Source organism: Ctenopharyngodon idella, chromosome 20 (assembly GCF_019924925.1).
Source record: "Ctenopharyngodon idella isolate HZGC_01 chromosome 20, HZGC01, whole genome shotgun sequence".
In the NCBI taxonomy this organism is placed as follows: Eukaryota; Metazoa; Chordata; class Actinopteri; order Cypriniformes; family Xenocyprididae; genus Ctenopharyngodon; species Ctenopharyngodon idella.
Window position 1 is genome coordinate 14,797,559 of NC_067239.1, and position 121,896 is coordinate 14,919,454.

At 37.1% G+C, this 121,896-nt stretch overlaps 2 protein-coding genes across 11 annotated transcripts; one reads left to right on the forward strand and one right to left on the reverse strand.

Moving 5' to 3' along the window:
- Window positions 1–12,548: 12,548 nt before the first annotated feature.
- Window positions 12,549–40,717, forward strand: esr2a (estrogen receptor 2a). 9 transcript variants are annotated; one of them, XM_051874746.1, is made up of 12 exons: window positions 12,550–12,732; window positions 16,892–17,041; window positions 17,370–17,446; window positions 19,572–20,057; window positions 20,161–20,327; window positions 24,210–24,326; window positions 26,767–27,090; window positions 30,892–31,030; window positions 35,012–35,145; window positions 38,590–38,773; window positions 39,825–40,015; window positions 40,236–40,717. In XM_051874746.1, exons 4-11 carry the CDS (start codon window positions 19,600–19,602, stop codon window positions 40,003–40,005), a joined length of 1,704 nt encoding a protein of 567 aa, XP_051730706.1. In that variant the 5' UTR covers window positions 12,550–12,732; window positions 16,892–17,041; window positions 17,370–17,446; window positions 19,572–19,599; the 3' UTR covers window positions 40,006–40,015; window positions 40,236–40,717. The 9 variants fall into 9 exon arrangements, with proteins under 9 accessions (XP_051730708.1, XP_051730706.1, XP_051730707.1 ...); XM_051874748.1 differs by lacking the exon at window positions 17,370–17,446 and having other exon boundaries at window positions 12,549–12,732; window positions 24,210–24,323; XM_051874747.1 differs by lacking the exon at window positions 17,370–17,446 and having other exon boundaries at window positions 40,357–40,717.
- Window positions 40,718–41,160: 443 nt separating this feature from the next.
- On the reverse strand, window positions 41,161–121,325 carry LOC127502141 (nesprin-2). 2 transcript variants are annotated; one of them, XM_051874742.1, is made up of 79 exons: window positions 121,191–121,325; window positions 119,901–120,081; window positions 119,404–119,479; window positions 118,902–119,011; window positions 118,191–118,329; window positions 117,969–118,120; window positions 116,716–116,869; window positions 115,536–116,140; window positions 114,674–114,829; window positions 114,419–114,569; window positions 114,054–114,212; window positions 111,765–111,932; window positions 111,038–111,139; window positions 110,687–110,890; window positions 108,341–108,805; window positions 107,199–107,447; window positions 104,309–105,955; window positions 100,711–100,902; window positions 100,173–100,328; window positions 99,274–99,515; window positions 96,070–98,119; window positions 93,901–94,235; window positions 93,367–93,511; window positions 92,141–92,341; window positions 91,682–91,941; window positions 91,442–91,592; window positions 91,203–91,346; window positions 88,924–89,064; window positions 88,312–88,494; window positions 88,072–88,209; window positions 87,766–87,951; window positions 87,173–87,295; window positions 86,907–87,089; window positions 86,054–86,143; window positions 85,794–85,883; window positions 85,141–85,218; window positions 83,174–83,752; window positions 82,858–83,064; window positions 81,938–82,039; window positions 81,384–81,587; window positions 81,066–81,227; window positions 80,657–80,782; window positions 78,389–78,594; window positions 78,077–78,200; window positions 77,784–77,966; window positions 77,525–77,671; window positions 76,651–76,830; window positions 76,405–76,560; window positions 76,100–76,255; window positions 74,408–74,578; window positions 74,062–74,192; window positions 73,540–73,744; window positions 69,589–69,771; window positions 69,338–69,451; window positions 69,059–69,213; window positions 68,555–68,702; window positions 67,452–67,546; window positions 66,152–66,383; window positions 65,847–66,041; window positions 63,653–63,778; window positions 61,545–61,700; window positions 58,830–58,991; window positions 55,340–55,506; window positions 51,996–52,158; window positions 51,189–51,376; window positions 50,510–50,660; window positions 50,055–50,237; window positions 49,812–49,949; window positions 49,487–49,681; window positions 48,704–48,929; window positions 48,348–48,416; window positions 46,917–47,014; window positions 46,542–46,668; window positions 45,082–45,284; window positions 43,629–43,823; window positions 43,410–43,538; window positions 43,066–43,257; window positions 42,479–42,528; window positions 41,161–41,983 (listed from the first exon to the last, which is right to left on the reverse strand). In XM_051874742.1, the coding sequence occupies exons 2-79, from the start codon at window positions 120,029–120,031 to the stop codon at window positions 41,776–41,778; spliced, it is 17,043 nt and encodes a 5,680-aa protein (XP_051730702.1). In that variant the 5' UTR covers window positions 120,032–120,081; window positions 121,191–121,325; the 3' UTR covers window positions 41,161–41,775. The 2 variants fall into 2 exon arrangements, with proteins under 2 accessions (XP_051730702.1, XP_051730701.1); XM_051874741.1 differs by having other exon boundaries at window positions 119,404–119,482.
- Window positions 121,326–121,896: the final 571 nt, after the last annotated feature.

Here is a 121,896-nt window from a genome sequence, read left to right on the forward strand (position 1 = left end):
CATCATCTTTAGAAGAGGCTTCCTTCTGTGATGACAGACATGCAGACCAATTTGATACAGTGTGCGGCATATGGTCTGAGCACTGACAGGCTGACCCCCCCACCCCTTCAACCTCTGCAGTAATGCTGGCAGCACGTCTATTTCCCAAACACAACCTCTGGATATGACGCTGAGCACATGCACTCAACTTCTTTGGTCAACCATGGCGAGGCCTGTTCTGAGTGGAACCTGTCCTGTTAAACCGCTTTATGGTCTTGGCCACCGTGCTGCAGCTCAGTTTCAGGGTCTTGGCAATCTTCTTATAGCCTACGCCAGTTGTCGGCAATAGGCGGCCCATGGGCCAAAACTGGCCCTGCCAGCAATAATATCTGGCCCGCGCCCGCAGCCAGATTATTTTGATAGCGGCTGGTTCTGAAATAGATCTTCGTCTCGTAGTGCCGTCTAATATTATCACCGTGTCTACACCAGACGTGACTTTTTTCGTGTTGAACCGCGCCACAACAGCTAAAAGCTGTCTACTCTGAACTCGACAAACCAACCGTTGCAAAGACTACGTCAGAAATAGAACAGGGAATCTGTTTACTGTTGGGAATTTGTTGTGTCGCGTCGCATCCAGTGTAGTCAATATCACTGATTATAATGGGTTCTATTATCATTTGACGCGTCGTATCGCGCCGCTCGCATCCGCTGTAGACACGGTGTTATATTCTTTGCAAACAGCGACAACTTCATTGCAGATAAGACACACCGGCTTTGCATTCACAAAACTAGGTAAGAACGCATTGTCTTTCTATTCTTCTTTGTATGCCCTATTTTCGCTGTCAACTTTCCTCTTTAGACTATTTGATAGTGCCATTTTCTCTCACCAGCTAGCTTAAATGTTAACATCACACGACGTAATAGCGTACCTCCAGCATGCAAACAATTAAAAAAAAAAAAAATGCAGTTTAGTACGTGAGGATGCCAAGGAATAATACTGAGTGTAAAAGTAGGCTATGTCAAATAATTATTACAATAAGTTAGGCTCCATTGTGTAACAAGCAAATTAAAATTATACACATTTATTAGGCCTATTCACAATATGGACAGAGGAAATAAAACATAGTTCGTTAAGAGCATGACTCAAACATGCCATTAATGGGCTTATTCAAGTCCTCTTTTATTTTTTGAGTTATTTTTATCCATTCCACATCTCCCACATATGTGTGTTTTAGCAAGGCTGTGTTGCAAGTTGGTGAATGAAGATACTTGCCAGGTTACGTGTCACTACTCTGATTTTTTAATTTATCCAGTGTAAAACCTGGACGCCGCCACACAAATGTGGCTTTTTGTTAATGACTGTCCTACTACAGGATTTAACACAGAATAACAGCTCACTACCAGTTACGAAAGACACTGTAGCAGTCTGTCACAGGCAATTCTAGTTGTATTTTGCATTAATTAATTTCTTAAATTATCCTTTTGAAAATGGTTAATTGGGCCCAATTTGGACATTTTACATTAATGGCTGTGTGTTGAGTTATTTTGAGGGGACAGCAAATTTACACTGTTATACAAGCTGTACACTCACTACTTTAAATTGTAGCAAAGTGTCATTTCTTCAGTGTTGTCACATGAAAAGATATAATAAAATATTTACAAAAATGTGAGGGGTGTACTCACTTCTGTGAGAGACTGTATTTTTTCATAGTGGTACAGAGTTGCCATATGGCAACATTGATTTTTTTTTTTTAATTTACAGTCAAACTATGTGAGACAAAGCTGATTTGTGAAAACTTTCTAATTTACTTAACAAAGATGCTGCAAAAAAATTTCCCCTTGAGAAGAGATGTTTAGAAATGACATTAATAGAGCAATTTCTGGAGCACTTCAACAGGTGTTTTCCACCCACATTTTTATTTTATTTTATTTTTCTGTTTTCTGTTTTTATTTTCTAGATATTGTGCTAGATATTTATTTTTTTATTTTGCTAGAAAATTTTTGGTTGTAGAATTCAGAGCAGCTTTGTGTAAAACTGCTTTTGTTAGATCTACTGTATAGCTCATTAGTAGCTGCCTAACTAACAGTAGATAAGAGATGGTGGAATGCTGACCATCTAAACTAAATGAGTTGAGAGAGTTTGGCATTTGATGGTTTGACCAACAACTATATAGTTAGATTGAAAAATAATACTTGAGTGCGTATCTTATCTGCAGCGCTCGACAAATCCATATCCCACCATCATTTCATCTTTACCATCTGCTGCACAGGTCACAAGAGCCCCGAAGCCGGAAAACAGCTGACAAGAAAAGAAGAAGTATCAGCTTCCAGAGAACGATTGATTTGTAAAGAAGAGGAAGATCCCAGACCCACTGCCACAAACAACCGTGAAGTGACACAGGGCCTCTTGAACAGGGAATTAAAACCTCCTGACTAGTGCTGCCAAGGTCATGCCAATGCCAGGGGTTCAAGATGACCCACAAGGGCATCAGAGGTCAGCGTGAAGCTTTGTAGAAGTGAGAGAGGAAGTTGTTGATGTTGTGGCACATTTGCTGCACGTTTATTTAGGGAAGGCATTTTTCTGCCCACTGGCATTTTCTCCCTCTGACTCAGCCATTTATGTTTTGGCTCTTATGCTAACAGGAAAATGTATTATATAATTTTATTGCTACATAAAAGTAGCCTACCACTTGTTATTAAAATAATATTTTGGACTTGAACAAATGCTGATAATTGACGGCATTATTTTTGCAGTTATAGTATCCAAGTTGCACATTCCAGATATCTGCAATTTACTAATGATGATTTTTCAGTGACTCTTTCTGCAGGTTACATTGTTATACGAGTAGAGGGCAGCAAGTGACTGTGTTGATGAATGTGTCATTAAATCATTCATTTAACTGATTCGTTCAAACAAACTGATTCATGCTGGAATGCCACTAATGTATGTTGCTCAGAGATGTCCTGCTGCTGTGGCTTTGTTTGTAACTATTTTCGTAGGCGGAACAAAATAAATGGAATGTGTTTCAAATGTATTATTCACTTGTTTATTGAACTGATGTTATTGAATTGTCATATCCTCCTGAGACCCAGAAATTTTTTTTTTTTTGAATTTAGTCTTTTTTCACGTCATTATATTGTTTAGAGCATAAGAAACAAATTAAAAAATAACATTTTTGAAAAATTATATTTTATTCATATGTTATGCTATGTCCTCTGTAGTGGACACCAGGACTAAGTTGTTTAAAAAATAAAATGACATGTATAGGCAAATCATTTTTTTTTTTTTCAATCTGGATTGTTTTTAACCAAACTTTGTATAATGATGATTCTCAACAATGTTATGAAAGATATAATGGAATTAATTGATATACCATTTTACTTTATGCAATATGTGGGTAAAATAGTCATACATGGATTTTCCCATTCAATACACTGTATCTAATTTGCATATTAATGTGTTCTTGGAGCAACATGCAATGAAAAAATTAGTATAATAATGGGAGTAATAATTGGCAACATTTTCATAATAATATCTAATAATTAATAGGAATATTGATATATAATTTCTTTCCCTATTCACTTGTTGTGTCTCCTAAAATGCCTGATAAACATGATTTAAGTCCTGTGTCCTCTACAGAGGTCATGTATGAAATCAATGTCCTGTTTCGTAACAGAAAGTCATATTTTGATTTGAAACCCCATAACATTTTCCTGAGATGTTGATTTATAACAATTTGAAAATTAATCTGATTTAAATGATAATTACAAAATATTATATTTCCATAAGAGTGCTAATTTTTATTTTCAGTCATATTTAAAGACCAAGAAGTTGTTGTTGTCATGGCGAAACCTCTAAAAATTTGGTATCACTGCAAAGCCCTGAATGTGACATTTATGATGTCAGAGAAAATCACTAAAATATAATGTCCACTACAGAGGACAGAAGTCTATTCCTGGGTCCCAGGAGGATATAACTAATTGCGTTTACATGGAGAATTGTAATCGGTTTAAAAGTCCAATCCGAATGAAAATTCTCCATATAAACACCTCAATCGGAATAAAAATGCCCAAACCGAATGAAATTGTAATCGGTTTGAGAGGGGTGGGATAAACCTTTCTATAAACCGAACAAAATAAAAACTCTGCCATGTAAACGAGTTAAAGCGATTACTTTGCGTCTACGTCATCACGTCAAGAGGCCAGGGGTCGTCAGAATGCACAATGGCGGCGGCAAAATCAAACTGGAGTAAAACTGAAGCAACACATTTATTAAATACACTGAAGGAACTCAGTTGTATCATTACTACTGACCTTCATTCACACGCTTCTGCTTTTCGGAGGAGGAAGGGGTAATATTGAGATGCACAGCCACGAAAAAGGTCAGCTTCCTGCGCCCGTCTTTTCCTCATACCTTCCAGCAGTAATATGCTACAAATTCACGCTGTTGCTTGATTAAGAGCAACACTTTACATAAAAATAGCGCGCATAAGAAAAAATTGAACTCCGTGTTGACACGAATAAAACGCAGGACATAAGCAAATGTGCGCGTGTCACAAAGTCATTCCGATTGACAGCGCCGGCACATGTAAACACCATATCGGATAAGACAGGGCCCCCCCCCCCCCAAAAGCTGGTCCATTGCAGTTGGGGCCCCGGTGCAAGGACCTTAAACTTTTGAGGCTTGCGCAGCTTCTCGAGGAGAAATCAAACAAATGAGCGCCGTTTTCTAAAGTCTATGAGCGCAGCACACACAAATAAACTAAATTGACATACTTGAGTTAAATTTCAAAATGTGGTGTTTTTATATTTATAACATTTGAATACAGTTCAGCAACATACATCACATGACCTGACGACCAAGAGAGCTGACAATTGACCATCACTTAATTTACCATCACCTCGCGATTGAAAATGTGGCACTGATATGACAGTTCAACAAACAAGTTAATAATATTAAGTCACTTACATTTTAGACGAAATAATGACTGTTTTGGTCTATTTTAGCAGTGAAAATAGATCCGATGAATCCAAACAAAGATCACAACATAGCGCATCTCACAGCAACACTCAATCGTGTTTTGAATGATTCAGTGTTTTGAACAAATCGTTTGAGTCAAAGATTCAATGACCCATTCACAAACATCTGACATTTGCGCTCACTATCGACAAACCAATAAAATTTGTTCAAAACTTTTTTTTTTTAAATCAGTCCAAACACATTTTAATTTTATTCAGGAGTTATGTATAGACAAAACTATAACTTTTTATGACAGTAGTTTAGTGATAATAAAAATTTGCAATTTTTTTTTTTAGGTTTTTTTCCCTCCCATCCTGTAGCCTGTAGCCTAAGATAACGTCTCACGTAAACAGTTCACTAGATCTTTCAGTCGGAATGACAAAAAAGTGTACCTGTAAACGTAGCTACTGATTCGTTCAAACAACTGATTCATTCACGCTACTAATGTGTGTCACTCCTGCGTTCGTGTCTTAAGTGTAAATATTGTTTTTGAGACACTGGTTTCCCTTGCTTCCAATCATATCGTTTTTGGTAGGCAGGAAAATCGAATACTGAGCTGTTCTCCTTATTATAGAGCTAATTCCCTTTTTCCCCTCCATTTTCCACCTTGCTTCAGAGTTCATGATCGTAATTATTGAAGTAGTCCTCAAAGACAGGGAAGAGGTCTCCATCACTGAATGATCGTTATTACCAAGGCATACCCATCTCGATTAGGTACATCACTGTTATTCGAGCCAGCCCTCTTTTCCTTATTCTTCTATCTCATTTCATCAGCAGGGCCCATTTCTTGCAGTAATAATGAGATCTGAAGAGGAGAGAACAGCGCTCCTGAGGTGCAGGCTCTCTTCCTCCAGATTACTAGAGCACAGTGCGCCGAGGATGACACAATAGAGCACGAGCTCAGGTGTTGCCAACCTGTAGTTTATCTATGCCTGCATTGCTGTTTAGTGTCCAGCTGTATTCGTTTTATTAAGCTAATGTTATGCCTATCATTTTGAACACCACAAGCATGTACCATTTAACCCTCATGCACTGTTTGATTTCTGGTCACAGCCTGTATGGACCCTGATTGGATTCATTACAATTCCCCAAAAATCACACTATGGAAAAAAACATACAATCAGGTAAAAATAATTAACTTTTAATATCAATACTTTTCACACATTGCAAAGAATAAATATCTGAATTTATGATTTATAAAAATGTTTTTAACTGTTATTTTTAAGACTGCCCCTACACCCTTGGGACACACTTGCCTTTATACATTTATAACAATAATATCTTAGTGTAAACCTAAAGTAATCTTGACGTACTATATATATCATTTGAAAGCTTTCATATTTGGTGACTGATTTTCAAAAGAAATGATAGATCAATAGATTAATAGCAATAGATTCTTCATTTGTGATGTGGTGCCAGAGTATAACACGTGCTCTGATTCTTTCTGTATGTTTTTTTTTATATGCGTTTTAGAGATTGAATTTAAGTCCAATATTGACATTACTGCCCAATCTACCTCTGAATAGGATGTCTACTTCATAAATATTTGGAAAAGTATGGAAATGTATGGTTCAGATCACTTAAACCATATGGAAATCATAGAGTTCTTATATGGTCACCGGTAGAGTCTGAAAAAAGTCTGAATGTCATCTAGTGGAAAAGTTTGGTACTGCGCACAAAAAATCTTACTGAAAGTTATTTTTTTGAGATATCAACCTAAAATTTGGCACAGAACTTGTTCAGATATTTAGCATTGATTTTCTTGAGGTTTTAGAGTTGAACATGTTTTGTAAAATATATATTTTATATAAAATATAAAAAAAATACCTTGTATGTTTTAAATTTTCATAAACTTCTATAACTTTTTTTAAACTTTACTTTTACAACTGTCTTTACTTCTACAATAATTTGTGAAGTGTTGCCTTTAAAAAGATACCAAACTTAAGTCTGTGCTCTGAAGTATTCAAGATGTTTATCAACAAAGAAGTATTTTGTATTTTGGGTCTGTATTTGCTTTTGAATAGCTGTCTATATGGGTCAAATTGACCCACGAACAGCAAGATCGTATAAAATTTCTGTATTAACATTTTGCAACACATCAGCGTGTTGAAATTGTGCATGCATGTTCATGACCCTAAATAAGAAAAAGTCACAACATTTCAAGAAAAACAACATAGGTTTAATTGTATTTCAGATGGATTGAAAAAATAATTGATAGCTAATTTTTACATATGTGGCTGACAGAATATTTGTCTGTACTGAAATAAGTGGGGGAAAGCTCCTTTTTTTAGCTTCATAGTGTAGTTCAACAACTAAAATAACAAAATATATCCAAGAAATGTTATTATTTCTGGTGTGTACAGTTGCCTGGCTTAGAACATTAAAATATGTGGGTCAAATTGACCCACGAACATCACGAACGTAATAGTAATTTAGTGTGTATATGTCAAAACACATCAGCGTTTTGAAATTTTGCATGCATGTTCATGACCCTAAATGAGAAAAAGTCTCTCAATTTCAAGAAAAAAAACAAAGGTTAACTGATATTTCCGACAACTCAAAAATCAAAAGGAGTCAAATTGACCCACAACAATACATAAGGGTTAACACCGTTTGGCCCATTTATGCTATGCTGTAGCAGTGCTTCTCAAACCCGTTCTGGAAACATCATTTTGAATTCCCCAAGAGCAAAAGAAAAAACCCATGATAGCTTTTCCATGACATTTCAAAAGAGGAAAAAATGTAGAGCGATTGATTACACTGGTCAAAAGAGAGAAAGATGTCAAATGTTCACACCATCACTAGAAACCAGTGTTGGGGGTAAGGCATTACAAGTAATGAGTTAACGTAATCAGATTACTTTTTCAAGTAACTAGTAAGTAACGCATTACTTTTAAATTTACAACAAAATATCTAAATAATTTTTTCAAATAATGCTAGTTACTTTTTCCCATTTATTGACTGATACCTCTTCTGTCCCCATGTTGAAAGAAATCGGGTGCAGCGGTGTTGTGTGTGCTGTGCAAACATGATGGTTATTGTAGTTCTAAATAAATGTGAGCATGCATTTACTCATCTCAATTGCACAAAAACAGATTCAGCATTGCTCAATATGAATAAAAGCAGTGAAATGCAAACAGAATATTATGCAAACCTGCAATAATCAAATATGTTAAATAATACAAATATATGTATACTTGTAATTAATCTTATTTTATTAAAGGATTAGTTCACTTTCAAATGAAAATTACCCCAAGCTTTACTCACCCTCAAGCCATCCTAGGTGTATATGACAAATTTATTGTTTCTGATGAAGACAATCGGAGAAATATTAATAAATATCAAGCTTTATAATGGCAGTAATGCGCTACTAAACGAGTATGAGCTGAAGAAAGTGTCTCCTTCCACATCCATCCATCATAAACATATTCCACGCGGCTCGGGAGCGTTAATAAAGGCCTTCTGAAGCGAAGCGATGCGTTTGTGTAAAAAAAAAATATCCATATTTAACAAGTTATGAAGTAAAATATAAAGCTTCCGCCAGACCGCCTTCTGTATTCTTTTACTTTACTTTATATTTTACTTCATAACTTGTTAAATATATATTTTTTTTTACACAAACGCATCGCTTCGCTTCAGAAGGCCTTTATTAACCCTCCAGAGCTGTGTGGTATATGTTTATGATGGTGTAATTTTCAATTCGATACAGCATAGTATCGCGATACTTTCCGCGGCAATACTGTATAGATACACGGACGCCAAGTATCGATCTTTTATTATATAAATTTCACATGAGAATTTAACTTTTTGGTAGAATAATAAAATCAATTTCTGTTTCAGTCCACTAGATGGTGGTGTTGTTGTTTTTTTTCTGGTGTAGCACAGCAGTGCATAGGCCTACCTGTTTGTATTACATCGCGGAACAAAGACAACACTGACAACGCCCTAACAGACAAGACAGAGAAGGTTACTTTTGGTATGAAACAAAGTCTTAGCTTTCATATTTTGTTATTTTTAAAAGAAATTCAAACCATAAATACCGTTTGTGGCTCTTTAATGTGTCGTGACAGATTGTGACCTCAAGCACAAGTTAACCGATCATCTCCTCTTAATTATTGCACGAAATAAACATGAATGAACATCAGAATCAGAGGGTATGTTGTTTCAACCACGGAAAGACGTCAATACACCATTTTTCAAGTTCAAGTCCACAGACGTTCTGTCTGGTTTGTTTGTCAGACCAAACGGCGGATTCGGCGTTATGATTGGTCAGATCGCCTGTCAATCAAACTCCCAGCGAAGGGTGAAGTGGTCTAGACTATAATACAAATAGTTGAGTTGCATACAACATTTATGACAGGTTTTCATGAAAGTGTTGGTCAGTTTGTCTGCTTAACAATCCCATTTTGCAAGCAATAACATTGAAGTGAGATGAACAAACAGAGAAATGTATCTTTTTAGATAAAACAGATGTTGACAAAGTTTTCCTTTGGGGACATAATTTGGTAATAAATTGCAATATATCGCAGAATATCGCAATATATTTAAAATCGCAATAATATTGTATCGTGACATAAGGGTCGTGATAATATCGTATCGTGTGGCCTCTGGTGATTCCCATCCCTATTATTTTCCATAAAAAGTAACTAAAGTAACACAATTACTTACTTAACACAATATTACACAACAACACTCAACAGATATAGTTTTCTGTAATTTTATTTTAAAGGTAATATAAAGTGTAGTGTTTTAAATTTAAAATGAAATGAAAAAAATAAATAAATAATAATAATTTTTATATATATATATATAATATATATATAACTTTTGCTAGATTTATGGCAAGAGGTGAGTCGTGATTATTCATAATTTGGGACACAACAAATACATTAGGCTCCCGTGGCTGGCAAGCTAGCTGTAATCACCAGACATGTACTAGCAGAACTCTGAGAGCTGGGGTTGAGAGATGCAGGGAGTAACAGGGGCAATCATCTCAGCAGGCTACATGGCTGGTTATCTGACATCCTGAATACAGGTGCACAGAGAAAGTGGGAGAAAAGCATTTTGTCTGTGCTTCTGCTTAAAGCTGTGGTCTCCTGTGGCGACGACTCTATCTTGCCACATTTACAGAACCATTACAGTGCATTGTGAGCCCTTGTTAAAGGGCACAATTTACTACCATTCACTTCCATTCCCTAAGGTCCAAGAACTATGAACTGTAAATAGGCCAACATCAGACCTGCTTCTCCACTTAAATTATTTGTTTGTCTTTTATTTGTGCTGCTAAATGTTCTTTTATTTCGTTTTTTTTCCCCCCACATGGTCTTTGGCTATTTGGTTAAACATAATGGACAAATCCCCCATCCCAAAAAAAAAAAAAAAACATTATCTTCAGTCACATAAATGAAATGACAGGCCTGGGTTTTATTGGCTGAACCATTTGTAAATTGTGCTGAAATTGCACATTCTTCATATCATCTGCATACTGGTTTTGATTGTTGTCAAGTTTAAGTAACTCTAGCAGTTTGTGGCAAGCTTTGCCTCGCCGCAGCCTAAATCACACAGGATTGCTTGCACTGTGTATTTGATTAGTGAGTTAAAACAGGGAAAGTAAATATGAAAAATGTTCCTTGTGTGATTAAATATATCTGTATAACCTATTATTTTTATTTTTTTTATTATTATTATTATATCTAGTGAATGCACAGATAAAAAGAGGGTGCACACAATCCCTGTGCCATTGATTTTGCCTTAATAATTGAATTAATGGGGTTTCAGTCATTGTCAGCATGTACTTGCATAAAGTTTGCTTGTTAATAACCAGTCAGCTGTAAGATCAGAATTTATGCTTTTTTGCAAGTTCTCCATAAAAACCCTTTTCTGTAGTTTTACAAGTAATGGTTACACTTTATTTTAAGGTGTCCTTGTTACAGTGTAATTATATTTTTAAGTATGGAGTCATATTAATTAACAACATGTACTTACTATAGGGTTAGGATTAGAGTTAGTTGCATAATTATGCATAATATAATTGTTATTAGTATAACATTTAATGTAACAAGGACACTATAATACAGTGTTACCCAAGTAATTTTAAGAGTTCATATTTGCTATCCGTATCATATTGCCAAGATGTGAAAAATCATTCTAGTTTCTGTGTAATCTGTGGTGTAGTGCTTATAAATGAAGTAGATTGGATTATAATACTTTGGGAAAGAAGTCATTCCAGTGCGTCTGCAGTTCATTGTAATGTAGCCATCATTTATGCCCCTGTTTTAACTAAATATTAAACTCAAAATGATGTAAATCAGGAGTGAATTTCAAGTCCCCCTGTAGTCAATAATTTTATCCCTTAAAACTCATCTTTGATCACCAAAATCACACAAACATTTTTTCCTGTGATTTTTTTTTTTTTTAAATGCTTTAAAATAGCTTGAATGTAATTCTGCACACTTGCTTCAATTATTATACGCGGGACTATGAATATGCTAATTAGCCCCGCCTAGAAACGCTCTGAACACATTAGCGTGTCAGTGGAGAAAGGCATATAGTTCATCATAACATCGTTATACATCATACACCCACTATATTGCTAAATCTACCTGATTTTTTTATATGAACAGAAAAATATACCAGGATAACCTAGCTTCTTGAGACTCTCCTGCTTCAGAGCACTCATGGTTAATGATATGCTAAAGCCCGCCTGCATGTTGTTGTGATTGGTTACAGGGTAGTTTGTGATGTCACAAACACCAGCGATTTCAAACTATGTTTTTGAGCCTGTCTTTAGATCACTGCAGTTTTAAATAGAAAATACTCAGCAATGGTGTTGACTTATGAATTTGCACATGGCATATAAACAACATTAAAAACTTGATTTTCACCACAGGGGGACTTTAAAAACGATCACTTCTTTGGTTTGTGGATGTTCCTTTTTATCATGTAGGCTACATTAATTTCTAACAACTGGAAACTCTTTAAGAAATAGCATCTTCATTTATGTTTCTGTCAAAACAGTTTTTCTTTAATATTGTTTTATTTGGTGATCATTTGTTTGTTTTTCTCTTCTTAATGTTAAGTAGCAAAAACGGTTTTCGACATTGATAATAATGATGATAACAATAATCATGTGACACTAAAGACTGGAGTAATGATGCTGAAAATTCAGCTGTCATCACATATTAAAATAGAAAACTCTTTATTTTTATTCTTTATTTCTTTATTTGTTGTTCTTTATTATTTGAACATATTTCTGAAAGACTAGTGTACCTTTCAAAATACTTCCCTTTCAAATGAATTAACAAGCGTATTTCTTTTTTTGAAATATACTGTTCAAAAGATATTGCATAACAGGAATGATCCATCTTAGAAGACAGTAGAATACATCTTAAGAGTAGTATACAACCGACCAATGATCAGGTTCATCAGGTTTGTAACCTACAGAGTACATACAGAGCGCGTGAAAAACTGATGTTCAGAAGGCAGGAGGAGGTGATTCAGGTGGGTGTGGTCAATGACGTAAAGACTCAAATAAGTACGAGCGTTCAGTGTCAGACGGAGCAGAGCACACTTTAACATGTATCCTGACAGTTCATCAAAATACTGTCTGTTTCCCCTTACACAGGCTTTTACCAGCGATCAAATCATGCCATAAAATTCTCATTTGGGATACTTATCGACTGCGAAAAAATCAAGCCTTACAGTGAACCATCTGCTGACATCGACTGCAACAGGTAGGTTCACTGTCTTCCAGTGTCTGTTTGTAACAATGTGGGTAAACTTTAGCCCTATATCAGTTCAATTGGATTGCAGTGTTTCATTTCATTCAGCGCGTGTGCTCGATTATAGTACATATGCTATGTGTGCACTGTTCAATCTAAAATGACGTAAGCAGGTTAATGAATGGAATTATGCAGATTGCAGAACATCATATTCATTCACTTTCACTCGACATGAGGATGAAAGGTTTAACGCTCAAAAACCCAAGCCTAGATACTGATATTTTTCTCCATCTCCACCTAACTGAAGTAGTGATGATGATGTATATTTTGTTATTATTTCACAGTTATTTAGTTAGCGGTGGTTTTAATAATAGCCTACTTTAATGTATTATTAAGTAGGCTATATGTACAATATTACATGCACATCCATATATTACAGTCTGTAAATTTATGAACAGTTAAAAAAAAACTTGACTTATGAAATTTGTCTAGTAGACAAATGAGGACTGTTTAATGATAAATATTCATATTAAAACAGTAACACAATGAAGGTCAGTACATCTTGAAATGTGAACCGCTAATTCATCAAAATAATTAAAAATATCCTCCAGTGATTTTAACTGTATACATAATGTAGTATATTTAATACCATTACTTAAAATGACGGGGTTTTTTTTTTTAAATGAATGAGGCAAAAATGACAAATATAACAACACACAAAACTGCTGCAAATAGTTTACCTGTGATTCACTGAATGGGCTCCATTAATGATGACCTGCTGGATTTTTGCTACATTTAAATTTATGTATAGTTGATTTAAGTTGATACACTGGTCAAATAGGCTACTTATAAATTACTTGAAAAACTAAAAGTCAGCAATGATGTCAGCTAGCTGCGACATTTAATATACAATTTTCTCATAAAACTGTTGTTGTACAGTAAAAAACTCAGAGTGCCAGCTACTGTTATGTGTAGTTTTTAGTCTGTAACAAAGACACAGGTCTATCCATAAGTAATACATCTACTTTTATACAGTATGCGATTTTAACTATTCAAACTCGATTAGAACAGCTAAAGACTGTCAGTAGGGTTTCTTTAATAACAGCCAGATTGTGTCAAAGAGGCTTTTAACTGCTCTCAATTAAATAGGCTATTTTAACTTTCCCTTTAAAACATTTTTTTCTTATTAAGAGGTCATTTAAACTCCTGCAGGAGGGAATAGAAGTAAAAAGACCGTAAAAAGTACAATCTCTTTTTTTTCTTTTGCCTTGAAAAAAAGTTATTTTTGTAGTTTTTTTGTTTTTATTTTGTTTATATATATATATATATATATATATATATATATATATATATATATATATACACACAATATTTTTGTAGCAGTGCGACATGACATTCCTCTGTGTTGCTAGTATATCAATGATTATGATCAATGCAAAATCCTGATACTGAGCAAAATACTGTAAATTCATACAGAGAAATATAGTCACGATGGGGTTGCTGCCTCTCTGCTTAGAGTTCCAGTAATTATGATTACAGTTTGTAAAGCATTCATTGAAGAAATAAGGAATACATTTTGCGCAGTGACTATGGTCTAGTAAAAGCAGATCTACCTTATGAACACCTTATGGAAATGCACATAACTTCTGCATAAAATATTCTTAAATATAAATATGGCATGATACGTTTTCCATTTATATATTTGGCAGATGATTTTATCCAAAGCACCTTTGCATTCAAATTATATGTTATATCAGTTCTTGCTTTCCCTGGTGTTCGAACCTATGACCACCCTAACCCTAACATCATGCTCTACTGTTTAAACTACAGGAACACTTATTAAAGCAATAATCCCCATGACTTGGAGCGGAGTGCCTAAAAAAAAAAACCTTAGCTGTTCTAAATTCACTGTAAACCATGTATTACGGGTGTATTACTTTTATAAAATAGTTTGTCCATAAAAGTATTTATTTTAATGAGGTCACTGGTTTATGTTTGTTGAGTAATTTACAATGGCTTCGAATGTGGCTCAACCAATCCAAACTATCCATTTTAAAATATTATAGCACTATTTTTTTTTTTTAAGTGCTCTATATTATTAGAAAAGTTTCATAGTCTTAAGGGTTTGCGTCAGGCTCAGTGGTGGTCTTCCCCCTTGTTCCCACCACTCCTGCACAGGGCATGGTTTCCGTCGCTCCTTCTTTCCCTTATCCGTTTTCCGCCAGTGAAGGGAGTGAGGGAAGCTGGAGAGGGGAGATCACACCGTGGCCTTGGGCTTTTGTTTTTGGTATGCACTGCTGGCCGGTGGCCGGGCGCTCTTTTGCCTCAAGAGCATGCATCATGCCAGACTGGTTGTCAGTAGAGAGTTGATGCAGGCAGATTCAGTCACTCCTGCTTTCCAAGTCTCCTCCTTCTCTCTGTCTTCTATTCTGTCTTAGTCTTTCTTAGCCTCCTCTCAGAAGAATTAGGAGTTTGAGGTTACTAGGTTTTTAATGGGAAGAATAGTCTCCCTATTATCATAATGGTGGGAATGAACAGAGTACTGTTAGTGTTCATTACAGATTGGTAATTAGTTATTTAACCAGCATCTACAGCTGGCATTTCTGTGGTTCATATTAAAGGGTTAGTTCACCTAAAAATGAAATTTCTGTCATTAATTACTCACCCTCATGTTGTTCCACATCAGTAAGACCTTCGTTCATCTTCGGAACACAAGTTAAGATATTTTTGATGAAATCCATGAGGTTTTTTTTATCCCCCATAGAAAGCAAAGTAATTACCACATTTAAGGTCCAGAAAAGTAGTAAAAATATTGTTAAATAAATAGTCAACGTGACTACAGCGACGAGAATACTTTTTGAGGGCAAAAACAGATACAAAAATAACGACTTTATTCAACAATTTCTTCACTTCCCTGTCATTCTCTAACGCTGTTTACATTCAGCACTTCCAGGTTCTACGTCAGAATGCCGGCTCTGTATTGGCCGACACTGTTCACGTGAGCAGCACGATGCATGCGGGTGATGCTGACGCAGGAGCCGGCCAATAATGAGCCGGTGTTCTGACGTAGAACCTGGAAGCGCTGAACGTAAAGGGAAGAGAAGAAATTAAATAGAGTCATTATTTTTGTTTTGTTTTTGCACACAAAAAGTATTCTCGTTGCTTCATAACATTAAGGTTTTACTACCTTTCTGGGCCTTGGATATGGTAATTACTTTGCTTTCTATGGGGGATAAAAAAAAAACTCTCGGATTTCATGAAAAATATCTTAATTTGTGTTCCGAAGATGAACGAAGGTCTTATGGATTTGGAACAACATGAGGGTGAGTAATTAATGACAGAAATTTCATATTTGGGTGAACTAACCCTTTAAGTTACTAAATGGATATTTAGTACTTTAATACATTAAAAATACCAAACTAAAAAAAATACCACTACCTCCACTGTAAAAAGTGTTCTGTTAAATTTACACACAAAAAAACGGCAGCTAGTTGTCAAAAATTCACCGGAAACATTACTGCCTGTATTACACAAAACATCCTAATGTACATTACAGATAACAAAAATATAAAACAAACAAAACTATTTAAATAAAACACAATCATTTGTGATGTCACACCTTTTACTGTTTTACACATTATACTATTCACGTAATTCATCATTTTTACTTCCAAAAATATACATTTGACAATATTTAAACAGTAAAATTACAAACAATGCAAAGTTAAACCATTTACAGTTTTTCTCTTTGTACAAAAAGGTAACTTAGCCAATTATCTTTTTTTTTTTTTACTGAAGCATTTATAAGCTAGTTTTTTCTGTAAAATTACAAACATTTTTTGCAATGCGTGATGTGAAAAAAGTATGTAATTAATTTGACATCTTTATGACTTGTCATGCTGATAGAAAAAGAGGTAATGAGTGCCTTTAGTTTTGGATTTTGAATTATCAGTTAATTTATTATCAGTTAAGTTATCATCATAATTAATCAGTTAATAATTTGTAATAATAATAATAATAAAAGAATGAAAGGGATAAAAAATTAAGTTTTTATAAAAATAGTAAATAAAAATAATTATTTTTACCATTTTATGTGAAATGAAATGTTTGCTGTTCACATCATAGGTTGCTTTTTAACTCATCACATAATTTCTCTTCTGTCATTTTGCAGGTACTGCTCTGTGCAGGGTATGTTTTGGCCAGTTGCCAGTCTGTGCTGAAACGAGGGTTCAAAAGTCCTCAGCTGACTCACCATTGGCAGTCCGAGGAGACGTTGTGGCTAACTGCCTCTCTTGCAAGTACAGTCTACAATACTGTGTAGGTAAGAGTCACTTTAACAGACTTCTGTGTTAAAATGATAAGAACTAACGTGTGCCGTTAGAAAGACAGCACTGCAAACAGCAGAGAGAAATAAAAATGTATCTTTATTATGCCTTGATTCATTTTAATAGATATTCAGTGTAAGAGAAATGTAAATGTTCCTGAGGCAGATCTTTAGGCATCTTTGAATGCAACCAGGATTCATACTTACACTGAGCTGTATGCAACAGGCTGAATTAACTAGCCTAAAATAGGCAGATATGCAAGACACGCAGATGCTTTTTCAGTGTTCACAAGCTTTAAAACAAACATCTGCTATTAAATTGTAGTGAGACCAGCTTTATGAGCGTTCCTGTAGAGCATGGTGCTAGCAATGTCGAGGTCAATCCAGGGAATGCATCAACAGGTAAAATGTATACCTTGAATACAACGTAATTCACCTTGGATAGAATCATCTGCCAAATACATTTGAATGTAAATGATGTGTAGACAAATCACCATGGAGGCAGAACACTTTTTACATTTGTTGTGAGATAAAGTATAAGATTAAGTTGAAAATATTTACATAAAGTGGGATTTAATTGAATTTTTCATATATTTTGGTGAAATAATCTAATCCTCCTCAATCCAGTCTTGTCACTCATTCTGCACTATGAATGACTGGCCAGTAATCATTAACGTAAGGATGCATCCAGTCACGGCTCTCCGCTGCACAATAACTCCTTTTGTCTGGTTAAACCTTAATGAAAAGAAATATATAACTGTTCAGTATGATTTTTTGGAAAGTATTTAATACTTTTATTCGGCATGGATGGTTTAAATTGATCGAAAGTGACAATAAAGACATTTACATTGTTACAAAAAACCTATTTCAAAATAAATGCTGTTCTGTTCATCAAGGAATCATGAAAAAGTTTCCACAAAAATATTATGAAACACAACTAAAATGTTTCTTGAGGACCAAATCAGCATATTAGAATGATTTCTGAAGGATCATGTGACACTGAAGACCTGAGTAATGATGCTGAAAATTCAGCTTTGTCATAACAGGAATAAATTACATTATAAATTATATTAATATAGAAAAATTGATGTAACATTTCACAATATTACTGTATTACATCAGTGCTGCTTGGTGAGCATAAGAGACTTTCAAAAATATTTTTAAAAATCTTACCGACCCCAAACTTTTCATTCGGTCCTGGATGCTGATTGGTGAATTATTATTATTATTATTATTATTATTATTATTATTATTATTCATTACATTTATAAAGCGCTTTTCTGGGTACTCAAAATGCTTTACATATGGAAGGGGGAATCTCTTCAGCCACCACCAATGTGCAGCATCCACCTGGATGATGCGACACAGCCATATTGCGCCAGAATGCCCACCACACACCAGCTTATTGGTGGAGAGGAGACGGAGTGATGAAGCCAGTCAGTATATGGGGATGATTAGGAGGCCATGATGGACAGAGGCCAATGGGCAAATTTGGCCAGGATGTCGGGGTTATACCCCTATTCTTTTCGAAGGACATCCTGGGATTTTTAATGACCACAGAGAGTCAGGGCCTTGATTTAACGTCTCATCCGAAGGACGGAATACTGCATTCCAGCTCTTCGAAAATACACAATATAGTAACGGCTATGAAATGAAACACATGTTTACCTAACTATTAAGTATATGATTAAGAGTGGCAATAACTATGAACCTTTATCTTCTAGAGTGGAAGCTTTTTGAAGCCAAGTATCCCTAATATAACAAGGGTCCCTTTTCCCAAAAATATTGTATTTACCTTTCTGGCCTTGCCTTCTGTTCACCCATATTTTGGCTCTCAATCTTTTCACTTGAGGGTCCAATGATTTTTTTAAGGCCCCCTTTAACTTAAGATATTTTTAAATATTACCAATTGTGACCCTGGACCACAAAACCAGTCATAAGGATCAATTTTTTTTGTTTTTTTTAAATTTATTTATACATCATCTGAAAGCTGAATAAATAAGCTTTCCATTGATGAATGGTTTGTTAGGATAGGACACTATTTGGCCGAGATACAAAAAAAAAATCTAAATATTGAGAAAATTGCCTTTAAAGTTGTCCAAATGAAGTCCTTAGCATTGCATATCCACTCACAAAAATACATTTTTGATATATTATATGCTGTAATTTTGCCAAAGCTGCTCATTTGCACTGTGTGTGGAAAAACACAGATATTGAAAATTATTTGAAAAGCCTAGACCACCAGAGACCTTGATAGTCGTTTTTTGAATACATTTGAAGTATGTTTGGTTATATTGTATTTGGCCATTTCTGTTTGCTAGTATTTTGAACCTTTTAACGCATTTGCTTCCAAAGGCCATCCTATTCTTGATTATTTGAATGTGCTTATTTTCTAAAGATTGAAAGTTAAGAGCTGCAAATAACTGCTCACTAGAACAAATATAAGATGAATAATATTTGCAATTAATTTCTCAATTTAAACTGAAAGCATCTTGTCAGTTATGCAATCGGCTATGTCTCATTTCAGTATTGATGACTGGGGAATTCAACATGACATGCATCAACAGTTCCCTGTTGATGATGCTACAACACTGAACTCGTCCGCCTTCACCATGTCCGAGTATCCAGAGGGAGAAAGCCCTCTGCTTCAGCTACAGGAAGTGGACTCCAGCAGGGTGGGAGGTCACGTCCTCTCACCTATCTTTAACTCCTCCTCTCCATCCCTGCCAGCGGAGAGCCATCCCATCTGTATCCCATCACCCTACACAGACCTCAGCCATGACTTCACCACTCTGCCCTTCTACAGTCCCGCTCTGCTGGGTTACGGCACATCGCCTCTGTCCGACTGCTCATCAGTGCGGCAGTCGCTAAGCCCTACCCTCTTTTGGCCACCTCATAGCCAAGTTTCATCACTTGCATTACATCAACAACAGACTCGATTACAACAAAACCATCCAACTGGTGGGACTTGGGCGGAACTTACACCATATGATCACGGCGAAGAGGAATACAGGTATGTGGAACCGCAATTATTTTTTATTTGAGATGATTACATAATACTGGCAAATTACTAGGTTTAAAGCTGCTGAGATACATGTGTCCGCTCTCCTTCATAGAAAACCACTGGTGAAGAGGGTAGCAGATTCAGAAGAGACTTCTACCTCTTCGAGAGGCAAAGCTGACATGCACTACTGTGCCGTTTGTAGTGATTATGCCTCTGGGTACCATTATGGTGTGTGGTCGTGTGAAGGATGCAAAGCCTTCTTCAAGAGGAGTATACAAGGTATCACTCACTCACTCACTCTCTCTCTCTTTATATATATATATATATATATATATATACAGTATATATATAAATATATAATTTACAATACTAGTATATAAAATACTTGTCAATCCCTTCTTTGAAATTTAATATTAAAGTTTGAAAATCTCCCACTGACACTGATAGAATGTTCAGCATTCAAATTGTAACTGAGGCCATGTCTTTTGAAAACGCTCTCTGAAGTGGACAAATTTAAAAACGGCATTTTTGCGTTGTAGTGTGGATGTTCAATATGGAAGTATTTGAAAATGATGACGCATGTTTAGTCATGTGACGAATACTTTACCCATATACAGGGGCGCATTTAATTTTTGTTTTATAAAATTAATGCTATTGATCATACTTCACGTCTGTATGTAGATTTTAAAAATATTTAACCAATAAAAAGCATTTAAAAGAGGTTGTGACTAAACCTCGTAAATCCATTGGCTCCTCAAACTGTCAGTCAAGCCTCATAACTCCTCCCCCGCCTCCATTTAGAATGTGCCGCGCAGTTTGGAGATTTGCATTAAAGCTCTCTTTAATTTTCTTAAAGATACAGGGTTAGAGCACAGTAAATATGATCTTTTTTTTTCTTTTTCTTTTTTTAATAAGTATAACTACTAAATACATGAAGCCCTGAAGTTGCACACCCCGGTACAGTAGGTGGCGGTATGCACCTGAACAAGTTGGTTGCGACCCGCCAATAAAATCAGAGAGAGAGAGGGAGATTTGCATGCAAGGTAAATGAAAAACTGATGTTTGCGTAAGTAAAGCGTTTTCTTTATTCAAGAAGTAAAGTTTTAGTTGAAGCAAGTTTTAAATATATGCATGCTTCATCTTTTGTATCATGACTTATCAAAACTGTGCCGTGGCAAAAAAGGGGTTGGGAAACACTGATGTAGTGTTTATAAACGTATCGCTGCTTTGTTTATGTAACTTAACTGCTATAATTCTGCTGTTTCACACGCGCCATCTACTCGCAAAGTGTGAATTTAAATATTCACCTTTATTTGAACCATATTTTGACGCAGCATACATACAGTGTTGTAAATGTTAAATGTTATCGACAATATAAATAACCACCCGTCCCGCTTTGCGTTGTACCGCACAGCATTTTCACTCCTTGTCCCGCACGTCGCATTTTGAGAAAATGTCCCGCATTTTCATCAGTCTGTTGGTTTTTAATTATAATATTAAGAAAACGTGTATGCGTTCTTTTGCCTTTTTAAGAAAGTATTTTATTTATTATTTTTGCTGCGTAGTTTTTCACCTATATTTAACAGCGCTTCGACAGAAGTAACATCCCGCCTTACACAAATACAACAGCCGTTTTTTAAATCCTATCCAATGGTTGAAAAGAAAGGAGTAAACACGGTCACTAGTAGGTTGTGACGGCTGTCAATCCAAATGTGGAGCGGAGTTGGACTTGGTCAGAACTGTTTCAAAAATAGGGTGACCATACGTGCCGGTTTTTGGTGTTCTGTCCCCGGAAATGTCCCCGTTTTACAGCTTGTTCAAAACAACCCGCATCTACATTGCAAAAAGCCCGACAAGCATACAGCAGCCTGCTGGAGAAATTGTGTAGTGATCATGTTCACCAATAGAGGGGGCTGTACAGCTACACTTGGTCGCGCGGGCGCCGCTACTTCATGAGGAACATGATCTCTGGATCTGGACCAGAGCGGAACGCCATTATCGTTAAATATAAAAAAATAAACATCGTTATCGGTTTCAAGCAGGGCTTGACATTAACACCCGCCAAATGCGGGTAGATTTCAGCTGTGGCGGGTAAGACATCCACTCCCACTAGCCACTTTGGCGGGTTGAATATAATTTCAGCCTACAGCCGAATGAAAGGTAGCCAAGCTCGTAGTAACAGATGTCAAAATGCCCATCGTGTGGAGTATCTCGCGTGAATACAGTCGGTTATGGCTTAAGTGGACGTAAACAGGTGGGTAAAAACTGAATATGTGTCAGCATATTACGTACATGCATTCAGCAGCCCCCCAAAAAATACCTGTCTGTCATTAATGTTAATCAAACAACAAAAGATGTTAAATAAATGTATACATGTAAATAAACCTATGTATCTGAAAAAAGATTTTTTTTAAATTTACTATTTGTAATTTGCTGCTTTGTTCTTTTTATATAGCCTAACAAAAATAATTGTGCATACCAGCTGATAAACAATGTAGCCTGGTCTTGATTTGGGTGGTCAAACTACATTTGTAAGTTTGAAAGGGTTTTAAATCTTGTAAATCAAGTAAAATGACTCAAAATCAAGTAATTTAAGCATGCCAAAGTCAACTTTAATCATATAAAATGTAATTTCCCAACAGCAAAATTGTGGCCAGTGAAAATGCTGAGTTGCTAGTAACTTTGGAAAACCACTAGTTGCAGTGGCTGGTGAGCAAAAAAGTTAATGTCAAGCCCTGGTTTCAAGGTAGTAACATACTAACTATTCGTGTTAAATTAAAGTAATAGCATACTGTTTGTATGTTTTATAACAGGGCCTCAACAGTTGCAATTTCTTTATACAGTAAAACGGCTTGTGAAAATATTAAATTCAATGATAATTGTTGAAAAAATATGTTAAATTATGTTTTATTTTTGTAATGTTCTTTTATAAAGTCATACTTCTGTTATAATATAATAGGCATATTGTTTTGAACTGCTTTTACATTAATAATGCAATATGTTACTATTAATAGTGCAATAGTTTTTTTTTTTTTGGTGAATTGTATTAGACCAAAAATCCTAATAAACTAAATCATAATATTTATTGTCATAATATAAGAAACCCACAACAATTAAAAAAAAAAAAAAAATTAAAAACTGTATTGTCCCTGTTTTTTAATTAATAGATAATAACAAATTAGATTTTGGTGATATTTTGACCACTCAAATAGGAAATGTCCCCGGTTTCAATTTCAGAAATTTGGTCACCTTAATATAGATATCTGAATTTTATACCCAGAGAGCCTGCATTTTTGTGCCTGCTATTTACTGTAACAGTGTTGCTCAAATAAATGCTCCTTTATAGAATCTTCTTATTACATTTCTGCAAAGATGACAGTGAATTTACTCACATTTGTTGTCCTGCGCGGCAAAACATGATGACAGCTGCGTTTTTAAACCATGAGCGCAGTTTGAGCGCAACCTGGCAAACAGTGAGTGATGTGATCATATGCTAATAAAATCGTGCCAGAAAAATAGCGTGAAAACTTTATTATATCTGCTCTCTCTGCATCATCTCGTGAGCTTTTAGTATGTTTTACGCATGCGCAGTAATGGGATTTAAGCATTTTCAGACGTTTCAGTGTGGATGAGCAACTTTTGGAAAACTCTAGTGTGGACGGGGAGCGTTTTTAAATGAGAACTCCGTTTTCAAATGTCTCCGGATTAGTGTAGACGTAGCCTGAAAGCGATGATGGTGCCATAGTAAATTTGCATACTGTTGTGATTTGTGTTTTGAACTGTTTCTTACATTGTGAATGGTCTTGTCTTCCTTGCATATATTTAACCATACATAGCCATCTTTACAGTGCATAATGATGCCTTCACAGCCATCAGCATCCTTCAGAAATGCTAATTTATTCAGTCTTATTACACAGCTCTGGAATAATTGATTCTTGGTCAATCATGGCATTCTGTTGTAAAATATTTCATAATGACTTCTAAAATGTATTATTTTTATTAGTCCCTGACAACCAATCTTGTACACGGCTGTGCTGTTTCCCTACAAGACCACTCTGCTTTGTTTTGCGGTCTTTAAACATAGTAACAGTTTCTTTGTAGTCAGACATGTTAAACTTTGAGTTCCACTGATAATAGGGAACATCTGATTAATTTTCCCAGGACACAATGACTACATCTGCCCTGCCACCAACCAGTGCACCATCGACAAGAACCGCCGCAAAAGCTGCCAGGCCTGCCGACTCCGGAAGTGTTATGAAGTTGGAATGATGAAATGTGGTGGGACTCTGTCTCTTTCATTCTTCCTCCCTAGCAACACCCTTTTTACACCCACACAGTTACCAAATACTTAATCAGAGATTGCTGCTGAATTATGTCCAAAGTCATGGACATTATGTTCCAGTATTAAGCAGCTGTCATGCTGTGAAGTTGTGATATGAGTCAGCATTGTAATTATAATGTGATAGAGCCCTGATTGTTTATAGATGTTGGTCAAAGGTTGCACCAAAATAACCTAGATACTCAAAATTCATTTTATCATACATAATACTTTGTCATGCATAATTTCACAAAATAATAATGAACAGGACAACAGTAAAAAGAGTGTGGTAGATCAAGATAAAAAAAATGATCTGTTCTTTTGATCTGTTTGTGAGTTGGGCTTTTCCTCCAAAGAACATTGCTATCTGAATTACAGTGCTCAGTGTAAATGAGTACACCCCCTTTGAAAAGTAACATTTTTAAACAATATCTCAATCAACACAAAAACAATTTCCAAAATGTTGACAAGACTAAGTTTTATATAACATCTGTTTAACTTATAACATGAAAGTAAGGTTAATAATATAACTTAGAGAAGAAAATTTTCAGTTTTACTCAAATTAGGGTGATGCAAAAATATGTACACCCCACTGAAAGTCTTTGGAGCAAAGCCAAATTTTAGACTACGAATGTCTAATTTAACAAGAATTCAACCATAGGTGAGTCTAATTATTCATTACACAGGTGTCCAGCAGACAGTTGACTAAAACCCCTTCCCATTTCATGCTGTCAGCAATGGCACCACATGGAAGAGAAATGTCACAAGACCTGAGAAAGAAAATACTTTCTTTACACCAGAAAGGTGAAGGCTACAAGAAGATCAGCAAAGCTTTACTTATCAGTCAGAATAACGTAGCAAAAGTGGTACAAAAATTTAAAAAAGATGGAACTGCAACCATCTCACAGAGACATCCAGGTCGTCCACGGAAGTTAACACCTTGACAGGAGCGTCTTCTGATGAGAAGGGTTGAAGAAAATCTTCATGCAAGTTCACTGCAGTTATCTAAAGAAGTAGAAAGCCAAACTGGGGTGACTATTTCCCGTGACACAATACGGCGTACACTGCAGAGGAATGGCATGAATGGGTGCCGTCCACGAAAGAAGCCTCTCCTAAAGCCCAGGCACAAAAAAGCCCGCCTAGAGTTTGCCAGGGCCCATGCTGACAAAGATGAAGACTACTGGGACTCTATACTCTGCCGTAATGAGACCAAGATAAATGTTTTTGGAACTGATGGCTTCAAAACTGTAGGGTGTCGCAAAGGTGAGGAATACAAAGAAAAATGCATGGTGCCTACAGTGAAACATGGTGGTGGGAGTGTCCTTATGTTGGGCTGCATGAGTGCTGCTGGTGTCGGGCCACTGTTGGATTTCTGAAGAACAGGGTGAAAGTGATTCAGTGGCTCCTGATCTGAACCCAATCGAACACCTATGGGGAATTCTGAAGAGACAAGTTGAGCATCACTCTCCATCCAGCATCCAGTCTCTAAAAGAGGTCATTCTTGAAGAATGGAAAAAGATGGATGTTGCAAAATGTCGCCAACTTGTTCATTCCATGCCTAGAAGACTTGGTGCTGTCATTAAAAATCATGGAGGCCATACAAAGTACCAGATGTAGTAGTTTTTGTTGTGGGGTGTACTCATTTTTGCATCAAAACTGAAAAATATGTAATCTAAGTTATATAGTCCCTCCCACATTCACACCATTGATTGTGGCAGTATTTCTGTTCTGGTCAGGATGATCAAACAAACAAAGATGTTTTGCCACAGTGTTTGCACTTTGGGGAAATCAACCTACAAATAAAAGACTACATAGTAGATTGTACTTGAAACTATTTAAAGGATTAGTCCACTTTCAAAAAAAAATGTCCTGATAATTTACTCACCCCGATGTCATCCAAGATGCCCATGTCCTTCTTTCTTCAGTCGAAAAGAAATTAAGGTTTTTGATGAAAACGTTCCAGGATTTTTCTCCTTATAGTGGACTTCAGTGGTCTCCAAACGGTTGAAGGTCAAAATTACAGTTTCATTGCAGCTTCAAAGGGTTTTAAACAATACCAGATGAGGAATAAGGGTCTAATCTAGAGAAATACAAATGTATATGCTTTATAAACACAAATGATCATCTTCAAGTGCTTCGCCATTCTTCAAAAAGCTTACGCTGTATGTCTTACGCCTTCCCTATTGTACTTACGGAAAAAGCGGAAGTGGCGCCGCATTGGATGACATGGGGTGAGTAAATTACCAGAAAATTTTTATTTGAAAGTGGACTAATCCTTTAACATCAAAAAATTATCATATCAGTTGCTATTAAATGGATTATTGCTTGTATATTTACTTTCAACCAGCATAGACAGAAGTGCTGAAAGTGAATTGTGCAGTTACTTTGTGTTTTTCACAGGGTTACGGCGAGATCGTGGCAGCTACCAACAAAGAGGAGCACAACAGAAGCGAATGGCACGATTCTCTGGCAGGATGAGAACAAGTGGCCCGAAATCTCAAGAGATGAAAAGTGTCCCACGTCCCCTCAGTGGAAATGAGGTGGTTACCATGGCGTTGAGCCCTGAGCAACTAATCGCTCGCATCATGGATGCAGAGCCACCTGAGATTTACCTCATGAAAGATGTGAAGAAGCCATTTACTGAGGCCAACGTCATGATGTCACTGACCAACCTGGCTGACAAAGAGCTCGTTCACATGATCAGCTGGGCCAAGAAGATCCCAGGTGAGTGTAGAACCAGATTTATAAGTAAAACTGATTCAGTTATAACATTAGCTCAGTGTGTTACCTTATTTCTGCTGGTTTATAGAACTTTTCCAATAATAACACTAACTGCAAATCTACATGGAATTGAGGTATTTGATGATAGCATGCATCAATTTTTAGACCAAACCCAGAAGGCTGATTCACTATGGATTCCCTCTGGAATGTCTAATGGGTTTTTAAAATAGCGGTTTTCGATTTATGAGTACAGTTAGGGATGTGGTTAATATTACTTGATAAGAATTTGTCATTTATCTTCTGTATTCAAGATAAATTATTACATCATACCCTGTTCAAACATGAGTTTTGTGCTTTTAAAATGTTGCTAAAAGTTGTTGTACACATCTTAGTTGTCCAATGAATTGCACGTCATTTGTCAAGCACATAAACCTTCATCTTTGATCTGTTTTTAGCAGTTTGAACATGGAAGGGTTGTGTGGGTAATTCATTTTTTTATTTTTTTCAGTTCTTGAATACATGGGTTAGTAGTTGAATGTGAGAGATGTAATGAAGACTAAGTTCCATTGAAATATCTTCACAGTCCTCTATGATGTATTTAGGTCCATTATTATGTGTGTATTTTAAGCGGCAGTTTCTCTCTGCGGATGATGGAGACAGCATCTGAAACAAACAACAGAATTAGTAACGACACATTGTAACTAAACTCAATTGTGTATGTAAAAACAATTGTTTATGATGGCCAAAATCAGCAAAAATGGAAAGTATGTGAGCCCTTTACAATTTTAAAAGGAAAACGCGATAGAAAAGTCATGAGATAGCTTTAATGTTTTTTGTGGCTGGGTATGTTTTTGCATTAAGTAATAATTTAAAAAAAAATCTAACAATATGGATCATAAATTCAGGATCTCTATTACTTACTTTGTGGAAAAGAGACAATGAGTATCCTTAACTGAACAGAGCTGGTCCCACTTACATGTTCTGTTAAACTGGAAAAGAGAAAAAAAACATGGTTGGTAGGAAATCAGTTACAATTTTTAAAGTTAAAATTTATAGACATTTTAAGAAAGAAAGCATTTAAATGTTGAGAGTGACAGCCTATGTAATTAGATGGCTGAGCTCCAGAAAATCAGTTGTGAGGTGGCTTTGACAGTTACAGATTTGAAAAACAAAAAGGCATAAAGGAATAAAGAACCCTAAACTCTAACACAAAGAATATAAAGGGTTCTTCAGGACGATACGGTTATAAATAGAACTGTAACTATATGTAAATAACCTTTAAAGAACCATCTTTTTTTAGAGAGTTTAGCACACTTTCTATGTGTAGAACAAGGATGTGAGATGTGCAAGCTAGACGAATGATGTAAAATTCATGCATCAACTGTTTTAATTCTCATGTAGTCTCTTGTTAGCAACGTGTATTTTTAAAGCACACAATGGTATTCTATTTGATTGTGGTATGACTGTGTTATTCATGCTGTCGAACAAATCGTCTGCTCATGTAATGTTAGCCACAGACATTGTTGAACTCATAAATCAAAACTCACTATTATAAAAAACACTAGAAATTCATGGCTCAAAAATGATAATTCTCTTTCAGGTTTTAGGACTTCAAAAAGATCTATATATTTAACTTTGAAGAACTGTTTCTGTAGTGGATGGATTAAATGGATTGAACAGAACTTGTTGTATAATGTGTCAGTGTGCTTAATACGGACATAATGATACTGAAAAAAATGGTGAAAAGTGGTGAAAAATTTATATTTCAGTAATTATGCTCGCAAAATGTGTGCATTCCCTCTAGAAACTTTGCATTTGCTCGCAAAACTGTTGCATTTTCTCACAAAACTGGCGATTTAAAAAAATTGAGGTGGGAGGGGAAAAAAATGACAATATTTTTGCGAGCCAGCACAGTTTCTTAGGGAAAGCAATACTTTTGTGAGGAAAACGAAGTGTTGCGAGTGAAGGCAAAAGCATTGAAATATAAGTTTTCCTTTCATATACCGTAATATATATATTTTTCTGTAGTTATATATATATATATATATATAATTATATATTATATATTATTATACAGGTTGTGATTTGTAGGGGGGATGGGGGGATTTCCCCCCTTCTGGTCTATGTATTACTGCCTCTGCTGAATTATTTTCATCCCTGTTTTTTTTAGAACATCAAGTAAAATGCTGCAACATGACAATACAAACAACAATAAAATCAGAAATGGACTTTAACTTTTAGCGCTCCCACTTTAGAAACTGTCCGGGATTCGTGATCCACATGTTTCATGCGCCTCAATATATGCAGAGCTTTTCAGCTTTTCAGTCAGAGCACACCATTAGGCCTAATCTATTTCAGAGTGACAGTATGAGATTAATACAATGTTTCTGCTCACGACTGCTGTTTCTGTCTTTTTTTTCCCCCTTTTTTTTCTTGACTAGAATTGCGTTTATATCTTTTTACAGTCGATGGTTTATATAGATGCAGTCACGCAGAGCTGTCTCTTTACAACCACAGCAAATGGGACACTTTTCAAACGAGTCAAACGAGCGCGAAAAATGTAGGGCACAGGTGACGACGAGGGAGCTTCAGTTGAATAACAGTGAACTGCGGTCAGATGAGATGTTAGGCTATCTAAGTAAAACTCAGAAAAATGAACATGACTGTTCAATCAGCCGCTATACTATTCTCGCGGCGCACACTCAAGAATTGCACGCGCAAATGCAGCAGCGCGCGCTGCATATCACTTCATTATAAATAAAGTGCAAAAGAAACGAGCATGCACAGTCATTGTTCTGTTGTAAATTAAGTCATGAAATGACCAAAAATGTGATTAAAGCTGCCTCAAAACTGTGCATGCATTCATTTGTTGTGACATGGTTTTAAAGCTATTGTTATCCAATTTTTTTTTGGCTTTCAAATGTCTTAAAATGCACACGTACACCAGGGAAATCTAAATTTGCCCCCGAACCCCCTTAGCAAACTAGATTTTGTGACTTCGGTAATTATGAAACCCTGCGTACAGCCCTGGTTCTATTCTATCTAACGAAATATGAGGTTAACATGTGAATACATATTTCTCTAAATGTGCGCACTTTTGGACTAAAAGTTTGTATGTGTATGCACATGATCAAAAATAAGTGGGAGCAAACGTGATTAAATGTAGAAGTTTGTCAGTCTTGCTATTCTATTCAAAATATCAATAACTACCGATTGATTTTGCATTCCTATCAGAAATTAATAATTATTAGTGTTATTGTAAATAGTGGTCAAATATTGAAGCCATCTAATCTATGTAATATTTCAAAATTCAAAATCCCCCTCCTCTCTGGTTTTTTCACAAATCGCACCCTGCATATATATATATATATATATATACACACACACACATACATATATATATATATATATATATATATATATATATATATATATATATATATATATAATATATATGCTGTATATCAAATCTGTAAGTGTAAATCACAGGTTTATTAGCCTGAAATCTGCATTCTGTTTTCTGATCTGATTTATCACTTTAATTAATATTTGGCTTTTGAGATGAGTAGTCTTTTATCAGTGGATCATCATGTTCTGATTCTGAACATAAACAATTAGCTAACTTTCCTTCAGACTCTTCTTTTCAAGTTATTCCAGATCCCCAGGGATGAGCATATCCCTTTGATTCAGTAAAGTGCTGCCTGCTGAAATGAACTTCTCTGCTAATTGTGAATACAAACCGTGAACCATGTCAGCCATGTTGTGTGTGTGCAGTTGGTAACAAGTGCTTATTTCTTACTGCAGGTTTTGTGGAGCTCAGTCTTTTTGACCAGGTCCATTTGTTAGAGTGCTGCTGGTTAGAGGTGCTGATGTTGGGACTAATGTGGCGTTCTGTTAATCACCCTGGAAAGCTCATTTTCTCTCCAGACCTCAGTCTCAGCAGGTAACTAGTTTTAGTTAATTGTGTTTATCCTTCCCATTGCCTAATTTATGAACAGGCACATTCATCTCTCAGTGCTTGAATTCATCTCTTTAATCTCACATGCTTTAGATGGTTTTTATGCAGTTATCCATTTTTCTGTATGCCAGTGTGGTATAAAATCATTTATGGGTGATTAAAGTCACTGATTATGTGTTCTGATGTACAGACTTCGGTTAACTCTCTAGTCATGTCAAGGTTAAAAGACATGTTAACCATGGTCAGTCCAACCTAAATACAATCAGTCAATGGCATAATGTAATAAATGTATGCAATAAAATTCACTTCATACTTACTGAGAATACATCTCTTCTATGACAAGCATGTTTTTAATTCAGATTTTAAAATGAATTTTAATGTATTTTGGGGGACATAAAATCAAAAATGTTAGGGTGATACAACTGTCATGATATAATGAAGAAAAAAAGCCTCATTAAAAGAATTATATTCCTGATGTACTTTGGCATAATCTTGTATTATCATTATTTTTTTTTAAAAAATGTAATAATAATAAAAACACTTTTAGTACTTTTAATAATAAAAACATGCAGGGAAAAAAAACAAGAAATTATATCATAGACCCCCTACAAACTTTTTTTTTTTTAATATTATCATTGAGATCACACTCGTATACATTCAAGGTGAAAAGAAAATGTTGTTACTTTTTAATCTACTTGTTAGACTTAATTAATATTTATAATGAATATTAATAAATATGTATTATTCATTAATATTAATAATTAATATTAATAAATACATATTAATATTAATATTCATTACATTTAAATTGTCTTGAAAATAGTACAAACATTTTTCAGATCCATTGAAAATCATCATCAGTACAAAGAGTATGTTTATGATAAATTTGTGTTTTAAAGGGGACCTAATATGCCACTTTTTACAAGATGTAATATATGTCTCAGGTGTCCCCAGAATGTGTTTGTAGAGTTTCACCAAATGCCCATTTTTGAGTGGAAGGAAAAACATGCTGTTTTTCGTGCATGTATCTTTAAATTCAAGTTAGCTCCTGCTCCTCACCCTGCTTTCCAGAAGAGGGCGGAGCCTGTACAACTTGTGCCTCGGATACTCTGCCAAAAAAACGAACAAAACATCTGTTTGGTTTTGATTATCATCGTGGTCACGCTCATGTGACATTGCAGTTCTTCATCATCAGGAAAGTTTATTATTTGCATGCATTTTAAAGCTATATCAGTCTAAACTTCTCGTATGTGGTTTTCTGAGCGCACACATCCGAAGCACTTGCTCAGAAAGCTGGCTGTCAAATGGCGCGTCCTGTGAGTATTAAAGTTCTCTTTCACGTCTTATTGCACTTAAACTGTCAAATACACAAGGTTATGTCAAAAACACACAAAGTTCAGATAAACACAGTCGGTTATGTCTGTGAACGTAAATGACAAGTAAAGAAATTGCATGTGTATTTTAGATCTGTGTATCAAAGTGAAAGCAGCGAAATATACAGTGCTTACTGCTATATATGCTGTTAGTATGATTCAAACAACAAAAGAAAAACAAAAAAATCACTCACTGCTCTTAATTGAATAACTTTGTAGCTTTAAAAAGAATAAATTTCTTAATTGAATGCTGCTTTTAAATGCTCTTTCAAGGAGATAAACATGGTGGACTGTGTACAGCTCACTCAGGGCGGGGTCTGTGCTAATAGTGCAGAGTCTGTCAGCAGACATGGGTGGAGCCTAAGCATTTGTGACGTCACAAAAGCTACCATCTGCAAACGGCTTATTCTGAGACACTGCTTATGATTTATGGGGATTAAAAAAAGAGGAGTGGGTGGATTTTTTTTCCATTATAGGATGGTTGTGTACACACACTGCCGACACACATTTATGTCCAAACACCATGTAAAAGTGAATTTTGCATAATAGGTCCCCTTTAAACTAGAATTTTAGAATGTAAAATGTAATATAAATTGTAGTGTGTGTGTGTGTGTTCACACTGCAGGAGCTTGGTATAAAGAACTGTGTATTCATAACAGTTTTTGTTAGGGGTGCAATGGTTCAGATTACTCACGGTTTGGTTTGTATCACGGTTTTAGGCTCACGGTTTCGGTACGGTATGTCAAATAAAAATAAAGAAAATAAGAACAAATAATCAAACAGCACAAATAAATAAAGTAAAGCTTTTCAGGTTTTTCCATGTATCCAGTTTTAAGGTACAGAAATTGAATAAAGTAGCTAATAAAATGTAAAACAACATTGCATGTAATCCTCACTGTATAAATTAAATAAAGATCAATCATTATTATTAATTATTAAGTTACTATTCAGTCATGAGCAATGAGTGATTTCCTTGTCTTTTGTTGTTTGATTAATATTAAAAACACATTCAGACAGCAGGAATGCAAGGGCTGCTGTCTCTTTAAGACATAATACACGGATAAGTACACTGATACTGAACATGTGCGTTCTTTTTCGTGTATAAGTTCACTTAAGACATAACCGACAATGCTTGCTAGGATACTCGCCAAGACGGGCATGTTGACATAATTTTGTGTGAACTTGTTCGCTCAAACACAAGACTTGAAAGAGACCTCAATATTTGCGCGCTGTACACGCGCTTCGGATAAGTGCACAAATTTTCTCACGGTGCGTGCGTAGGTTCTCTTTCGCGGCTTGCACCCGAATGTTTAAATTGGCAAGGCTTAATAAATTTAGTTTAAATGCAGATAGCAACGTGCGCTGTTCAGGTCTCACCTGTGCTCGCGCGCTATCAACACTTGGGTAATGACGGAGTAAATGACTGCTCATATAAAGCATACGGCACTCACACTGAACAAAGTATAGGGGAAGCCAGGATGCGTATCCATCGACAGAAACATACATTAGCCTAACTCTGTCTGTTTTATTTATTTTCTACAAACCATATTATAGATGCGTATGCGTCGTCAGATATGAGATGAACCGCGGTGCAAGTGCGTGCCAAACCGAGTGTGCAGAAGGGTACGGTTCTTTTTTTTTTTTTTTTTTTTTTTTTTTTTTTTTTTTTAAACCGAGAACCGTTTCACCCCTAGTTTTTGTAGAACAGAACTTTTATAGAATATAGCAAAACATCTCAAGAATAGAGCTGTGAAACAAAATCAGCGGTTTGGCCAGATGTGTTCAGATGTGTCACGGCAAGTGTGGTGGGAACTACAGAGCTGCCAGTGCAACTGTGGAAAAACAGGAACTGATTCTTCCATGGATTCTGTTATCATGGCCCCTCCACGCCACTGCCCTTTGTACCCCCCTAATGTGGTGTGTACCCATGTTGTCATGCGAGAAAGAAAAAATGGGCCAAGGTTACAGATGATCTGCAGACTTTATACTGGACTACACTTCCAAGCCGTTCCAGTCATGAGTTGGTTTGCTGTAAATATGCAGCTGCTGCCAGATATTTACTGTATTTTCATGGGCTTGGGTAAGGAATTCATTGCATCATAGTCAACTGGGTCCACGAGTTTAACTTGGTGTCAACATCAAATTTTTTTTCTGACTGCAGCTGCCAATAATGACCTTTAGTATTATTTGACACAAATATAAATCTCCTAAAATAATAGTTAAATATAGAATTGAAGTACAATGACTCAATTATTTAGCACCCCTGGTGTTTAGGTTGTGAATAAGTCTTGTTTAATGCTAAATGGAAGTAGCTGTATCTTTGTTCTTGCTGTTCTCACAAGTTTTAATGAAGTGTTAGCGCCATCCTGGTCTCATTCACTGCTGCGGGTCCAATTGTAGCACCTCTTAGCGTCTCAGGGAGCACCTATACTGATTTTTCCATTGGCGCTTTGTACAGAATTCACCATTAGTGCTTTCAGTAGGTGCCAGGTTTGGAATACAGCTTGTGAGGTTTGAGATTAAGGCCCGGTCCTGTGTTTCTGATGAGGTGAAGCTAATTTGTGAGACTGATAAAAGTCTTTGTGTTTGACAGAGACGAAGGCAGCTGTGTGCAGGGGTTTGTGGAAATCTTTGATATGCTGCTGGCAGCCACGTCCAGATTCAGAGAACTCAAATTACAGAGAGAGGAGTATGTGTGTCTCAAAGCCATGATCCTCCTCAACTCCAGTAAGTGTTCTTCTCATTAAAAGGTTTATGAAGTGTGCATGCATTTATACTACTTCTGTTACTAAAAAAAAAAAAAAAGTATTTTTATTAAATAATGAATATTTATGTTCGGTTGACCTTACCCATAAGACAGAAAAATCACAGTGAATCACATTAATACCTTATTTGTTTTTCCTAGAAGTAAATGGAGACTAGCACAAGTTTTCACTATACTTTTATATTACTGTCACATAATACCATAATGAAAATTTGAGGAGCCATTAATATTTAATATTGATCCATAAATAACTTTTTTTAATCACAATTATTTTTCAGATATCAACTTTTTGGTATATATTTACAAATTTCTTTTTGCAGTTTTTCAAAATTCTTTGAATAGGGTTAGAAACAACAGCATTTATTTGAAATTTGACAAGTTAATGTATCCTTGCTGAATAAAAGTATTCATTTCTTTAAAAGAAATGCCGGTTAAGAGCCTGGGAAAAGTATTCAACAGCACACTTAGGGACACAGCAACACTTCATGAAACTGGGAAAGAGTTGCACACCTGGATTGCTGCTGTGGACAAGTTGGGGTTGCCAGGAAAGTTTAAAGCCTGGATTTACCAGCATGGCATCCTGCCACGAATCCTCTGGCCACTGCTGGTTTACAACGTCCCCCTAACCACCGTTGAGGGCTTTGAGAGGAAGATCAGCCACTCTCTGCATAGGTGGTTGGGTCTCCCACGTAGCATCAGCAGCATAGCCTTGTACGAGAATAAGAACAAGCTTCAACTCCCCTTCAGTAGTCTGTCGAAGGAGTTCATGGTTTCCCGAGAAAGATAGGTGTTGCTGTACAGAGAGTCCACTGATACCAAAGTCTCCTCTGCTGGCATAGAGGTGAGGACGGGTAGGAAGTGGAGGGCCCAGGAGGCTGTCGATCAGGCTGAAGCACGGTTGAGGCACAGTGTGCTGGTGGGGACAGTGACGTCAGGACGAGCAGGGCTTGGTTGTATCCAAAGTTCTCGATACGACAAGGCCCAGGGAAAGGACAGGCGTCTACTGGTCCAAGAGGAAATCCGAGTAGGGGTGGAGGAAAGACGCATCAGTAGGATGGTGGGGATGTGACAACAAGGGGCGTGGACGCGGTGGGAACAGGTGATGGGCCGAAAGATCTCGTGGACTGACCTGTGGAAAGCGGAGCCACACCGGATTCAGTTTCTTATCAAATCAGTCTACGATGTCCTCCCCAGTCCAACCAACCTCTTCTCTTGGGGCCTGATAGACACCCCTGCATGCCTACTATGTCAAAAAAGAGGATCCCTGGAGCACATATTAATCTGCTGCCCTAAAGCCCTGGGAGAGGGACGTTATTGCTGGTGCCACGACCAGGTGCTAAGAGTCATCGCAGAAGCCATCAGCACAGGGATCTCTCTCAGCAGGCATCAGCAGCCAGCACAGCGTTTGATTGCATTTGTCAAGGCTGGAGAGAAACTACCACACAGCAGAAACCCATCTGGGGGACTGCTGGCAACAGCCTAGGACTGGCAGCTAAAGGTTGACCTTGGAAGGCAAATTCCCAGAAACCATCACCAAGACCACGCTTGGGCCTGACATGGTCCTCCTTTCAGAAGCATCAAGGCAGGTGATCCTACTGGAATTGACTGTGCCCTGGGAAGACCGAATGGAAGAGGCATTCAAACAAAAGCTGCTGCCTCCCCATCAAGGTTGGCTGTCGAGGGTTTGCCGGCCAGTTGCTCTACAGTGCCCTCAAGCTCCTGGGAATCAGGGGACTGCACAAAAAGAAAGCCATCAGGAACATCATGAATGCTGCTGAGAAAGCATCTAGATGGTTGTGGATCAAAAGGGGTGATCTGTGGACCGCACAAGCTACCTAGACACAAGTCGGGGACTGATCACCCCTGGCTGGGTCACCTGGGCGAGGGTGTATGTTGTTGAAAGACCCGAAACACCCGATGACCCTAGGTTACATCACTGATGATGTGTTTAGGTTGCACCTGTAAGGTGTATTAAAATCTGTTAAAAAATATTTTTTATAGCAACAACAAACTGCAGGAAAATTAAATATGTAAGCAAATGTATACATTCTGTCTCTAGCACTGAAAAAAAAAAAATCCAGTATGGTGAACAGCTGTCATTTCAGCTACAAACAAACTCTAAGCATTCCTTTGGGTCTGTATATGTAACCCCTCCGGATCTACTCACACTGCTTTGAGTGGGATTTGAACTGGCATTTCCGGCACGGGAGGTGAGCGCGCTAACCAGTATGCTGAAGACCGCAGCCTCTAGTGCGCCTCTTGAAGTCAGGGGAGTGAGGTTTATCTGCATAGCTCTTACTAGCTGGCCTTCGTTACACTGACCCCCCATAAACCTCATTCCCGGCACCAATGTAACCCATCCAGGTTCTACTTACGCCACTGTGAACGGGATTCAAGCTGACGTTTCCAGCATGGAAGGTGGGTGCGCTAACAAGGACACTAGAGACCTCAGTCGCTAGTGCGCCTCTTGAGGCCAGGGGAGTGAAGTTTACCTGCACAGCTCACACTAGCTGGCCTCTGTTACACTCACCCCCTAAACCTCATTTCCATCCGGGTCACAGCACCAATGTAACCCTTCCAGGTTCTACTCTTACTGATCTGAGTGGGATTTGAACCGGCCTTTCTGGCATGGGAGGTGGGTGCGCTTGAAGCCAGGGGAGTGAGGTTTACCTGCACAGCTCTTACTAACTGGCCTCCATTACATATATCACAAATGAATGTCATGGCCTAACTCTTACGCTTCAGACATATAGCAGTGTTTCTCACACGGGAAAAGCAGGTTTGATTCCAGCTAGTGTTATGCACTAATAAACCCCCCCCCCCCTCATTTCCTGTCCTCTCTAGTGTCTATCAAGTGGCATAAGACCAAACAAATGCCCGACCTTAACAGAGCTGTAATAAATAGTGTTGACTCGAGGCCCATAACTCAGAAGGTTACTACTATCCACGCTTTAATTGAAGAGAGTCTTGTCAAGGCCAGGCAAGAAAAACTCTCACACACCATAAAGTCTTAATGGAGACAACATCCCTGCTTTGAGGAGTGCTCCACGCTTTCAACCCAACTATCCATTTCATAGCAAACACTTATATAAGTAACAGGCAGTATCTGTTTAGTGTTTAATGTCTGAAGGAACCAATATTTCTTCCTGCTCCGATTCCTCGAAACTTTTGATCTGTCTTTTCCTTGTGCATTATCTCTTCATTCTCAGCCCCCAACAGCTGTCTTCACTTTGTTTCCTCGGTGTCACTTATTTGATCGTTCCAGATGTGTTGCGTTGTTTTTGAATGGGATATTCTTTGGATTGGATGCTTATTTGGGTATCATCCGTCCATCATTTCTAATGGCTGTAAATGTCAGTGTCTCATGGCTTGAATCTCTGTGAACCTACGCTTGTGCGTCATTGCAGACATGTGTCTGAGTTCGTCTGAGGGAGGAGAGGAACTGCAGAGCCGGTCGAAGCTGCTGTGTCTGCTGGACTCGGTGACGGATGCTCTGGTATGGGCCATCTCGAAGACAGGCTTGAGCTTTCAGCAGCGCTCCACCAGGCTAGCCCATCTGCTCATGCTGCTCTCCCACATAAGGCACCTCAGGTACAGACAATAAAGAGTGTCCATAATGCAGTGTTTTCACTCAAAAAGGTGGCTTGTGGTCTAGCTTCATATACAGCAATTTGTCTGAAGACAGCAACTTTTATTTCTCTGTCTGAGTCTGTTCAAGAATTATGGATGCAAAAAAATTGCAGTGATTTACAATTACAGATAGTTTGGACACCTATTCTGCTAATCACTATTTTTGTATTTTTTTTTTTTTTAAATGATGAGGTATATTAACAGATTAATTGTTTGCTGTAATTGAAACATCATTTGAAACATTATCAATTACCTAGAGCTATCTAAAAGTATTAATGCTGTCTTATTTAACTATACTTTCAATGTCCCAATAGTTCATCTGTTTTTAAAGTAGCTTTTCAATGGCTAATTTGTCTAGCAATTAGCAGTGTAGAACAAATGCTTCATCACTGTAGTTAATCAGTTCTTTCAGATTGTTCATGTAAATGAATTTTCTTTTTGAACCAAGTCACCAATGCAGCATTTGTTTTTATATATATATATATATATATATATATATATATATATATATATATATATATATATATATATATATATAAATTTGGTATTTGTTAGAATGTATTTAGGGTACATTTATCTGTCGCTGTCACCCTAATTGAGATTCATTGCTTCAAAAACCTTCATTATTTTTGAGCCAGAGAAATACAGCTCTGATTAAATTATGTCTGCTAGTTATGTACATTGTCACTTTAGCTTGAATCTGGTTAGCTACATTTTGTTAGCTAACTACTTCAAAAGTTTAGCTTGACTGTATTGAACTACTTTAAATTTTGATTAGCTAGCAATGTAGCTATGCTAACTCCATTTTCACAGGGTTAGCTTACTAATTTAAAGTCCTTTAAACATGTAGCTTGTAATGTAGCCAACAGCTTTTTCAAGGATAGCTTGACTGTATAGTAAGTCTTTAACTAGTGAGCTTGTAGCCTGTCTTAGTGGGATGAGTTGTGTGTATTTGTAACTCTTGATCTGTGCAAAACCTTCCACTGACCATATATCCACTACTCATCTGTAGTAACAAAGGCATGGACCACCTCCACTGCATGAAGATGAAGAAGATGGTTCCTCTGTATGACCTGCTTCTGGAGATGCTGGACGCTCATATCATGCACAGCTCACGTCTGTCTCACTCCAGTCCACGAGAGAGCAAAGGCGTCCAGGAGGCCTTCATCTGCACTTCTCAGCATGGACCCTAAACTCTGTCTGGTGAGATATTAAAAGTGGTTTGTTTTGTAATGCTACATAATGCAGGTATTGTGATGTTGACATGAATAAAAATAGACTGTTTTACTGATGGAAATGCCTGTTTTATAAAAGATTTAGGTTGTATATTTTATTTTACAGGCAGTTGCCAGCTAAAATTTTTCCACAAATCCTAAAAAAAATCATTTAAAAATCACATTAAATTGCTCTTCTTTCTCTCCAGTGCTGAACGATGGACAACAAAAACAGCCACACAAAAAACGTGGAATAGGATTTCACAAGTTGAAAAACATCATGGATGACTTGAATGTTTTTCCTGTGAATTTTTTTCTTTTTTTCCACAGACACGATGGACATGGTGTACAGTTTCTACTTTCTCATTTCTCTTTCTATACAGTAAGCTTGCTATTGTCACTTTCTGTAAAATAAAACAAATCAGCATCACGATGATGTCTATAGCAACTGCTGTAGATAGAGCGGCTATTGACGACCTTGTCAGAAAAAAACAGATCAGATTCCATCATTTGCAAAATGACAGTATGAGAGATTTGTCTGCAGTGTGAACAAAGACTCAATTCTGGTCTGAAACTTTAGAAGACCTGAATTAAGCCTCTTTTTTTTTCTGCCAGAGCAAGAGGACTCATGAATGGATGTTTCTTTGCATCTGTTATTTTTGACAAATGTGACCAAAGCAAAAAGTGTTTGTTTTTTCAAACTGCCTTTCGTCCTTCTCCCTACCCAGTAAACCCCTTTAACACCATAAAGGCCTTGTACAAAACATTTATACATTTTCTAGACATATCACCAATTTATTCCACTGTGAATACTGTTCTGTTTGTAAGATGAACCAGAGTTACCAGAATTACTTTTGATATTACATTTTAAAAGTTCTCAGAAATATCAGAAGCCCTGTCTTGAGACACAAAAAGCCGAAACAGTTTCTAGTTAAGGAGACAATTTAAGATTAGAAGCATAAAAAAAAATGTTAAAAGTACTTAATTTTAATAATTGCACAAATGGAGTTAAAGTGTTTTTAAAAGTTGTTTTATCTGCCGGCAGCCATTTGAATTTTGTTTTGATATGAAGTGCTAATATTGAATTTACTTTTTTTGTTGACTACTAAGAATTAAAGACCAGATGTAATACAGTTTTGTTGAAGTAGACAATGTTTATTTTTAAACAGAACATAAGTTTAATTTGTAAAAGGTTTTCAAACTTTAATTTCTGTACACTTTGTGTTCTACCTTGCAGCACATATGTAACAATGTCTTATTTACACTGGGGTGAATTAAAATGTTTCATGTCCATTTGATATTTTTTAAATATTTTTGTTTTGGGGTTTACAAATAATTCAGACCATATAAAAGTTTAAAAATGACACCACATAATCCCAAAATAGCAGCTATCCATCATGTCACCACAAGCTGTGGCTGAACAGTTCATCTTTTCCACTTGCAAACTCTTATAATCAGTGCATGATGTGTTTAAATCTAGAAATACAGTGATTTATGTTCAAGCTCATACAATGATTGACTTCTTTACAGCATTGTGACAAGAAAAGGGACATTTTTTAGATCAACTCGTAACATTAACAACAAAATATCTCAGTAGTATGGCTCTCAAAGGGGAATAAATAGCATAAAACCAATTATATAAATACAACCATTAAAAATATTGCTTGGACAAAAGTGTGGTGCTTCATCGCACGTCTGAGTCATGAGAACAGCTCCGTGGATTGATCGTGAGAACAGTTGACGAGGGGCTCATGTGGGAGGAGGACCGTTGGTGTAGCGTAACATGGGGTGGAAAGAGCGGGCAAAATTGTTGGAAAGGGTGCAGCTGTAGTCGTCTTCAGAAAGAGGGACCAAGCAGGCCACAACCAGCAGCAGGAGGAACAGGAGATGCAGAGGGAAAGCCGCTCGCAGGACCCTATAGAAGAACGAACGCTGAGGGGATGGGTCACGCGTTGACCTGAAACAGGAAAAATTAAACTTTTACTACTGCTCGTTTTTTTTCCCAAATCAAAACAATGTTTATATAATACTGTGTATGTGCATTTTTGCTTTTATAAAACTGTTAGTACCAGTACTTGATTCTGAGTGGTCAATAGCTGTTTTATTCATGATAAAGAATGACTATGACCTGATCACCCAATGGTTCTGTGTATCACTAAGCAACACCCTTAGCAACATAAACATGTTTGTTCTTATTTGAAGAAAAGCTTAAGAATTATTTCCCAGCGGAAGAAAGGCATTTAGTGATTTTACTTCATGAAAGTAGCATTGATACATATTTTTGGCTTGGATATTTGTATTGTGTGTGATAACCGTTTTATAAGAGCAAGACCGTTTTGAGGCTAGTGCTGTATGGTGATGCATATATATTTTTGATATATTCTAACCATTAAAAATGTAAAAAGGCTAAAAAAAAAAAAAAATGAAAATGTTCATGTGTGTGCAACAGTACCGAGAGCATTCTGAGGATTTCCTGTCTCCTGCAGCATCAGTTGTGGACTCCTGAATGAAAACAAAAAAACAAAATGAAAACTACTCAACCAGATCCTAGTGCTCTAATTCATGAGCATGTAAATATTATTTATAGTACAAATGAACAGTAACTGCCTTATCTTGGTTAATTACATTTATTTGTTGACATGGTGGGGCAAAAATTTGCACTCAGATCAAATAATTTTAATGTATACAACCATTCAAAAGTTTAGGTTTGATAAGATTTTTAAATGTTTTTTTAAAGAAGTCTCATACTCACCAAGGCTGCATTTATTTGATCAAAATACAGTAAATATGTAATATTGGGAAATATCACAATTTAACATAACTATTTTAATATGCTGAATTTTCTGCATCATTACTCTAGTCTTCTGAGTTCTATTATATATATATATATATATATATATATATATATATAACTCAGACATTTTTGGTGTATTTTTTTTTTTTTTTAAAATGCAGTGTGTCCTTAGTGGAATTAGCCTCTTTTTTTTTTTACTCTTGGTGTTGTAAATGCCTCAAGAATATTTTGCAAAACACTCTTACCAATCTCTCCTGAATCATTTGGAGATCCTGCTCGACTTGACGTGACAGCAGTCGTAGTTTGCTTCCAATGACGTGGAGTTTTTCCCTGGCTTCAGCACTGTCCTCCCCAGCAGCCTCGGGAAGCAGCTCGGAGACGATCTCCTGCAGTGAGCTCACTTGCTTCTGCCTGCCCTGCAGCTCCTCTGTCAGATTCTGCCACCAGGGGGAGCAATACAAAAGCTCACTACACCAGTAACAACACTAACTAGAGATCGTATCAATGCCTGAACAGTCTTAGTAGACGAGTAAGCTGATGTTGTTCTGGTTTAGGCTCATCTCATGTCAAGCCGGTTTCTCACGCTCACCTTCAGTGTGTTCCTGTGTTCCTGAAGAATGGAGGGCTGCAAAGAAGGGTCGTCCATGTTCACTGTGTAGCGTCTGCTCTCTGCATGGGCCAGCCACAGCAGTAGAGAGTGGACCATCTCATGGAACTCCTACATGAGGGCAGATGGTCAGTTTCACGTGGCATCAAACCCGATAGACGTTCATCGAGGTTTAGTATAAATGTTTGACAGTTCTCTCACCTGACAGCGTTCTAGTGTATTGCGTAGATTACCCTCCCATCCCTCTAGGCCTGCACAAGCCTCTGTCCAGCGGCGATTCATGCTGCGCAGACCTTCCTCAAGCTCATGTCCAGTGGCCCCCTGCTGCAGCTCTCGCCCACCCAGGTTCAGAGACAGCATCATGGTCTTATAACGAGCAAATGTCTTCTGCATTTCCTGCATAATGAAAAATCAAACCAGAGTGTGAAGTCAATATTACCTTTTTTTACTTTCTAGTGTCTCTGTATTTATTCTAGCGTCTCTGTATTTGTCCATTCTTCAGGAACACGAGAACACACTGAAGGTGAGTGAGAGAAACCAGCTTCTAATATGAGATGAGCCTAAACCAGAACAACATCAGCTTCCCCAGCTACTGTATTTTATCTGTATTTATAGTTTTCACATGACATCACACCCTTAAACAGTGCCCACCTGGAGGGCGAAACAAGGCTTTCCTCCGCTGACCGCCAGTTATTTATTTTTTTTTACCAAGTTTGTAGCTTTACGAATCATTTGATTCAAATCAGTTGTTCGGAGCACCAAAGTCACGTGATTTCAGCAGTTTGATACACGATCCGAATCACTGATTCGAAACAAAAGATTCATAAAGCTTCAAAGCAGTGTTTTGAAATCGGCCATCACTAGATATTGTTGATAAGTCATTATTTTGTTTTTTTGGTGCACAAAAAGTATTCTCGCCACTTTAATATTAAGGTTGAACCACTGTACTCACATGAACTGTTTTGAATATGTTTTGAGTACCTTTCTGGATCTTGAGATGTTCGGTGGGATTGCTGGCAATAGAGGCCTCACTGAGCCATTGAATTTCATCAAAAATATCTTAATTTGTGTTTTGAAGATGAACCGAGGTCTTGCGGGTGTAGAACGACATGAGGGTGAGTAATAAATGACATTATTTTCATTTTTGGGTGAACTAACCATTTAATGTGGCTTAACGCATTAAGACAGGAGGACCAAATTCATTACAGCTAAAACACTTGTACAGGCAAGCAGATGAATCCAAAATATGAACACATAGTTTAACGTTAAGCGTTTTTTTCCATAGACAACCATTATAATGCAATTTAGTGCACTGCATTCATATAGAGGGCTCATCATCTTGCCTTTATATAGTATGCATCATGAAGTGTTTTAGAATGTCCTGCTGTTTTTAGTGATTTAAGTGCCCAGTTTGTTCACATCTTTGTTTTTCTTCTTTTGAGAGGTGATCTAAGTATTCATGTTTTGAAAGATTGAAAATTGACAGGCCTGTGCTACAGTTCTATGGATGTTTTGCCCTCCAGGTCTCTGCGCCAGTAACGTGACTGACAGCTATGAATAATCTATTAAATGCTTTTAGAACACCAATAAAGGTGTATTTGTAATGATTCACGTGTGTTTGGATGCAGCGCAGTACTGTAACTGTGACACTCACTTTAAGCTGTTTGACCCTCTCTTCTAAGACCTTGACACTGGCGGATGTCTCGGGTTTCTGTAGTCTATCCAGCTCAGGGGTGACACGATCCAGCCAGGAAGTGATGTCGTGCAGGTCAGAGGTCAGCTGCTGGGGGTCTTTGGTGCAGCACTGTTCCTTACTCACTGCTTGAGCCTGCAGCAGCTCCCAGCGCTCGATCACTCCTGTGGAGAACAGAGGACACATTCAGAGGACCATCCATTCCATCCATTCGTTTATCTACCTATCCTTTCATTCATCTAACCATCTATCTACTCACCCATCTAATTATTCATGTATCCATCCATCCGTTCCTCCATTGTCTATCCAACTCTCTATCCATCAATTCATCCATAAATTTGTTGATCCACCTATCCACTCATCCATCCACCCATCTTTATCTTTCCCCTCATCTTTCCATTCATCCATCCATTCATCCATCCATCTATCTAACCACTTACCTACTTATTTAATCTATCCATCCACCTACCCATCCATCGATTTATTCAACAATTCATCCTTCTGTCTATACATCAATCTACCCAAGTTCCATCATTTGTCTATCCATCCATATATCCATTTATCAAAATTGATGAATTGGTAGATTGATTTTTTTTTTCTACCCTTCTCTTCATTTTATCTACCCACCCATTTAATTATCCATCCATCCATCCATCCATCCATCCATCTCCAACTATCTATCCATCAATTTATCCCCCTAGCCACCTATTTACCAATCCATCCTCCATTTATCCACCCAACTATCCATCCATCCATATATCTTTCCCATCTAACTTTCCCATTCATCCATCCATATCCAACTATCTATCCATCAATTTATCCACCCATCTATTTACCAATCCATCTATCTACCCATCCACCCATTCCTCCATTTATCTACCCAACTATGTATCTATCCATCCATCCATCCATCCCATCAAACATTCCCTTCCATCCATATCTAACTATCTATCCATCAATTTATCCACCCAGCCATCTATTTACCAATCCATCTATCTACCCATCCAACCATTCCTCCATTTATCTACCCAACTATGTATCCATCCATCCAACTTTCCAATCTAACGTTCCCATCCATCCATCTCCAACTATCTATCCATTAATTTACCCACCCAGCCACCTATTTACCAATCCATCTATCTACCCATCCACCCATTCCTCCATCTACTCAACTATATATCCATCCATCCATCCATCCATCCATGAGGTGGCATGACACTATCATCATGTGCTATTTTCGATAAATAATAAGTATTTTATAACAAGTCTTTTATCCTTTTTTCATTAAAATGACAAGTAGTCCCCGTACATGTGATCTGCGTCAGTGCATGTACCCAACTATATGTGAAGTGTCTTGTTACATGACTCACTCAGGACAAGTACATCCTCATGTCCCTCTGTGTCTGACAAAGTGTCTCTACCTGACTGTTTGTCTGCAGAACTGAGCCCAGTGAGGCCTTGTTCCTCCTGCTGTTCTTCATCATCCAGGATCATAGAAACCCTCTTCACACTCTTAATGCTGCCGCTGCACTCAGACATCAGCTGGACCTGCAAAGTGCACAGACACATCACACATGTGCCTTTACAATCACCCTTCAACTCATGAGAATCCACATGTTTATACTAGCATGGAAAATTGATGCAAAATTGACAGGCCTTTGCTGCAGTTCGATGGACATTTGAATACTATGAATACTAAACATTTATGCAGGCAAAGTCTGCATGAGGAAGATGACAACATGCAAATGATGTAATTATAAAAGTGTTGGGTTAAAAAGGAAAGGGTATATACTCACGTAGCCTTGTTTAAAAGGAGTGCTTGCATGTGTAGGTGAGGAGTCGTCCAGCTGGAAGGATTTCCTTTCAGGCGTGTTTTGAAAGTGCCAATTCTGTCCTGTGAGTATGTGAGAGAGGGACAGAGAGATTTAACTCGATGCTCTGCACAGGCATTTCACTTGGGCTGTGAAATAAGAATGGACACAAGTAGTGTAAAACTATTTTGTTTTACAGCGGTCACATCAAATTGAAAATTTCTGTACCAGAGGGGGGGAAAAAAAAATCTGCAAAAAAAAAAAAAGATATATAATCTTGGTGATGTTCCAGAAATAACTGCATATGCACATGACAGCCCACATTTACACATCAGTGATCAGAAACTTGGCCCAATCGGTCACGGTGAGGTAATGAGGAAGAAGTAGGATAGATAATATTGTGGGAAAGTGTAAAACCTTGTGCTTTTCCTGGTTCTGCATATCATACTGAGAGACCCCAACATTAGATATGAGTGGCTGAAGTTTATTTTAAACAAAACACACAACCATTCAAAAGTTTGGGGTCGGTAAGATTTTTGAAATGTTTTTTAAAAAACAAAGTCTCTTATGCTCCTTTGATGGCAAAGCCGAATTTTCATCAGCTAGCCATAACTCCAGTCTTCAGTGTCACATGATCCTTCAGAAATCATTCTGATATGCTGAATTGCTGCTCAAGAAACATTTTATCATGTTCTTTCAAAAGGCCAGAGACAGGGTGGAAAATGGCTATAAAACATAAAATATGTTTTACACAAATGTTATTGGCATAAAAATTCAATTATAAGTAGATTTCAGGATAAAAGTACAAGTACAACCCATTTAAAAGTAAAATCATCAAACAAACATTTTTCACATACTGACACACTGGTACATCATGTACGCTTCTCCAGTAATGAGCAAAGCTTCAAGAGTGTGCAGTTTAGATAAATGAATGTTATTATCTTTTGCATGAGCATGAAAGCTGTGGAGGGGGATGAGCAGGTGCACTAAGCCGTGTTGAGCGGAGGGGACGCAACCCTCTCATAACCTCCCTGAGATCTGGACATGCCCCGCTCTCAGCCCTCCTCTTAACCAACAGAACCTAATCACAGGCCCAAGTCTTTCATGATAAGAGCACATAGCAGAGCAGGGTGAGGGGAGGACACTTGCATCTTTTGATTTAAGAGAAAGAGAAAGTTCTGCACTAAAAGGAAAAAATACCAGGCCTTTGATGATCCAGCAAACCTAGTCTATGTGTATCGACAATGATGTGGGAACAGGACAGGAGGGAGAGACAGAAAGAGAATAATGTGGAAAGGGAATGAGAAGAAGCAGGGAGGTGTGGGACTGGACAGATGTGAATGCACCAAAAAAGGTAAGATCTTGCTCTCATGCACATCTGAAGCCAAGTACATGTAAAGGGACATGGAGGCCTACCTAAAGGCTCTCCAAAAGACTTCTTTGTCACCTCAGATGAGAATTCTGGGATTTCTGTAACCTCTAAATCTGGAGGGAAAGAAAATGAATGGCTAAAGCAGCAGTATGTCTCAGCCTCAGATGATATGCCAATGGACACAAAACTGGCAAAAGATGGTTAAAACTGGCAGTTGCATCGGCTGGCTGGCGTTTTTTTTTTTTGTAATTTACTGGTGCACAGCATTTTTTCGTGGCAGATTGATAAAAATCTGTGTCAACAGGTACCAAGTCGATATAATAAGCCCTTCTGAGGACAAACCAGACACTGAATTTGGCAAATTTTGCCTGGTAATCAAAACACTTATATACGTATTTACCTGACAAAGCAGAAAAGAACGCAGCATCCTCTTCCTCATCATGCGAAGAAGAGCCGCCAACGTCCCCAGTATGGTCCCACTCTAGAGGGATAGAATCCACGCTGATGGGGGTTTCACGGCCCGAGCGCTCCTGAGGCGGTGATAACAGGCACATGGAGGGCTGGCTGGAGGCAGGGGTGCTCTGCGTCTCTCTGGACCGCTCACCATCAAAGGCATCCGGTTGTTCCTGCAGGGGTTTCAGAGAGAAAACATTATCATTCATACTCATATAAAATGGTCCATATGCAAAGTTTTTGGACATTTCTGCCATTGCAAAAAGAAGCATAAAGAAATAAATACTACTGTTCAAAGTTTTGGGGATTTTTTAGGTTTCTTATGCTCATGAAGGCTGCATTTATTTAATCTAAAACAGTAACAGTAAAAACTGTGAAACATTTTTTGAATTTTAAATAAATGTTTTCTATTTTAATATATTTTAAAACATAATTTATTACAGTGAAACAGTCATTACTCCAGTGTCGCATGATCTTTTAGAAATCATTCTAATATGCTGATTTGGTGCTCCAGAATCATTTCTTATTTTTAATGTTGAGAACAGTTGTGCTGCTTAATATTTTTGTGGAAACCACAAAAGAACAGCATTTATTTGAAATAGTAATTGTCTCTACTTTTGGTTAATTTAATGCATCCTTGCTGAATAAAAGTATTCAATATGCAAGCTAATAAGCAACTAGTTAAAAGTGAGAATTGTTCCCAATACAGAAAAGTGAATGTTTATAATACCAGGCGGAGGCTGGTGAGGCGCTGGTGGAATCGTGCCACTCTGCCAAACACATCTTGACAGTACGTGTGCAGTTCCTCTAACTCATCTTCTATCACAACAGCATCCAGAGGAAGGCTCCTCTGAATCAGACCCTCCCCAAACACGATCAGAGCATCAATCCTATTGGTGTTCAGAGTGATCTCCTTCTTAAAACTCTGTAGGGGAAAAGTTGAATTAAATTCACCTAAAATTGACATTTTGTTGTCATTTATTCATTTGTTGTCATTTGTCCTCATCTACGGACTGATTAAATAACTTAATTTAAATGAAACACTGTTTATTAACCTTCAGCTTTTTCATTTTGTCTTGAAGATGGATCTCTGAGAAGTGTTCCATGTTGGTAAGCTGGAGGTCAATCTCAGTCAGCCAGACAAGGAGGCTCTCGCGGGTTCCCTCAAACTCCTCTCTCTGGCTTGTAAAATGCTAAATGAGAAAGAAAGAGGGAGGTAAAATGAAGTTGGGAGAGGTTTGTATTAGCATTCAGGTGAATATAAATGCATAGATGACAAAGTGTGTCAGTGTCCTCACCCTGAGTCTCCGCAGTATTGCAGCCACTCTCCTCTGGAGTGCGTCCCAGCGCTGGTTCCCCTGATGCACCATGGCCCTGAGACTGCTGGCTGCATCGGTGCGGTTCTCCCGCGCCAGTCGCCTATACTGGTTATTAATGATCTCCAGCTGGGTGAGACTCTCATGTACCTGCCTTTGGAAACCCTAAAACGAGAAACCAAACGAAAAATAAAAAGTGTGTTTTAACATTGGAAACATTTCAAAATACGAGCTTGAATGACAAAACATTCAGTAAATGAAAAACTGCTGACATGCAATACATGATTGCTTGAGGAATCTGATATTCCCCTAATAACTGATTGTGTTCCTAAAACAGCAGGATTATACATTTGACATGCACTAAATGATGTAAATATAATGGTCCTGTAGCACAACTATTCAAAGGCTCTTAGTTTAGCATTTTGTTGGAATCAAACCTCATATTTCTGGAGTTCCTCTTTGGCGTCAGTGTACAGGACGTCTGATGAATTGGGTTCAGCAGCGGAGCGCTCAGCTACATTCAGCCAGTCCTCAAACGAAGAATAATCCTCCTGAAATTTACACCAAAGTCTCCATGTCTCCTCAATCCTGCAAAAAAGACGTGAGCGATTAAAAACAGTCTTTTTTTATAAATTTAAATTAATGTAAAACATAAAAGAATATAAAATATTTTATTTATAATGTAGTAATTACTATTTTATATTACATATATTGTTATATATACTTTATATTTTATAATAATCATTTACATATAACAGAAGGTATTTCAAAGATATCAATTACAATATATATGGTATTGTAATTGATATCTTTTTTATTTAAACAAATATATAATGTCATCTTACTCAAAATCCATGATCTGTTCGAGTTTGAGTGTTTAGACGTTATAGGGCATTAAAAAAAAGAAAGAAAAAAAAAAACTTTTTTCAAGCCAAGAGAACTTTTACATATATCCCAGACTCAGTAGGGAGCAGTGAATCAAAAAAACAGTTTCTTAATCTGGATCTAGAGTGAACGGAGATTTCCTTCCCATAAAGAGATGCAACAGATTAACTAAACATCTGTGAGCAGTGGTGGTGTGTTTGAGCTTAGGGTCATCTGGGTAAATGGTCATACCTCAGCCTCCTTTCAAGAGACATGGAGCATATATTTCTCCAGCGCTGGTCCAAGCGCTGCGTGGTGTGCTGGATGGAGTCATTCTCTCCGTCGCTGCTGCAGGCATCCTCATCGCGCAGAAGCACGTCACATAGGGTGAGCACAGACGCCACCCTCTCAGTGTGCTGCTCAATGTCACGCTGCAGGTCCTGAACACGCACACATATGTACATATGTTCGATTGTTTTAAGTTGTTTATGCATTTAATAAAAATGAATAAATAAAAGAGAGTCCCACAAGACAAAATTCACTATTCAATAAATATTATCTGAAAACAAGCCTTGTTGGCATTTATTAATAGTTGTGTCTAAGTGTTGTGCTGTGTTGACATTTGCACCAAGAAAAAAAAAAAAACTTGTATAATAAAAAATAAAAAAATTCTACCTTAAAAGGTTAGTTCACCCAAAAATAACAATTCTGCCATTAATTACTCACTCTCATGTCGTTCTACACCCGTAAGACCTTCGTTCATCTTCGGAACACAAATTAAGATATTTGTGACGAAATCCGTAACAAAAATTGCGCAAAAACAAAACAAAAATAACGACTTTATTTCAACAATATTGCCAGCGTTCTGACGTGGAACCTGGAAGCGCTGGACATAAACAACATAAGAGAATGACACAGAAGAGAAAATAAAATTTTGGGGTGAACTAACCCTTTAATACCTTACACATGAAAATTTATATTTTTTAAGGATATTTACATAGTATTTCTACTGATTGAACCAGGATCTTGTATAATTTTAAAAACTCTTGATTTGCTGACCTGTTGCTCTGCCAGTCTCTTCTGGATCTCATCTCTATGGCAGATACTGTAGTGAATGGGTTTGGCCAGCTCAGCCTCAATGCGAGTGAGCCAAGAGCGAAGGTTATTCATGTTCTTATCCAACTGCTGTACTGTCACCAGGGTTTCTGTCAGCTTTTTCACCCTGACAAAGAGAGAGATAGAGATAGCATATTCATTTAGCATCCAGTGAATTATCAAAAAGATCATTTTGGGAAAAGTTTTAATACCATAAATGGACTTGAACGTTTTGATGAAAACCTGAATGTGTCCGAAAGTCCTACATAATCTCTCCATTAGATAAAAAAGTATTTTCTGTGAAAACAAACATTGTGTGCCATATTCTTTTAAGAAAAAAAAGTACTAACCCTTTTATAAATTAGTCAAATAAATGTTTTCTTTGGTATATGAGACTGTGTAGTCTGGCAGGAACCCAGGAATAAAATCCTGTCAAAGTTTAGCATGGCGCAAAACACAGCTAGAAAAAGGTCTGATAACCCCCAAGTCAGATGACACTGAAACACAGACAAAGGGTGTTTCTCCCATAGGGATTAGATTGAACCATTTAAGTGTGACAGTGTGAAGCTTCTCGTTACATTGTTTGAGTGACCGCGTTGCCTCTCAAACTGTCTGAGCGGCCATACCTGCAGATGGCCAGCTGTGATTATAGCGTGCCTGAGTACATACTGTCCCTCTGGCCCCATTGTGCCCTTGTTCATAAGAGCTAATATGAGGTGACAGACCAATGCCCCCCATCATCCCCTCCACCCAATTCGAGCTTTACAGAGGGACTAGGACAGACTACAGGAGCCTGAACAGGCCATATGGCAAAGCCGAAGCAAACGACACTAGTGAGGGCTACGTTAATTCCCCCTTCCATCCAGTATTAGCACCATCTGGCTGCTTCAGAGCATGTCACACCGCAGGACTGACCAATTGCATGAGAGGCTGTTGACGTCACAGACAGGAATGGATACCTCTGAATTTGTTTGTTTTCTTAGGACCACCACATGATTCATACACTCGGTATGTTCAAATATCCAAAGAACGATTACGAGAGCATATGTGCCAGCTGTGGTAACCATCCAAAGCACTGAAGATCATATCAAATGCTAAAGGTATTATTGAGTACATGCAGACTCAAGACTCACCTTTGATTAATTAAAAATATAAAATAAAATATATTAAACATTGCAACAATTTTAAACATTGTAACAGCATCAGTGCTATTTTAGCTATTTTATATTATTTATTAAAATGTTGAATTAGCGTTTATTTTGATATTTTCATTTTTGATGTTTTTTATTTAAGTTTTAAGAAATGTTGTTATGTGCTTTAATTTTTATTATTAATATATATATATACACACACACACACACACACACACACAAATGCATACATATACACTGCTTGGCCAAAAAAAAAAAAAAAAAAAGTTGCTGTTTGGATTTTAATAGGCAAATACTTAAAAGTCTATGGATGGATCATTATTTGATCCATCCATCATTATTATTTTTCTAGCATTTTATATGTTTGGCAACGGTTCTTTTAACTCTAAAAGATGGAGTGTGTAGCTTTTCATTTCTTAAACAACCATGTATTAAGATGTATCATGGCCATATTCCAGGATGACAATGTCAAGATTCATCAGGCTCAAATTGTTAAAGAATTGTTGGGAGGGAGCATGAAGAATCATTTTCACACATGAATTGGCACTGACCTTAACCTCAGTGTAAGTTTTTGGGATGTGCTGGAGGAGACTTTACAGAGTGCTCACCTCTTGCATTGTCAGTACAAGATCTTGACCAAAAAAATGATGCACCTCTCGATGGAAATAAATGTTGTGATGTTATTTCCATCAAGAGGTGCATCAATTTATCTTGTATTGACAATGCAAGAGTCCTGCACTCTGTAAAGTCTCCTCCAGCACATCCCAAAAACTTGCACTGAGGTTAAGGTCAGTGCCAATTCATGTGTGAAAATGATTCTTCATGCTCTCTGAACCATTTTTTCACAATTTTAACCCTGATGAATCTTGACATTGTCATCCTGGAATATGGCCATGATGTGTCTTCCTACATGGTTGTTTAAGAAATGAAAAGCTACACACTCCATCTTTAAAGGTTAAAAGAACCGTTGCCAAACTTAAAACATGCTAGAAACATAATAATCACTGTAATAATGATCCCTTCATAGATTCTTAAGTATTTCCCTATTAAAATCCAAACAGTGACTTTTTTTTTTTGGCCGGGCAGTGTATTTTTAGCTTTCATTTAATGATCTTAATCGTCCAACTTTTTTTTCCTTTTTTAAGACCATGCTTCTATGCATGTTCATGACGAGATCCAGGTTTAGTTATTAAAAAATAAAACGAAATAAGATGTTTATGTTTAATTTTTTTATAAAAACCATAGCACTGTCTGCTTGCTCATTACCAAAGATTCCTAAGTGGCCAGAATTCTCCAAATTAAATTTATTTAATTTCAGTCAGTTACCAAGGAACAATTTCAAAATGTATCTACATTCTTGTTTAAATGTATCTATTTTTTAAATCTATTTTTCATATATATATTTCATTTCAGTTTTATTTTCGATTACAATATATTATATATATATATATATATTTTTTTTTTATGATATTGATATTGAATATTGATGAATATTGATATTGATGATATTGAACAGTATTTGTAATAAGTAATAATAAGATGGCATAATATAATATTATAATTTATAATAACATGACAGTATTTCCTGAATTTTCTTTACTATTTGTTGAGCTTAGTGCGGCAGTTTACCCCAAACCCTGGTACATGGAAAAAAAGGCTTTTTACATATGCATCTCTCAGTCATAGAGCACAATATGATAAGGCCGTTCTAAAACAGCAGATGTTTGTACGCAATTACATGTTTGTGTTTGCACAGGAAACAGTTATTTTCCCAGCAGAAACTTTTTGAACTACTCGCTAATCATCTGTTGATCACAACAGTCTCACATATAAAGCTTAAGCACTTTAAGTCAGTCTGGATGAAAGCATCTGTTAAATGCCTCAAACATTAATGTAAATGTGTAATCAACTGCTTTGTTATCACCAACAGGTCTAAACAAAGAATAAATTCACAAATTAATGAATCAATCAATCAGTCCTTGAATGGAAACCAGAAATGAACGGCTTTCAAACAAACAAAGAGCTTTGATCACTGCACAACAATCAGCCATTAATCAGTGGAGCAATTGCAAACACCAGGCCGAAATGAAAAAATATATATATTTGATCAAAGTAGCAATTATTCCACAAACCATTTTTTTCACCAACACAGCTCACCTGGTTTCAATGTGGTCGAACAGGTGCTGCCAGCGGTCGTTGACATCGCGCAAGGCCCCATGGATCTCTGCCTCCTTAGCCTTGTCGCTGGCCAATAGGAGCTGCTTGCCCAGCTGCTTGAGGTGGCTCTTGTTCTCGCTGAAGAGGTTAATCTCCTCCATGCAGTCCTGAAAAGAGAGGTGCACAATGAGCACAGGCCTCTCATGTGCTTTAGTCATTAACACATCCATCCCAAACAAAACCGACTAACTGCAATTTGTCTCTGGATGGGTCTGACAGCTGTCAAAACTATATTCCTTCTCTCAGAATGGAACCTCTTTAAAAGAGAGGAACAATTATTCACACTGACCCCTCAGCCGCCCAAATCCTTTTCACTTTCTCCATTGCTTTTAAGGGTTCACCTGTTTTGTTTAGTCCAGCCTGACTCACTTTGATCAGCAGGCCTTTGGTTGTCGTCACCAGAGTTATTATAGTTAACCATCAGGGCTTGACATTGACTTTTTTGCTCACCAGCCACTGTGGCTAGTGGTTTTCACTACTAGCCATTTTCACTGGCCACAATTTTGACATCGATACCATGGGGGAAAACTGGCATATAGATATTTTTAATATTATCTCATAATTTGACACTAGGTATGTTAGGCTGCTGTCACTTTAAGACTTGATGCACTGATCCATTATTCTGTTACACATGCGTTCTCCTTCTCAAAAAAAAAAAAAAAGAACTCAATTTAGCAGTGAGAGGCAGCTTTATATGCATGCACTTTGGGTGTGAGCACAAAATCTGCGGGAATGAGTAAAATTATGTGTTCTACGCACAATCCCACGCCGATATTCAAGCCCTGTAACTCCAACAATATTCAGCCGTAGTATATGAAACGAGTAAGTAAGGGGAGGCGGGTTTGTGTGTCAACTCTCTGTCGGACAGATGAGAGAGTGAGAAAGCACAGCTGGAATCCTGTGTCTATTCTGCAGAAAATGAGTATTTGAAGCATTTCAGATATTTCAGTATCAATATGTATTGAAAAATCAATATTCAACGCGCCAAAGTGGCTAGTAGGAGTGACTGTTACACGCCACTGCTGAAATCCACCCGCATTTGGTGGGCGTTAATGTCAAGACCTGTTAACCATAAAAAAACAACTAAACTTAACTTAAAGGGGCTATATGTAGAATTCAGAAAACTGTTATTAGCGACACCTGTGGCCGTTAAGTGTTTACAAGAGACTCAATAAAAAAATTAATGAAACGAAACGAAAATGACAGCGGTGAGAAAACAACAGAAAGAAATGATCTGATCATAGTGACGTGGATATGTTTGCACAAGCTCTGCAAAGCACTACCATCACGTCGACAGATGAGTTATGATAATGTGATTATAAAGTATATTCAAAACTATAGACTATATAGATCTGGCTATGTGAGACTAGTTTGAATCTCTTTTCTTTGTCTTTTCAGAGTAGCTCTTTCGGCATAGTATCCTGAACATTGTATAAGCATTCGTTTCATGCGTCACAGGCTTTTGGGAGCGAGCGTAAATGACACGTTCTTTTGATTTTCCTGGTAAATTCGTCCCGAGTCATTCACATAAAAATCAGTCTACAGGTTTTCATAGACAATCTAGGAAGTCAGGGAAGGTCTCATTTTTAAGTTTCGTTACAAGCTGTTCACACAATGCCAAAAAAAAAAGCGATTAATACATGACAATTCTTACATATAGCCCCTTTAACTTAAACCATTAAAAATATTTTAAATAAGATGTTAACTGAAATAAAATATATGTATTTAAAACAAAAAAAAAAACACCTTATTTTAGCTTGTTGCATGAAATAAATGAAATATAAAATAATTACTATATAAAATAATAACTTTATAGACCTTTTTATACAAGTGTCAAAAACACAACAAATTTCTAAAACTTAACTAAACAAAAATGAAAACAGAAAATATAAAAATAAAAACATTCAAAATAATAAGAATGACCATACTATCTCACTGATACTAAAATGACATTATCAGAAACTGCACTAGAAAGACAATGGCCACCTTTCTGAAAACCTCAACGGTAAACTATGCGCTAATGACTGCAGAGTGCTTGAAGTTGGACTGTTTGATGGTGAGAGAGAAACTGCACATATAAGGCCATTGTTGTGTATTAACAAAGAGGTAAACAAATGAACCAACAGTTACAGTACTCTGCCCTCAATTTTATAGTACACGCAGTAAGCTAGATTAGAGCTAATCTTTAGTCTTCTTTTAAATAATGTACATATGTAACATATTTCAGTAAAAATGAACAAATGCTACAGTATGTGAGTGGATAAAATGGAGCCTCTGTGAAATGTAAAATCTGTGGGGCCTCCCTTGGGAACGCTTACGCGTGCTGTTCATTTGAGACCGCTTTAATCCTTCATAGATACTCATAATAGCATATACCATATAATACCATATTACTGACCTACTTAAGCTCCTTACAAATGTACAACAGAAACTCACCATGACAAAAGCACATAGAAACAGATCCATGTTTCAGCCTTAGTCTAAAATCTACCTTATGTAACCACCAAAACAGCCAAACAATTTTACATTTGAACACATTGCAATTACTTAATGATTGATTTCAAGGGATAGTTCACACAAAAACGAAAATTCTGTCATCATTTATTCACCCTTGTTCCAAACCCTTAAGACTGTCTTACTGCTGAACACAAAAGGAGAAAATATGTCTTGTTTGCCCTTTTCAAGGCAAATACAATGATTGGGCTCTGGAGCTTTCGTCCTTCAAAAAGGACACAAAAGCAAAATAAAAATTATCATAAAAGTGGTTTATATGACTTTCCTCATTTCATTAAACAGAATAAAGTGTTCAGAATATTCTTCAAAATTTTCACTATTCAACTTTTGTGTTACATGAAAAAAAAGTAGACTACCGTTTAAAAGTTTGGGGTAGCAAGATTTTTTTTTTTTTTTTTTTAAATTATTACTTTGATCAAAAGTGACAGTAAAGACATTTATAATGCTACAAAAGATTTCTATTTTGAATAAATGCTGTTTAAAAAAAAAAAGTGTCACTTCTCCACAAAAATATTAAGCAAATATTAGGCACTGTTTTCAACATTGATAATAATAAGAAGTGTTTCTTGAGCAGCATATATTAGAATGATTTCTGAAGGATCATGTGACACTGACGACTGGAGTAATTAATAATGCTGAAAATTCAGCTTTGCCATCACAGGAAATATATTAAAATATAAAACTGTTTAACTAAATTATACTAATATTTCTGTATTAATTATTAATAATAATTGTAATAATGTAACATTTTTGAACAAACAAATGTAGCCTGTAAGAGACTTTTAAAAACATTTTTAAAAAAATCTTTGGGTTTAGAACAAATGGTGAGTAAATAACACCTTAAAATTGTCTTCCCTTTAAGGTAAAAAAAAAAAGAAAAAAAAAAAAAGCAATGACACAGGAAATCAAACCCTACCTTTTTAAGTTTCTCCACCATATCCTCAATACTAAGGTTTTCACCCCTGTGTGCCACTTTTTTCTCCATCTGTGTCAGCCAATCACAGAGCTCTTTGTTTTTATCATTGAAGATGATCCAGGCGTTCAGACGATCAGCTATTTCCTGTTTGCGTAGTGACACCTACACACAAGAGGAACAGAAAAGGGTTAACATGCTTCAGTATGACAAAAATGCAGCCGTAAAATAACATTTTCTTGCAGTAAGTAAAGAATTGTTTGAAAGTGTCAGATATCTACACTGTTAATAACAACAATTTATTTCATTTGTTTTGAGACAATCTTTGAGAGCACATGGCCCACTCTTAAAGGGATAGTTCACCCAAAAATGAATATGAATATATTTTTCCTACTATTAAAGTCGATGGCTATCGTCAACCGTCTGGTTACCAACATATCTTCTTTTTAGTTCAACAGAAGAAAGAAACTCATACAGGTTTGGAACGACATAAGGGTGAGTAAATGATGACAGAATGTTCATTTTGGGTGAACTATCCTTTTAAACTCTAGAGAAAGTACAGAAGAACTTGCACTCTTTGTCCTCATTGAATTTTGTAATGTGCTCTTGAACTGAGACTACCCTAAATCATGCGTGAGTAAAGACTTCAAAACAACTAAGTACAAAGGTGTAAGGTTTCAACTATGAATTTATTCTTTAAAAGCCCACCATCTGAAAGGCTTTTAACAAAACGCTCATCTCATGCTGTGAGATTGATTACTGGACTGTTAGGCAAAGAGTACAGCAAAGGCCTGCTTGCTTTTACTGCTTTCTGTCAGTAAGGGGCTAGTCTATTAGTATGTACTAACACCAAGACACACTAGGGGACAAGGGCAGCACTTTGTAGTTTCTTTTTGCTCATGTCATTCCTAGATTGCCATGGCTTACATGCAACCTTTTAAAAAGAACGAAAGCATTTTCCATGCTACATTTGTCAGTGAAGACTATGCCTTTTGCTTGATCCATTAATGCCACACTTTGAGCTATAACAAAAAGTGATATTGTAGTTTTCCTTTTGCATACAAATATTAATCATTTGGTTAAAAGAAAGCACAAGGACACTGAGATTAGTTGACAACTTCTATTCAAGGCCTTGTTGTCAAACACATTATTTATACATTTCTTTGAGCTTACAAACCTAAGCGACTTACTACAAACATATGCAACCACAAATAAAAGACCTCCTTCCAGAAAAACAAAGCAAGGCCTAGCTTTGCCATCTGTCATTCATTCCAGGGAATGTTTCCACCTGCAACCTGTTGGCCGAAGACACTGACGCACACGTAGACTGGCCAGAAGCCAGAACAGAGCCAATGAGGTCAGAGTTTTAAATAAAGGCACAGCTGAAAACTCACAACAGCAACTCCACAAACTGAAAAACGGTTCATTAAACAAAGCTCCCTGCGTAATGTAGTGAGAAGTCCAAGGGTTGGATATAGGCCATGTAATGATCTGTCCTAAATGTGGCCTTTCTGTTTTTAATTGCTCAGGCTGTTTACAGTTACAAGAGCAACTCCATTCAAACGTCAGCGGGCCATTCAGCTACTTTACTTAATAACGGCAGACTGGACACCTGCGCTAGATAGATAATCTCGAAAAAAGTCCTCAGCTAGCCTGGGGAAAAAACTTAAAAAATGAGCTACATAAGTAATGTGTATTGACATGTGTGCAACTCAGGAGCATTATTTTATGTTACAACCATAACTACAAGAGCAAAACTAATGTAATTATAGTCAATAAGTTAATGGGATCAGTCACCCAAAGATTAAAACTCATAATTTACCAAACCCGAATGACTTTCATTCTTGTCTGGAGCAGAAAAAGTCAATTTTTGAGGACTATCCTGGCCAAATATTATTTCAATATAATGAAGGAGGGGAAGTGAAGGAGGACTGGAACTGTCAAGCTCCAAAAATCTGGTCCATGTGACTCATGTGTAATATTTCAAGTCTTCTGAAGTCATATGACAGCTTTGTTTGAGTAAAAGGTATTAATTTAAGGCATTATTCGCACACAAAAATGGACCAAATCTTTTCAGTGTACTGATTCAGTTTACAAAACTGATTTGGTCTGAAGGATTTGTTCATGAATCAGACTCAGTTCTTAATGTCTCTTAATGTCAACTCTTAATGTCTTAATGATCCAATTGGAGTAGTAATATCCCAATGGATGAAGATAATTTCAAGTCCTCTGAAACTGATATAGTGCATGAGTCATACTGTATAAACTACTTTCATGATACTTTTATGCTGATTTTTATGCCCTTTTGAAGCTTGAATATGCTTCCATTCCCACTTGTAACTTCATGGAAAAGAGCATATGATTTAAAATTTCTCCTAATGTGTTTCACAGAAGGTTTTGATCTACATGTGGGTGAGTAAATGAAAATGTTCATCTTTAAACAGGTGAAACATTTTTCTTGTACTATTTTTCATGTCAGAAACGTTTTTGTTTTGGACATCTTTCTGAGGAGAAAACTGTTATCATGAATATAAATCTAGATCCATTTATGTACATTCTTATTTTCCCTCTCTTTTTCTGTGCCATGCGGCACTGTGAAGTTTCCCCCCACTTCCAGGGGTGAATCATTGTGTGCCTTTCAATGCTGCCTGGACAACAGCTTCTCTTTCCCTCCTACTCTCACACTCTCTCTCCTCTGGAATACAAACACTCACTCACCTTCAAGCACAGTTCTTCCCATTGGCTGTGAAGTTCTTCCACCTGTCCCTGGAGAAGCGCGGTGTCTGCGGGCAGCACATACTGGGACACGTCTGCCTTCATGGTACTCAGCTCTTTCAGTCCTCCAGCCCAAATCTGCAGCGAGCCCTCGTCCTCCTGCATAACACGGCAACCAACAAGTTAAACTCCCCTCCTCTGCCGCACGCTAACCCTAGTCCTCGCTCTCCCTCTCTCTCTGTCCCTGTCATTAGCACATGGGATTAAGGCCCACTGGATGGGACGGGGGAGGGGAGGAGGCGGAGAGGGGGAGGTGGGAGGGAGAGAGGGGGGAGGGCAGAGAACCCATAACAGCATGGAAAGGGATGATGGGGTAAAGGCCAAACATGTTAAGGACACTATTATTTCCTTTGTTTGTCAGTTTCACCCACCTCCATTAAAAGAGGCTTCCTCATCAGAGCTTAATCAACAAGAAATCAAATCAGTCTCATCAGATGGTTATTAACACATTTATAAAGCAACGTGATTATATTAACAGGTGTTTTCTTTACCAAAGACCTTGGAAATAGATTGAGTATATTAAAATACAGGAGAATGACAGATTAAAGCACTTTGTTTTACACTCATCAGGAATTGTAAACAGTCTCTTCCAATTGACTACTAATTTCCCATGTAATAGCGTAAAAATGTGACACTGGCACAATTCATGCAGCAGTTTTCCAAAGTGATCTGTATGCTTAAAAGTGTTTCCAAAAAATAAACGTAAAGTCAAGGCCTGTACATTTAATGTCAGCTGACTTAACACTAAAGAGTAGGATCCACAAGTCTAAGAACACTAGTGAAATGCTTCAATTTTGACTTTTTCTGATTTAATAAATATGTAATTACATATTACATAGCAAAATGTGAAAGCAAGATGTTTATTAAAATATACACTACTGTTGCATAAGAAACATTTAAAAATATTACAAACCCCAAACCTTTGAATGGTAATGTACATGAATTTAAGAATGTCTTAGTATTTGGTTTGTCCCCCTTTTGCTTTATTAACTTTACAAGTTTATGTAAAACCAGCTGATCATGTTCTCCGGCATGACTTGAGATGATCTGATGAAGAACATCTAAGCATCTGTACAATACCATCACAAACTAGCCTACATGTGAAATATGAAATTGTTAAAGGATAAGTTTACTTCAGAATTAAAATTTCCTGATGTCATCCAAGATGTTCATGTCTTTCTTTCTTCAGTCAAAAGAAATTAAGGTTTTTGAGGAAAACATTTCAGGATTTTTCTCCATATAGTGGACTTCAACAGTTACCAACGGGTTGAAGGTCCAAATTGCAGCTTCAATGCAGCTTCAAAGGGCTCTACATGATCCCAGCCAAAGAATAAGGGTCGATTGGTCACGATCGGCCATTTTCTAAAAAAAAATTAAACATTTATGTACTTTTGCTCGTCTTGCACTGTCTGCGATCTGCGAATGTGCAAAGACTAAGTCAAATGCCCTTTACAAAAAAGGTAAAACAAAGATGTCAGAGAAAATGAGAAAATGAGGAGTTTTTTGCCCTACCACGGTACTTCCGCCTATGTCACATGTGACCTTTCCAATGTGATTATGTAATGCGCATCGCAGAGCAGTGTAAGATGAGCATTTGTGGTTAAAATGCATAAAAAATTTTTTTTTTTTTTTTTTTTTTAGAAAATAACCGATTGTTTCGCTAGATAAGACCTTTATTCCTTGGCTGGGATCATGTAGAGCCCTTTGAAGCTGCAATGAAACTGCAATTTGGACCTTCAACCCGTTGTACCCCACTGAAGTCCACTATATGGAGAAAAATCCTGGAATGTTTTCCTTAAAAACCTTAATTTCTTTTCGACTGAAGAAAGCAAGACATGAACATCTTGGATGACATGGGGTGAGTAAATCATCAGGACATTTTCACTTTGAAGTGAACTAGTCCTTTAAATATTTCTTCATTTTGTCATAAATTCTTCTTGCAAATAAACAAACAAAACAACATTATTAAAAAACAAATTATTAATATGGTCAAACTTCGTAAATCCCTGAATGTTTAGTTCACTGTTACTACTGTCAGATGCATACATTACCTTAGTGAGTTGCTCATGTGTCTTTAGATCTTCTATTTTCTCTGGCAGTGGAATCTTTAATCTTGCTTTTATCTCTTCCAGTTTGAGAGCACAATCAGCCAGTCCAGTTTCACAGAGCTTCCAGTTCTGCAAAGAAACAACAGAATCTCTTAATTACTGCGGAAGATGTGTACAAAATAATATTGTTTTAGATTTATCTTTCAGGTTCAATACAATCTTAAGCTTTATCAACATTATGTGTGACAAGTCAATTTAATAATTTCGACTCATCTCATATGTTGAACCCGGAACATTCCTTTAACTGTTTATAAGTTGTTTGACCATGTTGATTATGAGAGCCACTGGTGTGCTTGTATTTTGTGTCTATCACTGTGTTATCTCAGATCAGTGAAGAGGAATTTCCCTTTCACATTGGGGATACACCATCCCCCCGCCTATTGTGAGCACATGCACACATAAACACACTTCTACCCACATCACTCTCTAAACACCCCTCACTTTTGGCAGTCAACACAATGATGTCATCATTCCAAAACAGATGAGCCAATCAGAGCTGGTTATGAGTGGGTGTGACTGGTGTTATATATAATGTCTAACAGTACAGTGGGTCAGCCCCAAGTTTAGGGTGACATTAAGCCCCACTGCTTCCCGGTGAAAACTAATTCAATCAAAGTTATTTATTCCAAGTTCACATGACAATTTATGCTGTTTATACAACTATAACTGCATTTTGTTCTGAGGCCTTCATGATATTCCTTTATTGTGGTTTTGAAAATGAAGTGGGAAGAAATAGAATACAGTTATTTTTGCACTTTTTTCCAAGCTTTGTTCCCATATCCACCTCTGCTTCAGGTCTCAGGGAATTGTGGGATTGTCTGTGAACAATGACAGATGATCCATGTAGACACCGAACTGCACAGTGGCTTAGTAGCCGTGGTTTTTAGAGAAGCTCTCGTTCTGTGTGATATGGCCCAGCTGCCTCGTTTATGGATTATGGCGAGATTACGGCTGATCTCTCATCCTCAATATGAAGCACTTTATTAGTGAAACGCTCAGTAGGGTATGTAGGTCAATTGCAGCTAAGATGCTCACGATAACTCTGCTCTGTCCATACAAAAATAATAATTCAATAAGACAAGGGTGTCAGCACTAATAAGATTGATCCAAGTCTGTGTTACTGTATGTTTACATCATATGTTTTAATTAGCAGGCTAATTCTTGTTTGACATTCTAATGACATCTAAACATAAACATTCAAAACAGTTTTGAATTCACCAAGAAGTCATATGATAAATGATTATGAATAATACATTAAAGAAACAAGCAAAAATTAAAAATGAAACTGTGTCCTCCGTTATTTTTTGAATGCACATTAGCTTCTTATCGATCCACCGGTTAACATTTACAACACTGCTTGTAAAAATATGGGTCAGTCTTCCCATTGGTCTAAATAAAAGCGGCTGAATGAAAATGCAATTTCACTCTCCCTCACCAACAGGTGACGAGTTTGCAGATACCATACAAACACCATGAAGTAAACATTGTCAAAACTCATCAACAGCAGATCAAACAATGTGGCACAAATGTGGACTATTCAGTGATTGTGAACTGCTCTGAAACAAGCCTGTAGAACGAGTAACAGCACAGCGTTTTTACTTCGAAACAACGCTCACATTTATTCAATTAAATTATTGCCTTTTGAAGTTTAAGTCGTTATTTAGTTTTTTTTGGTGCACCAAAAATATTCTCGTTGCTTTATAATATTAATATCGAACCACTGTACTCACATGAACTGATTTAAATATGTTTTTAGTACATTAAGGGATTTTGAGAGAGGAAATGTCATTGCTGGCTATGCAGGCTTGACTGAGCCATCGGATTTCAACAAAAATATCTTAATTTGCATTCCAAAGTTTAACAAAGGTCTTGTGGAACGGCATGAGGGTGAGTAATAAATGACATTATTTTCATTTTCGGGTGAACTAACCCTTTAAGACTTTTTAACACTTTTAAAGGACCTGCGGGGACCCTGGCACACAGAGATTAAAACAACACTGTATTCATTCGGTATATATGCGTACCAAACCGAAAGACCCGTGCTGAAAATTTTTGGTACAAATATTTGTACCATTTCACCCCTATAAAAGACAAGATGTGACAAAGTGAGAAGAGATGTGAGAATTGGGTCACATACTTGAGTTATGGTGTCTGCAAGAGCCTTTCTTTTCTCCACAAGGCCACAGCTTCGCTCCCACGTCTCCATGAAGGCATCCAGTTCAGACTGCAGGCATGTATGCGTATGTGCATCTGTTAAGGGAAGGATCTGTCTGCCTGCCTCCACAGTCTGGCTGTACAGTTCTTCATGAAGCTGTAGTTGCTCCTGAGTCCACTATGGGATACAGAGCATGTAAGATATGCAGTATATGATATACAGAAGCTATCTCCATCTGAACTAGCATTTAATGTATGCAGTTGGAAAAACAAAGTCTTATCACTTACCTCAAAGTCCTTTATAGAGCACTGGAGCTGCTGTAAGCTGCACAGCGCCAGTCCTGCCGGAGGTAGAAGTTCTTCGATGTGTCTGAGTAACCTCGAATGTTTCCTCGAGCCTGCCTCATAGAGCTGCCAATGTCCCATCAGCCCCTCCAGACATTTCCCATGCTGCTGGACCCTCTGCTGTGTCCCCTGCCACTGTGCCTTTAGTTGGGTGAGCCTCAAGATCAGACGACTCCTGCTCACAGTGGAATTTGTTTGTCAAGATTTTCAAGATTTGTTAAAGGTAAATTGAACCAAAAGTCATCATAGGCTTGTGAAGAACCTTTACTTGGGTTAAAAGTGTTTAGTTTACCTAAAAATTTATATTCTGTCATCAATTACTCACTGTCATAAGGTTTCAAATACATGCGACTTTTGGTCATCCTTAAAACACAATTGAAGATATTTTTAATGAATTGGGTCCATTCACTCAAAATATTGATACTTCAAAAAGTTCATGAAAACATTGTAAAGGTAAACCATAATCAATCATAATATAAATCTATCATGTCTCTTTATAAGACTTTGATTAAACTGTTCGATTCATATGGATTATTTTGAAAACCTCTCAGGTTTCATTAAAAATATTCAAAGATGAATACAAGTCTTGTGTGTTTGGAACAACATAAAGGTGAGAAAGTGATGACAGAATTGTCATTTTTGGGTGAACTAACCCTATAAGTTGTGGACTTAACAGAGAATTATTTTTGAAAAGAGACCATAGATGACACAACAGATGAGCAACACATAAAGGAGATGTTAATATCATAAAACTAACTGCAATTCCACTGGCCATTAGCTTTGCTACTCATCTGAAAAACGAATCAACCACATTTATGTGGCACTCTCAATGATTGTTCTTGCAATGGAAAGCCAGACCTGAAAAACATCTTGAACTCAAATGTGCACAAGCTCCATTTGAAGCAGCACTTATCGGCTGAAAAGAAAAATTATTTCACGCTGGTAGCACATGCAGTTTCATTTCCTGAGTGCGAGCCAGCATGTTCCAGTGCTGAGCTCAAAAAAGCTCTTCCACACCATAAATCCAAGAGTTATGGACCCAGCTTGAGAAAAAAAATGAGTTGGAGAACCTTGGTTTTAATTACTCATCAGGTGACATCCAGTTCAGAACAAATTATTACACCACATTCTTTGATTTATTATTCATGGCAGAGTCCCACACTGGAGGTTAGTAAGAAAATTCTGAGGTTACTGAGTTTTTATTAGGGAATAAGTTATTCAGTGCGGTGCTATAAAAGCTCACCTGTCCTCATTCTGACCGCTCTCCAGGAAGCGTAAAGCCTCAATGATCATGGCATCCTGTAGCTGCTGGCTGATGAGGACCTCCACTTTCAGCCTCTGGAAGATTTATTACTAATATATGAGTAGATGAGCTCTGTACAACCATTTCAAAAATAAATTAAACAGTACTCTATTACAAACGGTTTCTGCTGCTCTTATTTTAATGAAAAGTTCAGTTAAGTAAATAAGTCCATCAAATAACATTCAATGTTGACTGTGTTTACATTAAAAATATTCCAATATTAATCAGAATATGGTCAAATTCTAATTATGTATGTGTCATGTACAGCATCTCAAAATGATATAAAATGATTAGGTCAATATTCGGAATGTCCACTGCAGTGAGATATTCATTTATAAGAATGCATATCTAAATGCAAGTTATTCTGTGTTGTGTGACAAAAATTGAAATTCTGTGACAGAAATTGGAAAAAATGTCAAGCAGTAGTGGAAAAACAAAACAGGTTGCTATGTATGCATGAATATTGTGGCAGCATACCATACACTACTGTCCAAAAGTTTGGGGTCGGTAAGATTTCTTAATGTCTTTGGGGAAAAAAAAGTGTTCACCAAGGCTGCATTTATTTGATATACAAATATACAGTAAAAACAGTAATATTGTGAAATATTATTACAATTTAAAGTAACTGTTTTCAATGTTTGATATATTTTAACATGTATGAATTTTCAGCATCATTACTCCAGTCTTCAGTGTCACATGATTCTTCAGAAATCATTCTAATATAGGGATTTGGTGCTCAAGAAACATTTATTATTACCAATGTTGAAAACAGAAACTATGATAGCATATTTGAATTGTCTTACTGTCATTTTTTAATACATTTAATGCGTACTTAAATTAAAAACCCTACTTTAATCCAAAAAAATGCACCAATAGCTCTCTAATTTATGCTAATGTTCTTACTGACATTATTTTCCAAAATAAAGGCCTACCAGAATATGGATTAATTGAAATATATTGTGCATATTTAGATGGTCATTGTGAAGCAACAGGATTAGCATGATGAAACTGAATTTTAGAATGGATTTAACTGTATGCTCTACCTGATGCGCAGCTAGCTGCTCTCTTACAGTAGCATAGTTTCCAGACGTCTGATTGGATAAACCAGCTTCGATTTGGTCCAGGAGCTCCATCCAGCATTGGCACTTCTGTTGGAAGTTCTGAGCACGCAGCAGCTCTCCATACATCTTTCTACAGACAGAGATGTGTATTGGCATTCACCAGACACAAGGGCTGAGACAGTTTAGCTACAGCTAATGTTAGAGTGTAAAAAGTTTGTTTATGGAAAAAAGTAATAGTTCACCCAAACATGAAAATTCGCCCTCATGTCATTCCAAACTATTTCCCCTCATTGAACACAACAGGAAGGATTTTGAAAAGGTTTGAGGGTGAGTAAATGACAGAATTTGCATGTTCAGGTGAACTAGCCTTTTAATAAGATGTAATGTCCATATGGATAAATGCATAGAACAATTTTTAGTATATTTCAGGGCTAAACCTAAATGTTTGAGAACTGAATAGCATTAGCGCAGTGAAGTTTCACTTGCCTGTGTCTGTCTGTAGCCTGAGAAAAGACCTGAACCCACTCAGTGTTGAGGGTCTGCAACCTCTCTTCCTCTGTAGAGCTTAAGAAGAGTCTGAGTTTCTTTTGATTCAGAGCAGCAAGGTTAGGGTTCAGCCCACTCAGATCCAACATAACCATCTTTCAAACAGGAAATACAAAGAAAAACATTTACATAAAATCAAGCTATAACCTTTTAGATTGCTTTAGTTTTTTATTTTCATTGAATTAATGAAAATAACCTCAAAAAGTGCCAAAGATTCACCTTTAGTCTTTCCATGCTTGTAGTGGAGGAGCTCAAAATACTTTCAAAGTTTTTAAGTTGTTGCTCCATTGATTTCAACTCGGTGCTGAAATGGCAATGCTCCTCTAGCTCCTCCTATGGACAGAGAACAGCACAACACTTGTGTAGGACAGTGTATAGATGTTTGCCATCAGTGTGCTGATCAATCAGATTACTTTTACACAATGTTGTATCTAGTCATTGATTTAAAGATCTAAACTTGTTGCCCTCACCTGAACTTGTGCCGCAATCTCAGAAAGCGCCTTGCCAAGATGCACATGGTCACGTGATAGCAACCTGGTTTCTGATTTGATTAGCGAGGCTGACTGAGGTTTCATCTGCCCAATGAGAAGCTTTGAGGCCTCCAGGACTTTTCCGACACTGCTTTGCAAGGTCGACATGTCTTTCTCCAGAGTCTATGAAAGACATTGTTCTTTAGATACTGTATTCATATAGAAGAGCCACACAGGACATAACATATTTTGTCATCTCATAAATTAGTTTTGTTAATGACTTGTACTAGTGTTCAAAAGTTTGGGGTCAGTAAGATTTTTAATACTTTTATTCAGAAAACATGCATTAACTTGATCAAATGTGGCAGTAAAGACATTTATACCGCTACAAAAATGTCTATGTTATTTTAAACGTTCTATTTGTTACAGTTACCACAAAAATATTTAGCAGCACAACTGTTTTCAACATTGATGATGATAATAATAATAAGAAATGTTTTTGAGCAGCACATCAGCATATTAGAATGATTTCTGAAGGATCATGTGACACTGAAAACTGGAGTGAAATAAATTCTCAGGAATGAATTAAATTTCAATATATAACAAAACAGAAAACAGTTCATTTAAATTGTAATAATATTTCACAATATCACTATTTTTACTGTATTTTTGATCAAATAACATGGTGAACTTGAGAGACTTCTTTTAAAATCTAACAGTCATCTTACTAAACCCAAACTTTTGAACAGTAGAGTAAATATACAAGAAGAAGAAGAAGAAGAAGAAGAAGAACCTTTCAAGCTGATTTATCTAGGAAGCCACTGACAAGTATTTTTGGGAGTTAAGATGGAATCGGTAGAGAGTAGGAATTTTTATTTTTATTACAAATACTTCTGGCAGCTACTAAAACATTACAATTAAATAACTCAAGAAAGATTCAGTTGAGGAGTATATGCAGACTGTGAGGGAGATTCATGTCATGAAAACAAGAACAGACCAATTAGGGCTCTGGATGAATCATTTCACAGAAACATGTAGTAATGTGCTTTTGATAGCTTCAGAGTGTTTTGCATTTCTTCAACATTCCTTTTATTCATTTTTATTTTATATCCACACATATTAGTTTTATTCAGACAATAAATTATTATACAATATTTATTACTTATATATTACTTTTTTTGTGAAGTTTAAGAAACGCATGCGCATGAACTAACAAAAAAAAACAAACAGAACACAAATGATTAAATAAGATTAAATTATAATTAATTAAATAAAGAACTGGGGCCGTATTCACAAAACATCTTAAGGCTAAAGTAGCTCTAGGATAAACTCTTAAAATTATGGGCGTGTCAGTCCTAATTTTGAGAGTCCTAAATTTTTGCTCTAAGAGTATTTCACAAAGCATTTTAGCGCTAAAACTAGCTCCTAAATCTGTGAAACGTTAGGAGTAGTCAAGAGGACTCCTAAGTCACTAAGACCAAATCACAAACAGTCCTAATCCACCCAAAGACACAGTACACCATTGAGGCAATAGCGATAGAGCCTTAGGTGCTGAACTTTTTCTTCATAAATGCAATACATTTTGATTTATAGATTTGAATCTACGATGAGATGCCAAAAATAAATCTTTAACAAATAAATATTGTCCGATTACCTGTGGCAGTGGTTTTCATGAGTTCACACTTAGGCCTACAAATGATTGAATAGAGTAAAAATAAAAAATAAAAAAATAAGCGTATTTGGTGTGCTGTCCAAGGGGATTGAGGGTTCCGAGCTTGAAATTTAGGCCAAACCCAAAGTTCTCCCCATATCCCCAGCCGAGAGTGAGGGACGGGGTGGCGGAGGGATGCAGAAAACTGTCAAAGTAACTAGACGAGTCGGCTCTCGTCTGTGTATTTATTCCTCTTCTGGTGCTGATTAGAAAGACCGTTTGAATGTGTTCCTCCCAAACTTTGTTTATAAAACATAATTTGTCGCTTGAATTCTGCATTCTCTTGAGATGCAGACATCCAAGAGGCGGACAATTAACTGTATATACTAGTTTAATTAGTGACACTTAGCCTACATTTTAAAACCTTTATTTGAATATGGAAACATGACACCTCATTCTACAATACTTCTATGATTAAATCACTGACTCCTCCCCCATCAGCCAATCACTGTGTGCATACTCCATAGCAACGAGGTCAGCCAATCACTGTGTGCATACTCCATAGCAACGAGGTCAACCCCGCCCTTACTCTTAGCTTAAAGGAACACTCCACTTTTTTTGAAAATAGGCTCATTTTCCAACTCCCCTAGAGTAAAACAGTTGAGTTTTACCATTTTCGAATCCATTCAGCCGATCTCCGGGCCTGGCAGTAACACTTTTAGCATAGCTTAGCATAGTTCATTGAATCTGATTAGACCGTTAGCATCTCGCTCAAAAATGACCAAAGAGTTTCGATATTTTTCCTATTTAAAACTTGACTCTTCTGTAGTTACATTGTGTACGAAGACCGACGGATAATGAAAAGTTGCGATTTTCTAGGCAGATATGGCTAGGAACTATACTCTCATTCCGGGATAATAATCAAGGAACTTTGCTGCCGTACCATGGGTGCAGCAGGCGAAATGATATTGTGCAGCATCTCTCACAAATGTCTCCATGGTTGCAAGGCACGCTCCCTGTGCAAGCAGGGGGTCACAGGCGCTAGATGCTAACGGTCTAATCAGATTCAATGAACTATGCTAAGCTATGCTAAAAGTGGTACCGCCAGACCCGGAGATCGGGTTCGAAAAAGGTAAAACTCAACTGTTTAACTCTAGGGGAGTTGGAAAATGAGTCTATTTTCAAAAAAAGTGGAGTGTTCCTTTAAGACTTCAGTCTATTCCGTAGTAAAAGTTTGTCTCAGCAGCTTTGTGAATGGTTTTTAAGAGAAAACTCTTAGCTAAGAACTTTTACTGCTATTTAGGAGAACTCTTAGTGGTAAGATATAATGTTTTGTGAATACAGCCCCTGATTTATAATTCTATGTTCTTTTGTGTTGACAGGAGTAGGACAGGTCTCACTGGTATTTTTAGTCAACTGAGAAAAGCTCCTGCTCAGATCTCAATGTTCCTTCTTTTCAAAAGCACGACTGAATTGAAGTACCGCAGACTCATCTGTAGGACTCGAACAATTTAGCACTTAACAAGAACGTGCTGAAATTGGTGATTTTTTTTTCAGTTTTGTTTTTCACTGTGCATCATTACTTTGCAAAATATGTTATTTTCTTAAAGGTACCCCCAAACCAGTTTTTATTTATTTATTTATTTATTTAAGGGTTGATAGGTTGTTTTCCCTTTTGTTGGCCATTAAAAGGGATAGTTCACCCAAAAATGAAAATTCTGTCATCATTTACTCCCCCTCAGCATTTTTTTTTCCTACTATGGTAGTCAATAGGAGGCGAGATCTGCTTGGTTACAAACATTCTTCCAAATATCTTCTTTTGTGTACAGCAGAACAAAGAAATTTATACAGGTTTGAAACAACTTGAGGGGGAGTAAATGATGACAGAATTTTCATTTTTTTGGGTGAACTATCCCTTTAACCTTTTTATTATGCACTTACTGTTTTGTAACGGATCTATTGTAATTCGACTGATTTCTCATCTGCAGTGGGCTCTCACCTGGATGCATTTTCAGTCATTTTTAGGTAATCAAGGCCAAGAATCATACTAGAGTTTAAATCTAAAATGACCACCACATTTAATGAACAATATTTCAAGTAATATGTAAGTTATTAGCATTTTCCTTGTTTTTTTTCTTGTGTAAGTGTGATCATACAGCATCTCTCTCTGATAACACTGGAGAAGTGTATGGAATAAATTTGTAAATGCTTTACAGCCGATAGTATACCCAGATACTATCCGAAACGGAAACATCTTAATGCCAGGTGTAAAAGGGGTCTAGATACTAAAAATTACTCACACTGATGCTCTGCATCCTGCTGTTGAGCAGCTCTACAGTGATTTCTTCTCTGTCTGAAGAACTCATAAGCTCTCCAAGCCTCTCCCAGTGCTGATTTAGAAGAACACAGCACTCTCCCGTGAGACGCTCGTATTCCTGCCAGAGCCGCAATGCATTCTGAGCCTTTAGTAAATCTGCATGCAGATCCTCAGTCACTGCTAGATGTCTGAAAACAAACAAAACAGACATTAATACCCACATAGGGCCAGACAAACACAACCCAATAATCAAATGTGTGTCCTCTCTTTGCATTACAATTCCTTTTAGTGAATCAGTTTGTTTGCATGATTCGTGATTCAACTAAACCATAAAATGAACAGACTCATCTTACAATTTATAATGATGCTACCAGCTTCCTCAACATTGATGTTGACACAATATCAGCCAATGTTGCCAATTTGGTGCCATTTCAAAGTGCAATTTCAGATTAAATGGTGAATATAGAGAAGGCGGAGGATGAGACTGCAAAGTAAAAATACTTACCGAGATCTCTCCTTCTCGAGATGATCGGACAGCAGTTTAGATGTGCAAGGCTTGAGTTTGTCTCTTAGGTTAGAGAACACCTCAGTTAATTGAGTCCAGGTCTCTGATTGGTCCAGTTCCCTTTCAAGCTCCTGTTGGGAAGCATGCATGATATCATATCCTACAAATAACACCGCAACTGTAACAGTGATGGTAATGTTGAATGTTAATATTATGTGTATTCCGATGTTGGAAGAATAAAGTTGGAGCCTAAACTTGTGTTTACAACTTTACAATTTAGAAAAAGTACAACATTTTCTGTACAATTTTTGCCCAACAGGATTATTTTGTCACACTGTTTACTCACTTGCAAATGTTCCACATGAGTTTGGCTCTGCTCAGATGAGAACACAGGAACTCTGCAGAGCTCCAGTCTGTAGACCACACTGGTTGTTTGCAGTTTTGCTGCACTCATTTCAGATTCAAAGTGAGCCCACTTATCCTTGATTGGCTGCAAATCTAACCTGAGAGCATTTATCTAGGAAAAAACACACATGCTGCTAGGAGTAACATTCCTTTGGCCAATCAAAAATGATGAATGAACTCTAACTGGACACATTTGAAGTTGTTGTAAAACAAACACAAATCAACTGAATTCTTTTATGCAGAAAGCATGATGCGTCTCAACAACCAACAAAGAGGAAAATAGAATAAAGAATAAAAAAACAGGTATGTACACACTGAAAACATATGGAGGGACAACCATATTTAAATGAGAGAGTGAATCATATAAATTTTCATTCTGTGTGTCTATGGAATACAGAAGTCACTCCTGATCACGCAGTGGTTGGCACAGTGATAACAACAACATTTTTGGCATCTCATGGCTGTAAACAAGACACATGGATGCAAACAATGGTATTAGTGTTATTGATTAAACATTGTAATATAAAAATTTAAAAAGTTGATAAATATTGATAATATATTGATAATAAATTGATAAATACCAAAGATTTAAGATATGCCATAAAATGTAGCTGTAGTATATACTGTTCAAAAGTTTGGGGTCAGTAAGATTTTTTTTTTTTTTTTTTATTATTATTAGTTTTTTGTTTTTGATATTGCAATATAATTATTACAATTTACTTAGTTTTCTATTTCAAAATGTAATTTATAAAGACAAAGATGAATTTTCAGCAGCCATTACTTCAGTCTTCAGTGTCACATGATCTTTTAGAAATCATTCTAATATGCTGATTTGGTGTGTTTTTTTTTTTTAAATGAATGTTGAAAACGTATTAATATTTTTATTAATATAAAATATAAATATCTTAATATTTTTGTTTGCTTTCATTTATTTTTTTTCCTGTAATATTTCATGAATACAAGTAGTATCAATGCTGAATACAAGAAGTATATATTTTTATTTTACTGACCCCAAACTTTTGAAAGGTAGCATATGTGGCCAATGTGCACAGATTTACTAATGCATTCCAGTACAGGGTTTAAAGGGTTAGTTCACCCAAAAATTAAAATGATGTCATTTATTACTCACCCTCATGTCGTTCCAACCCGTAAGACCATCTTCAACAATATCTAGTGATGGCCAATTTCAAAACACTGCTTCGAAGCTTTACGAATCTTTTGTTTCGAATCAGTGATTCGGAATGCCAAAGTCACGTGATTTCAGAAGTTTGGCGGTTTGACACGCAATCCGAACCAGTGTTCTGAAATCAGCCATCACTAGATATTGTTGAAAAGTCATTATTTTGTTTTTTTGGTGCACAAAAAGTATTCTCATCGCTTTATAATATTAAGGTTGAACCACTGTACTCACATGAACTGTTTTAAATATGTCTTTAGTACCTTTCTGGGCATCTGAAAGTGTAAATTAACTTGCTGGCAATGTAGGCCTCACTGAGCCATCGGATTTTATCAAAAATATCTTAATTTGTGTTCTGAAGATGAACGAAGGTCTTACGGGTGTAGAACGACATGAGGGTGAGTAATAAATGACATTATTTTCATTTTTGGGTGAATTAACCCTTTAAGAACTTACTTGTTGACTCAAAGCTTGGCAGTCCTGGATGGCTGAATGCACCTTCTTGGAGAATGCTTGATCTCCGGGATGTTCACCATCCTGCAGCCCGAACAGGTGAAGAGCTCTCAAACCCTTCAGCTCAGAGGACTTCACCTGCAGCCTTTCCTCCGTCTCCTGGAAAGAAGCAGTGTCAGATTTTCCTGATATCTCTCTCTCCCCTTTTTCAAAAGCAACTCATTTGACTCACTCTATTTCACTCTCACACCCACAAACAACATTTGCAGCACAAAATCTTCAAGCTAGTTGTGAGATAAAAGACTCACCTCACACTCCTGTAATGTTTGCTCAATCTGCGAGCAGCTCTCTGGTCTCCAGCTGTTTCTCACCCATTCCATACGTTGAGAGATCCAGCTGTGCATACAGTGCAATCGCTTTTCTCTATCAGTGCAGGCCTGCCACTGGTCCTCAACATTGTGTATCTGGAGACAGAACAACCCATCACATTTCAAATATGATGGCTTTGGCAGGTTATACAGGTTACTACAGTGTTGTTGTATGCCTGCACTCACCTCGCTGTCAATCTTGGCTTGTAGAACAAGCCAACTCAGATTGAAAGCACCCAGTCGCTCAGCAAACAGGATGCGCTCACTGCGATTGGTGGGTTCGTTCACTGACCCCGCCCCCTCCACAGACTTGTGGTTCAGAAAGTCGACGCACGACTGGTGACTGGTTATTTCAGCCTTAACATCCTAATATGTAAAAACAAGGAATATAATACATGTCAGTGTTTCCTACAGAATTCATTTTTGTAGCAGTGTGATCAAAAGTGACTGTTAAGACATTTATAATGTTACAAAAGATTTATTTTTCAAATAAATGCTGTTATTTTGAACCTTTCCATTCATGAAAGTATCCTGAAAAAAAAAAAGCTTCAAAGTTTACACAAAAATATTAAGCAGCAAATGTTTTTGACTTTGGAAATATATATATATATATATACACATATACATATACATATACATATATGTATATATATATATATATATATATATATATATATATATATATATATATATATATATATATATATATAAACAGAATTTTAGAATGATTTCTGAAGGATTGTGTGACACTAAAGACTGGATTAATGATGCTGAAAATCTAGAAATATAATAAAATACAAAGCAGTTATTTAAAATGGTTATAATATCTAAAACTACAGTATTACTTTTTTTTACTGTATTTTTGATCAAATAAATTCAGCCTTGGTGAGAATCCCAAGCGTACGGAGCCAAAACATTTGAACTTTTGGTAGTGTATATGTAGCTATAAAGAATCTCTAGATGAACCAAACAAGATTTTTTTCCATTCCTACCTTAAAATAATCAGTAGGATTTTAGGATTTCCAGAAAACTAGAAGAAATAAAAGAGTAGGTGCAATACCTTCAAAGCCTGTAGATGTCTAGACAGCTCAGAGGAGCCCAGAGCACACTGGACCCCTGAGCTTTCATCCTCCAGTCGTCTCTCTACATGTTCCAGCCAGGAGGTCAAATCGGCCAAGACTTGACTGTGAGGCTGGCTTGTCAACATCTAGCAGGAGGGCAAAAAGATGTTTACTAAAACAATATCTCCTTGCCAGAGCTTTGCTTCTAATAGTTCGATAAGGGACGAGATGGAAGGAGAGAGAGAACATTATTCATACTTGTTGCTGTGTCTGGTGGAGGGTGGGTAGCATGCTACTCAGGTTTGTCCATTCCTTCTCAAGTTGAGCCAGTCGTCTGCGCAGACCTGGAGCTTCACTCTCAGTCAGCTGCAGTATCTGCAAGCCTGCGCTTTCTGCTGAAGCCTTCTGTGCTGAACGGACCACAAGCTCCCTGAAGAGCTCCTGTGACACACAATCAAAGCCAAGGTCTCATTTTTTGCATTTTGGGCATGAGGCATGTGGTCACATGATATAAAAAAAAGAGAGATGAACACTAATCAAGTCCTAGTCACCATGAGCTGGGTAAAGACAACTCTGGAGTCCAGTGGAGCAGAATCGGAGAAACTGTTCCACTTCTGAACCCGTTCATGAGCACAACTCATCCACTCCTCTAGTTCTGTTGAGTCACGCTGAAACCTACACACACACACATATACACAGAAATACACACCTTTATATGTTACGTGATATAATAGTGTGTCTTCTAAACCAGTGTTTCTCAACTGGTGGGTCGCATATACCACTATACCACTTCATTCCTCCAACGAAATTATATTTTGCTAATTTTTATCATTTATTATTTGGTTGCTGTGTTTTTCTCAAACCTTTCATAATTCTTTCTGATCTTCTGTGTGGATTGTATCTTCTGCTGTAGTTGATTATAAAGATCTTTCCAGCGTATTAACAGTCGTGATTTTGGGAAGGTCTGGCCTGGCTGCTCACAGCAGCAACCCTTTTTCTGTAAGGCCATGAGTCGGTCTTGGATCTCCCATATCTCAGGTCTTGTGTCTTCCAGGACTTTGTGCAACCTCTGACAATGAGAGAAAGTGAATAAGAAAATAAGGAAAAGGAAAAGAAAGGAAATAAGGAAAATTTGCAGGTTAATGGCTAAAACTAAACCATGACAATTATATAACCATTTATTAAACTATTTATTACCATTTGTTAAAATCAATTAACATCAAAACCTCATTATGTGCTTTTAAAAAGACTCCTAGTGGCATATAATATAATATAATATAATATAATATAATATAATATAATATAATAGTTTGGGGTCGTTAGATTTTATTTGTCTCATGCTCATCAAGGCTTCATTTATTTGATCAAAAATACAGTAAAAACAGTAATATTGTGAAATATTATTATAATTACACAGTGTATTATACTATAATAATAATTATAATAATAATGCATTTATATTATAGTTTAGATCTGTATATAATATAGATCAAATTAGTATGTTTGAATTAAAAGACAAAATTAGTATATTACTTGAATCACATTACAATTGTTTCTAAATGTGTTTGATAAGGTCCTTTCACAGATCCTCAAAGGGTCAGTCACCATGATTTATCTTTAATATCTATATTAATAAAAAATATGTCAAACCATGGAGAATAAATATATTTTAATTAACTTGGTTATTCAAAACTGATTGTGATTAAGCGGTTCACAGTTGTAATACTTTGACTGCAAAGTTTGTGAATCGCTGCTCTTCCTCATCTCATCCCTCCACCCCCTCATCTCTCCCAGCTTCAACCGCTTGCTCAGATGGAGCGGCTTGTGGGAATGGGAGTGAGATGTACATCTATTACAGACACAAAAAGGGTTGCTTGCTGTTCCTCCTATATCAATCCAGAGTAATGAGCTTTGGTAGTCATAAAGGGGGAAATAATATGAACGCAACCAACCATATGCTGCGGACTGTTCCGCGTGAGTCAGCATAGCTGAGAAATTAGCTTTCGTAATAGTGAGAGGGACAATAATAAAAGAGCGGCCAATGCAGGCAGCAGAACATGAAGTTCCACAGATATGGCAACTATCATTCTGAGTAATTTAATCAGGAACATCGTGAGCTGGACCAAAAAAGATTCTCATGTAACATACAGCCAAAGAAAGGAGAAGAACCTCTCCCTTAACTTTGCCCCCCTCACACGCCTACATGTCTCAGATACTTATTACTTTTGCTGCTTTGGCTGGGTACTCAACCAAAAAACTAATATGGACAGGAGTCCTCTATTGCCAAGTCAATAATAACTGCTTTGTGATTTAATAATTCAGACAAGAGTAAATTATGTTGCATCCAATTTGGACAGAATGTTTATTTTATTGATTACCACACGACCAAGGTCAGAGTACTTAAAAAAAAAAAAAAAAAAAAAAAAAAAAAAAAAAAAAAAACCTTTCTTAATCTATAAATTTGTCATCTTATTTTTCCAGTAAAATTCTTAAAAAATACTGTAAACAAGAAAAATTTAATTTGATTTTTCTATAAATTTATAGAAAAAAAATACAGTACTATTCAAAAGTTTGGGTTAGTAAGATTTTTTTTTTTTATTAAAGAAGTTTATGCTCAGCAAGGCTGCATTTATTTGATGATAAATAAAGTAATATTGTGAAATTATTAAAAATTTAGAATACATTTATTCTATTTTAACCTACTTTAAAATGTAATTTATTTCTGTAATGCAAAGCTGAATGTTCAGCATCATTACTTCAGTCTTCAGTGTCACATGATCCCTTAGAAATCATTCTAATATACTGATTTGCTACTCAAGAAACGTTTATTATTATCAATATTGAAAAATGGTGCTGATTAATATTTTTGTGGAAACCATGATATTTTTCAGGATTTAAAAATAAACAAAGCATTTATTTGAAATATCTGAAATCTTTTGTATTATTATTATAAATGTCTTTACTGTCACTTTTGATCAATTTAATGCACCTTTGCTGAATAAAATTTCTTCAAAAAAAAAAAAAATTACAAAATCTTACAGACCCCAAACTTTTGAACAAACTTTTTGTTTTCCATTAATACCCAGAGAGAGAGACAACCATTAGCATTCCCATGGATGTGGGAAACTAACCTCATAGGACTCCAGCTGACCCTGCAGGTCTCCTTCCGGCTCTAAATCCAGACTGGACATGTCTGTCTCCATCTCATCCAACTGCTTGCACAGTCTCTCAGTGACCTCCTCGTACCAAGACCACTCCTACAACACACATACAGAGAGCTAAGAGCATGATTTTGTTGGTCATTTCTGTTAATCCATATTATGCATGTCATATACTATGAAATACAGTATCCGTTTAATAATGTTGAATCATTCATAACTATACAATATCTTACTTGACGCAATGAGAGGCTGTAAACTGGATCAGTAAAAGATTAAATTATGACAGCTTTAGCTTTCTTTAAAGTTTCTTTAAAGAGTGCTTAGATCTGAAATGAAAATATTGATGAGATTAATTATACAAAGTATAATTTCTCTGTACCTGTAAGCTGTGCTGCATTTGGATCCCATGACTTTGTGCTTGATCCTGTAGATCTGATATTAACTGCTCCACCTCTGCTTGGCCCTGCAGTGCCCCCTCTGGCAGCTTATGGTATAGCAGCTTCACCATTACAAGGTTCTGTCCCAAATCTTCGAAGTATTTCTGTTACCAGTCAAGTGCAAACATTATGAGAGTCATGTAAGAGGTCAAAAAAAAAAAAAAGTTAATATTTTTTTTTTTTTTTTTTTTTTTTATGAACTTATTTTTTTCTGAAAAAAATACTTAAAATAAGTTGGTCAGTTCAAATACATAGTGTACCTTGTGTCCTCCGAGCTGACTGTGCAGCTGGCTGCAGTTGTGTGGCTGAGCATCTTGACTGCGCAGCAGACGCTCAGAGCCCAGCTCCAGGAGACACCGCAGACCCTTCAGATGAGCTTCAGAACATCTCTGGAGCTCAACATTATTCTGTCTTGCTGATCTCAACCGGTCAAGTGGCAAAGTCCACGTGCGGCCCTGCAGACTCTTAGAGAACAAACGCCAAAACAAATGTCAGAACTGACCCTTCCCTAAGCTTGACCGAACCTACATTAGCAAACATTGTTAAGGCTACAATTGTATGTACATTATGCAAAAATGCAGTAAAACATTGCTGCTGGTTTACTTATATTGACACAAGGTACCCAGAGAGGTACAAGCAACATTTTCTCATAATCTTGAGAATTTAAAAAAAAAAAAAAAAAAAAAAAAGTTATAAATCTTGAGAAGTTCATGCTATAGATTTAACGTACTAACTTAACATTATTTACAATATGAGGAGACACGAGACAGCATTGTACCAAGTTTCACTTTTTTGTGTAGAGAACTAACGATACCTTGATGCCTGAAAAATCCTTGAGGAGTTTGGTTGTGTCTCTCATCTGTATTTCACTGGCATTCATCGCAGACACAGAAATCTCTAACAGATGCTGACTAGTCTGTGTAGGCAGGAAATTAAAAGATTTAGAAAGGCAGAATCAGTATCATAGCTTCTGAGAAATGTGTTCTGTCAGCCATTTGTCTTAATTTTTCTGATATGAATCAGAAAAATTACTACATTTTTAATAAATTAAAAAATACTAAATTGCAGATTAACTGCTTCACGTCATCCTTTCTTAGTTAACTATACTACTGTTCAAAAGTTTATGGTCATTAAAGAAATTAATGTTTTTATTCTTCAAGGATGTATTAAATGCATAAAAGTGACAGTAAAGATATTTATAATGTTACAAAAGATTTCAATTTCAAAGAAATTCTGTTTTTTTTTAACTTTCTACTCAAAGAATCCTGAAAAAAAAAAATGTGTTATGGTTTCCACAAAAATATTAAGCAGCACAATTGTTATCAACACTGATAATAATAAGGAATGTTATTTGAGCAGCAAATCATATACTGTATTAGAATGATTTATGAAGGATCATGTGACACTGAAGCTGAAAATTCAGCTTTGGATCACAGGAATAAATTACATTTATGTTAAAACAGTTCACCTAAATTGTAATTACATTTCACAATATTACTGTTTTTACAGTATTTTTTGATTAAAAAAAATGCAGCCTTGGTGAGCAAAAGAGACTTCTTTCAGAAACTAAAAAAAATCGTACTGACGCCAAACTTGAACTGTAGTGTAAATGTCAAAAACAGGTGGATCCAGAATTCTTGTTAGATGTTAAGCTGATGCAGATATGTCAGAAAATGCACACAGATACTCATTCACTTGTATTAGCATTTGCATTTTTGCTTAACTGAAACTAACCTCTGAAGAACTGATATCCTGACATGACCCCAGTGTCTCAGATGTTTCTTTCAATGAGGTGAGAAGCTGGACCAAACTCTCTTGATATTCACCTCCTTTTTCAGACTGTGACAGATCACTGAGAGTTGCTGTGTGCTGAAATGAGTGTTCCTGAGACTGGCTGCTGCTCTGACGAACAATGGCCTCAATCAGATCTCTCTGTACTTCCTAGAGAGTTGGAAGGGCAGTATTTAATCATACAAATATTTCAAAATGGACCATAATTCAAAATGAAATGACACACACGAGTTTACAGTTGGATTTCACATAAAATTACCAGCATTGTATCTTCCTGTGGCATACTTTCTTTGTGCTGGGAGGAGAGCACAAGAGGAGCTGTGGCACCTACTGGTTTTGTCTCTGTCTCGGTCTGATCACCATCAGTAACATGTACTGCCTCTGTGTCGGGTGGCATTGGGGTCAAACCTTCCTTATGAACTGACATTTTCACTTGATCACTTAGACTCATTTCTGTATTTATAGATACATTGTTCAGATCTACAGATTCAGACAGTTTGATCGATTCACTGGCATCACTTGCTTTTAACATGGTGATTTCTGTGTCTGTTCCCGGCTTAGCTGATACTGCTTCAGTCACCTTGGTTTCTAGGCACTCATTTTGCTTTTCCTCAGCTCTATTTGCACTGTCAGGCTTCAGACAACTATCATTTGTAAATTCTTCAAAGTGTTGGGATGTTAGTGCAGGCAGACAACTTGTCTCTTCAGTAACTGGTCTGCTGTCTATGCCAGGCATTTCCAAGAATCCAGGAGGCTCCAGTAAACAACTTCCAGTGTCAGTCTCCTGTAATACATGCTTGACTGCAGCAAAATCAGTTTCTTCTTCAGGAGATGATTCCTAAAGATGAAATAAAAAATTAAGCCATGGGCAGTTCTGCACTGATTTATTAAAAAAAAAAAAAAAAAAAACTTCAACTATATAATAAAAGACATCAATGTTCAATAAAAAGCTTTTTTTTTTTTTTATATATATATATAATTATCAAAATAAATATTCCACCAAGTAATACCAAACACTACAGAATAACACAAGACGTGTCACTCGTATTGTTTGAATGGGAGAAAGTGCAACGCGCAATATGGCAGAATAAGTCCCGCCTTCTAAATAAGAGCCAATCGCAGATCGTAAAGTCATCACGTCACTGCAGCGGCAGTTAGAAGCTCTGGTTCCTATAGAAACAGTCAGATGCGCGCCTTCGAAATAAGACACAAGAGATGCGCGCCTTCGAAATGAGACACAAGAGATGCGCGCCTTCGAAATGAGACACAAGAGATGCGCACTTCAGGACTGCGCATGCGCATTAGCTTGATCCAGCCCGAAAAATACCGTCTTTTGTCATGATTCAAGCGTTTAGAAACAAAATTTATGAAACAGTTGTTGTCAAATTTCACTGGTGATTTCAAATATGAAATTTAATTGAAAGCTTGGCAAACAGCTTTGGAGAATTTGATGTTTCCCCATTCAAAGAGATAGGAGCTGCACTTGCATGCCTGAGAGGTGTTTCAAAGATGGCCGCCAAGTGAAATGACTTGTCTTAAAGGGACTTTGGTAATACACACTACTGTTTAAAAGTTTGGGATCAAGGACGCATTAAATTGATAAAAAATGACAGTAAAGAAATATTCAAAAGTTCAAATGTTATTTATGACAAAAGATTTCTATTTCAAATAAATGCATCTTTTGAATTTTCTTTTAATCAAAGACTCCCAAAAAAATGTATCACTGTTTCCAAAAAAAAAAAAAGAAAAAAAAAAATTATATATATATATATTAAACTGTTGAACATTGACAATAAAAAATGTTTCTTGTGCACCAAATCAGCATATCTGAAAATTCAGCTTTTTCCATCACAGGAATGAATTACAAATACATTGCAGGCTTTTGTTATCATAAGAAACTTCTTTCACAAACATTGTAAAAACAAAAACAATCATACAGGCTCCAAACTTTTGAACAGTAGTATAGTACATTATTCTAAAGGCAGGCAGCTTGTGGTTGCCAATCAACATAGCAAATTATCACATTCATACAGAATATAAATTTATATGTATATGTTTATTGACATTTTACAATGCCTTTTAGCAGGTCTCATCCAATCAGAAGTTGGGATTACACATTTCACAAAGAGGAATATAAGGAATGATGATGACTGCATGCCTGCCATAAACCAATAAATCACAAAGTTTGTTCCTGAGAGTCAAGTAACTATTGGGGCCAGTCTATACCTTAACAACACACTCTGTTATAGCAGAGGCAGCGTCTGTCTTAATATTTTCCTCCTCCAATGTGGTCTCATCTGGGTCCTGGTACAGAGAAAGAAAAAATAATTAGAGATGATGGCCCAGAGTATTAGAAGAATAGACTCCCTAAAGACAAAAGAGGAGAGCAGCTGTTACTGAAAGAAGTGGAGGAGTTATATCTGGCATTCTGCAATGAATGCAGCCTTGGTCCTCAGAAAGGAAAAGCAAAAGAGCTTGTTCACAAAGCTGACTGAGACATTTACGTATAACTGCATAAACTCTAATAACAACAGTGTTGGGAAATTTGTGATCATGCAATTCCAGGACTAACAAAAGCATGAAATGGTCACTGTAACATAACTAGTCCCTGTGAAAATATAGTGAAAATAGACTATAGCATAGCATAGAGAAATATAAATATAAAATATAAAGATTCACATACATTTTTTATATTTATAATTATATTTGTACAATTTCCATTCATAAATGTATATAAATAAAACATTAATGTATGCAAATGAACAGCCACAGCAAAGATGTACAGAGTGTACAAGAGTACAGAAATGTACTCTTATTCAGTGCTTGGCAAAGGGATGCATCAAGACTGGGAGATAAATTGGAGGTTTTGGGGGCTTTACCTCTGGAACACTGCATGTGAGAGTTCCTGAGGATGAAGACTGACTGTCTTCATCTTCCTCCTCTGTGAAACGGCCTTCCATGGACACCTGCTTCACCAGGGTTATGCGAGGACATATTACTCTTAATTTTTTTATAGTGACAAAACTAATGAGTTTAGTCTTATTTAGTCCTAAAACTGACTTATCCTCATCTTAGATGTCTTTTGAGCTTGAGTGGGCATGATTTTGAGGTGTATTTTTGATTGAGATGGTTGACTTACCATCACATCTCCAGAGTAAAAGTGTGGCATTGTGAATTCTGTGGTTTGGTCTGAAGGGAGAATCATTTCAGATGGTTGTCCAATAGAGGCCTGAAAATAAAATCCGCAAACTACTCAGTTTCATGGATAAACCAACTTGGACAAACCAAAGTTACATGATAAAGATCATGAGAAAAGCATCTTTACTGCATACTACTGCCTTTGCCAATAAAGCCATGTCTGTAATGATTTACTGACGCACCATATTTGAGGTTTTAAAGCACTTAATCAGAAAATTCAAGGTTCCCACACATCCCTTCTCTGAGTTGGCTTTAAATGCAAGGATTTTCCCCTCCTCTCATTCCCATAGACATGAAAGTGAAGAGAAGAGGTCACCCGCTGGTCACGGTCACTAAAAACACTACAAATTTACTGCACTTTCGTAAGATGAAGTAATATGTTATAACTAGATTTAAAATGACCTTTGGTCTAGTTAGATATTTCATTACAGCTGTCTGCATTTGATCACACAGCATTCATATTAATCAAAAGACTACAATAAATATTTGAATGTTTAAATTTCAATTTCCCATTCACACCATGAGAATATTTAAGTGATCTGCAAAATATCTAAAATATCTGTCATTAGAGAGGCGATATCTACCAGCTCAACCTGAACAAAAATTACTCTGTTCACCTTTAAAATTGACACTTTCCCATATTATTAAGTTTTATAAAAACAAGGTATTTGCAAAATACCATACCTACTGAAAGCTGCTTTTCATGAACTAAATAAGCTAAAATGCACTCCAGCTCAATAAACAGGAAACCTCTGACTCTTGGTAAACACAAGCAAACTATTAGAGCAACAGACCCTTAACGTTGTACTTCGCTCCACACTGAGTTGCTGTAGTTCCTGAATGGGCTGCAGGAGCTCTTGAGCCCGATGGAAGGCTGTGAGAGTTTGCTCTGCCTCAGCAGGAAGCCCCAGGCCTGGCCGACAGCTCTCAATCTCATCAATGGTCCTCTTCATGGACTGGACATTATCCAGAATGACCTGTTACAGAAGTTAGAAGGGATATAAGATACTGTAAATGTTTACAGTCCAAACAGACGATAGAAAGATAGGACGTACAGTACCTGTATGTCCTCAAGATGTTCCTCAGGAGAAATGTTCTCTGTGTCAGTGGTGGAAAGGATTGTTCTGATCTTGGTTACATTTTTCTCCATTGTCTTCACCTCCATTTCAATGGCATCCATCTCCTACACAAGAGTTATAAGTGAATTCCAATTAAAATATAGGCAACATATTTATAAAAAAAAAAAAAAAAAAAAATGTAATCACAGTATTATATACTAGCAAGTAATTCCAATACTTGATTTTATTGAAAATTACCTGGAAAAAAGTCAAGCATGGTTTACTTAATTTGTATTTTTTTGACTATTGTAATTAATTATTTTCAGTAAAATGTCTACTTCAAACACTGTTTTAATTTAATTTCTTAAAATTCATGTTAATATATTTTAAATAAAAGGACTGTATTCAATAATATAATTTGCTGTGGTATTAAAATGGGTATCAGGAAACATAAAATTTCACTGGCATTGATACAACTAAAAACTTGGTATTGTGACAAACTTAGACACTGTAAATCCTAAAAAATATGTAAATCTTACTGTAAATACATACAAAACTCTTTTTCATATTTATTGAATGTAATGTTATTTCTTACAGCCGCTAGGTGTTGAAGGTGGGAAAGAGGGTCCAGAATGCTTTGCTGCATAAGTGTGATATTTTGTACACCCAGGTGGAGGAGCTGTTGTTGAGAGGTGGTGTCACACACCAGATTAATCTCCTGCAGGGCAGGCAGGAAGGCCTCCAGAGCTGCCTTGTATCCCTCTGATTCATCCAACGTCATCTACAAACACACCACAAGAGTTGCTAACAAGTTGCTACTGTACATAAAGTCTACATAAGTTATGGCATGTCTCACTAGAAATGACTTGTAAACTTCTTCAGTATGAGGCTTTGACCTGACCTTGAGGGAGTTGGCGTGGCAGTGGATGCATTTCGCAGTGGTGTAGGTTCTTGGGGCGACCAGCCAGGACTGAGCCTCTTTCAACCAGCAGTTGGAGCTATTGAGTAAACCCTCATACTCCTGCAGACAGGCAGGGATCTGATGGGAGCAAAACACAAGGCACAAGCAGTCATGGTTGCTATCAGTGGCATTATGTGTTGGCTTATGTTGTGAAACAAAGGATTATGGGTAACATCTGACTTTGCTGATTAGGGCGGTCCTCTGCTCGGCCTGTTTGGCTGTGATTTGGTAGAGCTGCAGTGGCTCTGTGAGCTGGTCCATGAGGACGTGTGCTCTCTCAGGCTGTTGCTCAGCCAGATCCTGCACCTCAGCCTCCAGCTCAGCTATCCGAGTGTGCCACTGGTCCAGCTCATCCCATATACGCTATACACACACATGCACATTAGACTTCAACTGGTGTAGACATTAGGGTTGTCAAAAGTACCGACTTCGGTACCAAGTTGGTACTGAAATTTAAAAAAATGTGACGATACCAGAATTTCCCCCTAGCATTTTGAGCATTACTGAGCGGATTCTTAAACATAATATATAAGGGATCTGCTGATAAACGCCTGCTTTCAAATGCTCCCGTGTGTATCTGTGTAAGCACTCGGTGAAGAGCGTCAAAGATGTATATTTACAACATGTTTTTGAAGCGTTGATCACTGTAGCCAATCACAGACATAACTGTTGAGCACGTGAACACAATGGCCAATCAGAGGTGTTTAAGAATCTGCACTCAAAATGCCAAAGGGAAATTGTGGTATTGTCACATTTTTAAAAAATTTTTGGAGGTGAGCAGGAAACAAGTACCTTTTGTGTACGTTCAGCCTCAGAAAAATTAGGACTTGTTTGCTTTAGCAGGGCCTGCACACAATTCAAGCCCACCGTCACTTCTCCAACCTGCTCACCCATTTTATGGAGAGGACCACTTCTCTCGATGACCATGCCCAACTGAAACAAAGAGTTACATTTGTATTAGGTTTAAATTAAATTAACAGCAAAAATAAAGGAACTGGCAATAATAGGAATAATATATATACACTCCCCTCCAAAAGTATTGGAACAGTGAGGCCAATTCCTTTATTTTTGCTGTAGACTGAAAACATTTGGGTTTGACATCAAAAGATGAATATGAGACAAGAAATCAACATTTCACCTATTATTTCCAGGTATTTACATCTGGATCTGATACACAACTTAGAAGATAGTACCTTTTGTTTGAGCCCACCCATTGCTCATTTGACTAAAAGTATTGCAACATGTGACTGACAGGTGTGTTTTGTTGCCCTGGTGTCCCATTACATTGATTATTCAAACAATAAATAACACTGAATGTCTGCGCTCAGTTTCAGATTTGGGTTTTGCCTGTGCAGACTGCATTTATAGTTAGACGTGTAACCAACATAAAACCAGAGAGCTGTCTATGGGTGAAAAACAAGCAATTGTGATGCTGAGAGAAGATGGAAAATCAATCAGAGCCATTGCACAAACATTGGCCATAGCCAGTACAACTATTTGAATGTCCTGAGCAAGAAAGAAACCACTGGTGTACTAAGTAACACACCTTGGGGTAGACCAAGGAAAACATCAGCCGTTGACGACAGAAATATTGTGAGAGCTGTAAAGAAAGACCCTAAAACAACTGTTAATGACATCAGCAACAACCTCCAGAGGGCAGGAGTGAAGGTATCATAATCTACTGTTCACAGAAGACTTCATGAACAAAAGTACAGAGGCTACACCAGAAGATGAAAAACACTCATTAGCAAGAAGAATAGGAAGGCCAGGCTGGAATTTGCCAAAAAGTACAGAGACAACCTCAAAAATTATGGGACAAAGTTTTATGGACTGATGAGACAAAGATTATCCTTCACCAAAGTGATGGAAAGACTAAAGTTTGGAGAAAAAAACAGATCCCAAACATACAAGCTCATCTGTGAAACACAGTGGAGGTAATGTCATGGCTTGGGCTTGCATGGCTTCTTCTGGGACAGGCTCATTAATCTTTATTGATGATGTAACACATGATGGCAGCAGCAAAATGAACTCAGAAGTGTACAGAAACATTTTGTCTGCCAATTTTCAGAAAGATGCAACCAAACTTATTGGGAGATCCTTCATCATGCAGCAAGATAATGGCCCAAAACACAGTGCCATAACAACAAAGGAGTTTATCAGGGGCAAGAAGTGGAAGGTTTGGACTGGCCAAGTCAATCTCCAGACTTAAACCATATAGAGCATGCATTTTGCCTGCTAAAGAAAAGACTAAAAGGAGTAACACCCCTAAAACAAACAAGTCAATCTGTTCCAATGGGTGGGCCTAAACAAAAGGTGCTATCTTCTAAGTTGTGTATATATATATATAAATAAAACTTAGAAGATTAGAAGATTATATATATATATATATATATATATATATATAAATAAAATACCAAAATTTATTCAGACACCTTGAACATTTCATTCATTAATACAGTTTATTCACTATAGTTTAAAAAAATGTTAATAAAATATGACAAGATCTCAGAGTTAAACTGTGTCAGAAAAAAAAAAATCTTAATTATGTCAGATAACACTTAAGCAAAATATGGTCAGGTCAAAGTGTCTAAATAATTTTTGGTCCCAAATCTTTATCAATTTTACTGGTAGTCCACTGTATGAAGAATTTTTGGGTATAATATGTCACAGGTTACTTTATTTTGCTATCCTCACTTACATAAATGAACTATAGTGTCCTGCACCCACTAGAGAAAATATATCAAAAACATCTGAATAATTTTTGGTTATATATATATATATATATATATATATATATATATATGTATGTATGTATGTATGTATGTATATACACACACACACACACACATACATACATACATACATACATACATACATACATAGGTGGAGACTATCTTTTTCACAAGTTATTTTAAATTGTTTTATTTTAGAATCCCTTATTGACATGCTCATCAATAATATTCATATATATACACACACACAATAAGCTTTTCCCAGCATTAAACACACTCTACCTATGACCGAAACAGCACTCAATCTCACAGTATAACAAAATAAAGTAAATACTATACTTTGTCCTTAGCCTCCTGCAGGGAGATGTTGAGATCATTCTGTAAGATTTGAATCTCTGATGGTACACAGCTCCATTTCTTCTGCACTCTGTCCATGACGTCCTGCAATCGAGCCTTTTGTGACACCAAATCCACTTTGACTTCCTACAGTATGATAAAACACAATGAATACAATATCAACAGCAAATACTGCAGAAACAGACACTGTCCCTGTAAAACACAGGCCACAAAGCACCAACCTGTAGTTGTTCAGCAGCTGACTCAGACTGTAAAACCGTCAAAAGAGACAGAACATTCTGCTGAATGGCACTCATCTCCTCCTGCACACGACCCAACTCCTGGATCTCAGAAAGCACCTCCCGACAGATGTTATTGCTCTGATCTCTGAGACTTTGCATGAAAAAGAAGGTCTATAAATGTAGAGTCTGAACATTTTCTCAACATACGTGTGTTAATGTGCATGTGTGTACAAGTCTTACCTTCTGCACTGACCCTGTAAAGACTGCAAGTCCTGACAGATTTGAGGAGATACTTTGAGCTGTTGCAAATTTGAGACCCCAAGCAATCGCGCCACATGGTGTTGTAGAGAGGCAAGTGTATGATGCTCCTGCTCAATCCTATCTTGAAGGCGCTCAGTGAGGCTCAGAACACCCTGAAGATCCACCAGGGATCCCGTCACCATAGATGAGTCAGGAAGATCATTCTGCAGTCTGCCAAGACCTTCCTTTGATTTATTGAGCTGCACAGCAAACCCAAACATGAAGAGAAATGAATTAATGCACAGCTTACTTCATTAATCATTTTACAAGCTGGATATATAAATAAAATAAAATGTATTCTTTTTTATATTATGAAATAAAATAAAATAAAATACAAAAAAATGAATAATTATTAATAATTATAATAATTATTATAAAAAAATAAAAGCTATTACATACACGTATCACAAAGTCTCTCCACTCTGCTTCTTTATGAGACGTGCTGGCTTTGAGTGATTCTACTCTGCACTGCAGCACTGCCCACGATCTCCATAGATGTCCCAGCATTAGGTCCACAGAAGCACTGCATCGACGACCTGGGCAGCTTTCCCTCAATTCCTCCAGTCTTTTAGCGAGGTTCTTCAGCTCTGTCTGGAGCACCTGCAGATGAAGACAATTTCAACGCATGCTGATCTAGCATACTAGCATTGTTACAAGATGAAAAACAGAGTTTTAGAAGCAAGAAGGGCAGTATATTCTCAAGCAAGTTTTCACTGGTTCCCAAATAATTTTCAAGAGCTCCATGGGTATTATTGCAATGCATTTAAACTAAGCACAACATGCATGATAAACAAAATGGAATTAGGTTCTTCTACATAGTGACTATTAAAGGATTAGTTCACGTCAGAATTAAAATTTCCTGATAATTTACTCACCCTCATGTTATCCAAGATGTTTGTCATTCCAGGATTTTTCTCCATATAGTGGACTTCACTGGGGTACAATGGGTTGAAAGTCCAAATTGCAGTTTCAATGAAGCTTCAAAGGGCTCTACATGATCCCATCCAAATAAATTTATATACTTTTTAACCACAAATGCTCATCTTGCACAAGCTCTGCGATGCGCCACGCATTACATAATCACATTGGAAAGGTCACGCGTGACATAGGCAAAGTACCGATCTCAGTCTATAAAGCGAACCTGTAAAGACTAAGTCAAATGCCCTTTTTGGTAAAACAATGATGTGGGACGATTTTGAAGTTGGAGGAGAAAATGAGAAGTTTTTCACCCCACCGTGGTACTTCGCCTACACCACACGTGACCTTTCCAACGTGATTACGTAGTGCAAGATAAGCATTTGGGGTTAAAAAGTATATACATTTTATTTGTTTTTAGAAAATGACCTATTATTTCACTAGACAAGACTCTTATTCCTCAGCTTATTCCTCATGTAGAGCCCTTTGAAGCTGCACTGAAACTGCAATTTGGACCTTCAACCCGTTCTACCCCAGTGAAGTCCACCTTATGGAAAAAAGTCCTGGAATGTTTTCCTTAAAAACCTTAATTTCTTTTTGACTGAAGAAAGAAAGACATAAACATCTTGGATGATATGGGTGAGTAAATTATCAGGACATTTTAATTCTGAAGTAAACTAATCCTTTAATGGCATACAATGACCACAAACCTTTACTTTCAGCTGTTGTTCTTGGCAGGCTTCAGAATCAGTCGGTTTTTTACTTGAGCATTTTGTGATTTGAGAATCAACATTTTTGAGAAGTTGGCTCATTTCTTCATGGTGACTCATGTGCACAGTTTGGTTTCTCATGCACCTAAATTGTAGCAGAAAGAGTGAACCATTAAAACAGCTAAATAAAACTGCTTCTAGTACATTTAATTTAACCAAATAGATGTATTCCATTCAAACTAATTGTTTCAGACCATGTGTTCTGAGAAAAATATTTCCAAGTAAATGTGCCGTATATGGCAGGCATTTAAAGAGCTTTTTGAGAACATTTTTGATTTTTTGTAAAAGTATTTTTCCCTATTATCCATTCCCACACAAAACAACTATAAAATGATTTTCCAATTTGATAAGAAAATGTCAACAACAATAAAAGAGCATTATAAATGCAACAATCTGAATCATAGGACAAGGTCATCAAGTTTTGATTAAAAAAAAAAAAAATTCAATAGAGTATGCTTATAGAGTATTACTAACCTCTGTAATACTTCAAGTCTAAGTTGAGCCTGAGCTTCTAATTTGGCATCTTGTACCAGAAGGTGACTCAAAACCTCGATATGAAGCTGCTCAGTTAGAGGGATGGAGAGGCATTTCTGCTGGGGTATGCAAACACCAACTTCAGACAAGCGTGCCTGGAAACCCTCAACCAGAGTGCTAAAAATCTGTTGAATATAGCGATGCTCCTCTTTGTAGCCTTGGAAGCCAGTTGATGAAATCATGAGATTGGATTCTATATGATGAAAGAAGCTCTCTGCACCCTGAACAGCCCAGCAGTAACGCTTCAGTGCCTCCCGAGCTTTGAGCAGCTTGTCCTGGATAACCAAACAAAAGTTTATTATACATTCATAGTTTTCTAAAACCTAGAGCTGGATAAAGAGCATTGTTTTTCCGAATGATACTGATCTTTATTTAAACAATCCCAAAATCGAGTTGTTGTTGAGGACTGCATGCAAAAACAGACAAGACCAGTATAGCCCAGGTCAAAAACAAATGACTCTTATGAGCAAGTTATTTTTTTAATCAAAAACATTTTGTGACCAGTTTTGCCTGACTGCCGATGATGATTTTTGAGCCGATTCTTTTAATGAATAGTTTAAAAAAGACTAATCAGTCTAAAAAAACTTGAAAAAACTTTTGTTTTTTTTGGTGCACTAAAAATATTCTCGTCGCTTTATAATATTAATATTGAACCACTGTACTCACATGAACTGATTTAAATATGTTTTTAGTGCCTTTATGGATCTTAAGAGAGGAAATGTCATTGCTCCCTATGTAGGCCTCACAGAGCCATCGGATTTAAACAAAAATATCTCTATTTGCGTTCCGAAGATTAACGAAGGTCTTACGGGTCTGGAACGGCATGAGCGTGAGTAATGAATGGCAGAATTTTCATTTTTGGGTGAACTAACCCTTTAAGATGCAGCCTTACTAAAAATTCTTCAAAATAACAATGCTGTCACATGCATACTTGACAATAACAACAGTTTCAAATGCATCATTTTAGTGGTCAAGTAGACATGGTGTAAAGGCCCGTTCACACCAAGGATGATAACTATAACGAAAAATTTATAGTTCTAAAAATCGTTCTAAATATAAAAGAATAGCAGTCCACACCAACTATAATGATAACGATATAGAGGAATGATATCACTGGGATCACTTTCAGAACAGCTGCTGATAAAACAATGACAGCCAATGAGAATCATTTAAGGGCTTGCGCATTTAAAATGGCAGAAGACATTGCGGAGAGCTTAATCGCAGAGGTCCAGAAAAATCCACCACTGTTTTGACAAATCAAACCCCCTTTTCAAGGACACTTTAAAGAAAATGGATATATGGAAAACAGTCTGTCATACCCTCGGAATAAATGGTGAAGTATTAACGAAGATGAGATCATTATGCCAAGCTAGCAAACAGTGTAACACAAAATTACCTCAGGCATCCAGCGCTAGTTTCAGCAACACTGTCTTGCTTCCTTTGAGGTTGCAGTGAAAAAGACTAGGGCTGTGTCCAAAATTGCCCCCTATACTTTTAAATAGGGCACTATTTGAGGGGACAGCCATTTGTAGTGATGTCCGAAACCATAGTGGACGTTACAGAGTGCAATCATTCAATCCCACAATGCACCACAATAACAAGTGTACAACCGATGTATACTCAACAGCTAGAGAATACCCATAATGCAATGTGAGAGTCGTGCCGCGTGCCGAATGAATTCCCGCGTCTGACCAGAGGATGGCGACCGCAGCTGAATCATCCATCCATCCATTTGTGTGGCTTACAGTCTATATGGTAATATTGACTACGTCAGCTAAATTCAGTGTTAGATTAGATCGATTACACTAGCTAGATTCACTCGAAACATAGCATGCTGAAGACATCTGCTGGTTAAAGCCATGTAAATGAACAGGACAAACATGTTCAATGGCGTTGTACACACTTTGAAACTGCAGCGCGCGAGCTTAAGCAGAATAAACAGATCGTTATCGTTTGCTGGTGTGGACGCAAATATAGTTATCATAAACAGAGCAATTCCAAGAGGGTCCTTGCACCTTGGTGCTCAGGGCCTAATTACAGTTATCTTTAAAGTTCTTGGTGTGAACAGGCCTTTAGTCATTTTAACATGAATGGTCACATGGAACTTACCATATGCACACTGCAATCATTAAGAGTTCTCTGGCCAAGATCAACTGTCATCTGGTAGCTTTCAGCCACTTCACCTTTCCTGCAGACATCCAACATTCGAATCACAGACTCAACGTTTTGGACAAGTGTCCAGTGCTTTCGCAGCTCTCCATCAATTGTCGTATTATCTGGCTCCAAGCATATGGTTTCTTTTAGCTGCTGCCTGACACCATTGAAGAGCTCCATGAGGGGACTGAGGTCTGTGGGACTACCGAGTCGCTCCACCAGAGAGCACTCAAGGGTTTTAGCCTCATTTTTGACTGTGAGCTCCCAAGAAGCTAGCTGCTCAATGACCAAACAAATCTTTTGCCTTTCTGCTGTCAGCTGGGATGGATAGAGATCTTTCGAAATGGTCTCGAGGTGGTCAGCGGCCTCTTGACATGTCATTCTCACCAGAGGCAGCTCTACTAGGACAGCCTGACAGACACCGAGCCTTACATCAGTTCCTGCACTCAAGTCTACAATATGCGACATGTTCTTCTTTACTGCCTCTTTGGAGTTCTCCATGTGCTGCCTTAAAGTGAGGTACTCCTCATGCTCTTTGGCTTGCTGCTCCAGCAGATGTATTCTTCTCTGTAGGTCTAGTACAGCATGGAGCATCTCTTTCCTCCGAGGTTCTGGGAAGTGTGGAATTTCCTGCACCTTGCACAGGAGCTCAATCAGCATGTGCTTAACGGATTCAAGAGCCGAGAGCGAGTCCCTTGTTACGGGATACTTCTGCCTCATGACATCAGCACTCAACTGTCTCAAGCTCTTCTGAATGAAGTTCTGTTCTTCAGCAGAAGATTCCTGAGAATGAAGGAGCTCTTCAAGCACCCAGCATGAGGCCCACTTACGGTTCACAACTCTAGAGACTTCTTCTTGTAAGGCTGTAAGCCTGTTGATAAGCTGAAAGCTTTCGGGTACACTCAAAACGTTATTCATAGTCTTGGTTTCATCTATCAGAGTCTCCAAGTTTTTTGCTTGTCTTTCAGCATCTTTCAAAGCCTCAGTGCATACCTGAAGCTGAACCCTCAATTCTGGGATAGTAATTTTAGGTTCAGAGGCCACCGATTTACCAGACTCTTTTTCCAATATTGAAGTCAACCATGAGCTGCTGTCAGTAATCTGTTTCCACAGTCTTTCTCTAATATGAAACATTCTGTTCATTTCTACAACAGCACATTCGGTTTTCTCAGAAATTTTAACATACAAATCCTCTAAGGAATCAAGGGTGGGCAACATGGCCTTGGAATCCTTCTCGTCGAGCCCTGTAACTTCCTCTCTAAGCTCTTTCAAAACAGAGGCCAACTGAAACTTCTTAAGAGATGTTTCGGACTGCAGTTTTCTCAAGTGATTGACCTCGTGACTTGCCTCTTCAGGGTACAGGGATAGCCTCCTTCTCCTGCTGACTTTGCTTTCCATTTGTTTAGCCCATGTAACATAGTCCCTGATAATCCTAATGATCGGTGAATAATCAATGTCATTCGAAGTCTGAGAGCTGAGCTTCTCCTGAATCAGAGCAAGTTGAGAATTCAGACCCTGCAATGCATCCTCCACATCTCTAAGCTCTTTCTTTCCCAGTGGACTCGAGGAAAGAGCCTGAGAGACCTCAAGAAGGTACAAATAGCGTTCATTCAACACTGCCAGGTCTGCAGTTCTGGCAGTCTCATGTAGCGCACTCTGCCAGTCTATCTGTCTTTGAGAGGTGTGCGGAAGAGGAACTGACTTCTCCAGAAGATCCAGTTCACGTTGCAGCTCTCTGGCTTCTTGCAGGAGTCCAGAAACTTCTGCTGCGCAGATATTATTGTGCCACAGACTCCTGGAAGCAGCATACTCCAACATCTGCCATCTTTCCTGTAAAGTCCTCACAGGTTCAATGCAGGCCACAGGTCCCTCTGACTCACCCAGATGGGCTGAGATCTGAGAGCATGTCTGTAGGAGCTCTTCAAGTATGCCACTCTTCGTCTGCATGCTCTTTAGGAATTCACTCAGCTTCTCTGCTTGCAGGGTGCTACTTTCAATACAATCTCTTCAATATGGAAAAATGGGGATTACTTTTCAATGTTGTACAGAAACAAAATCTATACTACCAGTATAGGTTTAGACACACCTACTTATTCATTGTAATGAATTTTCTCCAATTTTAGAATAAGAGTAAAGTCATCAATGAATAACACGTATGGGAAACATGTAATGGCAAACATGTAATGTAATTTATTAAACATATTTTATCTTTACTTTGCTTTCTTCTACTTTTCTTGTACTTCTATTTTTACTCCCATGTGATAATTAAAATACAGCATGAACACTAAAGCCGGACAGGACTAGTTTTCATGGAGAATGTTAGAGAAATTCATGTTTCACAGGCGTACTTTGTGATTTTAATCCTGTCCGAATCTGCCATGTCTGTGTTTTTCTCATAAAACCTTCTCAAACTTTCTCATAATTACCTACTGTCCAACTCAACTGTCCTCTGAGAAATCTAATCCCATCCGAATGCAAATGTCTGTAATTGCAGATATTGTATTATACTAACGCTTCTCCTTGTGTTTTTTGACCTACCCGAGCTAATATTTGCGCACCAATCTTTCACATGCTTTCATTTAATTTCAATATGGATCCAACAAAAAAATAAAATTATGACATCAAAAAAATAGAGCCAAATCACAGAAACTGCAAAGACTGCCCATTTTAATATCAGTGTCAGGTAAGATACTTGTATAGATGTCACTGCTCACTTATGTGGGTTTATTATAAACAGCCACTTCTATAAACTCATGTGAAGTTTATTTAAATAAGTTAAGTTTTAATAATAAATTAAATTTATATCAATAAGTAATTCATTAAAAAACATATACATCATATGTGATGCACGCAAGCACAGCAGATGACCTTCTGTAATGCCCAAGTCTAGAAAACACACTCCCACCTCTATAATAAACAAGGTGATTTTAGTCTCGTCCGAATCGGTACATGAAATCACAGAAATCCGGTGATAAGAATTTTAACTCCAACATTGTTTAGAAAACTAATCCTGTCCAAATGGGGCTAAAGGGACTTAAGGGATATTATAGAATCAATATATTTTAGAATCATCTCATCTCTGTTAAAGATGAATTCACAAACACGTGCACACACACACACACACACAAACATACAGAAAATGTCAATAAGGATACTCACACTGTCAGTGTGCTGAGCTCAACCTCCAGGTTGTTTAGAGTATCCTTGAGAGCACGTTTTTGCTTGTGATACTGTGTGACCTGCTGTAGCTGTGCCTTTTTAAACTCTGCCATGGCTGAGGAATCCAGCAGTACTGCGTTCCATCTCCCCTCTATGCACTGCTCAGGCTCTGTAAAGCATCCTGCACCAGATTTACTCCGAGGCAGTCTGGACACTTGATCCAGGACACATTGCTGGCAGATCTATGATGGAGGGATGTAATGTCATAATGTTTGATAGTGTTATTTTAAATACTTACAGTTTGAAAGTTTAATTTGCGAGCCGGTTTTACATGCATAAGCATCACAGCTCAATGTGTCAGAATATGTGTGCTAGCTATTAGGCCAGAGAACCAAGTGATTCTTGTACAGTCGAATAATGAAAATGCTTTTCTTTTGGATTATAATGTACTACAACATTTTTCCAATACAAATTATATTATCAACATAATAATATGAATGTACTGTGCATTAATTTAAAAAGGTTTCAGTATTTGGTTTGTCCCTTTTGCTTTAATTACAGCAGTACTCGAGCTGCATGAGATCCAAAAGTTTATGTAAAACCTGATGATAACATTCTCCAGCATGACTTGAAATTATCTAAATATTATCTTGAGCTTCAAAGGAAGCAAAAACATCTGACCTTTTGAGTTGACATGATCAGTGCATGTGACTGGGAAATCTGAATAAGTTCTGCTTCATTTAAAGTCATATCATCAGACATGTCCAGAAGGTAGTGAGGGACTGTTTGGGCTGTTTTTAGATTTTAGCTCTTCATGACCAATGACATTTTTTACTGTCAACAGCTTTTCACAGTTGGAGGTTTTGGAGAAACCAGTCCAATGAGGTAATGTACTGTACCTCAGCTTCTTCTAGCTGAAGAGTCATATGCGCAATGTTGAGTTGGGCCGGTCGGTACCGGCATCTGAAAACCTGCAGGACAGTCCATGCCAAACTGCTCTCAGACTCTGAGAGTATTGAGTTCCGAAACAAGGAATCCTTCCATGGCCTAGTTTCCTATAAAAATAAAAGTATTAAAATTTGAAACTACAGTGAGAAACTTAAAGCACAAAGAGAAAATGGTAGTTTAAAGCACCACAGAGCAAAGGAATCCTTCCTTCCTGTGCAATTTCCTCCCAGCCTCGAGGGAATATATGGTCTTCAAGTCAAAGACTGACCAAAAACAAGTTGATTAACTGATAACAGTCAGTTGTATTTGAGAAAAAAGAAAAAAAAAAGTATTTTTTGGTTTAACCTTCTAACAGAAACAGAAATATAAACTGTATTTTTCCTGAATTCTTTCTTCTGTTAAAAGCCCAAAAGCACCAAAGTTGCTAAAGTTCTTCTAGTTGTTCCTTGAACAATTTAGAACAAAACCATAATGTGTTCACATACGTACCTCAGAATTGTGACTGGTCACCAGAGGTGGCTGAATATTAGTGATGGTGTTTAGTAAAGTGGCCCACACATGTGTCCCTGTAGGATGCTCCGCATTGCTCGTTTCATCCTCGCCGGCTGCTTCTGATCCTCTGTTTTTGGATGATTTGCTTCTGGTAGATAGATCTGAATTGGCTCTGTGCATTTCTTCATACTACAATAAGAAAAAAAGTGTCATAGTTCATATTTCAGTGCAAAAGTTCACCACAAACCCGCTTGCACCTGCTGTCAGAGCTCGTTTAAAAGAGAAACACAGCTCTGTTCTAGGTTCCTTAAGTCACGGTTTCAGAAAAACAAGGAATGCTGCCCCCTTGGGAACTGAGTCTTTCCTCTAAAAGGCGTGGTGTGCCTTCAGGCCTAAAACAAACTTAGGAGAAGCATTACTGCAAGAACTAATGCCAACAAAATATAGTTGGTATAAGGAAGCCAAGTTCTTGCTTATTGAAAATATTGTATTGCAAGACAAGTATAGTAAGACAACTTTTACAAGAAATTAATAGTATATGGATATATGTGCCACAATATAACCATGATAAAGGGTGATATCTGTTAGAATGTCTACACATGGAATAGAGAATTCAGTGGGTGACATGCATGTATGCGAGTAAATACAGGAGAAATATGGCAGTCATTTCGACGTGCCACACTTCCTGCTGCCAACAGGTGTCGCTTTGACTATAACTGAATATTGCCATGTAGATGTGTTCAGGCCAGGATTATTATTAAACAAGTGAAGTTTGGAGCAGATCGGACATTATATGCCTGAGTTACAACAACTTTCTGTTTCGTGGAGTTAATCGCATACTTTAGGACTTAGCCAAGTGTTGCACGATTTAACGTGTTTCTAGTATGTTTGGTACTTCATGGCATATTTAAATGTGTTCCTGAGAGTGAATTACAGTGCAAAGCATGCCATTTCCTGTTGCCAGCAGGTGGCGCTATGACTAACTGAATATTGGCATATAGATGTCTTCAGGCCAGGACTCTAATAAAACATGTGAAGTTTGGGGCAGGTTGGACATTGTATGCCTGAGTTACAACAGCTTCCTCTTTCATGGCGAATTATCAGACTTAGCCACCAGGCCACCACGGACACGCCCTTCAACGAAAACTCAAGATCTTTGCAATTTAATGTCGCTAAGGCCTTAAGATTAGACTGACCAAATATGATGTTGATCTGGTTAAATCTCTATGAGGAGTTAACCACAGTGTGAAACATGTCATTTCCTGTTGCCCACAGGTGGTGCTATGACTGTAACAGAATATTGGCATGTAGATGTCTTCAGGCCAGGACTCTAATAAAACTCAAGATCTTCGCAATTTAACGTTGCAAAAGTCTTTAGATTAGACTGACCAAATATGATGTTTATCTGATAAAATTTCTAGGAGGAGTTTGTTAAAGTACAATGTCTGGAAATGGCAAAAACTGCAAAAATTTTGCAAAGAAAATTCAAAATATCTTACTTCCTGTTGGGTTTTCAGATTTTGCACCTGGGACATTTTTGTAGGTACTGGGCTGTTACATGTGTCTACCAAATCTCATACCTGTACGTGAAACGTAGCGCGAAGGGCACTTAATAGAAATTTTGTAGGTGGCGCTATCGAGCCATTTTGCCACACCTAATTCTGAAAACTATATCAGACATAAATTTTCACCACTTCTGATGTGTGTGCAAAGTTTCATGAGTTTTCGAGCATGTTTAGGTCCTCTAAAATGCGATTCATTTCAGAGAAGAAGAATAATTGACTGAGCAATTACAATAGGGTTCTCACACCATCGGTGCTCGGGCCCTAATAAAAAAATAATTAACATTCTAATACATATATGTTACGATTAGTTATGTTTATACGGTCATTGTTTGTGTTTTTCACTTGATTTTGATTGGTTTTCCTTTCTGTCATTCAAAAGGGTTTGTCCGCTGTCTCCGCTGACTCCTTCCCGCCGGATGTATAAAAGGCGATGTCACATCCGTTTTCGAGAGGGCTGGGCTGTGTTTGTGTGTGTACGCGCCTCTTTGAAATGTTTGTGTAGCCCAATGTATGCTTGATTTGTTACTCTCCATGCTGTACATTTGCTTTATTTTTGGTTATATCCTTTTGTATTTCATTTTGTTATTTGATTTGAGCGCGGAGTATGTCCGTGCTCTTTGCTCACCAGTTTGGTAAGTTGAGACGGAGAGCAGGATACCATGTCACGTGACTTACATCGCGCTTCATGTAGTTTATTTTTATGTATTAGTTCACTAGTTTAAGAGTGTTGCCACCCGCTGTAAGTTTTGTTTTATTTAGTTAGAGTAGTTAAGTTAGGGTTAAGTTAGAATATGTTGTTTTGATCTTTATTTTGAATATTCTAGGTTAGACTTAAATCCCTTAGTTAGAAGATTTCTGTTTTATTCTGTTTTTTTGATTTGGCAACACTCGCGCTCTCTTCATTATTTCGTTTGGTGAGTTTGTATTTATTCCAAAGTCCTTTTCTTTTCCTTTTGTTTATTGTTAATTGTAAATACACATATCTCTGTATATATTTAAAGCCTTTTCTTGTTATATTGGTTGGGGGTTAAAATAAATAAATGTTTTCTCTGCTTGAACCTCTGTTCTCCTCTTCACTACGTGCCCACTGTTTGATTTGCACTAATAGGTTAGGTTTAATTTTGGTAGTTTTGTAAATGTTGCATTCCCTTAATGTCCCTAGACAAATTGAAAAAGTTTTGGGTCGTAACAATATAGCAACAGCAAAAAAAAAAAAAAATCTCATGCATTCATTACATCACATGTTGGTGTAATTGTTAAGCTGCAATGATAAAAAACATCTTTTGATTTATATCATAAAATGTATTAAAGAATATATTTATATATAATATAACTTGTATATGAATACATTAATACATTTTATAATATATATATGAACAAATGCTTTTTGCCATTGAAGCATAACAATTACATCAAAATGTCAAATAGAGGCAAGGATATAAATACCAGCTCATCAGCTCATATGAATCACATTTAAGGAAACAACATTCACCATTGTTGAACTAACTGCTTTGACCGCACATAAAATTGCAGACTGAATTCCAGCATTTCACACAGCTTGGAACAATATTGGCACATTCAGATAATGTAAGATCTTTCAGATTATTTTTTAAAACTATGTGCATCCTACACACTTCAATAGGAGAAAATAAATAAATTGTAGAGCATTTAAAATCCTTTCGCTGATCCTTTCAATGATTTTCATTCTCTGATATTCTTCAACAAGTGGCTTCTTGGAATGAACTGTGAATGGTGCAAAATGTAGAACAAAAAGCATCAACTGAACTTGAAAAGAAATAATTTTCTGCTTGCAGTAAAAGCACTGTAGGTTCATAACTCCTGTGCCAAACAGCTATTACAAATGACGTTCTTCTGAATCTTGAAACAGGTTTTGAATGACAAAAACACATTAAGTACTTGAAAATCATTTCATTCAAGTACTGAACATGACCAACAAGAATTTTGTGAATGATGTCACATGAGTGTATTTCTGAGGAATTTTCATAAGAACACAACCATGTGAATCTTACCTGCAAAGGGAAACTGCCATCTGAATCATCCATCCTCTGAGCTTCAGCATGACGGAGCTGTGACTTTGACGGCACTGCAGCAGGAATTTGTGCTATACATTCAGCTCTCATAACGGGTGAAGCATCTGTTAGCATTGTTTCTGAGTCCTCTGTGTGTGCTGACTGTACAGTCTCAAATTGTTCATCCTTAGTCTCAGTTTGCAGACGATTCAAGGTCTCTTCCTGCACAGTGTCCATAACTTTGGTTACTTTGTCTTCTGTACTCAATGGCTTTGTACTGTTTGGCTGACTACAGTCTGAAGACACAGTCAGTGAAGTATCTGTGATGTCCAGCGGCCTGACCTCAGAAGTTTGAAGGTTTTCTGAATCAGTTGTGTTCTTCTGTTCAGATCTTGATGTCTTCAGCATTCTACTACTGATATTGCTTGCTTGTTTCACACCAGCTGATTTCTTGTTCTTCTTCCTACCTTTAGCAACATTTGAAGGCTTTTGAAGTATGTTTGCTTCAGTTGAGGGCTCTGCAAATGTTTTTTTCTCACCCTCATCATGACTCTCCAACACTGTCACATCTTTCTGATTAACTATAGAGCCCAAATCATTGTCTTTTCCAGTGTGGACATCCATTTGGCTTGATGTTTCTGCTTTTATGATTTCATGTTGCTTCTCTTTTTCACCTTTTCGAATGTCAATCTCCATGATCTCATGGGTTTTGGTCTGGATAGCTTCCTCCTGTCCTGGCTGTGTTTCAGAACTACTTGATTTCACATTGTCCTTCTCTGAAAGGCCTTCTTTAGCCTCTTGGCCTTCAGGTTTCTCAGTGCCAGAAGAGCTCCTCTGTTGATGTTTTACATCTAACTGGGAGAATTCATCTGTGGATGAGTCTTCAGAACCCGATACATTATAATATGACAATAAGTGACACCTGTCTGATGATAATGTAGGAGAATCAACATCAAGGATGATGGTAAATACTTTCTTTGCATTTCCAGAGCTTGCATGATGGTTCTCTGGGTATGAAACCATTGGGACAAATGCTTGAGTAGATGAGTCCTTTTCAGGTTTAGGCCTGAAATCAAGGTCTGAAGGAGAATGAGTGGGTTCAACATTATCAGTGTGGTTGTTTTCATTAAACTGCGCTTCTGATGTGGAAAGGTCAGCACATAAATGAACAGGCTCATCAGAAGAGCATATTACAGGATGTTTTTCATCTACAGCTGCATCAACATTTGGTTTGGCTTCCAAGAGTTTCAAACCATCCTCTGATCTCTCTGTGGTCCTATCATGAACAACTGAAACAGTAGTTGTAGAAGCTGGGGTAGCTTGTGCCAATGGGCTCTGGTTGGGTTCGATAAGATCAGAGTCCAGCACTATGGTAAAGACTGGCTTTGGGCTTCCACAAGATGAGTCATGAGAGGATTCATTGGCATCTTCTCTTATTACAGATCCAGTTTCACCCCTCTCTTCAGATCCAGACATAGACTGCTGATCATCTGTGCCATGGCCTGGTGGGATGTTCTCAACATCTGCGATTGCTTGTTGTATTGAGAAAGATAAACATGATGTATCTTCTGTTCCACTGATTTCCTTTGTGGGCATGACCTTTACATTTTTATGATACAAGTCATCCACTACACTGCCAGTGGCAACCTGCAAAACAAGGAAACTAACTACAATTACCCAATATTGATAAACATCATTCAGCAATACAAAATATGTGTGTTTCTTCAACTCCTGGGCATTTTTAATAATCTAGAATGAATACGGCATCATCAGAAATCAGCCCTGTTTTCGATACTCTAAACCAGCCAAGTTCTACACTGGACTCAGATGATATTTTGATTGGGTGCTAGAGAAGAAGAAATCATGCATGTTTGTAATGACATGAGGTTACGTAAGCGATTACAGAAATTTACCTTTTATGGTAAACTATGCTTTTAAGACATCATTTATTCAACTTAAGGCCTTTCCCCTTTAAATTTTACAATTTACACTACCATTAAAAAGTTTTGGCTCAAAAACGAAATACTTTTAATTATTTAATACAAAAATAATACTAGCAAGGAGACATTAAATTGATCAAAAGTGACAGTAAAGACATTTATAATGTTACAAAAGATTTCTATTTTAAATAAATTGTTCTTTTAAACTTTCTATTTATTAAAGAATCCTGAAAAAAAGTATCAGTTTCCACAAGAAATTTATGCATCACATCTGTTTTCACTATTGATAGTAATTGTAGTAATATTATTGTTGTAATATAGTAATAACTATTGATTATATAGTAATATAGTAATAACTATTGATTTCTTGAACAACAAATCAGATGTCTCTGGACGTAAATCAAGATGATCTCTGAAGGATCATGTGACAATTAAGACTGTAGTAATGATGCTGAAAATTCAGCTTTACCATCACAGGAATAAATTATATCTTAAAATATATTAAAATAGAAAACAGTTGTTTTGTAATAATTACTTCTTAACGGTTTTGATCAAATAAATGCAACCTTGGTGAGCATTTTTTAATCTTATTTTTTTAAAACCTTTTGAGAAACCAAGAAGCAGATCACAATAATGCTGATAATGCAGTCTAAAGATAAACCGTGACATCAGAAAAACAGAGCACAACACAGCAAAACAAGGATTTTTTTCTCAGAGAGAAAGTAAAAAGCGAGCACTTAAAAGCAATGAGGTGGCATCCTACATTAATGGCCGGGATTCAGTACAGAGCAGGCACTCCATTTAGCAGGCTTTAGCTAATGTGATTCTGTGCCCATGCCACAGTGGTACACTCAATGAATTCACTCCTGCTGACCCCAAAGCCAGACCCACGAAGAACCGCACATAACTGTTTTTAAACAATTCCTCTGCAAAAGTGACACAAAACTAACCTGAACTGACTGTTCCTCTGTGGATACTCCAGGCTGCTGAGGTTCATTGCATTGTATAGAGCTCTGAACTGGATCAGAGTCCCCTTCCCGAGTCCTCTCATCCTCCAAGATCTTCTTCCGGTCTAATGACTTTCCAAACAGAGTCTGAAGGTCCTGGGAGAGAGTAGACTGACCCTCTGGAGTACAGCTTGTCTGCAGGACTTCAGACAGTTTCTCAACCTCCAGGTTTCTTTCCACTTGTTCTACGGCCTACCAAGAATCCACCAAAGTAGTTAGTCTCATTAGGAAACTGGAGAAGACTAATTGATTGACTTAATAAAACTACTAATTAATACTGAAAAGTAAAATAAATAACTAAGAAACAAAAAAGAAACAGTCAATATAAATACTTGTTTTCATAGTCAGTAAGCTATGTTGCTGACTAAACCAAAAATAAAAACTAACCAAATAAATAATAATTTCATAGTCAATGAGCAATATTGCTAAAACTAAAACAAAACCAAAGTAACCTAAATAAAAATAAACTAACAAAACCATAACTGATATTAAACCAAGTTTAACAATTATGAAATATTATATAAAGTTAAAATTTAAAAACAATAATAATAAATTACAATAAAACTATAACCTTGGTGAGGAGTTAGTAAAGGATACATTTCTAAAACAAAGAAAAAAATGGTAGTGTAGTGGTATTTTACATTTGAATGTGTGCAAATGGTTTCTTTACAACAGGGGAGTATATATATTATAATTATATTGTATATATAAAGTACGTAGGACATTCAGAAAAATATGAAGTACTCAAAGTACTCATGAAAATGTAAATACATCAAGAAATATAAATTTACATATTAAAGTTTTAACTTTGCAATGCAATTGCTTTCTTTGCTTCTTTCTTTATTTTGGCAAAATTATATCAAAGCCTTATATTAAACAAATAAATAAATGGCAATCAAGCTTCTCTGGCCCACATAAATTCAGCAGTTCAAAAATAAATTTCCTTTAGTGTGTCAGATGTTCCTTTTATTATATGATGGACTGAAATGGAATTTGAATTGCTTTTACCAAGAAACAAATTGCTTCGTATTTCAGTTCAGGCCACTTTAAAGAGAGAACAAACAGACAAAGGACAAGGAAATTACCTGTACAGCTGTGAGTCTCTCCTCAAGTGTGACCAGTCTGTTCCCATCCTCAGAAACCTGAAAATCCCCCTTGAGATGCAGTTCACTGGCCCAGCTGCAGGCCTGCTCTTTGAAGTCCTTCACCTCAAGAAGAGCATCAAGTGTCTTCCGTCCATGTGACTGTTCCTCTGTTTTACCTTTGGATTTTGACTGTAACTCAAGCACTGTATATTCAGATTTTTTAATCTGGGGTTTAATGTGCTCAGGGTCTTGGACCATCTGATTTTCAGGCCTGTTGGGGTTCATTGCTTGCTCTCTCTTCTCTATGACCAGCTCTCTGGCTGTGCAGATGCTTTCTTGAAGGTGAGCTCCATCTTTAGCCAGCGCCTGCAGGTTTTCTAGACCTGCAATGCTGGCCAGAAGGTCTATCTTCTGCAGTAACGCATCTGACTGCTCTGCCTCAGTTTGAAGCTGCTCCAACAAGCCCTGTCAGTTGAAATGGGGGGGGGGACATATACTGTAGATCAAAATGTGCTAAATGGCTGCATTTCATTTGAATGTGTTCTCAGCTTAGTCTTAAAGGGTTAGTTCAACTAATAATGAAATTCTGTCATTTACTAGAGTGGTAAATAGAGATTTTTAATCCAAATTTTCTCAAGAGACACAATCACGTTATATGATGAACAGATTTAATTTAAACAGAAGCTCAAGCTTCTTCTTCTTCTTGCTTGATATGTGAGAACCAATGCAGCATGTTTGAGCTTCCACAAGAACCAGTGAGGTTTGTTCTCGCATGTTCAATGATCAATGTTGATATGTAGATAAGCCTAAATTCAATATCTTCATCATATAAAGCAATCATCTCTCTTCAGAAAATTTGGACTAAACTGCTCTATTCAACTGGATTAGTTTTATGATCTCTTTATGACCTTTTGGAAGCATCAAAGTGGTAATGGGAGTAGACTGTCAATGGAGGGACAGAAATCTCTCAGATTTTATTAAAAATATCTTCGATTGTGTTCCAAAGATGAACGAAAGTCTTACGGGTTTGGAACAACATGAAGGTGAGTAAATGATGACCTCTTTGAGTGGACTAACCCCTTAAAGTCATCATGAAATCAAAATAGACCATTTTTCTTTTTTAAGGAATATTGCAGTATTTATTATAAATGAGCTATTGCTGCACATCATTTTCTTTTATTCATGTGCCCTCAATCATTAATCAAAATAACTTCCCCCTCTTGCAATGACATCTCTTCTCTTCTCATGTTTACTGGCACAAGGGCAGGGCAACCTGGGAATTGAAAAATCAATTCCAATTCTGGAATCAGATACTTAAGGTCAGGAATTGGATACTTGTTATAAAATTAAAAATTCTATTCTGCTTATCGATTCCTGTGTGCGCATTTTAATGTGGCTTTAAACCATTCAAATGCAAGAAGACATGAAAGAGAAGTCAATTCGGTACTCGCACACTGTTTTCTGTGCTGCTCATGTCTAGAGCGTCCGCACAAAAAACCGCCATTAATATAGTGCACAAATTCTGAATTAAATTGTTTGGCGTATTCTTGCACTTGAACGGACAAATACACACAAAATTGTCAAAATATCCTCGTAAACATAGATGGTTATATCTTAAGTGAATGTAAACAGTTGAGAAAGAAAACACATGTGTAACAGTATATTGGATCCGTGCATTTGGTCTTAAAGTGACAATGGGAAAAGAAAAATCACTCACTAATCTTGACTGAATAACTTTTGTAACTTTAATAAGAATTAATCTATATTTTATTTATAAAAAGAAAACTATGTAGTGTTATTTTTCATTTGATTTTAATTTCTGAACTTTGTTCAGTTGTATTTATTTGTGCTATTGCTGATTTGCTTATTTGTTCTTATTGTATTACTGACTGTATACTTGTCTTTAATAATGTTTAAAATTGATAGTAGTCTAGTTTATTAGTTAGTTGTTCTTAAGGCTGCTGATTTTTGTTTATGGTATTTAACTGCAACAGAATATTTTGCAAAAAGTCACAGAATAATCATGTTTGATATCTAAATATTAATTTTTTTTTTTTTTTTTACCATATTGGAATCGAAACTGGGAATCGATAAGAATCGGAATCAATAAGCAGAATCGAAATCACTAAAATTCAAATGTTAACCAACCCTAACAACCTGTCACTCACATGAGATCACAGCAATAGCAAACCACAATCATCCAACGATCCAATTAATTCCCCATGGAAAAAATCCTACATTTTTTTCTTATTTGAGAAGCCTTTTTACTCGGATATATGTCACAATAGGGAAGAAAAGACTATTACAACTTCCTTTTCATGTCAACTTTAAAGTATAGACATTCACCTGGATGATGTTGAGGACTTGTGGGCTTTCAGCAGTGGTCAGTGTGCTCAGAGTATTTGTGATAGTCTGGATGGAGGACAGGTGATCTGCGATCTCAGATGCCACCTGGCTTTTGGCAGCTTCCAGCTGTCTAAAAACATCACTTGTCTCAGAAAAGAGCTCCATCACCTCCGCCATCTTCTTCCTCAGCTGGCTCTCAATCACCTAAAAATGAACAAGTCAATTTGATGAAATATACTAATATATGTGGTTTACCAACAGAACTTGGCATATTACAGCATTTTTTAATAAAAATGTCATTAAGTGAATAAATTAGCATTGTGAAAAGACCCTGGTGTGTCTGAAAATCACCTGCAGCTCCAGTGGGAACTCATGACTCTGCAGCAGCTCCTGGATCTCTGAAGATCTGCGATGGAAATGTTCAATGTTCTCCTCTTGAACCTTCAGCTCATCCTGTGCAAAACAATTATGTTTGATATAAAAGTCAGTAAAAACAGGAATATTGTGAAATATTGTTACAATTTAAAATAACCGTTTTCTATTTTAACATAATTTAACATATAATTTATTCCTGTGATGCAAGGCTGAATTTTCAGCAGTCATTACTCCAGTCTTCAGCATCACATGATCCTTCAGAAATCATTCTAGTATGGTCAAGAAATTATTACCATCAGTAGTATTGAAAACTACTTATTTTGTGGAAACAGTTTCAGAATACTACTAAATAGAAATTTTAAAAGAACAGCACTTATTTCAAATAGAAACATTTAACATTATAAATGTCCTTATGGTCACGTTTGATGAAGTTATTATGTCCATGCTGAATAAAAATATTAATTTCTTTAAAGAAAAAAATAAATAAATAAATTTTGATTGGTAATGTAAATATCACTATAATGTTTTCTTTTACATAAATGTTCACTTGATGACAAGTTATAAGATGTAATGATACTTATTGGGTTTCATTTTTGACTGAGTCAACTCAAATAACATCCTACATACTTAACACTGGTTTCAAACTCTAATGTAAGTTTATTTGAAAGTTATACCTAAAACTGTCAACTGACAAAGGTTTTACCTGCATGGCAGACACTTCAAGTTCCGTATGAAAGGGGTGTGACTGAGCAAGTGTCATCAGCTTTTGGGTGCTCCAGTCCTCCACCTCTCCAGCCAATAGAAGGAGTTTTTCCCAAAGAGAAAGCCCAGATTGAAGGTTGTCCAGATGACAGTCTGTCTTCTCAGTGACCTGAAATAAGAGCATTTGTAACAGGTTAAAGGAACACGCCACTATTTTTGAAAACAGGCTCATTTTCCAATTCCCCTAGAGTTAAATAGTTGAGTCTTACCGTTTTCGAATCCATTCAGCCGATCTCCGGGTCTGGCGGTAGCACTTTTAGCACCGATCATTAAATCTGATTAGACCGTTAGCATCTCGGTCAAAAACTTGACTCTTCTGTAGTTACCTTGTGTACTAAGACTGCCGGAAAATGAAAAGTTGCAATTTTCTAGGCCAATATGGCTAGGAACTATACTCTCATTCTGGCGTAATAATCAAGGAACTTTGCTGCCGTACCATGGGTGCAGCAGGCGCAATGATATTACGCAGCGCCTGAAAATAGACTAACTTCCATCAACATAACCAACATGACCACCTGCTTGCACAGGGAGAGTGCCTTGCAACCATGGAGACATTTGTGAGAGACGATTCAGAAGATATTTACTTTGGTGCAGATCCTGAACCGTATCTATTTGCCCTCTGCAACTACACAATCTTAGTGCCAGTCACGTTGGAAGTTACCTGGCTGGGGACTACTTTCAGGCGCTGTGTAATATCATTGAACCTGCTGCACCCACGGTACAGCAGCAAAGTTCCTTGATTATTACGCCGGAATGAGAGTATAGTTCGTAGCCATATCAGCCTAGAAAATCGCAACTTTTCATTTTCCGTCGGTCTTAGTACACGATGTAACTACAGAAGAGTTAAGTTTTAAATGGGAAAAATATCGAAACTCTTTGGTCATTTTTGAGCGAGATGCTAACGGTCTAATCAGATTCAATGATCTATGCTAAGCTATGCTAAAAGTGCTACCACCAGACCCGGAGATCGGCTGAATATCTTTTCATGTGAGAACACTGAAGAAATGACACTATGCTACAATATAAAGTAGTGAGTGTACAGCTTGTATAACAGTGTAAATTTGCTGTCCCCTCAAAATAACTCAACACACAGTCATTAATGTCTAAACCGCTGGCCACAAAAGTGAGTACACCCCTAAGTGAAAATGTCCAAATTGGGCCCAATTAGCCATTTTCTCTCCCCAGTGTCATGTGACTCGTCAGTGTTACAAGGTCTCAGGTGTGAATGGGGAGCAGGTGTTATCGCTCTTACTCTCTCATACTGGTCATTGGAAGTTCAACATGGCACCTCATGGCAAAGAACTCTCTGAGGATCTGAAAAAAAGAATTGTTGCTCTACATAAAGATGGCGTAGGCTATAAGAAGATTGCCAAGACCCTGAAACTGAGCTGCAGCACGGTGGCCAAGACCATACAGCGGTTTAACAGGACAGGTTCCACTCAGAACAGGCCTCACCATGGTCGACCAAAGAAGAACCAACCAGGTGAGGAGAACAAAGACAAGTGTGTCTTGCCTACAGTCAAGCATAATGGTGGGAGTGTCATGGTCTGAGGCTGCATGAGTGCTGCCGGCACTGGGGAGCTACAGTTCACTGAAGGAATTGAGCAGAGCATGAACCCCTCCCTTCGGAGACTGGGCCGCAGGGCAGTATTCCAACATGATAACGACCCCAAACACACCTCCAAGACGACCACTGCCTTGCTAAAGAAGCTGAGGGTAAAGGTGATAGACTGGCCAAGCATGTCTCCAGACCTAAATCCTATTGAGCATCTGTGGGGCATCCTCAAACGGAAGGTGGAGGAGCGCAAGGTCTCTAACATCCGCCAACTCCGTGATGTCGTCATAGAGGAGTGGAAGAGGACTCCAGTGGCAACCTGTGAAGCTCTGGTGAACACCATGCCCAAGAGGGTTAAGGCAGTGCTAGAAAAATAATGGTGGCCACACAAAATATTGACACTTTGGGACCAATTTGGACATTTTCACTTAGGGGTGTACTCACTTTTGTGGCCAGCGGTTTAGACATTAATGGCTGTGTGTTGAGTTATTTTGAGGGGACAGCAAATTTACACTGTTTTACAAGCTGTACACTCACTTCTTTACATTGTAGCAAAGTGTCATTTCCTCAGTGTTGTCACATGAAAAGATATAAAATATTTACAAAAATGTGAGGGGTGTACTCATTTCTGTGAGATACTGTAAATCATAGTATAGAATTACTGAGGTAACATACATCAAGCCAGCGGTCCATGAGGGTGTCAGCCTCACTCTCAAATGGGGCGTCTATACAGTCAGGGATCCTTCTCATCAGAGACTGGAGCTGTCTGCACATAGCTCTGAACTCCTCCACCCCATCCCCAAGACCACTGAGATCTGACTTTATACTGGTCACCTGGACACAACATACATAAATAGTCAAGAATTCATTTATACTCATTCATTCAACTAAATAATCCCACTTTTTTCTATTTAAAATTTTACAAAATATATTGATCTGCAGTTAATATTAAATTATCAAAAATTATGCAGTTAATACTGCCATCTGCTGTCCACTAAGAATGGAAGCACTGTACCCAGGATTTTCCAAAAACTTTGTACCTTGCTGATCAGGAGCTGTAGGTTGTCTTTGCCCATGTAGTAGGCCTGATCAGCAATAGTCTGCTCTGCTCTCTGCAAAGTGCTTCCCAAACGATTTCGGCAGTTCTGGAACTTCTTAAGTAGTTCAATCAGAGATACACATTGCTCAAGACTGAAATAGAAGCATGAAACAAATGTGTCCAGTTAGCAATATACGCTGTCTAATTCCATCAGAGCAATAGCATTTAACAAAGAGCTTTCCTATAATCATGCCACCTTTCTGTGACTGCTCTGTGGGCGTTTTCCCATTCCATCTGCAGCTCACTGAGGCTCGTGTCTGAGGTGCTTGTCTGTGCACATGTATCTCTCAGATCCTGAATCTCTAAGCGTAGTGCAACCAGTTTACTCTCCATGTCTGTCAGGAAGCGTAACCTGAGAAAGACAACGGTGATACTGAGACAGAGGCATATCATCTCCATTATTGTAATAAATTTAGATATACAAGAGAGAAATACTTTGAAAAAAAAATCTTAGAAGTCATTCCACATTTTTTAAAACTCTGTGAAACAGATTAAATGCAGGCGATATTACGAGAAAGAACTCATGAATCATTCACAGCATTATTTATATTTTTATTTATATTATACTTCATTAATTGTCTTCATTCATGTCTATATATATATCGTGGTGATAGTTTTTTTTATTATATTGTAGATTATTTTAATATTGAATATTATAATTAACATAACCTTGTTTTATTATTTTAGTATATCTGTACTTTAAAAAATAATGTATGCAAAACAAAGAAAAAAAAGAAGCAGTGCTGATTTATTTTTTGTTATATAGCATTTTATTTTATATTGTATATTAAAATTGTAAATTTTAAATAACTCCTTGTTTAACATAACAAATTAAAATAAATGAAAATGATTACTTTAGAAATATTGTGTGCAAAACAAAGAAAAAGAAGCAGTACAGTTTTATTTTATTGCATTTTATTTTATATTTTATATTGCAATTGTTATTTTAATTAACATTACTAGCACATTTTTAAATTAATTTAAAAATAAAATAAAATAAAATAAAAATTAAAGTAAATTAAATTTAAAAAAATTAAATTAAATTAAATTAAATTCACCTGTGCTGTAGTGCAGGAAGTGTGGGTTCCTTCAGCCCGTGTCTTTCCAGTGCTGCCAGTACCTCCCTCAGGGTGACCTGCAGGCCCATTCTCTTCCTACCAAACACTCTCTGCTCTCCTTTTTCTCTTCCTTTCCCACCTCTGTCAGACCGCCTCGGCCCTATAGCCGGTTTAGTCTCGACCTCTTCTGCATGCAGAGCCAGAGCTGACACCATCTCATGACAGCTGCCTGGTTTATCATCCAAAGTTACTCCCATACCGGCATCATCTAGTATTTGGTCTAGCTGAATCGATTCCTCCCTGGCCTGTTGAAGGCTCCGCTGGATGGAGACTAAGCTGTAGCTGCGGTCTGATGTTCTGTGAGCTGCAGTAAGGTCGTGATTCACCTGCTGGAGTTGGAAAAGGAGGTTCTCGAGGGCCACCAGGGCTGATTCACTTTTTCTCAGACATTGTCTTTGCTGCTCCAGGCATTTTGTGCGGTCGTGGAGAGTTTGCTGCAGGGGGAGACGGGCTTGGAGCTCAATGTGACTCAGATCAGCAGAGTCACTAACTGAACCTTCACTCTTAAGCAGAAACAGCTCTTTCTCAATACTTTCATCCAGACGCTGAACAAAGAACAAGGAAATCACAAGGAGTTTGAACATGCAAAGTACATCAGTCAATGTAAAGAACATTGCACAAAGATTTAAATGTACGCTTTGAATGAGGAAGCAAACATTTCTTAAAGGAAAATGTTTTCAAATGTCTTATTTTGCCAGGAAAGTCCAGCACTTTAGACATCTTCCAGACCAGTCCGCTTTCAAATGCTCTTGCTTTCAAAACATTTTGAAATTCAAACATTTCCACGTGCTTTCAAACGCTCCCGTGCGTTGATCATTGTAGCCAATCACAGACATATGTGATGAGCACGTGAACACAATAGTCTATCAGAGGTGTTTACGAATCCGCTCAACAGCGCTCAAAGCATCACATTTTTAAAAATTTCAGTACCGATTGGTACCGAAGTTGGTACTTTTGACAACTCTAATCTCAAATACAAAAAAATATATGCAAGCTCAACATTTTAAAAGAAAAAAAAATAATAGCAAGATGAGTGTCAATTGTCTGATTTGCTGGTTGTGAGGTGAGAAAAAAAAACATAGATATCCAAGTATCTGCAAGCATGAACATTAATTTGTACCTTTAGGTCTTCATGTAGATTTCTGGCATCAGCAACTGCAAAGTTTCTGATATTCAGAGGTTTCTGACTGATCTGTTTGAGCTGATCAGAAATCAGTCTGATCTGTACGTCAGTTGACTCCAGCAGCTTTACTGCAGTTTCAAGGGACTTCATCCTGAGCAATATATAAAACAACATTATTATTGTGCCACTTATGGCTAACAGTAGCTCTATTCCACAACCTAGAGAGCACTCTTCCAGCATCCTAATGGTCATAAATCTGACCTTATAAGTGACAGATTTGGACCTGCTTTACATAGACAGCAGCTCTGTAAACCAGACAAATAGAGCTCAAATAGAGCACATGAGAGACTTGATAAATGATTTCAATAAAGTTTAACATTGCCAGTTACCAATTGATATTGGCAGTGAAAATAGTTAAAGGGTTAGTTCACCCAAAAATGAAAATAATGTCATTTAGTACTCACCCTCATGTCTTTCTACACCTGTAAGACCTTCGTTCATCTTCGGAACACAAATTAAGATATTTTGATTAAATCCGATGGCTCAGTGAGGCCTGCATTCAATATATGTTTTTAGTACCTTTATGGATCTTGAGAGTGGAAAAGTCATTGCTTTGAATGCAGGCCTCATTGAGCCATCGGATTTAATCAAAATATCTTAATTTGTGTTCCGAAGATGAATGAAGGCCTTACGGGTGTAGAACGACATGAGGGTGAGTAATAAATGACATTATTTTAATTTTTGGGTGAACTAACCCTTTAACAGGTTAGAGTAATTTACTCTAAACTGTTTTAATGATACTTGTACAATGCTGTACAACCGTTTTCAACATAGATAACGATAAGAAATGTTTTTGAGCACCGAATCAGCATGTCAGAATGAATTCTGTAGGATCATGTGACACTAAAGACTGAAGTAATGAAGAAAATTCAATTTTTTCATAAGAATAAATTACATTTTAAAATATATTAAAATAGAAAAGTTATTTTGAATTGTAGAATCAAATTGATCAGATAAATGCAGCCTTGGTTAGTATAAGAAACTTCTTTTAAAAACATTTAAAAACTTTACCAACCCCAAGCTTTTGAACTCTATATGTGCTGCTGCCTTAGAATCTGGCCAAAAGAACAAATCTTCAGGCGGCATAATTTAGTTGTTTACTTTGGAACATACCTGAAGAGACTTCATAATGCAAACCATCTGTAGGCAGCTCACTGGGTTCTGGAAGAGAACATGTACATATGTCTCACCTGGCCTGAATGCACATCTGTTGTCCCTTCCACTGTTGAATGAGCTGAGATCTCTCCTGTTCCACGTTACAGCCATCCTCCATATGCTGAGAGCTCTGAGAATGCTGAAGCTCAAACTCACACCACAGACCCTCCGTCTGGTCCTTAAGAGCCTAAATGAGCACATAGCCATTTGTATACAAAATGCACCCAAAATGCAGGAAAGTGGGGTGTGAGACTAACCAGTAGGTGCTGGAGTTGACTTCTCAGTGAATCAGCAGAGATACCGGTGCTGCTGGCGGGGCTGATGGGAAACTCTGTTCCCAGCTGCTGACTGTTGTTAAGCAGCTGCTGCTGAAGGACTGACTGTGCAGAACAGTAACTAGGGAAAAAAAAAAAAAAAAAATAGTCCCAACCATAACATATGCATATATGATTAATTCAGCAACAAACTTGTACTCATGTTCAGATTTTAGGTATTAGCTTTCGCTACAAACATTATGATACTTGCATTGGATGGATGTTGTTTTCAGGTTTATCTATGTATATTGTATTTGTCCCTATTCAAATAAACCATAAATAAATAATGTATGTTATTTATATAAAAATGTATATGAAATTACTTTTTGAATTTACTTCTTTAATAAAGTAATAATTATAAACATTTTAAAATGTAGCAGAAAAGTTGCATATATATAAGGGTCCTAAGTCATTTCCATCCTATATCAAGTATTGAATAGGGAAATATCCCAAAAAACTTAGACAAATGCACACCATCTGAGATGCAGGTCAAAGAGAATAAATCTGTATAAATGAGATCTGACCGCACACTCACTTGCAAATACTTTATTATCTAACGTTCGGCAACAAGCCTTTGTCAAGGTATGAAAACAGGGAAATATATCTACTTCTTTAAACAATTTGTAGGCAGTGACTTGCATGAAAAGTGCTTACCTGCTCTTAGCTTCCTGTTCTGTAACCCTCTCTTCCTGTGCAGAACAGGGGTGGATGAAGGTTCTCTCTGGTATCTGTTTTATCTCCACGATGTTGGTCTGGACAACGGCCTGAGAGAGAATGACCAGTGTCAAGTAGGGTCAAAAGACCCCAGAACAAGCAAATACACTCTTCAGCAGCCCTGACCAATCTCAGCAGATTAACTCCTCTGAGCTGTCCATGTGCTTAAGAAGGTCAACAACATCCAATCAGAGCTGAGAAGTTCTCACAAGGTTTATATCCATGTTTGGCTACAAGCAAACTCGATCATGCCAAGAAAACGTGCCATGTTAACACTACGCAGATATAAAGTTAAAACAGATGCTATAGTTCCTGTTAGTGTAAAGTCATGTTGGTGTGAGTGACTGAGAAATACAAACATAAATAAATAAATACCACACTGATCAAAAAGAGATAAAACAGTGGAGGCACACACAGACAAGCAACACATAAGCACGTGTACCTGTGAGTGGGCAAGGCTTAGGTCATCTAGCAGTACAGCTTCTCTCAACAGGACACAATCCTTGACTGCTCCCCCCCTGCTGAGAACACACATGCACATGTTTACTTAGCAGACTTTTATATAAAGCTAATTGTAATCATAGTATAAGAGTGCGCATGCTCGTCACTCTTTAGCTCCGCTCACACAACAAGCCTCCGGCTGTTTTCGGAAAGACTCGGTACAGCGTATGTATCTTTTATAAATATTATAAAACTAAAGACTTTTCGGCGATATGAAGGATGCTATACTATTCTATAGGTACTCAAGATTAACATGAGGTAGGCAGAAACTGTGTGTGATACAGGTCTTAGAATAAAATTAGCATAAAATACAGAAAGTGTTTTTTTTCTTTCTTTTTTTCTAAAGCATATACTGTACTAGAAAATAAATTATTAATATAATATGACATATAAATATTTTTTAGGATATTAAACCAAAATTTGCTTGCCATTTCTTACCTGTCTTGGCATGGTGCCAAGTCACTTGTGGGGTCTGTGTGGTGCTGAATGTTCTCCACTCCTTTTGTGTCTGTCTTCAGGTGGGCGGTACTGAGAACAACACTCTCTGCAGGCTGCAGACTCTCTTCCATTCTTCTCAGGCTTTCAGATGCACTGAACGGTCAGCTGCTGTGGCACATTCCTGAGGTTTGAACCCAAATCCTTCATTAAATAAGCTAATTCCAAACTGTTTCACATAAATAACATAATTAATACATTAATACATTATTAAATTAATACTTTGTTAGCTAACTGTGTTATTTGTATATGTACATTTCTGAAATTACATAATTTGGACACAGCCACCTCTGATGGCTGTGTCTGTAATGTTGACATGCATTCTCTGTAAAGTAGCTTTGAAACAATATGTATTGTGAAAAGCGCTATACAAATAAATTTGAATTGAATTGAATATAATGATATAATAAAATGTAAAATAAAATTATACAATACAATTTATTTTTAGCTATACAGATAAAATAATAAAATTTGATTATTATGATAAATATAAAAACTTTGACCACAACTGTTGTCTGGGAGTGAGCAACTATGTTTAAGCTAATATGAGTTAATATTCTAGTATCAGATCTAAATCAGATCAAAGTAGTCCTCTTTGTGGTGCATATATAACGGCCATTTAGAAAGAGTGCTGAAAAGGCTTGCTAACTTGGCTAACTGGTTGTGATTAGAGAGCAACGCAGGCAAAATGTGATTATATAGCTAAAAAAGGAAAACATGTAACGGTCTATATCCACCTGTCCAAACATGCATCAATAAATGATCCCTTTTACAAAAAAAAAAAAATCAATCCTTGATGATTTAACCATTATATAAAAATACTGAATGAGGTTTAATAACTAATTTGGATTTAATGCAGATATGCTCACATGCAGAGACATGTAGATTAAGGTATGTGTTGGCTGCATGCACACAGTATTACACTGCCTAAATAAAAGACAAAAAAAAAAATGTATATTCATAGTAGTTCAATCTAAAGGATGTTATGATTTAATAATTTATGCTGGAACAAGATCACATAAGGGGCATGGTGGCATTGGCCACCCAGGAGAAGGGTCTGGCTGCAGACTTGCAAGTGACGTCACTGACAGAGGAAGTGCAGGTGACTGAGAGTCCAAGTCGGAAAGTGCAGGTGCAAGTCTGCAGCCAGATGCTATTGGCCACCCAGACTGCCGGCTGGTTCACCAAGTGTCAGAACATACCAATGGTTTGGAAATAATAAACTACCCTTACCTCCCATTGGGCCTTAACTGAATGAGAGAGGAGGTCCAAGTCTTTGAGCTGGGCATCAGAGCAGAAATGCCCCATTCCCTTCACAGCTTCTAGAAACATCTCCAACACTGCAGGCCTCAGAAGACGTGATACTGCCTATAGAACAAAGATAGCAGCAGTCATTAATAGCTTATGCATATGTGTTTTGGAAGACCGTACATTTGATTTTTTTTAAACCATTATTTGTTTGCAATTCACAAGATTTTGAAATGGTCTCACCTGCTTTTTCTTGGATTGTTTTTTAGATTTGTCTCTGGCACTGATTACAGTGATGACATCCTGTATGTGATCATGCAGGTGCCGTTTGGCTTTATCCAGTCTGCTCCTGGCTAAAGCCTGAGCTCTGGCATACACCTCATTCTGTACTGGGACATGAGGAACACCCGGAGCCTCTGATGGCTGTGGAAAGCTGTGACTTTTGGATAAAACCCTTTGTCCCTGGCCTAGGGTTGTCACTAAGGTCTGAGGTTGCTGAAGGTGCTGTTTGATTGGCGTTCTTAGTTGAGTCACTGTAACTGGTGTATCCAAACAAGTGCTTGGACAAGATAAAGGTGAGGATGGAGACTGGGTTTGTGATGGCTCAAGGGGCTGGGGAAAGCTGTGACTTCTGGCTAGAACCCTTTCTCTTTGGTGTGGGGATGCCAAGGAGGTTTGAAGTTGCCATTTT

Excerpts from the sequence above, each read along its gene's own strand:
- esr2a (XM_051874746.1), top strand. The coding sequence starts at position 19,600 with ATGCATCAACAGTTCCCTGTTGATGATGCTACAACACTGAACTCGTCC. Across the intron at positions 20,328-24,209 it reads CTTCAAGAGGAGTATACAAG|GACACAATGACTACATCTGC; the intron begins GTATCACTCACT and ends TAATTTTCCCAG. Across the intron at positions 31,031-35,011 it reads CCAGACCTCAGTCTCAGCAG|AGACGAAGGCAGCTGTGTGC; the intron begins GTAACTAGTTTT and ends TGTGTTTGACAG.
- LOC127502141 (XM_051874741.1), bottom strand. The coding sequence starts at position 120,031 with ATGGAAGAGAGTCTGCAGCCTGCAGAGAGTGTTGTTCTCAGTACCGCC. Across the intron at positions 100,329-100,710 it reads TGACCAGTCACAATTCTGAG|GAAACTAGGCCATGGAAGGA; the intron begins GTACGTATGTGA and ends TTATTTTTATAG. Across the intron at positions 92,342-93,366 it reads AACAACAGCTGAAAGTAAAG|GTGCTCCAGACAGAGCTGAA; the intron begins GTTTGTGGTCAT and ends CTTCATCTGCAG.